General features: G+C 39.8%; 2 protein-coding genes across 5 annotated transcripts in view; one reads left to right on the plus strand and one right to left on the minus strand.

Annotated features, from left to right (window-relative positions):
• The window catches only part of UGGT2 (UDP-glucose glycoprotein glucosyltransferase 2), a 148,627-nt gene extending 95,297 nt beyond the window's left edge, over window positions 1–53,330 (plus strand). Inside the window, exons 24-41 of one of the 4 annotated variants that reach the window (XR_011466363.1) lie at window positions 1,891–1,986; window positions 4,037–4,139; window positions 11,013–11,092; window positions 13,777–13,957; window positions 14,428–14,586; window positions 14,917–15,002; window positions 18,394–18,478; window positions 23,967–24,052; window positions 25,362–25,478; window positions 28,629–28,713; window positions 30,548–30,730; window positions 33,461–33,621; window positions 34,665–34,779; window positions 41,896–42,012; window positions 46,036–46,162; window positions 48,872–49,746; window positions 51,968–52,099; window positions 53,220–53,330. Coding sequence is in view for 2 of the 4 variants with exons in the window: in XM_070380811.1 (XP_070236912.1) it covers window positions 1,891–1,986; window positions 4,037–4,139; window positions 11,013–11,092; window positions 13,777–13,957; window positions 14,428–14,586; window positions 14,917–15,002; window positions 18,394–18,478; window positions 23,967–24,052; window positions 25,362–25,478; window positions 28,629–28,713; window positions 30,548–30,730; window positions 33,461–33,621; window positions 34,665–34,779; window positions 41,896–42,012; window positions 46,036–46,162; window positions 48,872–48,894 (1,804 nt within the window). In the remaining 2 variants the exon portion in view is untranslated. Of the gene's footprint in view, window positions 1–1,890; window positions 1,987–4,036; window positions 4,140–11,012; window positions 11,093–13,776; window positions 13,958–14,427; window positions 14,587–14,916; window positions 15,003–18,393; window positions 18,479–23,966; window positions 24,053–25,361; window positions 25,479–28,628; window positions 28,714–30,547; window positions 30,731–33,460; window positions 33,622–34,664; window positions 34,780–41,895; window positions 42,013–46,035; window positions 46,163–48,871; window positions 50,125–51,967; window positions 52,327–53,219 lie in introns of those variants that run through there. The other 3 variants (XR_011466362.1, XM_070380811.1, XM_005904446.3) reach the window with 3 other exon arrangements.
• Window positions 53,331–53,954: 624 nt separating this feature from the next.
• DNAJC3 (DnaJ heat shock protein family (Hsp40) member C3) lies at window positions 53,955–121,058 on the minus strand. The gene is made up of 12 exons (XM_070380812.1): window positions 120,823–121,058; window positions 98,697–98,807; window positions 88,976–89,100; window positions 86,907–86,981; window positions 76,034–76,186; window positions 73,964–74,145; window positions 73,405–73,524; window positions 68,433–68,538; window positions 68,228–68,348; window positions 60,247–60,379; window positions 59,260–59,408; window positions 53,955–57,610 (listed from the first exon to the last, which is right to left on the minus strand). Exons 1-12 carry the CDS (start codon window positions 120,902–120,904, stop codon window positions 57,453–57,455), a joined length of 1,515 nt encoding a protein of 504 aa, XP_070236913.1. The 5' UTR covers window positions 120,905–121,058; the 3' UTR covers window positions 53,955–57,452.
• Window positions 121,059–121,896: the final 838 nt, after the last annotated feature.

Below are 121,896 nucleotides of genomic sequence, written 5' to 3' on the forward strand. Positions count from 1 at the left end.
TCTTCAAAGTTTTCTTGACCTTTTTTTTTGGCTACATTTTCATATAAATATTATTAGGACCAGAATAACAAGTTCTACAGAAAACCTTCCTGCTATTTTTATGGGAATTTATTTGAATTTATTGTTTAAAAAGAATTGCCATCTTTATGTGATATTGTATTATCTTACCCATTAAATATATACATATATTATTTATATGAAACTACACATACATACATACATATATATGTAGGTAGATAAGTAGGTAGACAGACGCACTTATTCGGGGTCTTTAGAGTTCCTTTTGGGCTTCCCTGGTGGCTCAGCTGCTAAAGAATCCGCCTGCAGTGCAGGAGACCTGGGTTTGATCCCTGGTTGGGAAGATCCCCTGGAGAAGGGCTTGGCAACCCACTCCAGTGTTCTTGCCTGGAGAATCTCAGTGAACAGAGGAACCTGGCAGCCTACAGTTCATGTGATTGCAAAGAGTCGAACACAACTGAGCAACTAAGCATAGCACAGTGTTCCTTTTAGATTCTTCAGTGAAGCTTCCACTTTTTCCCCCATGAAGTCTTACACATGTGTTTTTAACTTTATCCCTAGTACTTAGGATCTGGCTTTCCTAGTAACTCAGTGTTAAGAATCCTGCCTGCCAATTCAGGAGACGCAGGTTCAGTCTCTCCATCAGGAAGATTCCCTGGTAAAGGGAATGGCAACCCATTCCAGTAGTCTTACCTGGGAAATCCCATACAGTCCATAGCGTTGCTAAGAGTCAGACACGACTAAGGGATTAACACGTTCACTTTTCCTGTCTTCAGTTCAAAGCACTTTTCAAAACGACAAAAATTGACCTGGATAGCTGAAAATTCAGAAAATCTAGGAAAAATTTGTTGGAGGCCTCAAAGATTTTCTTTTTTTTGTCTCCCTCTCCTCTAAGTACATAACAGCCCAGTTTAAAAAACATGGGGAATATGTTGTCCATAAATATTTCCTCCATTGTGCCTACAATTTTACATATTAGAGATTGTGTGGCTAATTTAACCTTAAGTTTCTAAACCTTTAAGGAAGTTTAGGAGTAGATTATGATTTTGATTAATTCTTTTATGTTTATTAAGTGGCAATTAAATGCAATGCTCTGTGAAAGATATGGTTTACAAATAGAAATAATATAAAGTGTACAGGAACTATATATCCAGCAAAAAATGATGCAGTAGAGAAATACTGACAAGGTTCTCAACCACTCTGATTCTGAATTTCTTTGTTTATAAAATGGAGATGCCTTTTTTTTTTTTTTTTTTTTTTTTTGTACTTAAATTTCAGCTAACATTTTCTGTTATCATTAAACATACACATTTTCGTATTTTAATGATATATCAGCATATCATTAAATGTACACATTTTCTCTGTCATAGATTTATGAATTTGATTATATTTAATCTAGGTGTTTATTTTGTACATTTTTAGTTTTTGAATGAATTTGAAACTGTAGAAATCTGGGCTGCTTAGCTATATTAAAAATTCTATGAAAGTAGATATCTTACCATTTACTTTTTGTTTTTCCTGCATGCTCTTCTTTCTTCCTTATGTGGTCTAAGTGCTTGGATACATAACCAGCAACTCAGCAAATTTTGACTAATTGAATGATTCTCTATATCATTATAGACACTGTTAGGAATATCACTTATGTGCTTTAGCTATCAGTCATATCAAAGATAAAAAATAGGTTGACCTTAGAAGCAGCAGTCATTGTACTTTTGATAGAATCTACAAGTTTGGAAGAAAAGTCTTTTACATACAGTTTATCTACTAGAGATACTTTGCAGTAAATTCCCTTTTCTTAAGGTGTTATATGATAGATGAAATATGGACCTTTCTTCCCCCAAAATTCATTCATTGTTTATCTTGTTTCTCTAGCTTGAGTGACCTTGTTATGAAAATTGATGCTCTTGTTTCCTCTTTGCCTAAACGTGCCTCTCGGTATGACATCACATTTCTTAAGGAGAGTCGCAGGTAAGAATATATTAGTGCTGTGTTTTCTGTCACTGCATCCTGTACTTAGTTATGGTTACATTTGTGTTCATGATATAGCCAAAGTTAAAGTAGAATTAAAAGTTGTTAGACAATAAATGTTTTTGATAAGATTAGGAAAAAAATTCTAGTCAATTGTATTCTGGTAAATAAATTATTTTATATATATATATATAATATGAAGTTTCAAGTAAGTAAACCTAATATGATTTGTCTTACTTTCATCTTTCTTCCACACTCAAGTTCATTTGAAATTTTGCAGTATAATCATTATAAATAATAATAGCTTTATGTTGTCATTGTATAAAAGACTCCGTTACCAAAGAATTCTGCTTAATTAAATGTAGACATGTACAAAAGAATATCCCAAAATGTGTTCTATGGAACATTACTCTGAGATGTTGACAAATATCTTCTGAGGGAGGACCTATCTAGTCAAGTAAATTTAGAGTATACTTTACCCTTTGGGGTGGAGGAGTGAGATTTTCAGTGTGCATCCATATATTGACAATTATGAGATGTGGTGTAGTTAAAAGAAAACAAAAGGTTCGTTTTGGGTAAACTGTGCAGTTGAGTAACTATTCGTGGAACATTTCTTTGTTAAAAATTTATTATTCCTTAAAAAATTAGATTTCTAAAAACAGCCATCAGAGAAATACTGTTTTAAAATAATAAACTAGTTTATAATTTCACTATATAATACTTCTCCTCTAAGATATTTGAAATAAAATTCATACAATTATCTGGGTACCCAGCTGGAATTTTTTTTTAAATTTAAGGACCACTGAGAATAGGAAAAAAAAATCGGTTAGACATTATGTGACTATAGATTTTATTATCTTTTTCCAATCAGTGGTCTTATAAAACTAAATTGAGACAAATTAGTTTATCATAAACTTAAAATGGCTGGCACTTCCTTCCTTATTTTCTAATTTTATACCTCTCAAAAAAAAAAAAAAAATACCTGACTTCCTATGTTGTTACAATGTTAAAACAGTAACTCAATTGGACTATTCTGTACTTTGAATTAAATATATACTTTAAACTTTTCATTGAATTAAATGTGGGATTTATTATCTCATACTGGCCTTTTCTATACTTTAAATAATTTTCCAAACTTTTTACTTTAACATATAGTTCATCTTCTGTCTTAGAACTTGTTTCAGTGAAAGACTGAATGGAAAGGACAGAGGGAAGGAAGTGTGGAGAGGGTGACTGAGGTCAAGATAATATAATACATTAGGGTGTTTTTCCCCTGAGCTTTCCTGTTAATAATATGTTGGGTTTTAAAAACTATTAAATTTAATAAAAGTACTGAGTAATTTTATCATTCTCAAATCTGAGGAAATACAATTAACTTAACAAAAAAGCATCTTTGTTTTATTTTTTACATTTTATGATCCATGAGAATTTGAGGAGCTTTAAATTATCAGTTTTTTCCACTAAAATAGTATTGTTCTCTGAAGAGTTTCGATTCATGGGGTCGCAAAGAGTCGGACACGACTGAGTGATCTGATCTGATTCATAATTTCTTACTTTCATTTTCTCTAATTTAGATTTTCTGGTTTATTGAATGCAGACATTAAACTTTTAAATTTGCATTTTCTTCTATGAAGAAATAGCCAGGATTTTTTAATCCAGTGAGAAAGAAATTTATAAGAATGTACATAGCTGCTGCTACTGCTGCTGCTGCTAAGTCCCTTCAGTCGTGTCCGACTCTCTGCGACCCCACACACGGCAGCCCACCAGGCTCCACCGCCCCTGGGATTCTCCAGGCAAGAACACTGGAGTGGGTTGCCATTTCCTTCTCCAATGCATGAAAGTGAAAAGTGAAAGTGAAGTCACTCAGTTGTGTCCGACTCTTTGCGACCCCATGGACTGCAGCCCACCAGGCTCCTCCATCCATGGGATTCTCCAGGCAAGCGTGGGGTGGAATGGGGTGCCATTGCCTTCTCCATGTACATAGCTAAGATTAAGATTAATTCAGTAATTGAGTAGACTTAACTGATCATCTTTCACCTTATTTTTCTAGCATTATAAAGATAAATTCTGTAGAGAATGATATGTCCTTTGATGTCATTGCTATTGTTGATCCATTGACAAGAGAAGCACAGAAGATGGCACAGTTATTAATAGTAAGATAATTTTACATTTTATTAAACAGTATACATATATTTATTATCTACTTTTATTTTGAAATTCATAATCTTTTCAGGTTTGTTTTCAAGTATAATCAAATGTTTGGTCTTGATTCTTTATTTCATGCAGCATTCTAAATAGATTGTTGTATATCAATGTAGAAAATGAAATGATAGAGCTGTGCCTGGGGTATTATGGCAGGACCAGATTAGATGTTAATAAGGACATAATTGTTGTCCCCATCACCCCAAAACCCTCATCTCCAATGTGACTGTATTTGGAAATAGGGACTTGGGTAAGTAAGTAAGGTTAAATGAAGTGCTATAGGTTGGGCTGTAATCCAGTAGGATGAATAGCCTTATAAGAAGAGGAGAAGAGATCATTCTCTCCTCATATACAGAGAAGAGGTCATTTGAGTACACTGCAACATGGCAGCCACCGAAAAGCCAGGAAGAGAGCCCTCTTCAGGAACTGAGTCTGCCAACACTCTGACATGAAATAAATGTCTGTAGTTCAAGCCACCTGGTCTGTGGTGATTTATTATGGCAGCCTGAGCTAACTGATACAAGTGTCTTCCCATGGTCATCTTTCTTTCCCCTGGTGTGGAGAATGGCTTCTGGAGAAGCAGATGTCTAAGCTTAATGAGTATGAAAAGTTTAGAATATACTAAGTAACATTAACCATACAGGGGAAGCTAGTGGAAGAAAAAGCAAAAAAGTTGAATTCAAGAGGTTTGGCCACTGTGACAAAAGCAAAGTTCCAAAGAGTTCCAAAGAAGAGCAAGCAGAGATAAGAAAGGCTTCCTCAGGGATCAGTGCAAAGAAATAGAGGAAAACAATAAAATGGGAAAGACTATCTCTAATCTTCAAGATTAGAGATACCAAGGGAACATGTCATGAAAAGATGGGCTTATAAAGGACAGAAATGGTAGGGACCTAACAGAAGCAGAAGATATTAAGAAGAGGTGGCAAAAATACACAGAAGAACAAAAAAGATATTCACAACCCAGAAAATCACGATGGTGTGATCACTCACCTAGAGCCAGGCATCCTAGAACGTGAAGTCAGTGGGCCTTAGGAAGCATCACTACAAACAAAGCTAGTGGAGGTGATGGAATTCCAGTTGAGCTATTTCAAACCTGAAAGATGATACTGTGAAAGTGCTGCACTCAGTATGCCAGCAAATTTGGAAAACTCAGCAGTGGCCACAGGACTGGTAAAGGTCAGTTTTCATTCCAATCCCAAAGAAAGGCAATGTTAAAGAATGCTCAAACTACCGCACAATTGCACTCATCTCACACGCTAGTAAAGTGATGCTTAAAATTCTCCAAGCCAGGCTTCAGCAATACGTGAATGGTGAACTTCCAGATGTTCAGGCTGGTTTTAGAAAAGGCAGAGGAACCAGACATCAAATTGCCAACATCTCCTGGATCATCGAAAGGGCAAGGGAGTTCCAGAAAAACATCTATTTCTGCTTTATTGACTATGCCAAAGCCTTTGACTGTGTGGATCACAATAAACTGTGGAAAATTCTGAAAGAGATGGGAATACCAGACCACCTGACCTGCCTCTTGAGAAACGTGTATGCAGGTCAGGAAGCAACAGTTAGAACTGGACATGGAACAACAGACTGGTTCCAAATAGGAAAAGGAGTACGTCAAGGCTGTATATTGTCACCCTGCTTATTTAACTTATATGCAGGGTACATCTTGAGAAACGCTGGGCTGGAGAAGCACAAGCTAGAATCAAGATGCTGAGAGAAATATCAATAACCTCAGATATGCAGATGACACCAACCTTATGGCAGAAAGGGAAGAAGAACTAAAGAGCCTCTTGATGAAAGTGAAAGAGGAGAGTGAAAAAGTTGGCTTAAAGCTCAACATTCAGAAAACAAAGATAACGGCATCTGGTCCCATCACTTCATGACAAAGAGATGGAGAAACAGTGGAAACAGTGGCTGACTCTATTTTTCTGGGCTCCAGAATCACTGCAGATGGTGATTGCACCATGAAATTAAGACACTCCTTGGAAGGAAAGTTATGACCAACCTCAGTTCAGTTCAGTCGCTCAGTTGTGTCCAACTCTTTGCAACCCCATAAATCGCAGCACGCCAGGCCTCCCTGTCCATCACCAACTCTCGGAGTTCACTCAGACTCATGTCCATAGAGTCAGTGATGCCATCCAGCCATCTCATCCTCTGTCGTCCCCTTCTCCTCCTGCCCCCAATCCCTCCCAGCATCAGTGTCTTTTCCAATGAGTCATCTCTTCGCATGAGGTGGCCAAAGTACTGGAGTTTCAGCTTCAGCATCATTCCCTCCAAAGAAATCCCAGGGCTGATCTCCTTTAGAATGGCCTGGTTGGATCTCCTTGCAGTCCAAGGAACTCTCAAGAGTCTTCTCCAACACCACAGTTCAAAAGCATCAATTCTTTGGCGCTCAGCCTTCTTCACAGTCCAACTCTCACATCCATACATGACCACTGGAAAAACCATAGCCTTGACTAGAGGGACCTTTGTTGGCAAAGTAATGTCTCTGCTATCTAGATTGGTCATAACTTTCCTTCTAAGGAGTAAGCGTCTTTTAATTTCATGGCTGCAGTCACCATCTGCAGTGATTTTGGAGCCCCCAAAAATAAAGTCTGACACTGTTTCCACTGTTTCCCCATCTATTTCCCATGAAGTGATGGGACTGGATGCCATGATCTTCGTTTTCTGAATGTTGAGCTTTAAGCCAACTTTTTCACTCTCCACTTTGACTTTCATCAAGAGGTTTTTAGTTCCTCTTCACTTTCTGCCCTAAGGGTGGTGTCATCTGCATATCTGAGGTTATTGATATTTCTCCCAGCAATCTTGATTCCAGCTTGTGTTTCTTCCAGTCCAGCGTGTCTCATGATGTACTCTGCATATAAGCTAAATAAACAGGGTGATAATATACAGCCTTGACGTACTCCTTTTCCTATTTGGAACCAATCTGTGCATATTAAAAAGCAGAGACATTACTTTGTCAACAAAGGCACGTCTCGTCAAGGCTATGGTTTTTCCATAGTGGTCGTGTATGGATGTGAGAGTTGGATGGTGAAGAAAGCTGAGTGCTGAAGAATTGATGCTTTTGAACTGTGGTTTTGGAGAAGACTCTTGAGAGTCCCTTGGACTGCAAGGAGATCCAACCAGTCCATCCTAAAGGAGATCAGTCCTGGGTGTTCATTGGAAGGAGTGATGCTGAAGCTGAAACTCCAGTACTTTGGCCACCTGATGTGAAGAGCTGACTCATTTGAAAAGACCCTGATGCTGGAAAAGATTGAGGGCAGGAGGAGAAGAGGATGACAGGCTGAGATGGTTGGATGGCATCACCAATTCAATGGACATGGGTTTGGGTGGACTCCAGGAGTTGGTGATGGACAGAGAGGCCTGGCATGCTGCGATTAATGGGGTGTCAAAGAGTCGGACACGACTGAGCAACTGAACTGAACAAAAGCAAAATACCTTCAAGTCTGAAGTGATTTCTGTCATCTCACCTTCCAAGTGTAAGCCGTGTGAAGGTGCCAGGGAAGCTCAACAGTGTAAGGGACTCAGGCACCTTCTGTTGTTCAGCTGTCCTCATGAAGTAGCCTCTCTGTGGCAGTCTAAGATCACAACATCATCTCTATCACTGCATCAGGCAGGGCAGACAAGGATGCAACCCCAGCCCCAAATATCTTCCATCAAGTCACATCCCATTGACCAGACTAGCCAGCAAGCCGGCTGCACCTAGTCACAAGGGGCGGGGGCAGACACTGTGTAAACCTGAAGATTCCTTCACTAGGAAGTAGTGTGTTAGTTGCTCAGTTGTGTCTGATTCTTTGTGACCCCATGATCTATAGCCCACCAAGCTCTTCTGTCCATGGGATTTTCCAGGCAAGAATACTGGAGTGGGTTGCCATTCCCTTCTCCAGGGAATCTTCCCTACCCAGGGATCGAACCCTGGTCTCAGCATTGCAGGCAGATTCTTTTACTCCTGAGTCCCAAGGGAAGCCTATAGTTTCCGTCAGTGGGAAGTAGAGAATGAATATTAGAATACAGATAGCAGACACTGAAAGAACATTCTGTGGTTTTTCCTGTACTTATAATCTTAAAAGATTCAATTTGTGATGCAGCTTTCAGTACTTAAATTTGAATAAGCTACTCATGTTGGAAGGCATATTTTTTCTAGTGATGTTCAAAATTTTTGGATACTCCTGTTTGAAATTAGTGCGTTTTTAAAAGACATATCAAAAAATATTCTCGAAGTGGAAACTATTCTATGACCATTTACTTTTGGAAACAAGCAAAAATAATTAGGTATCAAGTCTGGGAAAAGAAGTAAATGATCAAGCTGGGTCATACTGATGTATGTATACATCATACATACTGATGTATCATACTGATACATTCTTTCAAAATTTCAAAATGCTATTTCTTTCCGAATTTGGTGTGCCCTACCAAATCATACTGGGAAAGTGGGTAATAGGTATCTCTTATAAATGCATTTCTTAATGTGTACAAGCAGTTTTGGATCCCCTTTGTCATTATACCTATTCAGTGTATAACCAGGGCAAAGTCCATTCTGTAGTTGATTTACTTGCCTTATTCTTTCAGCATTTCTGTACCTTCAAACTTTAACTTCTTTAAAGCACAATATTATTCTGTGGAAAACAGAAATCAGTAATCATACTAATAAGGAATGAAGGTAGTATGATGCATTTTAGTATATAAATTCCCTATTCCTATGGAGACTCATTATTCAGAAAAAATTGCTTACCTCTGAAGCTTTTATGTAAACATGGATTTTAAGAGTAAGAAATATGGATTATACAGAAATACAAGATATGGAATTATATTCTAGTTTATATCATTGGTAATAGTAGCATACTTCATTTCAGAGCAGCTCAGAACTTCACATAACTTATTTCATTCTATACAGAAATTTTATGCTATAATTTTGTGCCATAAAGCATAAATTAATTTACTAGAAGAAATGGGTAGTGTCTCATTTAACACTTGGGAGAAACAATGGCTCAGCAGCCTCCATTGTAGCTAATAAGAAGAATGATAGAATGGGAATTAAAATTCAGAGCTCTTAAATGCTTAGTCTGTATATTGTAATTCCTCCTCAAACATGTATCCTTTCCGTTCCATGTATGTGTTTTATTCTCCTTTTACATCTGTCCTGTGTTGTCTAATATTTTCAAATCTTCACTGACTTGTTGCCTGTATAGATGTAAGGACTATCAGAATTAAAAATTCTCCTACTTTAATGCTCTAGGAAAATGAAAAGAGACTATTTTATCTGTATGTAGCCAAGACCTTCCTATATCTTTTACAACATAGATGAAATTCCATAAGGATCAGGGCACCCTTGCCGTACAGTTGTGAGGTCACTACTTTGTATTTGCACATTGAGGTTCTCTCAGATATGCAGACGACACCAACCTTATGGCAGAAATTGAAGAGGAACTAAAAAGGCTCTTGATGAAAGTGAAGGAGAGTGAAAAGTTGGCTTAAAAGCTCAACATTCAGAAAACTAAAATCATGGCATCCAGTCCCATCACTTCATGGCAGATAGATGGGGAAACAGTGAAAACAGTGGCTGTCTTTATTTTGGGGGGCTCCAAAATCACTGCAGATGGTGATTGCAGCCATGAAATTAGAAGACACTTACTCCTTGGAAGGAAAGTTATGACCAACCTAAATAGCATATTCAAAAGCAGAGACATTACTTTGCCAACTAAGGTCCATCTAGTCAAGGCTATGGTTTTTCCAGTGGTCATGTATGGATGTGAGAGTTGGACTGTGAAGAAAGCTGAGCACCAAAGAATTGATGCTTTTGAACTGTGGTGTTGGAGAAGACTCTTGAGAATCCCTTGGACTGCAAGGAGATCCAACCAGTCCATCCTAAAGGAGATGAGTCCTGGGTGTTCATTGGAACGACTGATGCTGAAGCTGAAACTCCAGTACTTTGGCCACCTGATGCAAAGAGTTGACTCATTTGAAAAGACCCTGAACCCTCCTCCCTCCTCCCTCCCCATACCATGGGGAACACATGTATACCTGTGGTGGATTCATTTTGATATTTGGCAAAACTAATACAATTATGTAAAGTTTAAAAATAAAATAAAATTTAAAAAAATATAAATAAAATAAAATTAATTAATTAAAAAAAAAAGACCCTGATGCTGGGAGGGATTGAGGGCAGGAGGAGAAGGGGACGACAGAGGATGAGATGGCTGGATGGCATCACCGACTCGATGGACATGGGTTGGGTAGACTCCGGGAGTTGGTGAAGGACAGGGAGGGAGGCCTGGCGTGCTGCAATTCATGGGGTTGCAAAGAGTCGGACATGACTGAGTGACTGAACTGAACTGATTGAGATTCTAATAATTATTTTATTTGTTCTTCAGTAGTGAAGAAATTTAAATGCCATGAAAGGAAGTCACACTAGGCAAAAGGTAGGCAGTATAACCTTTGGGCAATGATATCAACTGTGTGGATTCAAATCTGACCTCTGCCCTGACTTACTGTGTGATCATGGGCAAATTGCTACATCTGTCTGTGTCTCAGCTATAAAAGTAGCTACCTCAGAAGGACGTTGTGAGAATCAGATGAGTTAACAGATGTCAAGTATTAATATAGTTCCTGCTGCTGCTGCTGCTGCTAAGTCGCTTCCGTCGTGTCCGACTTGTAGCGACCGTGTAGACGGCAGCCTACCAGGCTCCTCTGTCCATGGGGTTTTCCAGGCAAGAGTACTGGAGTGGGGTGCATTGCCTTCTCCGAATATAGTTCCTGGTGCATAGTAAATACTCAGTAAGTGTTAGCTATTAATATTAATTTCAAATATGGGAATTTTTTTCTAATAGGTCCTTGGAAAGATTATCAACATGAAGTTAAAGTTGTTCATGAACTGCAGGAGTAAACTTTCAGAAGCCCCTTTAAAGAGGTTGGTCTATGTGAACATAATTTCATTTTGAAAAATTTGTACATGCTACAAGGGGAAAAAACTTAATTACTACACCTGTTTTTTCCTTCACAAAATGCTTAGTTGAAATAGATCAGAGATAGTTTATTGATATAAAATTAAGGTAACCTAACCAGTAAAATTCACCCAATATAATTGCAGAATTTACATGGATTATTTTCATCTATGGGTATTTTTAAAAATTTGATTTAGAAGTACCTATTTAGAAGTATACAGTGGGTTGCAGCAACATGGATGTACTTTGAGATTATTATACTAAGTGAAGTAAGTCGAAAGACAAATACCATATGATATCACTATGTGTGGAATCCAAAATATGACACAAATGAAGGTATAGGTGACATTTATTACCTTACTAAGATTTTTGTCCTCGTAATTCATTCATTTTTCATACTTATTTTTCTTTTGTATTTCAGATTTTATTATGTGTTTCTAAATCTCATTTTAGCCACTAATTGAGAGGTCTTTCCATGAGTACAGAGTTTTTACTCACACAAGTAGGAATCCTCTCCACAAAGTCTCTGTAAAGCTTTGGGATATATGATAAAGAGTGAGAATATTAAACATAATCTAGCACAGTTTGTTAGAAGGGAAAGAACTTGACTTCTCTAAAGTGAAATAACACCTAATATACCAGATAGATGCTGCAAGTGGTTAGTAACAGTGCATTAGACAAAAACTGTTGAATTTGTTTTAACCTGTGAGTTCAACAGAGTCTTATATACTTAGTAGCATATATTAAGGAAACTAGTTGACACATTAATTCTGTTGACCTAAAACAAATAGATTGTTAGATATTTCTCCAGAAAATATGGGTTTATTTAGGATCAGGAGAGTTGCAATTCATGGTCAGCAAGCACAGAGTGCCATGTACAAGTCTCTACACAAGGCAGAGGAAGGAGAACTCTTAGAGAGGAAAGGAAGTCAGGGTAGGGGAGTCTGTAGTAAACAATGAGCCCATGGCTTCTCATGTCTGAGTCCTTGCCAGGGAAGAAGAGAAGTCTTTCTTCTTCCTGTTGGGCTATGTTATCATCAGAGGCTGTGAGTACTGCCCAGTGTAGTCTCCTGATTGTGAGATTTCTGTTTATTAACTTTTTTTTTTTTTTTTTACAATTCATAGACCTTAACTTATAAAATACTGTCTCATTCTTCTCAGAGATGACAGAGGTTATGGGCAGGAATTCTCTCAGTTCCTCCTATCTCCTGTACCTTTCCAGGCTTCCCGTGTGGTATGGGAAGAGTTGTCATCTTTCCTCTTGGTTAAGGTGTTCCTGTGTTTCGCCATTTATTTCTAGATCCTTCCTTTTATCACATAGTTCTTGTTCCATGTCTCTAACCTCACTAGTAGCCTTTTTCTTTCAGTCTCAGAGTTATTCAATTTTTAAAAAGAAAATAAACTGCTCCCTTAACTTCCTCTCCTCTAGAGCCCTACCTCTTCCTTCTCTTCTCCATTCTTGGTCATGTCAGGTTCTTAAGTGTGGCCAGCCCCCCTCTTCATCTCTCATTCACTTGTACCTCCCACTGAAGTTAGTCTTTATCCTCTTTGCCACTGAATTATTTTTACTAATTCACAAATTGCTGCTCGCAAAATCCATAGGATACTTCTTAATGACATTTCTGCTGCCTTTGATAGTACCCGGTACTTGGTTTGGACTGTGTTCTCTTCACCGTCTCCTCTTACTCTCTCTTTTTTGACTCTGCCTCTGGGGATTCACACCCTACCTAGATTCTCCTTGAGTGCCGGTTGTATGTGATGATTTGCTTCTAATGAATAGGATATGGCAAAAGTGAGGGAATGTCTCTTCTGCAATTAGGTTATAAGAGGCTGTGACTTCTCTCTTGCTGGCATTCTCTCTCTCCTGCTCTTGTGTGCTTCACTAAGCTTGCTGGAAATTCTCTTGTGCTAAGGACTGAGTGCAGTCTCCAGCCAAGGACTAGTGAGGAGCTGCAGGAGCCTGGGGGGGATTCCTCCCCCATGGAGTCTTGAGATAACCACAGCACAGCTGACACCTTGATTGTAGTCCCAAAATAGTGAAAGTCACTGTTCTTAGTAATGTAACTATTTCTTACTGTGTAAGACATAAGGTTAAAATACACTATGTAAGACATAAGACATAAGGTTAAAATACACTAATAATTGCTGATACTTCTGAAAGTTCTGTTAATAAGCAGCTGCTTTGAACTCACTCCTGTTTGTTTTTAATTGCACTTTTTAAATTAGTACCAGAACGTTAGCTTAAATTTTACTTGCTTTCTGCTTATCATTTCTCTTAATATTATTAATAGAGCTAAGAGCTAATAAAATCACTAATAATAGACCATGGTCACATTTGAAGAAGGATCGGTGAGTGAATTCAGATCATAAATTCCTGGAACCTGCATAAGTCAGTGTATCTTAAAGGGATTCATATTCGTTAAGAAATAATTAACAAGGGTATATAATATACACAGTCTTATAATAGATAATAGTATAAACAATAATAATGATTATCTACCACTCACATAAGCATTAACTTCAGTATAGTGTGTTTTTAGTCTTTTTAAGATTTTCTGGTCATGTTTTTAAGCCATTTGCGATTTTAAAATATTTTAGAAGAAATCTCAGTTTTGATTGCAGTATATATTTTATCTGTTTCTGCCAACAGCTTTTACCGTTTTGTTCTGGAACCGGAACTGATGTTAGCTAATGATATTACTGGACCAGTGGCAAAATTCTTGGATATCCCTGAATCACCCCTTCTAACCCTCAATATGATCACTCCTGAAGGCTGGTTGGTTGAAATAGTACACAGCAACTGTGACCTTGATAACATTCATTTAAAAGATGTAAGTTATAAAGTTGTATAAAGAAAGACAAAATGCTTTAGGGATTATGGATACAGGTTAATGAAGTATATGAAGTTCATCACTAGAGTAGTAATAATTCAACAACTGGTTAAGAACCCAGCTAAAGTTGTTGAAACAAGTACTGTTTTCAAGAAACTACTTATTTTTTGTTCTTAAAAACAGTAAACTGGACTCAGCGAGCACCCATCTGTGCTCACATCTCTTTTATGATTGTGGTGCATATATGATGATGGTGGAGTAGAGCTGGTATTACAGGAATGGAAGAAAATTAATCATAAGCTTTAGTGTTCAAGAATTTCACTCAACTGTTAGGTTCACTCAGCTAAAAGGAAGACTTGAGACTGCCCCTGAAAATACTTTGGCTAATAATAAAATAATCATGTGTATTTATTACAGAATTTACATTATGAGAATTACTAACCCCAAAACAATGACCTATGTCCTCCTAGATTGAGAAAGCTGTCACAGCAGAATATGAACTAGAATATCTACTACTCGAAGGACATTGCTTTGACTTAACGACAGACCAACCTCCTCGGGGTCTGCAGTTTACTCTGGGCACAAAAAATAAACCTGTTGTAGTAGATACAATAGTGATGGCCAATCTCGTAAGTACATACATACTCAATTAGAAATTTTGGTGAAATCCTCTAAGTTTTCCTAATAATAAGATGAAATAATTTTTATCCTGCTGTTGTTGTATAGGTCCCAGGGGAAAAAATCCTTCAATATGGTAATTAAAACAAAAATGAAGGGAGTTGTACATTCAGAATATGCTTTTATAGGTTATTATAAAATCTTCTTTCTTGGAATTCATTTATGAAAATTATTCCACAGTTAATGGAATACTGTTGGAGTATTCATGAATAATATTTCTTGAACAGTTGGATGTTGTTTTCATTCATGTAACTGTGATCATATTTTTTTCATCTTAAAAGGGATATTTTCAATTAAAAGCAAACCCAGGTGCTTGGATACTGAAATTACGCCAAGGAAGATCTGAAGATATTTATCAAATAGTTGGGTGAGTTATATAAACAACTTTAAAGTTTTTATATATAAAAAAGTTTTTAGTGTGACATAACAAAGATCATCAAAACAGCTAAAACATTCACAAATATCATTATTATAAAACAAAAACTCCTTATAAAACTGTAACATTTATTCTTATTGTTTTATTTCAAAAATACAAAAGGTATGCCTAATGTATACATCTTGTTCTTTACTCCATCTCCTTTACTTATTATTTTCTGTAGAATTTTCCATGTTAACACTGTAAACATATTTATTGTTTAATGATTATATAATATGTATATCTTATCTAGAAAAGCCATTATCTTTTCATTATGTTCAGTTTTTCATTTTTATAGATAAGAATTGGTGTCTCAATAAATTTCCTACTCATCAATGAGCCTAGTACAAAGCAGATATCATCATATTTTTTATAAGGAACCAATAAAAAATATTGACTGTTTGAGGGCACATATGATTTTTGCCAATATTGTTTTTTTCAACAACCATTTTAAAATGTAAAAACCATTTTTAGTGCAGGGGCCATACAAAACTCACCCACCAACTTGATTTTGCTCACCAGCCATAGTTTGCCAACACCTGTTGTTGTTCAGTCGCTAAGTCTTGTCCAGCTCTTTGCAGCCTCATGGACTGCAGCACGCCAGGCTCCTCTGTCCTCCAGTATATCCTGGAATTTGCTCAAATTCATGTCCTTGAGTTAGTGATGCTGGCTTACCATCTCATCCTCTGCTGTCCCCTTCTCCTTTTGCCTTTACTCTTTCCCAACATTAGGGTTTTTTCTAATGAGTCGGCTCTTTGCATCAGGTGGTCCAAGTATTGGAGTTCCAGCTCCAGTGTCAGTCCTTACACTGGATATTCAGGGTTGATTTCCTTTAGGATGGACTGGTTTGATCTCCTTTCTCTTCAAGGGACTCTCAAGAGTCTTCTCCAACACCACAGTTCAGAAGCATCAATTCTTTAGCGCTCAGCTTTCTTTATGGTCCAACTCTCACATCTGTACATGACTGCTGGAAAAACTGTAGCTTTGACTATACAGATCTTTGTTGGCAAAGAGATGTCTCTGCTTTTTAATTCACTGTCTAGCTTTGTCATAGCTTTCCTTCCAAGGAGCAAGCGTCTTTTAATTTCATGGCTGCAGTCACCATCTGCAGTAATTTTGAAGCCCAGGAAAACAAAACCTGCCATTGTTTCCACTTTTTCTCCTTTTGTTTGCCATGAAAAGATGGGACTGTCTCGGGTGACCCTCCTGGGCATGGCTCATAGCTTCATTGAGTTATGCAAGCCCCTTCTCCACAACAAGGTTCTAATCCATGAAAGGGTTGCCAACACCTAGTAAACTTTTTTATACCTCTTAATATCTGTAGGAGGAGGTTTAGTCACTAAGTCGTGTCCAACTCTTGTGACCCCATGGACTGTAGTTCGCCAGGCTCCTCTGTCCATGGGATTCTCCAGGCAAGAATACTGGAGTGGGTTGCCATTTCCTTCTCCAGGCTTAGTATCTTTAATTTTTCATTTATTTCAGCAAGTATTCATTGAGCACCTATTATTATGCAGTATGCTCAACAAGGATAATATAGGGGTAGAGGTTATTGTGCCTTTTGTCCATTGTTTTTCCCCTTTTCCTTATAGTGCCTAGAACATGGTGTCATTCAGCAGACATGCTTAATAATTTAAGTACACAAAGCTGAGAATGCTCAATTCTTTTTTAGTGCTTTTCTTTTTTACTGAATGAAAAGAGTCTTTAAATTCTCGAGTGCTTTACAATTTTCAGAAGTTTCACACACATAATTTCATATAATTCTATAATAACTCTTTTCCCTATTCCTCTAGTGCTCTGCCCTCCTTCCCTCTCTGCACTGGTAACCACTGCCTTGTTCTCTGTATCAGTCAGTCTGCTGCTTTTTTGTTTTATTCCCTAGTTAGTTGTATTTTTTAGATGTCACAAATAAGAGATCGTTCAGTATTTGTCTTTTTCTGTCTGACTTATCTCACTTAACATAATGCCCTCCAAGTCCATTTGTGTTGCTGCAAATGCAAATTTTCATTCTTTTTTAATGATTAAATGGCTGCACACACAGACAGCCCACCCCGACTCCCACGGCTTCTTTATCCGTTCATCTGTTGAGGGATATTTAGGTTGTTTCCATATCTTGGCAATTATAAGTAATATTGCTATGAACAATAGGGTGAACATCTGTCTTTTCAAGTTAGTGTTTTTGTTTCTTTCAGGTATATACCCAGGACTGAAATTGCTGAGTCATATGGTAGTTCTATTTTTAGTTTTTTGAGAAATCTCCATACTGTTGTCCATAGTGACTGTACCAGTTTACAATCCCACCAACAGTGTAAGAAGGTTCCCTTTTCTCCATATCCTTGCCAACATTTGTTATTTGTGTTCTTTTTTTTGTGTGATAGCCATTCTGACAGGAGTGAGGTGATAGCTCACTCACTGTGACTTTGGCTATTTCTACTTCATAAGTTGGAATACTTTTTTTTTTTCCTAGTGATTATATTCCTGGGCAGGCCTGTGCCTCGTACTGTGGTTTAGGCACCTCATCAGAGGGACTGGGAGTGAAAGTCAAGGCATATGATAGTCAGCGTAGCCCTAGAATCCCCAGGTTTTCATTTTAGAAAAATTTTCAAGCGTGTGTTATAACTCTGACTGAATGCAAAGTATCTACTAATTTGACATCTGCTGTTTTCCCTCTTTGAAAAAATTCAGTTTTATTGTAAATGTTCTTTACAGTAGCATTTTTCAGTTCATAGTGAAAATACTATAAAAATTTTTTGAGCAAAGTTGTCATATTTGATTGACTTACGCAGTGTTGAAAACTGACAGGGAAATGCATAATGTGTAATATAAAATAACTTCAAGTGATGCAGATGGACATGAGAGACATATTTTCAGTATTATAAGTTTAACAATGTGCTTCAAATTTTGGTATTTGAAAATGGCTAATAGATACTGAAAAATAGTTGTATGGTGTGCAGTTCCTTTTGTTATGCTTTATAAACAACTGACAGTCTAGAAAATATTTCATATTTTAATTATTGTAATATATGAAATATTACTTTTGTGATAATCTTAATATACAGTATTAAAGATAAGCTATAATCTACTTTTCTGAGTTAGGCGATATCAAATTTAGTGAGTTATTTGTGTATAATCTTATTTATATTAAGTTAAAATTGGGTAATTTTGAAAATTATAGTATATTGCAGCATACCTTAATTGACTATACAAACAGTAAATATTACATATGTACCAATAAGATTATACTTATGATTATTTCAGAATGAATTTATTCTGTGATTTATATGATTATAATTGTATGTCTTTTCTTAAATTGGGCATAAACATTTACATGTTTTTATGCTTCTAGGCATGAAGGAACTGACTCTCCACCAGACCTAGAAGATGTCATCGTTGTTTTAAATAGCTTCAAAAGCAAAATACTGGAAGTACAAGTGTGTGAGGCCAAAACACTTCATAGACTTTGTTCTTAATATTAAGAATTATCTTTTTTGTTCTCAATTTATTTTACAAATAATTTCACAGTGTTACTACCTAAAATGTCATATTGAAACTCTGGCAGTGGAAGGAGGAAGAGAATTAAATCATGAAGGGAAAGCAGCACACTTAAACATAGAAGAAAAGAATTTTTTTAAGTTATGATGTATCTACTATATTTGCAGCCAAATAATGTTATAAACTGTGCTTCACTGGTGGCTTAGCAGTAAAGAATCTGCCTGAGATGCAGGAGACGTGGGTTCAGTCCTTGTGTCAGGAAGATTCCCTGGAGGAGGGCACAGCAACCCACTCCAGTATTCTTTGCTGTTGTATCCCATGGACAGAGGAGCCTGGCAGGCTACAGTCCATGGGGTCACAAAGAGTCATACATGACTGAAGCGAGTGAGCACGATATTATAAATTAGGCTTTGGAGATGAGATTAGGAATGCATGATGAAAAGCTATCCCTTTCAACAGGAAAAACAGTGATTTTTCTTTCCTTGACAGAAACAAAAACCAGCAAAATTTTTAATGACGGCAGCATTAATTCTTTTGGATGAACCCACCTACTTAATACTTGAAATCAGTAAAAAACAAAAACTTGTTGGGTGAAATGTTTATTAACATTTTAAAAGCAATGAGGAGCTGACAGTAATGATAACAAGGAAATAGAAAACCAAAATTAAACAGAAAATGAGAGCCTAGTGAAATGAGCAAGCACAGAAGATTCTTATAACCCAAGAAAGCTACTGTTGCCCTCGAACATTTGTCCATTTTGGTTCACTTGAACTATCACTGTGATTTAATTTGCAAGGTGATAGGGACAGAAATTAAAACCCTTGACCCTTACAAAGTGGGTAATCTATTAGAAGACCCTCTCTGCTATAAGCTGGCTATAGCTCAGGGGAAGGATGAACCATAGTAAAGCATATCACACAGTCTTTTAGGCAAAATTAATAGCATCTAAATAATGGCGAAGGATAGGGAAGCCTGGCACACTGCAGCCCATGGGGTTACAAAGGCAGGGATGACTGAGCAACAACAACATGTTATTGTTTGAATAACAACAACAAAGCAATCGAGGGAACCCTGAACCTTGAATTTGTACTAAAATGGTTCCAGATAGATAAGGTTTTACAGGCATCTGACAGAAATATTCATATATCTCTGGAATAAGACTATATCCAAATACACAAAACCAGCAGAAACAGTGAGTAACAGAAAGCAGATATACGAACGCTCCGTATGTCAGCATTATTGACAGAGACTCTGAAACAAGTATGCCTACAGTGTTTGAGAAATAAAAGACAAACTTGAAAACAATTGCAGGGAATAAAAAACTATAAAAAGTGCGTATCTGACTTTTAAAGTAGAACTTCTAAAACTGAGCAATACAATGACAAGAAAATTCAGTTTTTGGCTTTAACAGGCCTCAGGAGATAGTGAGTTGGAAGATAGACCAAAAGAAGTATCCCATATGCAACAGAGACATGGAAAAAGAGGAATATACAACAGAGACTATATAAAAGGCATAGAGAACAGAGTGTGAAATCTAAGACACCAGGGTTACATTTAAACCTGGCTCTGCTATTCGCTCGCTGTGTGACCTTGGACAGATTGCTTAAACTCTTTCTATGTCATTTTTCTTATCTATAATACAGAGTTAATAATGGAATCCTCCTTATATGTCTACTATAAGGGTAAGGTAATTAAGCTTTATAAAATACTTTTGAGTGTTTAATAAAATCCATTTAAGTGGTGTTCAAGAAGGTGATGAAAGACAGAATGAGGTACAAGTATTATTTGAAGCATAATAGTAGGCAACCAGAGCCCTTAACTTATATACTGCATAGATCTTAAACTACCAAATTAATCAGAATTTGCCTTGAATCCCACATTATAACCTATTTCTTATCACCTCTGCTCTTTATCCTTGATCAGTGTATTCACGTTGTTTCAGTTTCAGTCGCTCAGTTGTGTCCAACTCTTTGCGACCCCATGAATCGCAGCATGCCAGGCCTCCCTGTCCATCACCAACTCCTGGAGTTCACTCAGACTCCCATCCATCGAGTCAGTGATGCCATCCAGCCATCTCATCCTCTGTCGTCCCCTTCTCCTCCCAGATCAGAGTCTTTTCCAATGAGTCAACTCTTCACATGAGGTGGCCAAAGTACTGGAGTTTCAGCTTTAGCATCATTCCTTCCAAAGAAATCCCAGGGCTGATCTCCTTTAGAATGGACTGGTTGGATTTCCTTGCAGTCCAAGGGACTCTCAAGAGTCTTCTCCAACACCACAGTTCAAAAGCATCAATTCTTTGGCACTCAGCTTTCTTCACAGTCCAACTCTCACATCCATACATGACCACTGGAAAAACCATAGCCTTGACTAGACGGCCCTTTGTTGGCAAAGTAATGTCTCTGCTTTTGAATATGCTATCTAGGATGGTCAGAACTTTTCTTCCAAGGAGTAAACGTCTTTTAATTTCATGGCTGCAGTCACCATCTGCAGTGATTTTCGAGCCCCAAAACATAAAGTCTGACACTGTTTCCACTGTTTCCCCATCTATTTCCCATGAAGTGATGGGACCGGATGCCATGATCTTCGTTTTCTAACTGTTGAGTTTTAAGCCAACTTTTTCACTCTCCGCTTTGACCTTCATCAAGAGGCTTTTTAGTTCCTCTTCACTTTCTGCCTTAAGGGTGGTATCATCTGCATATCTGAGGTTATTGATATTTCTCCTGGCAATCTTGATTCCAGCTTGTGCTTCTTCCAGCCCAGCGTTTCTCATGATGTACTCTGCATATAAGTTAAATAAGCAGGGTGACAATATACAGCCTTGACGTACTTCTTTTCCTATTTGGAACCAGTCTGTTGTTCCATGTCCAGTTCTAACTGCTGCTTCCTGACCTGCATACACATTTCTCAAGAGGCAGGTCAGGTGGTCTGGTATTCCCATCTCTTTCAGAATTTTCCACAGTTGATTGTGATCCACACAGTCAAAGGCTCTGGCATAGTCAATAAAGCAGAAATAGATGTTTTTCTGGAACTCTCTTGCTTTTTCGATGATCCAGCAGATGTTGGCAATTTGGTCTCTGTTTCCTCTGCCTTTTCTAAAACCAGCTTAAACATCTGGAAGTTCACAGTTCACATATTGCTGAAGCCTGGCTTGGAGAATTTTGAGCATTACTTTACTAGCATGTGAGATGAGTGCAATTGTGCGATAGTTTGAGCATTCTTTGGCATTGCCTTTCTTTGGGATTGGAATGAAAACTGACCTTTTCCAGTCCTGTGGCCACTGCTGAGTTTTCCAAATTTGCTGGCATATTACACTCACCTTTGATACTGTTTTTCCTATATTGACCTTGGCTTCTTTTCTCAGAAATGGAAACTTACATTCTGGCCTTGATACATTTCCTTCTAATCATTTCAAATGAAAACCCCATAAACTCAGAGCAGCTCCTTAAGTTACCAAGTCAACCCAAGCCCTTTAGGACCAGCATTCCAGCTAGTATTATCCTAGCCCTACAAACAGGAAAGGAAAATATTATTTCTGCTGGGAGACTTGAGGTGTTTTAAATTTGAGGAATTTTGACCATTGAAAAATTATTAAATTTTCTTTTTGATTAGCTGAATTTTTTCACTCTCCATATTGGCTCTAATTTTACCTATTCTTGCCTGGTATAGAGCAGGTCTGACTCTTTGACCAAAGTCATCAAATCTTTGTTGAGGGTGATAGTCATGCCATGCCTGAAGCATACGTTCTACAGCCTAACCATATCTAGGTCCTTTACTTGTTTTTTAATAACAGTTCTATCTGTTCACCTTCCTTGTTTCCAAATTACACAAAAGGATGGGAAAAAGGGAAGAGAAAAGATAAGCAACATAAAGGGTCAGCGCATGAATTCCAGTAGCTCACCAGTTAGGAATTCCAGGAAGGGAGAACAGAAAGTGGAGGCGGCAAAGTATTCCACAGGTAAAGAGAGGCAAACATATTCGCATCGAGGGCTCCACAAATCAGAATGCGTGAGAAATGGCCCACACCAGAGCCTAGAAACTACCAAAGAGAAAAGATGAGTCACTTCAGTGACCTTAGAATGACTCTTAACAGTAGCATCCGATGTTTTATTTTTCAAGACAACAAAACAAAGACTTCAGTGTTTTGAGAAGTATTTTGAACCTGGGATTCTTTAGTCAAATATTCTCTGAAGGGTGAAGATTTAGAAAAATTACCTTTCACACCTGTTCTTGAACGTGTTTGCCATCACAAAGAGAATAAAAAACAAGAAAGAGGAAAATGGGTATTTCAAGAAATGATGAAATTAATGTGAAAACCAATGCAAAGAATGCTTGAAAGAGGCAGTTCATTGTTAAGCCCAAAGAAAAATGTCTTCAAGAAGATAGGAATTCCAGATGATGAATAATAAACTGGAAAATATTAGGTATATGATAAGAAATATCTTTCCACAAGAAAAATACAATAAAATTCCAAGAAAAAAATACTTACCTATTGATGTGAGAAAGCAGAATCCATGTGAACCAAGAAGAGTATGGTGGTCATACTTTTGTAACTGTGGGGGAAATGTAGTAACCTTTGAGACTTAATTGAGCAGTATTTACAGTGTCACAATATGTACTTTTTATTGATTTTTCAAGTTGTAGAATAAACAATGCAAAAGATAGTTATATTGACCAAGGTAAATGTAAATTTTATCCATATTTACAATGCTAAAGTAAAGGTTTAGCTAATGTAAGTTGAGACAAAGGGAAAAGGTAGAGATGCTAGTATCTGTATCATAGGATATGTGCAAGAGAAACTGTTGAATTTGTTGGAATAAAAAATATAGATTTAAGGATTACTTAAAGTTAGAAAAATACTCAGTAGAAAAACTAATGATAAAGATAATATTACTAGAACCTCCAGACAAAGAGGGGAAGGGAAGAGTGATACAAGTAAGCTACTCGTCTTTTTGTTACAAAGAACGAATAATGTCTAAACTCTGCGAATCAGATATATGGTAGATGACATCTACAGTTGATAAATCAGTAAGTACAAGTGTAAGCACATTATTTAGCAGTGTGGAGGTTATTACAAAAGAACTGAAAACGAGACTGAACTGATGGTTGAAACCAGATTGTGTCTATAAAGTACTAAGATCTTTTTTGGCTTCATTTACTATAACTATTTAGGGCTTCCCTGGTGGCTCAGTTGATAAAGAATCCACCTGCAATGCAGGAAACCCAGGTTTGATCCCTTGGTGGGGAAGATCCCATGGACAGAAGAGCCTGGTGGACTACTGTCCAAGGAGTCACAAAGAGTCAGACATGACTTAGTGACTAAACCACATCTTAGATTTACAAGAGTCACCTGCCCAAGATATTTCTATCCATGCAGCATAATATTTAAATCTATAAAATTCTAAAGTTTTTCTTTACCATGCTATCTAGGTACGGAAAAAGCCAGATAAAATCAAGGAAGATATCCTTTCCGATAAAGGTGAAAAGAAGAGAGGAATGTGGGATTCCATTAAAAGGTAGTTAATAATGGATGTTTTAACGTATAACTATAGACCCATCAAGAGTCTAGTGTGTGGAAGCCCTCCACATGGTAAACATTTAAGTTATGCACAGATCTTCTCTGGAAAGGATAAGACAAATACATAAATGTTACTGATACAGGATAGGAAAAGAGGAGGAACCTCAGAAAAGACTGTGGAGGAGTGCATGACTAAGATATATTCTAAAGGATGGACAGAGAGAGAAGGTACCTGGTTACCTGAAGCTAGAAAGATTGGGTATGTTTCTCACAGAACAGGAAGTAGCCCAGGTTAGCTGAGATGTTAAATATTATGGGAAATATTTAAGTTAGGTTGGGACCTGTATTAATCAGAAAAGGAATATATAGGCTCACACATCTAGAGTTCAGGAGCAGAGCTGACTTTGAGCATTCAGGTGATGTGGCCCAGAAACTCTTTCTCCAACATATAGTTCTGTTATCTGTGCTGCCTTCACTTTCAGACAAATGTTTACAAGAAAGAGCTTGCCCAATTTAGGCCTCTTTTTCTGTAAGTTGACTTCTTGTTTGATGAGAATGATGTTACTGTCCCAGTATGCTGTTGAACTGGTTCCCGATCGAGAAAGTCTCAAACTCACTCCTTTTGAGATGAGTTCTGTGTAGACTTGTTTAGAATCTGGGCATTTTAAAGAGTATCTGTTCATTAGCTTCCATTGAAACCAGAAGGTAGAGACAGAAAGGAATAAAGATATTGTTAAACTATGGCGTAGCCACTTACTATGCAGAAGGGATACCAAAACAAAGCACTGCTTTGTTAGAAAGAGAGAAGATAAGTCTTGGGGGATAGTGACTCCTCCAGATACATAAGTGTATGTTAGAGTGCTTTCACTTTTATATCTTAGTTTTAATCCTAACTTCAAGTGATTTTTTTCTTCCCCTCCCTGAATCAACTTAGTTGGGGGTTTACAGTGAGAAAAGATTTCAGAAATACCTCTGTCGTAACAAAAGCCTCAATACATTGCATGTGGCCATAGCATGCTGCAACTCATTCTGTGCTCTTAAGATAACTTTTGTAACTCACAAAGATTCAAAAGTATTATCTCATTAACCTACAATATAATTGCATTCTATGTTGTCCATTTTTTAAAAATCATAAAATTTCAAGTTATATTGTCATGTTTAAATATAAACCATAATTTTTAGGGTAAGTACTTATTTCAGTGTACTAACCCTGAAAAGCATTCCTGTTTTTTATCTCTTATCAAATTCAGTACTTTATTTAGGTATGTAAAGTGTTCAGATGTGTTTAAGAAACTAATGATCAGTAGTTTTTTTTTTATTCCAAGTTTCACAAGGAGCCTGCATAAACAAGAAGATAATAAGGAAAAAGATGTTCTAAACATTTTTTCAGTTGCTTCTGGCCATTTATATGAACGCTTTTTAAGGTAGGTATTTTTTTAATCTAATGTTTTGGAAAGGAATACACTTACATGGTCTGAAAAAAAATTTTAAGTTTAAAAGAAGGAAAGAAATTACAGTGAAAAAAAACTCCCACCTCTGTTCCCTTGATTCCCCATTCACTTTATCACAGGAAACCAATGTTATTATTTTCATACCTGCCAAAGATATGTATAGACAAGCTCAAATGTATATTTTTTAACTCTTTTACCGAAATAACAACACAGTACATACTACTTTGCACCTTGCTCTTTTTTTTTTTAACCTAAAATTATGAGAGATGTATATTTTCTAAACACAATGAAATTTTAAGTTTGATTTGAAATGTCAGTATTCTTTAAGGTTAGAAAACGGACATATTTTGTAGTAAGATGTGAGAGAAAAAAGAATATATAGTAAATTTTCTGGCAAAGAAATACCTTGTTTTATAAAAAGGAGGAGGAGTCTGAGAAGAGGGAGAAATATTTATAAACTACAAAGGGCTATTTTTTTTTTAACTGTATATATAGAAGGATCATAGAGAATGCCTCAAAAATATTTGAAGATGTTGACATTTTAAGATGGTACTTTAGATACATCTGTATCTTCTCCGAGCAGAGGTCTAGAATAACAAAACACATGGCCTATCCAGTGAATTTATCAAGACAGACAGGCTGTTCAGGCCTTCAAGGTTTACATACCTTCTATTAATGACACAGGGCTTCCCCAGTGGCTGTCAGTAAAGAATCTGCCGGTAGAGCAGGAGGCACGGGTTCAATCCCTGGTCGGGGAAGATCCCCTAGAGGAGGGCATGGCAGCCCACTCCAGTATTCTTGCCTAGGATATCCCATGGACAGAGAAGCCTGGTGGGCTACAGTCCATAGAGTTGCAAAAGAGTCCGACACAACTGAGATAATGACACAATAATAGAGCCAAGATTAGACTTTGAGTTCAGTTCAGTCAATCAGTTGTGTCCGACTCTTTGTGACCCCATGAATCGCAGCACACCAGGCCTCCCTGTCCATCACCAACTCCCGGAGTTCACTCAGACTCACGTCCATCGAGTTGGTGATGCCATCCAGCCATCTCATCCTCTGTCGTCCCCTTCTCCTCCTGCCCCCAAAGCCCCCCAGCATCAGAGTCTTTTCCAATGAGTCAACTCTTCACATGAGATGGCCAAAGTACTGGAGTTTCAGCTTCAGCATCATTCCTTCCAAAGAAATCCCAGGGCTGATCTCCTTCAGAATGGACTGGTTGGATCTCCTTGCAGTCCAAGGGACTCTCAAGAGTCTTCTCCAACACCACAGTTCAAAAGCATCAATTCTTTGGTGCTCCGCCTTCTTCACAGTCCAAATCTCACATCCATACATGACCACTGGAAAAACCATAGCCTTGACTAGACGGCCCTTTGTTGGCAAAGTAATGTCTCTACTTTTGAATATGCTATCTAGATTGGTCAGAACTTTTCTTCCAAGGAGTAAACGTCTTTTAATTTCATGGCTGCAGTCACCATCTGCAGTGATTTTCAAGCCCAAAAACATAAAGTATGACACTGTTTTCACTGTTTCCCCATCTATTTGCCATGAAGTGATGGGACCAGATGCCATGATCTTCATTTTCTGAATGTTGAGCTTTAAGCCAACTTTTTCACTCTCCACTTTCACTTTCATGGAGAGGCTTTTTAGTTCCTCTTCACTTTCTGCCGTAAGGGTGGTATCATCTGCATATCTGAGGTTATTGATATTTCTCCTGGCAGTCTTGATTCCAGCTTGTGCTTCTTCCAGCCCAGCGTTTCTCATGATGTACTCTGCATATAAGTTAAATAAGCAGGGTGACAATACACAGCCTTGACGTACTCCTTTTCCTATTTGGAACCAGTCTGTTGTTCCATGTCCAGTTCTAACTGTTGCTTCCTGACCTGCATACACATTTCTCAAGAGGCAGGTCAGGTGGTCTGGTATTCCCATCTCTTTCAGAATTTTCCACAGTTGATTGTGATCCACACAGTCAAAGGCTTTGGCATAGTCAATAAAGCAGAAATAGATGTTTTTCTGGAACTCTCTTGCTTTTTTGATGATCCAGCAGATGTTGGCAATTTGGTATCTGTTTCCTCTGCCTTTTCTAAAACCAGCTTAAACATCTGGAAGTTCACAGTTCACGTATTGCTGAAGCCTGGCTTGGAGAATTTTGAGCATTACTTTACTAGCGTTTGAGATGAGTGCAATTGTGCGATAGTTTGAGCATTCTTTGGCATTGCCTTTCTTTGGGATTGGAATGAAAACTGACCTTTACCAGTCCTGTGGCCACTGCTGAGTTTTCCAAATTTGCTGGCATATTGAGTGCAGCACTTTCACAGCATCATCTTTCAGGATTTGAAATAGCTCAACTGGAATGCCATCACCTCCACTAGCTTTGTTCGTAGTGATGCTTTCTAAGGCCCACTTGACTTCACATTCCAGGATGTCTGGCTTTAGGTGAGTCATCACACCATCATGATTATCTGGGTGGTGAAGCTTTTTTTTGTACAGTTCTTCTGTGTATTTTTGCCACCTCTTCTTAATATCTTCTGCTTCTGTTAGGTCCCTACCATTTCTGTCCTTTATCGAGCCCATCTTTGCATGAAATGTTCCCTTGGGATCTCTCATTTTCGTGAAGAGATCTCTAGTCTTTCCCATTCTCTTGTTTTCCTCTATTTCTTTGCATTGATTGCTGAGGAAGGCTTTCTTATCTCTTCTTGCTATTCTTTGGAACTCTGCATTCAGATGCTTATATCTTTCCTTTTCTCCTTTTCTCCTAAATCTCTTAACTAAAGATTAGACTTTAGTTAAACTAAATACTGTTTCAAACTTGCTTCTTTCTCTTGTCAGCTGGAACAGTCAATCAGTTTAGTCTATATCAGGTGTGTGTATATATATATATATATATATCACATATACACCACACACACACACACACACACATGTATGTGTATCTATATATATACACCTATATTATATTCTTATACGTTATATACTGATGAGCAGCCATAGTATTTGAAGACACTTCACTCTATTTCTGCATAATTTATAGTGAAAAACTAGTTAATATCTTTAAATACTTAAATGCCTTAAGAGAAGTAGGATGAAATCCTATTAATGTGAGTTTATTGTTTTATGCAGAATTATGATGCTTTCTGTTTTACGGAACACAAAAACACCAGTGAAGTTCTGGTTTCTTAAAAATTATCTCTCACCAACATTTAAAGTAAGTACATTAATTTTTTATATAGAGTGGTTAATATTTCAATAGTAAGTTATTTATATCATTGCAACATTTACATAACATTTCTTTTTTTAGAATGTGTCTTTTGAAATGTATACTCAAATTATTATATATAATCAATTAAAACTTGGTATTCAGTATTTTTATCTGGCTTAAAAATTCTGTACAGCTTTTATTTAAAGCAGTGATGAAAAAGACAACAGGAGATGGTTTAAAGTAAACTCAGAATTAGGATTAGTGGATTTTCATGATAAAAGTTGGCAATGAAAAATATGTGCAGATTGTTAATTTTAAAACTTAGATTTTTGTTATATTTTTACAAAGAAAGGAAGAACAGTAGTATCCAGAATATATGAAAATTGTACCACAGGAGATAGTTTGATAAAGCTGAGAAGAGTGAAGGCTCTGGTGTCGCATGCAGTGCGTGGTTGCTGTGGTCCTGCGGACACTACAGTTAGTGTCTGTGGCATTTTATGTTTAGCACGTCTGTTCCCCTTTACTTAGCCCCACACTTTTGCCCTCTTTCTTCGTATTAATCAGATTCCTGGCAAGTTAGGGTCTGTTTTGACAGCAGTTAAAGGAGTTCTCTTTCTAGACCCAAACCAGTGGTGAAAGCAGAAATAAAAACAGTCAACCATGCTTTTATTCCTTGGTATTGCCAGGTACATTTCTGAGTACTTTACCTCCATTATTCAGTTGCTCTGCATAAAGTACTATTCCCAGAAAAACCAAGACTCAGAAGTTACACAGCTGACTTGCACAATTGAGAGGTATCCAGGACCACCCCTAAGTTCAAGAACCCAGTAGGTCTCACAGAACTCAGAAAAGCAGTTACACTCAGAGTTACATAGTTCTTTACAGCAAAAGGATGCAGATTAAAATCAGCAAAGTAAAGAGACGCATAGGACAGAATCCAGGGGAGACCAGACCAAGCTTTCCTTTTCCTCTCCCAGTGGAGTTGTGTGCACAGAGCTTGCATCTCCTAGTAGAACTGCGGCAGCATACATGGAGTGTTGCTAAATAAAGAAGCCCATTCAGACCTCGTGTACAGGGTTTTTATTGGGGGTTGCGTTTTTAATCCTTGAAGCAAATAGTCATAAATCTCAGATACTTATATCAAGAATATAATTTATCAGTTTACAACTCATTTTGTGTGTGTGTGTGTGTGTTTTTTTAACACCTTTCACATCTTCTGCCTCTCTGATCAACCAGCATGTGGACATGTGCATGAGGTGTTTGATTCATAGGTGTTCCAAGATCCAGAGGCTTTCTTTTCTGTCATTAAGTTTTCAGATCAGACATTAGTAGTAAAACTAGAGGAACAGTTATCTTAATTAATAACTCTGCTAATTAATGTAGTGTACCTATTTTTTAATGTCCTTCAAGGGCTTCCCTGGTGGCTCAGATAGTAAAAAATCTACCTGGAACTCAGGAGACCCGGGTTCAATCTCTGGGTCAGAAAGATCCCCTAGAGAAGGGAATGGCTACCCCCTCCAGTATTCTTGCCTGGAGAATCCCATGGACAAAGAAGCCTGGCGGGCTACACATCCATGGGATTTCAAAGAGTCAGACACAACTGAGTGACTAACACTTTTTTTCATTTTTCATGTATACTTATATTTTTATATTTGTCAGCATCATCATATTTCTTATTAATAGGTATAAGTTGTAGATGACAACCGTTTAAGACATTTTACCAATTCATTTGTAACAATATGTAGTAAACTCTAACTTTTAAAATGTTAACATTTTTCTATGAAACAAAAACTACTTTCTGTTCCTTAAACATATTCTTTGATTTGTATGTGTGTTTTAGGAAGTGATCCCGCACATGGCTGAGAAGTATGGCTTCCAGTATGAACTAGTCCAGTATAGGTGGCCCCGGTGGCTTCATCAGCAGACAGAAAAACAGCGGATTATTTGGGGTTATAAGATTCTTTTCCTTGATGTCCTTTTTCCTCTTGCAGTGGACAAAATCATTTTTGTTGATGCTGACCAGGTAATAAGATTAACTATTGTTTTTAAGAGTACTTTAACTTTTTCACACTTCTAAGTATTCAGTTCAGTTCAGTTGCTAAGTCGTATCCAACTCTGCGACCCCACGAATTGCAGCACGCCAGGCCTCCCTGTCCATCACCAACTCCCGGAGTTCACTCAGACTCACGTCCATCGAGTTGGTGATGCCATCCAGCCACCTCATCCTCTGTCGTCCCCTTCTCCTCCTGCCCCCAAAGCCTCCCAGCATCAGAGTCTTTTCCAATGAGTCAACTCTTCACATGAGATGGCCAAAGTACTGGAGTTTCAGCTTCAGCATCATTCCTTCCATAGAAATCCCAGGGCTGATCTCCTTCAGAATGGACTGGTTGGATCTCCTTGCAGTCCAAGGGACTCTCAAGAGTCTTCTCCAACACCACAGTTCAAAAACATCAATTCTTTGGCGCTCAGCCTTCTTCACAGTCCAACTCTCACATCCATACATGACCACTGGAAAAACCATAGCCTTGACTACATGGACTTTTGTTGGCAAAGTAATGTCTCTGCTTTTGAATATGCTAGGACACACTTTATGTTGCTGCTGTTTACTGCTATCTCTGTTGCCATGCTATGTAAACATAAGACATAATTTTGATATATAAGGAAAATATCTTTTCTAAAGATAATCTGCATTCCAGGGGAAAATCAAAAGTTTTGCCAGAAGTACCAGTTATTCCTTAAGACATGGCAATTTTTCCTCTGAGGTAGTTTTTTTTTTTGGTAGTTAAAAATAAAACAAATACTTATATAAATCATCACAATAAAAGTAGCTATATGAATTCCTGTGGATATGAGCTGAAATTTGTTTAAAGTGAACTGTTTCTTCTTGCTGGAAAAGTTAGCAATTACACACATTCACCTCTCTTTTTTCCCCCTTCAGCAACATTCTTTGACAATTAGCAATAACCAAATCCCATTATTCTGGCACTTAAAAGAAGCCTAATTTGGCCAAAAAAAATTATGGTCCTCAGCTTTCAACAGAAATTTTTATGATTTTTACCCTTCCCTCCTTACCTGCCTTTGTAATCATGAATGATAAAAAAAAAAAAAATAAGTACTTTTAACATACACAGAATTTTTCTTAAAGCCTTTAAAAATATGCAGAATTTCTAAAAACAATAGTATGTAAATATAAGTGTTATTTTAGTTAAATGCACAAGTTAGTATATTATTTAGTACTAAAGTATATTTTCAAATCCTATTTTATAATATACTTCTATATTATATCTATATATCCTAAATTCTGTTATCTTTGTATTGTTTTCCAAATTGATAAATGTGAATAATTATAATGAAAAACTAAGAAAGTAGGCAAAAGTGTAATGAAGTATTTTCAAACATACTAACATAAAATTGATTTCTCTTTCCCATTATATATGCATTAATATTTTTCTAGCAGGCTAGAGTCTGTTACAAAATCAAACATGCTAATATTACTTCATTGAAGCTATTGAGAATAATCAGAAGATTTTTCTTTATGATTCAAACTAACATTTGCCAATATATTTACAGTAATAGATATATACCATAAAAATTGTTTTGGATTATTAATCTATACCTTGAGAAATTAAGAGCTGTGTACTTATATATTTAATTCCTTACCAAAATATGTTTTGTTCAGAATACCTTGATTATAAATCAAAACCACAATGAGATATCACCTCACACATGTCAGAATGGCTATCATCAAAAAGCACAAATAACAAATATTGGTGAGGATGTGGAGAAAAGGAAACCCTCCTACACTGTTGGTGGGAATGTAAATTGGTATAGCTACTGTGGAAAATAATATGGAGGTTCCTCAAAAAAACTTTCCATAGAACAATCATGTGACCCAGAAATCCCAGTCCTGGGTATATAGCTGAAAGAAACAAAAACACTAATTAAAAAGACATATATACCCCAATGTTCATAGCAGCATTATTTAAAATTGCCAAGATATGAAAGCAATCTAAGTGTCCATCAACAGATGAATGAATACAGAATGTGATACATATTACTACTCAGCCATAAAAAAAGAATGGAATGTTGCCATTTGCAGCAACATGGATTGACTTGGAGGGCATTATGCTCAGTGAAATAATTCCGACAGAGAAACACAGATATGGTATCATATCACTTATATGTGGCGTCTAAAAAGTGCAACAAACTAGTGAATAAAACAGAAAGCAGACTCATAGAGAACAAAGTAGTGGTTACCAGTGGTGAGAGGGAAGGAAGGAAAGGCATATATATGGGTAGGAGATTAAGAGGTACAAGCTCTTAGGTATAAAGTTAGCTACAAGAATATATTGTACAACATGAGGGATTTACCAATATTTTATGATAACTATAAATGAAATATAACCTTTAATAATTGTGAGTCACTATCATATACCTGTGACTTATATACTATTATGTATCAACTGTACTTAAGTTTTAAAATATCTTTATTAAAAATGATGTAACAAACGATTCTTATTAATGAATAAAGCCACTAACATACAGACTAGGTATGTACATTTTAGGTTTCTTTTAACCTGTGAGGATAAGGGGGAAAAGTAGAAACTTGGTAAACTCACGCTGGATGAAGGAACTGTGGGGAAAATTCAGGTCTCTGACTTTTCTACAACAAGATAATAATGACTTGAGAGTCACATTAAAAGGGCTTCTATTATTTTATACTCTTCATCAGAGAAACTGTTCTGTTATTTAGATTGTGAGACATGACCTGAAAGAACTTCGAGATTTTGACCTGGGTGGAGCTCCTTATGGGTATACTCCCTTCTGTGATAGCCGCACAGAAATGGATGGATATCGCTTCTGGAAAACAGGCTACTGGGCATCACATCTTCTAAGAAGGAAATACCATATCAGGTAAGAAAATTCATACTCTTATCCTTGAGTGAATAACTTTTTGAATCACAAGGATCAGTTTTCTTTGAAATTCTAAAATAACAGCAACCAATTATATAGTGCTTATTACATGCCAGTCACTCTTACAAGATTTAAAATCTATTAACTCATAAAATCTCTATGATAGCCTTTTGATACTGTTATCATCCCTATTTTATAGATGTGAAAACTGAGGCATATAGCATTTTTGTGCCTTGCCCATGCTTACACTGCTGGTCCAAAGCTGAGCCAGGAGTTAAGCCCAAGTAACCTGACTCTACTCTCTGTTCCTAACTACTGCAGAAGATTTAAACTTTGTTTATCATGTAACAGAATGAAGATACTGTCTTCAAAGCTGATATTATGAGGACTTCCCTGGTAGTCCAGTGGTTCAGACTCCACGCTCCCAATGCAGGGGACCTAGGTTCAATCTCTATTATGGGAACTAGATCCCACATGCCACATCTGAGACCTAGCACAGCCAAATAAATTTTTTTTTAATTCGAAAAAAAAGCTATTACTGTTTTGTAGGGCCATGAGTTTCAGGAGATCTTAGAAAAACTTGGTAGTGACCCTAAGAGGATGTGGATCCTAACAGCATCAAATCAAACCTCAAATTCCTTGGAAAAATTATGAAAGGATTCATTGTTGTTAGACCCAAGCGTATCTAAAGTTGATACCATCACTGTAGATAGACACTGCTGCTGCTGCTGCTGAGTCGCTTCAGTCATGTCCGACTCTGTGCAACCCCAGAGACGGCAGCCCACCAGGCTCCCGCATCCCTGGGATTCTCCAGGCAAGAACACTGGAGTGGGTTGCCATTTCCTTCTCCAATGCATGAAAGTGAAAAGTGACAGTAAAGTCGCTCAGTCGTGTCCGACTCCTAGCAACCCCATGGACTGCAGCCTACAAGGCTCCTCCGTCCATGGGATTTGCCAGGCAAGAGTACTGGAGTGGGTAGACACTAGAGGAAAGTAAATATACATAAACAACACTGGCTGTCAAGGAGTATACATTTCTTGCAGCGCCTTATACGTGGTGGATCTTAAGAAGTTCAGGAGAATTGCTGCAGGTGACAGGCTCCGGGGCCAGTACCAAACTCTCAGTCAAGATCCAAACAGTCTTTCAAACCTAGATCAGGTAAGTGAAATATTTATGGAATAATTTTCAGTACACATAGACTGCTGTAACTCCCTGCTTATAAACATCTAAATCTTGTATTTTCAACCTTTCTTCCCTTTATACAATTTTGTACATATTTTTTCACTTTAAGCCCAGCATTGTCAGAACTGAGTGTTTGATCTTGACTTTTCCATCCTTAAACCTCTTTCCACCGTGTGTCTTCACTATGTTACCTGTCTTTTTCTCACTTGCCTCCATCGTCATTTAAACGTGTCTGTCTCCCTCCCTCACTCTTCCCCTTTCTCTTCCTTTCTCTCATTCTCTCTGATCTCTAAGATAAATTCCCTTCATCCTTTGCCCTCCCTGGATACTGCCTTACATTTTGTTTTTCCTCACAGACAAATACTTTTTTCCATGTCCTCTTATTTCCTCACTATGGTACCCTTAATTTTCTCAGAAGGAAATGGCAACACACTCCAGCTTTCTTGCCTGGGAAATCCCATGGACAGAGGAGCCTGGCGGGCTACAGTCTATGGGTCACAAAAGAGTTAGACGCGACTTAGCAACTAAACAACAACAACAACAAAAAGACCCTGCAGTCCTTAGTGTCCGCTATTCCTTCTTTCCAGTGAATAACAAATATAAGTTCTTATTAGAACCATACATATTTGTTCATTCAGTCAGCAAGTATCTGTTAAATACTTACAATGTGTCAGATACTTTCCTAAGCCCTGGGACATCAGAAAACAAAGCAGAGATCCTTAGCTCTTGGTGGTTTCATTCTAGTGGTAAAATAACCAAATAAATCAATGAACAGTATTTAAAGGTAGTGCGTACTTCAGAGACAAAGTAAAACAGGAAAACATGATAGAGTTCAGAATGGTGAACAGGGGTTAGAGTTTGCTGTTGTAAATTGAGTGGCCGTAGACCTGTATGAAGGTGACATTCCAATGGAGGCTTAAGAGCTGACTGTGCAGATACTGGTGAGAATTCCAAACAGAAAGACTATCGAATACAAAGGTCCCAAGGTGAGAGTGGGTCTTACATGTTTGAGGAATAGTAAAGATGGGGAGAAAATAGTCTGATGTAAGGGAAGAGAGGTGACAGAGGGTCTAGATAACACAGAAACTTGAGGCCCTTTGTTTAAAAGTCAAGCAAATGTAATATACTAATGATTGATTCAAGACCACAGTGATGAAGGACCGATTTAAAAAAAAAAATCATTCTTGAAAGTTGAGAGAACTCACCATATGTATGTGTGCAAATGCAAGGTAGTGTCTGCAATATTGCCAATTAGTTACCAAAAAAATGATGTTGAGTCCGCAGTAAACCCCAGTGACGTTCCAGATTTAGATTATGAATACCACATTTTTATAATTCAGTCATTTCCCTGGTGGGTTAATCATAAGGAACCCTATCTGCCTGTGGATAACTGAAGAAAAGACCAGTTTTTCAGCAAGCATCTCAGGAACTCTCCCAGAACAGCATCACTGTATTTGGGGAATAGTTGTCCTTTCTCTGATATGTTTGACTCCTGTTCCTGCCAGTCCAGTAAATGCTTCTCTCTGAAGTCAGAACAATATCTTCTTATCCAGTGAACACTTTTTGCTTATTTACCTTCTTTGCAACACAAATGTTTTCAACCTCACCTTTTTTTTTTTTTTAATTTTCACCAATTGATGTGTATTTTAATCGCAGCCATCAGTTTACTATTTTAGTGTGAGAGTCAGTCTTTTCCTGGTTGGCCATTTCTAAGAAAGCAGACCTCTAGAGACACAGTTCTAAACTGTCTGACCTTTTCTATTCAGTTACTGGCTGCCCAGCTTGTACTTCTCCATGGTCTCTTTCTTGGGTGGCTGAGGTTACCTTCTCTTTTGGTTCCCTCCTTCTTTGACTCTGCCTCATATTTTGGTGCCCTCTTCGGCTTTGATTCAGTTTCTTACGTGCACAGGAACAGAAAAAACAGTTTGGTTTTCTTGTTTTCTTTTTTTTTTTTTATCAATTCTTTACATTTCCATTCATGTTTTATTATTTTTTTTCTAAATTATTTGAGGACAAACTGGAGATAACTTTGCCACTTTACCTTGAAATAATTTAACATGTACTCCCTTGGAACAAAGACATTTTTTTATATGACCACAGAGCAATTATCAACATTAGAAATTATATCATAGATACAATGTTATTATCTAAATTCAGTTCATTCTCATATTTTATCAATTGTACTATTAACCGCACCTTTCTTGAAACTCCCTTGGCTTTCATAATACCAAATCTTCTTGCTGCTTCTCTGATGTCCATGACTTTCCCACTGCAGTTTATTTTAGAGCTACTCTTTTTCTACCTCTTATTTATATGTTGCTGTCCTCTAAATTTCTGCTCGTGCCTCACTTCTCATTCTGTGCCCACTCTATTAGCACTCCTACAAACACTCAAGGTTTTAATTCACAGCTTTTCTATCAAGAATTCCCAAATCTTGGCTCTTCTCTCTCCTCTGAATGCCTGACTCATATATTAAATCTATTGAGATAGACACAGTAATGCCCAGAACATTTCTGAAATTAAAAATCAAAATTCAAGCTACATTTCTCTTCCACTATTCCCTACATCAGCAGATACTATTCAGCTGCCTGTTACAGGTTAGGTTATCCAGTAAACAAACTGACTCTAAATTAGCTTGCAGGAAGTTTATTAGGACGTGCTTTCAGGACCAATAGCTCTTAGAGAAGGAAAAGAAGCAGAATTGGGCGAATTCTACAAATTCAACAAAGGCCTCAGACAACCCCTACAGGGGGCTCTAAAGCTGATATGGCCTTTCTTGATTGTCACAGTTTGTTCAGGGGGGCTGGATCTTTGTTCCTTCACCTAGATTCCCCAAACCTAGTGATATGACCCAGAGCCTCCCAGAGTTATGAGGATAATAGGCACAGCTTCCCCAGGAAGCTCACTGGGAGGGATAGGCAGGGTCACTTCTACTTTGTCCCCTTGAACCCATGTCCTTGCCTTTCTGGGCCCCTGACCAATCAACCAAGCCATTCACCATTTCATATGAATTTATATATTTTTTAGCCTTAGGCTACTTCTCTTCTGTATACAAGTAAATGATAAGTTACATCATCTGAAGTAGTTAAAATAATTCTTAGAAAAGCAGTAGCACAAAGTACTATATTGAAAAGAAAAAGGATCTCAAATAACCTCAGCTTCTACCTAGAAACTAGGGGGAAAAAAGCAAATTTTAAACCAGAGTAAAAAAGAGGGAATAATTAATGAGTGGAATGGAATCAATGAAAGCAGAAATCAATGAAATGAAAAAATGGAAAAAATTATGTGTTTCAGTAGGTTTTCTTACAAACAAAAGCTGGTTTTTTGATAAAATTAGCAAAACTCAAACCACTAGCCGGACTGATCAGGAAGAAGATAAAAGACACAAATTACTAATATAATGTAGAAATGAGAGACATGATAGCACAATATCTATAGATACTGAAAGAATAATGAGAAACTATTATGAACAACTTGATGGTAATAAACAACTTTGATGAAATGGACAAATTACATAGAAGACAAACTATCAAAATGCACTCAGAATGAAATAGATAACCTGAAGAACACTGTATCTATTGAAGAAATTGAATTTAGCACAACTTTCCAGGCCCAGATAGCTTCTAATTTCTACCAAACTTACATGAAATTCTACCCAGTATTAAAGAAAGAAATAATATCAGTTTTCCACACACTCTTCAGAAAAGTGACATGCCATTACGTTTGCATGTTCTGTTGTTAGAAGGAAGTCAGTGGGTCCAGCCACACTCTAGGAGGAATACTTGCACAAGAGCATGAGTACTGTGAGGCAAGGATCACTGGCGGCCATGTCAGAAGCTTCCTGCCACAAACCCTGATATCAATCAAAACCAGATTGAATAAAAAAGATTTTATTCAATGGTAAAAAGGTATATTTACTGAACAGTAAAAAGGGTGGAATTATTCATCATATACATAACAACTTTGATGAATCTAAAAATTATGCTGATCTAATTAAACAAGCCAGGCCAAAAATATACATATTGTGTGATTCTGTTTATATAAAATTCTAGAAAATGTAAACCAATCCACTTGGACAAAAAGCAGTTCATGTTTGCCCAAGAACTGGCTTAGGTGTATGTAGAAAGGACAGCCCAGAAGGATTGCAAAAAGGCACAAGACACTTGGGGGTTATGTATATATTCAATGAGCTTGATTGTGGTCATAGTGTCAGGAATATTTAATATGTGAAACTTATCAAATTGTACCCTTTAAATATGTACAGTGAGTGGACTGACATAAGGTTAGACATATAAATCAATGGTATAGAATTGAGAGTCCAGAAATAAACTGAGAGTCCATGTATCTATGCTCACTAGATTTTTGACAAGCATACCAGGATAATTTAAAGGAGAAACAATAGTTTTTTTCAACAAAGGTGTTAGAACAATAAGATATCTACCTGCAAAGAATGAATTGGACCCCTTCCTAACACCATACACCATATACAAAAACTTAACTCAGAATGGATCAAATGCCTGAACGTGAGAAGATGAAGTGTAAAACTCTTACAAAGTATTGACATAAATCTTTCTAACTTTGGATTAGGCAGTGGTTTCTTAGGTATGAAACAAGTATAAGCAACTAAAGAAAAAACAGATAGGACTGCATCAAAATTAAAAACTTTGTTCATGAAAGAACACAAAGTGAAAAAGACAACCCACAGAATGGAAGGAAATACTTGAAATCATATATCTGATAAGGGACTAGTATCCAGAACATATAAAGGATTCATAATTTAATAACAAAAAGACAACCAATCTTTTGAATACTCAAAGGATTTAAATAGATATTTTTCCACAGAAGGTACACAAGTGGCCAGTAAATGCATGAAAACATGCTCAGCATCATTGGTCACTAGGTACTGCATTAAAACTACAAGATACCACGTCATACTCACTGGAATAGCTATAATAAAAAGATGGTCCATAACAGCATTGGCAAGGATATGGAGAAATTGGAACCGTCGTACACTGCTGATGAGAATGCAAAAGAGTGTAGGGTATGTGTCTGTGTGTTTTGCCAGCCATGTTTAGATGGGGGCAGGTCAGAGTTTGGATTTAACCAGAACTATTTTGCCAGACATATCCAACTAAATGAGAGAAGGGTAAGACAGTTGAGAATCTATTCAAGGGATTAAATATAAGGATTAACCATGGAAATTGAAGAAAGGAGAGTGAAGACATCAAGGATAAATGACAGTGAAACAGTGGTGCGATCAGGTCTCAGGGGATTGAAGGATGTTGATATCTGAGTACTTGATGGTGTAAGCTGAAAATCTAGAGGTAGTCAGAGAGTGGGAGTATGACGGGAGAAAGTGGCTAAGATGACAGACCCGGTTATTTAAGGATTTAAAGAATGGATTTCCAGGAAAAGGGGATTCAAAGAAGGAATAGTCAAACTTTTATTTTTGTTTAATTGATAAGACTTTTTTAGAGCAGTGTTAGACTTACAGGGAAAAAAATGAGTAGAAAGTACAAAGAATTCTCATATTTCTGGGCTCTATTCTGTTCCATTGCTGTGTTTGTCTATTATTTTACAAATCTCCATGTTTTAATTAACTAGAGAATTTATATGAAGATTTTCAAATTCAGTATTATCATCCTGTTTGTTATTCTTCTTCAACCTTGGGTTGGCTATTCTGGGCTTCTATGTAAACTTTAGAATCAGTTGATATCCACAAAATAACTTTCTGGGACTTTGATTAGGATTGTGTTGAATTTATAAATTGAGTTGGAAAGAACTGACATCATACCAGTATTGCTGCTGCTGCTGCTAAGTCACTTCAGTCGTGTCCGACTCTGTGCGACCCCATAGACAGCAGCCCACCAGGCCCCGCCGTCCCTGGGATTCTCCAGGCAAGAACACTGGAGTGGGTTGCCATTTCCTCCGCCAACGCATGGAAGTGAAAAGTGAAAGTGAAGTTGCTCAGTCATGTCCGACTTTCTATCTGTGAATATGAAATACCTCTCCATCTATTTAGATGTCCTGAAGTTTCTTTCATCAGAATTTTAGTTTTCCTTATGTAGAGGAACATTCTTTTACATTTTTACCTGGGTTTGTTTGGTGGGGTTTTGGGGTGGTGGGTAGATTGTGCTAATGTAAATGATGGTATGCTTTCAATTTTAAATTCGACTTGTTCATTGCTGGTATATAGCACTTGACTTTCTGTATATTAACCTTGTATCCTGAAACCTTGTTACAATTGCTTATTCATTGCAGGAGTTTGCTATTGATTCTTGTCATCGTCAAACAAAGACAGTTTTATCGCTTCCTTTCCAATCTGTATACTGGTTTATATTTCCTTTTCCTATCATGTTGCATCGGCTAGGACTTTCAGTATTATGATTAATAGGAGTGCTGTGAGAAGAACCCTAAAATTATAAATCTTGGACCTTAGATGGGACATCCAACACAAGTACCCCTGGTGCCCTCTGGGAGAGAGAGGAAACATGCCCTTTGCTCCGGAATGCAAACAGATACTCTCTGGGGACACATAGGGACGGGCTCTACAACCCTTGACGTATAAACAGATACCTCTGCGAAAAGGGTCTCTTGATGTCTCCAGAGATCTGTCTTTAACTTAATAGGTTCATTTGCCATTTAAACATCCTTTTACCCAGGTACCAGCAGTCTTTGCTTAGAAAGCTGTGAGTGTGCAGAAGTTTCCTGATAGGGAACTGAAAAGTCACCTCAGAATCTGGAGAGTGTGGTGGTGACCACATAACCAGTAAGATACGGTGTAAGTGATTAATCCTGGTGTTTCAAGGCAGTTGGAAGTAGAAAGGGAATTGCAAAGGTGGGTTCTGGGCCCCCCTCTTCACCCGCAGTGCAGGAGTAAAGTCCAGAGCAGGTGTGTGCTTCCTCCCAGTGCACAGGTTCATTCACGATATGAGACCATTGGGTCAAATTAAGTATTTAAAGCTTAAAAATATGACCATATCTCAGATTTGGGTATGTTTTATAGAATCCATTTATAATCTAAATGACAGCTTCAACTTCTTCCACTCTAATTGAAATTCCTCTGTGTTGAAATCATTCTTTTTCTAATAGGATCTTCCCAATAATATGATTTACCAAGTTGCCATCAAGTCTCTTCCCCAAGAATGGTTGTGGTGTGAAACCTGGTGTGATGATGAATCCAAGAAAAGAGCCAAAACAATTGATCTGGTGAGTGTTTGCATTTTCCTTTGTATAAGCAGATATGAAAATGTTCCAATAGAAGTATTTTCTGTTTTACAAATGGCATGGCACCCTGTGGCTCAGTCTGTAATTTACTGTTTTATTTACCTACGTTGGCAGGTATAGGGCTGTATCAGGGGCTCCCAAGACCACCCCAGGTTTGATGATTTGATAAGAGGACTCTTAGGACTCAGAATATTTCATGGCTATGGAAATATTACAGTGAGAGAATACAAAGTGAAATCAGCAGAAGGAAAAGGCGCATGGGGTGAAGTTCAGAGAAAACCAGATCCAAGCCTCCAAGAGTCCTCTCCCTGTGAAGTTACCTGGGACAACCCTCATTCCTTAAGCTCCAAGAAGTACACCACCATGTGTGAAATGTGGTCTATCAGGGAAGCTTACCAGAAAGCCAGTGCCCAAATTCTTATTGGGAGCTGGTCATGTAAGCAACCCCTCAGCCTGGCACGTGCCAAAATTCCCCATATCTAGAAAAAAGGCAGGTGGTCAGCATAAATTACAAGTTTGCACAGTTTAGGCACAGTGAACTGTTCTTATCAGGGAATGCTGGGAACACGCCTGAAACCCAAGTTCCCAGAAGCCAGCCAAGGGCCAGCCTTGTAAGCACAGGCCTCTCAGAATAGCAGCCTCTGTGTTAATAGCAGCCTGCTGCGTTCTTTTCTGCGCAAGGCCTTTTCAAAGAAAGGCCATCAACTGGCTGAAATGTCATAAACTAAACATATGATGAGTTATCATCTTAACATATCATCAGTTTAGTTCTTATGCCAATAATTTCCCCAAATAAAGACAGCCAGAATAATTCCAGCTACTTGCTGCTGCTACTGCTAACTCGCTTCAGTCATGTCCGACTCTGTGCGACCCCATAGACGGCAGCCCACCAGCTCTGCCATCCCTGGGACTCTCCAGGCAAGAACACTGGAGTGGGTTGCCATTTCCTTCTCCAATGCATGAATGTGAAAGTGAAGTCACTCAGTCATGCCTGACTCAGCGACTCCATGGACTATAGCCTACCAGGCTCCTCCATCCATGGGATTTTCCAGGCAAGAGTACTGGAGTGGGGTGCCATTGCCTTCTCTGGCAATACTTAAATTATCCTATACGTCTTTTTATTCATTATTTTTGAGAAATTTTTTTCTTAGATTTTCATTGTAAGCAGTTTATGCTACACAGTTTAAATCTAGACATGAAATATTTTAAACTAGTTGATTTCTTGTCCATATGTAGACATTATATTCCAGTACTGTATATTTTCTCTAGTAGTACAAGATACTATCATTTTTTTCCTGACCATATTTTTCTGTGGTGATATAAGTTTAGAATAATTGTGTACAAGATCTTCTTGTACACAAGATCTTCTTTGAAGAACAAACTGTCAAAATTTTAGACCTCATAGTTTTTAACAAAATAAGACTGGATAACAAAATAAAGGGATGTTTTACCAGATATGTATAGAAAGTAGCATGCCAAAATATAATTAGATTGCAATCATAGGTGATAGAATGTAGCAGAAACAAGTGGTCATCGGTCAGGAAAAAAACAAGGGAAATTTCTAAAGAGTGGATAAGGACATTACCGTGTTAAGGTTGTGTCACATAAGAATGTGACTCATCCGTTAGTTGACATAAGTCTCCTTGGGATTTTTAGTACTTAAATTAACATGAGCTACTCTAGCAAATGCCCAAATTTCTGTGGTTTCACGTACACCCAGGCCCAAGTGGGTGTCCTGTCAGTGAGTGGCTTCCCTGTACATCATGACTCAGGGACCAATCTCCATCCATCCTGGGACTTCTTCATCCTCCAGGGTCCTGTCATCATCTGTGTCCATCTGAAGCCGATCCATCCAGTATAGCAGCCACTTCCCACAGGCAGCCATAAAGTACTTAAAATGTTGCCAGTCTAAATTGAGGTTTGCTCTAAGGTATAAAACACATCAGATTTTGAAGACTCAATAAAAATGTAAAAATATCTCATTACTAATTTTTATATTGATTACATTTTGACTAGATAACATTTTGGAAATACAGTGTTAAAATTTATTCCACCTGTTCCTTTTACATTTTTTAAATTTGGCTGTTTGAAAATGTAAAACTGCATTTGTGGCTTCCATCATATATCTGTTGGGTAGTGTTGATCTGGAGGGTAAGAAGAAAGGGTGGAGGATGCATCCTGATCCTAAAGACCTTGGCCCTGTGGTGGCAGTTGGTTGTGTGTCTACATCCAGTTATAAAAAGAGCTGAGGATCATCATTCCTGGATGGGCAGCCACTTCCTAGCAGTAGGTCTACTGAGAAAATGGATGGGTGGCATAGATTTTGGTGGACAACATCATCTCTTCGACAGAAACATTTAAAATAAAAAAGAACATGCTGTTTTTGGTCATCTTAGGGGAAAGGTTAAAAAGGAAAATCAGGAAATGGCCTAACGGAGAGGAAAAAGCATTATTGACCTTAGGAACTATAGTTCTCTGTTGTGAGGGCCAACTTGTGCATTATAGGATGTTTAGCAGCATCCCTGGTCTCTACCCACTAGATGGCGATAGCGCCCCCCAGCCCCCAGTTATAACCATCAAGTACCTCCAGACCTGGCCGCAGCTCCCCTGTGGGACATGATTGCCCCCTTGAAGCACTGCTGATAGAGATTATGCTTCCCAATGGCTTAGCAGGTAAAGAATCGACAATTGTAGCATAAGCTAAGGAAAGAATAGTACTTTGTTTTTTGTTTCTGACACAGTTAGAAAATCCGTTATCTTGTTTATAGAACACATTATCTGTGAAGTTAATTTGTACAGAGAAGTTCCTGTTACCCACTTACTTCAGAAATACATTACTGTAGGAAAAAATCCACAATGCAATGAACTGGAAATATTTGGTGAGGAAAGGATTAAGATACCAGGCTTATGGGTCATAAATAAGCTTTCCCATAAGGCATGAAAGATGAAGCAGGTTGGGGCTACCATGAGAAAGTGCCACATAGAAGTAAGCTTCAGGACACGTGCTCTATTAGTGTGCTTTGTGAAGAGCAGACGGATGCCTGTGTGGCTCTGTGAAGTTTGTGCTCCTCCTGTAACCTTTCTTTACATTCCTCAAGCCAAAGACACTGGAGTCATATTTGATGCCTCTCTTTCTCACAGTTCACATCCAGCCCACTAGCACTGTCAGCTGTATCTTCACATACATCCAGAGTCAGACCCTCCTTAAACTCTGCCTTTGCTTTTTGCCTTTTAAACTTAATTTCCCAAGAATCTTCATAGTAGAACCAATTGCTAATTAAAATTGATCAAGTATTAGAGGAACCTTGGGGATAACCTTGTTCTAATTTCCTCGTTTGCCAATGAAAAGACAGGTTCTGCCACTGGTGCCCACATACGCACACACACAGTTTGGTGATGTTTACAGGTCTCCCTACTAGTTTAAGTGGGACTGTCCAAGTCTAACTGCTAGTAAGAATTGGAACCATGAGGATCGAGGATCCCTGTCCATTGTTTTTCCACTGTGCCTCTTAAACAGACTACTTAAATATTCTTAAGGCATGGAGATTTATAGGCTACTCTGAATTTCACAACTATCAGTATTTTGCCAAATGAATTCCAGTTAACTGATTTTAATACCACAGCTGCTAATCAAAACAGAGGCATAGGAAAGAGGACAAACGCTTTTGCCAAAGAAACTCGAGACATTTCTAAAGGCTGACAATTAGTTCTATGTATGAAAAAAAAACTATGTAAAACCAGGTTTTAGTCCAAAGAAAAGGCAAGAAAATATTTATTAATATAGTCTGCTGTGCTCTTTTACAGAATGGTCATATAATTGGCTTCTTTGTCCAAATATTTTATAGAATTGTTTGACAGACTTCTTATGAACCATCAGAAAATCTTCAAATTTTTGTTTAAACTTCTGATTGAGTGTTTGCATTAAACACTGCTTACATAAACTGCAATTTGTCATTTCAGTTGATCCTTTCTCTATTAAACTAATTCTAATATTTATATTTTCAGTGCAATAACCCCAAAACAAAAGAACCTAAACTAAAAGCTGCTGCCAGGATTGTCCCAGAATGGGTGGAGTATGATACTGAGATACGGCAACTGTTAAATCACCTTGAGAACAAGAAGAAAAATGCAGGTGAGTTGTTCTGCAGTTGTGTATGAACCACATGTTGCACTAAGTGAAATTAGAATAATTACAAAATCATTTCTTAATGGTTATCAAATGATTACGTCAGAATTTCTTTACCAAAGTCTGTGACATGGTTACAGATTTTCTTTTTGTGTGGACTAAGTTCACAAATTTAAAACATGGATAGAGAATCTATTCCCCTATGGATATAGCTTCATATCATCACATAGATAAGCAGCATAGTATTAGTCTCCTGACCTAAGATAGAGGTTAAAAAAAAAAAAAGTAAAAGAAACACTCTAAGATACACTGAATTTCCTAAATATGAAAATCCAAGCCCCGAAGTTTAATAAAAGCCTTACACAGCCAAATAGAGTATTTCCTCCTGTCTCCTTAATTAGTGACACACACAGTATGTTTCCTCATAGGAAGCTGGTTCCTTATTCCAATAGCCTTTATCACAGACCAGAGGATGGTTTGAATTAGTTTCCATTTCTTAGATTTAAAAAACTGAAATTACCTTAGCATTTTATCACCCTACATAAACCCTTAACACCAGTAAATGTGTGTTGGATATTCTTTTAAAGCTGATATCAGCTTCTTGATTCCTTCATGATTCCCTTTCCTGGTCAGTACCTGTCTCTATTGTTCTTTGCTCTTTTTTAAAAGTAGTATTAGCCAGAAAGAAAAACACCAATACAGTATACTAATGCATATATATGGAATTTAAAAAGATGGTAACAATAACCCTGTATACTAGACAGCAAAAGAGTCACTGATGTATAGAACAGTCTTTTGGACTCTGTGGGAGAGGGAGAGGGTGGGATGATTAGGGAGAATGGCACTGAAACATGTATAATATCATATATGAAACGAGTCGCCAGTCCAGGTTCGATGCATGATACTGGATGCTTGGGGCTGGTGCACTGGGATGACCCAGAGGGATGGTACGGGGAGGGAGGAAGGAGGAGGGAGGAGGGTTCAGGATGGGGAGCGCGTGTATACCTGTGGCGGATTCATGTTGATAATATGGTAAAACGAATACAATACTGTAAAGTTTAAAAATAAAATATAAAAAATTAAAAATATAAAACTTAAAAAAATTAATAAAAGTAGTGTTGAGCTGCTGTTGTGTTCCAGTCAGTATGTTAAAGACTTTCACCGGTGAGACTAATTAATCCTCATCATAATTCTTTCCAGTAGTTCAGAATATAATTCTTATTGTCCTCAACTTTACTTTTTAGGGAGGCTGAATTTCCTCACATAAGCATGAAATTGTGTTTTATATTGACTCTGTTTTCCTTAACAAAATCAATGTGTGCTATTGAAGAAGTTCAGTATTTTAAACACACCTGAGTATTTTTAATAATCTAATAATATAAAGGTGCCATTTCAGTTCAGGAGAAAGATTATTATGTAAGTGGCATAACTGTTTTCAAAGGGAGAGAAAGATAAGACAGGATGGAGGGAGAGAAGAAAAGAAACTAAAAAAGGAAAGAGGAAAAGAAAACTCACATAATTACCTCACAATAAAATATAAATGCATGAAACATTGAGATGAAATGTTTCTCTTATCAAATTGGAAAGAGTTAAAGGATTAACAATATCCAGCACTAGCAAGAGTATTGACAAGTAAGCATGTATATACATACATATAGTAGCTGTATAAATTAAGTAAATTTTGTAATATACATAAAAATTCAAATACATGCCATTTGATCCATGAGTTCATCAGAAACTTACATTTAAACAAAAATGTGTGTGTGTGTATGTTTGTCACAACATTGTCTTTAATAATGAAATAGAATCTGTCCAACAATAGAGGACTGATCGATTGCATAATTCCAGTGGAATTTAGTGAAGAGAGAGAGAAAGTCTGCCATTTGGAATTGTGGAACAGGATCCGTTTAAATTGTGTTTTAGTTAATTTCTGCCTGGAAAATATCATTTTGAATTCTCACGTGTCTTAAATCCATTAGTATGTGTAGCGCATTGATGCAGGAGAAAAAAACATTTTGAACTCTTAAGTCTTCACTGGTATTGACTTTGATTCTCACAGTTATATAGTATTTTTTCCCGCGTTTGAATGCTCTGCCCGCTCATCTTAGACAAAGACCACATATGTCTTCTGCTTTTTGTTGTTCCATTACATTAATGACGGCATACTTTGTACCTGCTGAGAAATCTATTTTTCACCATCAGGGTGCTAGGTCTTGGAGATAACAAAGATAAATAAAGTATTGTTCTAATAGACTCATGGGAGCTCACTTGTAGGTGGGTAAAAGGGCAAGTAGTTATGCTCCCATATGATCGATGCCATGGGCTTCCCTGGTGGCTCAGTTGGTAAAGAATCAGCCTGCAATGCGGCTGACCTGGGTTCGATCCCTGGGTCGGGAAGATCCCCTGGAGGAGGGCATAGCAACCATCTCCAGTATTCTTTCCTGGAGAATCCCCATGGACAGAGGAGCCTGGCGGGCTACAGTCCACAGGGTCACAAAGAGTCAGACACAACTGAGCGATTTAAACACACAACAATAGATATAATGTACAAAGAGCTGTTCTCACTGTCACTTAATGAAGCGAGTAGGTACTAAACTAACAAACAGGAAGATCCTCGGTGAGCACCTACACTTTATGTTAATTCATGCCTCAGTGAGGTTTAACTAATTTGATATTTAAGATTTCAAGAGCTAAATATACTTTCCTCTCCTACAGTTTTGACACATGATGAACTCTAGCACTGGCTTGTGTAAGAAGATGAGAAAGTATGACAAGAAATCTGCCACCTGCTGGGGAAATGTGGAACTACTTCCAAGACTTGTCAAAGTTTCATTAAGATCAGTGACATATTCTTGGATTTAAATTATATTATTTAAAAGTAACATGTATTTAATGTATTGAATAAACTTAAGTTATATATTGTAAGAAATGACCATTGAGTGTTTAAAATTAGATGGTTCCTCTTTCCTGATTGCATAAAACACTGGGTTTTCTTCAGTTAAAGTGATAATTTTGCCAGATAACCAGGTTGAACATATCTGACTAGCTGGTCCTCATGGAGATTTATCAAACCATCTACATCTTTGAATATTCCAGCAGTATTTATTTATATATTTCTTTATTCAAAAGATGCATTTAAATTTGAGAGACCTATTTTGTGTTTTTTTTCTTCTGAGAAAGAAGGACGTATGGTTATCTCTGAATAGTATTTTTAAAAATTAAGCCCATTTGTACCTTAACTATTTGTTTTAAAATGAAAGTAGTGCCACACTGTAACCACTTATTTATCTTAAACCATATGATGTTTTAATCCTATATTTTTTTTAACTGGTTCTAATTTTTATTTTTATAAAATTATATTCGCGGGCTTATGGGATATGTATGTATTCTTTTTAAAAAAGAACTGGTTAGTTTTATAGAAACTAAGTTAAGAATATAAACAGCTTTTCTCTTTTATATTAGATGAATAGGAATAGTAAATGTTCAAAAAAACTGTCCAGCTACTCTAGAATCATAGGATCTTGGGACAGGAGAAGACCTGTGTCATTTTGGACCCTGTCCTCTGAAGAAGCTGATTCACTGGGGCTGAGGTGAGTGTGGGAAATCATGATTGTTCCGGATGACCCTGTTGATAAGTGAGGTTTGAGGAACAGTTAATAGAGTTTAGCCTCCAGCCAGTGTGTCAGCCCCGCTTCCAAGGCCCTGCCAGGTGGAGCCTCATGCCATCCTGGAAGCTTCCAGGGCCATATGGAACTGTCTGCTCCTAGAGCCGGACTGCTCTGTCTTTGGACAGTTCTATGCAGAGTTCCATGGTGAGCCAGAAGCTGTCTACCACGGGTCTATGCTTGTTTCTCTGAACCCTTCTGAACAAATCTACCCTTCTCTATTGGATAACAGCCCATAACATTTGAAAATAACTGCTCAGCTCCTCGCAGCTTCCTTCTTCCTGATAAGAGATCACAAGACCTCACTCCCTTTTCCAGTAACCACGTCCCTCCCTGGTTACTTGTTTGGGTTTTTCTGTGATGAAATGGGAGTGCTCAAGTACAGGGAACAATGTAGCTCCTTGAAGGAGAGAATAGAATACTTCCAGGAAGCACCACAGGCCATCAGCCTGGAGTTACAGATAAAATTGGACTTTTCTGTATGAATATGTAGTTTGATACAAATGGGAGCTGCCCATAGAAATGGTTGCTTCTATGGGCCAGGCCCAGCCCCTGGGACACAACCAAACATGCAGTTGCTACTGCCCAGGAGAGGTGTCAGAAACCCAGATGAATAGCGTTCAAGGCAACACGTGTATGTCAAGTCAGACTGTCTTCAGTCACTAAAGCATGGCTAAGAGAATCTCTGAGATTCAGCAGCAAAGAAGATAGTAGCATTTAACTTCCCCCTAGAACAGAAAGGACTATTCATTGAGGGGCTCTGACATCTGTCTCAGATCCCTGGTTCACAGAGCAAGTGGTAAGTGTGCCACAAAATCTGTCACTACCCAGCCCCTCTTGCCCATTTCTGTTCAGTAGTAAGGGGGTCCACCCTCTTCCAAGGGGCTTCCCTGGTGGCTCAGCAGTAAAAAATCCACCTGCCAATGCAGGAGACCTGGGTTCAATCCCTGGGTTGGGAAGATCCCCTGGAGAAGCAAACAGCAATGCACTCTAGTATTCTTGCCTTGAGAATCCCACGGACAGAGGAGCCTGGCGGGCTACAGTCTGTGGGGCCACAAAGAGTTGAATACAACTTAGCAACTAAACAGCAACCACCCTCTTCCAAAGAATCAATTGATCTGTTAAGATCTTACTTTTGGTGGCAGTTAAGGAGTTGAGGCACAAAGGACCAGGACTCGGATTGATCCACGTTCAAAATGCAGGCAACTTTGTGATGGCAGCACATGGTTAGGGGCACCCAGCCCACCCTGTAGCCACTCAAAAAATGAGTCTTGAAGTGTTAGATAATGGGACAGCTGTTCCCATTATCTTTGCAGTTTATTAGCCCAGTATCAAATGTAAAATTCTAGTTCCTGAGAAATTCTAGAGTGAGGTCTCTACTTAGAACCTGCTGTTAACAACTTTGATTATAGACTTCAGATTTGGAGAATACCTTGTCCCCTACAGTTCATAATTACTTGCATTTAAGTTTTTTACTTTAGTCATGTGATCCTGCCCAACTGTATAAGGTTTGTATCCTGTTTGATGTGATTTCACTTTTTTAAAAAATTTATTTCTGGCTGTGCGGGGTCTTTGATGCTGTGTGTAGGCTTTCTCTAGTTGTGGCAAGTGGGGGCTACTCTCTATATGCTTGGGCTTCTCCTTGTCGGGGCTTCTCTTGGGGAGCACAGGCTCTAGGGAGCACGGGCTTCAGTAGTTGTACTATGTGGTTTCACTTTAAAATCAAAGGTTTTGCTTAAAATCTGGATAACTTTTCATCCTTAAATTCTAAAAGACTGGTTCAAAACCCAAATGTTTGAATGGAAACGGCCTCAGGTAAACCTAATGTTCAATTTAAAACTGGGGGCAGAGCTAGAGAAGGAGTAATCTTGGTGCCAGTCTTGAGTAGGATGAATTGTGAAGTAGACATAACTGACCATACAGTGGTGTCTAGCCTCAGAGCATTGTGCTCAAACTCACTTTTATACAAAAGTCAACAGACCTACCACTGGTGTATAGACTTCACTTTGTGTTCCCACGGTCTGCTTCTACCAGAAAAATGTTTCCAGTTTTGTTCAAAGGCCAGTAATCTAGGTCTTCCTAACCTGCACAAACCCAGCAGATTTTTAATGACCTGTTGTGTAACAGTTGACATGTCCTTTTGAAGTTACAAGTGTAAGTGGCATTAAATATTCAAATGAAAATGCTGGAAAGGGAAAGCATCAGAAGGCCCGCAGAAGTGACACTGGATGCAACGTGCAGGAGGAGGAAGTGCAAGCCAGGCAGAGCCAGCGTGGAGGTAGGTTTCTTCCTTTGAGGACAAGGAAGATGGGTGTGGGGGGCTGGAGCCTGGCGCACAAGGTCACACGGTGGGGGTTGTAAAGCACGTGGAGAGGCTTGGTGACTTTTTCCTGACGTGCAGTGAAGCACTCTCACACTCCTTGGTGTTAATCCAGAATCTCTCGGGGGGTATTTTTATGCCAGCATGTTTCCTAATATTACGTTTATTCATAACATCTGTCCTTACTATTATTGGGGAAGAGCTCTTGGATAAGAACAGATAGACTTATATGGGATCTGAAGATGCCATTTTTCATTGCACAGTGTCCAAAACAAACTTCCCCGGCCTAAGACCATATGGTACAGGCGCTCCCTGCGTGTGGACCCACCAGGAGGAAGAGAAGCTAGTTTGTTTGCCCTAAAACTGTACAACTGTGGAATGAAGTCTTTCCACTTTTAAGAGGTGTTTGTAACCTGAGGTAACAAAAGCATAAACACTACAGGAAATACAACATTGCAACAGGTGGTATATAGGAAGGAGTATCAATAAAACCCTAAAAAACTGTAATGATGGTGAAAGGTTGTTAGAAGAGTTATCCTTTGCCATCTTTAAAGACTCTTTCACACCAGAGAGAAAAATCACATCCGTTTAGGAAGACCAGTCTTTTAAAAAAAAAAAAAAAAACTCTTCACACAGATACACACACACATACAAATGAGACACTATGCTTATAGAAATCTCCTGGAATAGCAGGGAAGCATGCAAAGAACACAAACTTAAATCCCCTAAGAAATGCTGCAAGCAGTGCTTTCTTCCTCGTGCTTTTTAACAACGTATAACTCCAGCTTCCTCAGGAAGACCTTGGAACTCGCTTTGCTAGTGGCCTTCAAATCTGGCAGCTCGGTCCCTGGAACAGCTAAATCAGAGGCACTTCTCCCAGTAGACGGACCCTAGTGAAGGTTGGAAACGTGTTCTGAACAAGACCGCAACCTCGGAGTTGTCAGCTGGATGCCTTTTTATTTTTGGCTGTGCTGGGTCTTCGTTGCCGCACAGGCTTTTTCTCTAGTTGTGGCAAGCAGGGGCTACTCTCTAGCTGCAGTGCGTGGGTTTCTCACTGTGGTGGGTTCTCTTGTTGCAGGCACAGGTTCTAGGGTGCAAGGGCTTCAGGAGTTGCAGCACACGGACTTAGTTGCTTCTTGCCATGTGGAATCTTCCCTGACCAGGGATCGAACCCTTATCTCCTGCATCGGTAGGTGGATTCTTTACCAATGAGCCACCAGGGAAGCCCTGGACGCCTCCTCATTAGAAACTGAACCCTAGTATAAGGTAGTGACAGATGAATGTGCATCTCTTCTGCTGCTGATCTCTTGATCCCAAGAAAGGATCGACTTTGTGGGTAGAGGTTTGCAGGTTTCTAGGGTGTGACCTATGTACCTTAAGATTAAAGTGACTTTTTTTTCTTTATAGATCACGAAACCCTGCTTTGGGTGTGAAGGCAGGAGGGGGAGGGGATCAGCTACTTTTGCAACAGGTGGTATATATGAAAAAGAAAGCTACTTTTGCTTGCAGCTAGAAATTTGAGATAAGCAGCAGTGTCCACTCAACCCCCTTTCAGAACTTTAACAGAAATGTACACCTTATGGTATAAAAGGGAAGGTCCTCAAAGCCAGCCTAAGAGTTAGATTTTAATGGTACTGAAAGTGAAGGACTGGTCACTCATTAAGGCCTCGCTGTCCTAGATTTTAATCATTTCACTTTTTGAGCTCTTCTATCGGCTCATGACAAGCCAGAGCCCTTTGTCACCTCAGTTGCTGACTATGTATAAAGCCAAGTTGGAAAACAGACTCCTCCAAAAGACTGAAGGCCAAAAGTACTCATTTGACCATAAATATTTTTATTAAATGTGAAAATACACGGGCATAAAAATAGTACCCATATTTGTAGACATGTCTGAGACCCATTTCCATTAATTTCCGGAGTCTTATTTATTAAAACACTAAATTGAGATGGATTAAGTTGTACTTAGTTTTGTCTCATTCAGACCAACTACAGACTTAACAGCAGGAGTAATATTTTAACTCATCAGACATCTCCACTTCTTGCCTCCTCTACGCTCTGCTTTCCACTGCAGGTAAGAGGCTCAAATACAGAGGGTGTTAAACAAAACCCGTTTACTATACATGAAGCCACGCAGTGGCTAATTTTACTCTTAAATCATTCAGCAAATGAGATCATCCATTAATCAAATTATCTCCACCTATTAACATCATTTGCAATTACAGAATAAACTCTGCTACTAACAAAAAGGGAATGATCTGATTTAGAATAATTGTTGATAAATCAGCATTTGCCACCCTCTTTCCTTTATAAATATGGAAAAGTCAACTACATTCAGCACAGTGGCGTGCATTTCTCTAGGTTAACCACGCATGTGTCCTCAATGAAAACTGCACAGGGCTGTCACGGGTGCCCTGTCCCTTTAAGGAAGCAGAGACCTGGCTGAGGGGCATCTTGTGTCCTTTTTTCATGGTAAATTTCACAACTTACGACCAATTTCATGCTCTAAAGGTGAAATCTTTCATTTTTCCACCATGAATAGAAAATGATGCCAACTTAAAATTGTTAGCTTCCTCCCCACCTCCACACTGTTATAACTATAGTCTTTTTCTCTTAAGCGGTGGGTAGTTTTGACAATTATTAGAGTCCCAAAAAGTTCTGTTTTCATACTGATACTTGAACTTTTAATACTGCCTAAAGAGCAAAACGTTTTAAAATTAGTGCTGTTATATCCAATTCATATTAGTAAACTGTTGAAGTCGTTTTCCAGTTTTCATTTATCCATGGAAAAAAGCACAAACTTTCAGAAATGGGTATTACATTAATTTAGTTTCTTTTTAGACTTTTTTTCATGTTTATAGGCTGATGTGTTTAACACTTGTTGCTGTGGAAAAATACCCATTTACCGACCAGAGACACTTCACTTCTGGAGCTCACTGAAAAGGAAGGGAATGTGACATTCAAGGCCGGGCGCCCCTCTCCTTTTGCTTTTCCACAAAGAGCCGCACAGGTTACCGGGCACCTGTGGTCCCCAAACCAGAGCCTGGAGAGAGTGACGCTCCTGCATCAGGCTGCCAGGACGGACAACTGTCCCTTCTCGCTCCCAGCACTCTTATCACTGTGGAGGGCAGGAGGGCCTGACCATCTTCCCAGTCAGGCGGATTCCAGAAGACTACTGATGACCCTCAAGGCTGGAACTGAAAAGTCGTTATTTTCGTCACTCATGAGCAAAAACAACAGAATCCAGAGAATTTCTCTCCACGGTGTTGGCACCTGGCACCATACCTGCTTCTGTCTTCACTGAAAACAAGCAACTCTGCAGAGTTCCCTTATGACAAGTCTGCATGGTAAGACTTCAGGAACGGGATTTATAGTTCTCACAGGTGAAGAAAAAACAGAGCAAACCCTCTCAGTAGCAGGATGGCAGTTGGCTAGTGACAGGTGCCCAGCACAGTGACCCACATGGCCCAACCCCAGCCACCCTGACCCCTTCAGGTGCCTCCTTGCTGGCAACTTTACATCCTCTCCTCCAAATGGAAGGTGGGTGGTTTGATATTTCCTTTGTTCTGATTTCTTTGTGAAAATTCTTCCTTGTAAAAGTAGGTAGAGGCCATTGCAAGATTTCAAAGAGTTCACAGTGACATCATACATGAAAGAACTGGAGTGAAAAAGAATTGCTGATTTAACTAATGAAGTAATAAGATTAAAGAATAAAAATGAATTTCCTTTGGAAATTATTTTCACACTGGCTTGAATTTTGAGACATTAAAACAGAAGGAAAGCTGCAAGCTGTTCGCTAGTTTTCAAAATGCCATATTGTTTATTGGAAAGAAATAAACTTCTAAATAGATGCAAAAAGCATTTAACGTGTTTTGTCCAACTCAACTATGTTGTTTTTGTCCCTCAGATTAAAAAACTTTTCCAAGTATGTTTCAGAATGACTGTAAAAGGAAACTATTTGTGCTTGGCTGGCTGTTGTGGATATTAGTGGTAGGACAGCCCCAACAACTCAGAAGATGCTTGATTTCCCAAAAAGCAGTCAGTATATTAGGCCCATCCTACTTAAATTGTCAAAATGTTCTGAGGCAAAAAAAAAAAACAAACAAAACCTTTCTAGAATAAAGGTAATAATTTTTATCTAAATAATTCTTAGATTTTAAATGCAGCATCAATAGTTCCATAATATTTTATGGAATCCCTATCCATAAATATTTAATGTTATAGATTAACACTTATTTTTCTTTTAAGGAAAAAATTATCCAGCATATAAAGACTGAATAGTTTCATTTTTCTTAAAAGTAAGAAGGTATCCCAAAAAGAGATGCTATCTTGATAGTGGACATACAGCCAGAGCTCACTAGGTCTGTAAACCTGTTTCTTTCCTGGCAGAACTTCCAGAGGCATCAAGGTCTGCAAAGGGGCAGGCCTGCTACTTAACACCCACCTCAAAGCAGTCCCACGTGGGCACCCACGGGCCAGGTAGGCCAGGACGTAAGAGAAGCTGCTGAACTTACCAAAAGTGGGAGACATGGCATACTGTCTATGTTGACTGAGCAACTTTACATTCTAAGCCAATCCTGTTACAGGAAATGCTGTACAACTCACAACTTCAGTTGTTAATTCTGTACTACAGCAATATTATTTAAATACCACTGCTATGTTATCTGAACTTATTTTACATATTTTTAGTTCATTGTATTTAATATTAAATAAAAGGGCCAGTAGGGTTTACAGTTAATTCTGTTTCCATTGTTTTCAGTATTCTCCTTCAGGTACTGAACAAAAAAATACGTATTTACCAGACCTCACCCTGCCATTCGTAGCAGGTTCTCTAAGGGCTCTGCCCACCTTCAACAGCAGCCACGTTCATGCTCAGCGAGAGATGGGAACGCCAAGTGGAAATGTAACATAGTGACAGGTGACCGGACAGACCAGAGTCGAAGCCAAGTTGTGCCTAAGAACATACAGCTCAGAAGGGTCATTCCTCTTGGAGAATGCTGATAGCCCAGGCTCCTCCTTACACACGCAGGTGCTGACACGTATGCAACAAGAAGAGAATCTCACCTGCTCCAGTGTAGAAGATAAAAGATCTTGCTCTGCCAGAAACAGAAGCCCACCTGCCTCCCTGCCCTCACCCCCATCAGCCTCAAGTCTGCAATGGATAAGAACAGACACTGCCATTCTGAACACCTCTTTGGTCGTGGACAAACTGAAAGATTTGAATTTTCTTTTTCAATAGGATCCCGGAACAAGGTTATTTTGTTTGTTTTAAAACTTTAAAAAATGAAGGAAGAGGAGCAGAAAAACAGCTGGTTTAATTGAAGTGGAATTTAAATCTAAAAGGTCCGCCTGAGCTAAAGGGATTGAACCCTTGCCATGAGTTCCAGCTCCTGTGGAAAGGGTTGCCGCCACCTCCTTGTTGGCTCTCTGCGTCCAGGGGGTCTTCTCCGTCATCAAACTTCTTCCTCATTTCTGGAAAAGAAGCCAGCAAGGTGAGACCCAGCTGCTGCCGGGGAGGGGCTGGTTCTGGGGGCTACACACCCCAGTTGTTGAAATAGCTGCGCCTGATGTTCAAATCCAGGCTCCCTGCCACCCCACCCCCATCAGAAACAGACTAGAAAAACCCGCCAGGGCTCAAAGTGGGCATTCACTGAAATTCAGACCCCTGAAATCTTCTCAGAAGCCACCCAAGGAAATTCTTCCCTGGAAGAGATGAGGAATTGCAGAGAATGAGACCTCAGAGTCACATGTGCTTTTCTGATCCAACAGCCCCTGTCCCCATCCTAACCCCAAACATGAGGTCAGCTAGGTGCAACCTTGTCAACGCATGAAGTGTCTGGGCCTCACTGTTAAGTCTGACCAGAAGGCAGGCTCCCCAAGCCTGAGGGAGGGAGGTGCCTTATTGTACAATCCAGGAGCCAGCTCCACTGCTGTGCCTGTCAGTCCTGAGGAGACCGAGGCCACTGCAGACAAATGGCAGTAAGGATGCGGTAGGCAGCAGAGATTAGAAAAAGCTGTTTCATCCTTAAAATGAGGACAGGAAGAACAGACAGAAAAGAACTCTTAGTAAGCAAGAATGCAGCTCTTTTCTCCATCATGCCATGCTGCCCCCTGCTCCCCTAGAACTCAGATCCAGAGACCCTCCAACTTGACATAGCTGCCTGACCCACGCTGCACAGGCTGAGGGGACAGAGCCGCTCATAGGCGTCAGTATCTGCAGATAAAAGAACAAACAGTATGTAACCTACTATACTAAGTCAGTCCTGTCGCCCTCACTGGATTGTAAGATACTTGGGAATAAACATCATTTAACTTCAATTCCATAGCGTAAGTAGTAACTCAAAACTCTGTCAAATGGGCATAAAATGTGATTTCCTTCTATTCTGTTGTAGTTGTCTAGCTCAAAAGTCATAGTTTGTGCTTCCACTGACAAGGATGGCCACAAAAAAGCAGTAAGTATTATTAGCTTAACATGAGATTCCCTCTAGAAGTGTCAAAGATTGTTCAACATTACCTCACTTCTTAACTGTCTCCCTCTTATTACCCAGGTCATTTTAGCTTATGGTGAAATAACAACTGGGGGTTAATATCAATCACCAGTAATCAATTGACTTGAGTCAGGGCAAGATTCCTGGGGAGCCGCTCTCAGAGGGTGAGGATATTTGCCCCTCTCCCACCACTGCACATGCCTGCTTGGCAGCCCGTTTCCTCATCAAGCTCCTGTAAGTACAGTGTGAAAATCAGCACTGATCTGTGACTCTGGAAGGAAACTAAGAGTATCCCTCTTGTACTTTCGTATCACAGGTGAAAAAAACCTGAGGCTCAGAAAAAGTTCTAGGAGCTTGCTTAAACAGAACCTTAGCTCAGCCTTAAGAGTCATGCTCAGGCCTCCTGATTCCACGCTTGGTGGTGTCTCCACTATACCCAGAGTCTGACAGGGGCAGACACAGAAATGAACTTTGGGGACCGTCACCAGCTCCCAAGGTCAGCCCCACGGGTCCCCACCAGCACGCGCTCCACCGTCCACTTCCACCTCTAAGACCGGCAGAGGAACAGAGCTAACAGCCACCATCACTGACGCAGCCGCTTCAGGAGAACAGAAACCTGAAGGCAAACACTACCTGGATCGGAGAGGACTTCTTTAGCAGCTGCTATGTCAATGAACTTCTTCTCAGCTTTTTTCTTTTCTTCTTCGTTCTGGAAGTTGTCTGGGTGCCACTGCAGTGCTAATTTTCGGTATGCTTTAATGATTTCTTGCTTTTTGGCATTTCTGAGGGGTGGTAAAATTCACAATTATTTAAGAAGTGTCCAACACACTGCCACAAAGAGCTGAAAGACAGCCCAGAAGATTCCACTGGTTTTCTGAACAGTGCCAACATAACCAACTGAGCATCTGATGCAGAGCCCTGCCTGACAACTACAGCCGCCAGGCTTCCCTGAATGCTTGTTCCCTAATGCTAGGCTCTCAACAGAAATAAACTAAAGTACTCCTTCCTTCTCTTTACAACTTTCCCTTTTAAAAACTTCTTTGATGCATTTTGAAATTTTCTGAATTCCCAAACTACCATGATTCACTTCTTGGCATTAAAAAAAAACACTGAGGCACACTTTCTAATTTGTTCTTTTTAAGTAGGCAAACCTAGAAGCAAAGTTTCAGACAAGTGGTTCCCTTCTTCAGGGAAGGTGGGTCTAATATAAATGCACATACTGAGTACATTACATTCTCCCTGTGCCTCAAAGTTGATTCTGAAAGTGCCATTGTTATCTTTAGGCCTAGAGAAGTTTTGTTTTCCTCAACCCCTCACCCGTCTGTTCCCCACCCAACAAAAGCTCACTCCTGCCTCTTTACCTTTCTTAAAAAATCTAGGCCCAGGATCTGTTCATGCTCCAGCGGCATTATCTTTGTCACCAACTACTAATTCTCCATCATTACATGCCTAGTCTCGATCAAACAAATTTATCTGTAGTATATTAAAAACAACTTTGTGATGTTAAAGGTTGTTAGAGTTTAACTTATAGCTGACATAAGAAAATGAATCATGGAATAAAGAGCAACATTTAGCTTTAAAATAGTTGATTAAAAATAATGCAAATTTTTAGTAATTCACCTTTTTACTCCCAAGATTTTGTAATAATCTCGTCTCTGTGACTGTTTCAGTAGCCTCTGTGCTTTCTCCAGACCTTCTCGAATCTGCTGATCATTCTCATTGTGTTCCTGAGCAGTTTCATAATCCTGAATAGCTGTCAAAATATGTTGAAGATAATGCTGTTAGAAGGAATTATAACTTGTGACATTTACCCTGCAAATGTGATACCAAGTCACCATCCCAACCCCTTCCCTCGCCATCACTAAGAGCCTAAGAAGTGGTATCACCTTCATCATTTGGTTCAAAACTACACGAGGAAAAAAAAACTACACGAGGCATCCTTTTAAGGCTGCATTAGGTAGCTTACACTCCCATTCAGTAATCGCCACTCTGCTTGTTTACCTGGCCACCCTCCCAAATTATCTTCCCCACAGCTGTGTGTTGTCTTAACCTCAGCCCTGACACAAAGCAATGGAGTGACTGTTACAGGAAAATAAGACACAGCAAAGACAATCCGCATGCTCAGTTGCAGGGCTACAGTTCAGAAGACTGAAAGGCTTAGAAGGGACCAGAAGAACCATCAGAAAGCAGAATGACCAGTTCACCCACAGGTTTCAACACAAACTATTACAAAGCTGATTTTTTTTAAAGTGCCAATCAGAACAAATACATATACAGTCCTGGTATGGGAAGGCTGATGCCAATTCACACTGCATCTTATTTGAGATTAAATATGTAGACGATACAAGGCATCTGGGTATCTAAGGTCACACAGAGCAGACTTACCCTTAGAAGGCCCTGAGGGTGAGGGTGGCCCTTAGCTGGTGACTGACAAGTTGGATTTGGGTAGTGTTCCCAACATTCTCTGATAGGAATAGCTGGCCATAGCTAAACGATGTGGATTGGGCTAACCATCTTCTGGGCATCTGGCATTTTGGTATGGGCTGGCCAGCCCCCAGTAAAGGCCCTGGGTCTCTAAAGAGCTTCCCTGGTAGACAAACTTCACACATGCTGAGGAATTTGGCTTGTCCTGCACAATTTCAGAGCTCGAATCTCCCACCTGGTTTCCTCTGGATTTCACCCCATGCGCCTTTTCCCTTTGCTGATCTTGTTTGTGTCCTTTCGCTGGAATAAATCTCAGCCCTGAGTACAATTGTGAGCCGAGTCCCATGTGTCCTGAATCCAAATCTGGGGGTGGTTTGGGGAGACACCAACACATGTTTTTCTCACTCTCCTCCCTGGACAGACAACTCTAATGGATCTTTGGGTTCAAATTCTATTTTTTTATGGAAATGCATTTCACTATGGGAAAGACATCTCTATGGATAGCATGCCTGAGCATTCATCTTGGCAACAGCTAATCCTGGAAGGGATTTAAAAAAGCCCCTGGGGCAGGTTAAAATGAGAAAGACATTCAAGCAAAATGGACAAATTTAGTCTACACTACAAAGAAAAATAACCAATACTACCTTCCACTCATGGAGCAAGGGGGAGGGCACTTCAAGCTTTCATCCTCATTCCTGCCTCAAAGCATTAATGTTAAATATTAATATGAAACATTAATATTACTGACAGCCAACTAACAGTGACATCACAAAATACCTTTCCAATTTAGTACATAGACACAAAGCCATTATAAAGAGCAGTGAGGTTTAACCTGCAATACCCACAGTACTTGACAGCACAACCTAGTGAGGAAATGTACTTGGAATTTAACACAAGAGGAAAATGTTTCAGTATGCTCAATTTTTTACTTATGCAAACTACATTTAAAACATGTTTTCATTCTTAAATATTCAGAGTAGCTTTCCCAAAACAGTCTTCTGTCTCCTATATTTTATTAACAGTTAAGATAGATACATTTTTCACAGTACAGGAAAAATAGGTTGTTTCCTCAAATTCACATGATTACAGGTAGGTAACTAAGTAGAAACAATATGGATGATGTAAACATCCCATGGACATAAACTAGATAACTCATTTTTAATTATATTTCTTAGAACAGTATGTTATATATTAGCCAATTAATTTTCTAACCTCTGAACCTAAAAACTCATCCTTCTCAAATTCTTTTCTTCCGTATGCCCCTCACCCAGTTCTTAAGGAGGAGTGCAAACCACCAGATCAAGATGGCAGAGAGTAAGCACAGGAATTTCCTGCCCTCTACCCTCCAAAAATAAAAAATAATATAAAACACAGCAGTCCTCAAACTACGGCAGAGCAGAAATGGTGACAAATTGCTGGAAGAGAAGGCAACTAGGATTGGATTAATGAGTAAGCCTAACAACTGCAATCCAAACACACACTGAAAGAGGCCCTATAAGATTTTGGAAGCTGTTTGCTTTGGCCAAGGATTCTGAATTTAGCAAGCAGGAGGAGCTCTAAGGCAATCATCAGGTTACTTCATGAGGTGGCTTAAGTAATGGCTGGGCAGCCTCTCCGCCTGTATGTGGAGCAGCTGGCTGCAGCATTAACCCCAAGCCAGGCCCAAGAACCAGTCTCTGCAGAGTGCCAGACGGCATGTGGAAGGCCTCCGACGTGGCTGCTGGGCCCCCCGGACACCAAAGGCCTCCACAACAGCCTGGAATAAACACCAGAAAGGCAGTTCCACACCAATGGGCTCCACCGATACATGTGTCACGTCCTGCTTATTCTGGCAACTGGGCAAGATGACGAGCACGACAGGGAGTCTGTCTGTAAACAGGTCCTGCCCACTTCGAGCCAGCGCGAGTTCCGAACACAGAGGAGCATTCAAACGAGAGATGTGCACAATACACACAGCTGCAAATGGCTCCCTTCTCACACTCCATAAACCCAGTACTAAGTCCCAAATCAGCTTCCCTTCAAAATATATCCAGGATTTAACTATTTCTCACCATTTCCACACTTGCCACTGTGACGCAGTCCAGCATTAATACACCTGACAGCTCTAATACCTTCATAAGGTGTTCACAAGGTTCCCAGCTGCCCCCTTACTTCCCTAGAGTCTATTCTCAAAACAGTGACCTCAGGGGTCTTTTTAAACAGTGTATCCGACCTCCAGTATAATATGCCCCCAGGAGCACCTCCCAGATATCATATAAAACAAGGTAGATGGTCGGGGGAAGGGAAATGAGGGGAACAGGAGGGCACACACCATTTTCAGCACAACAGTGCAAGGAGACTGTTCAAGGGCTGCTAAAATTAGCTAGTATCAGCCATGAATCCAGGGTAAGAGGAGGAAGCAAACAGAAAGCCCTAAGGGAAAGAGCCCAGAAAATGCCAGCAAAATTCACTTCCTGTGAGTATGGTCTCTTCCAGAAGAGAGCAACAACCTGCATCCTTTACCAAGAAAACTGCAATACTCCCTTCTGGAATTGATAGAAGGACAGGGAGAGGGTATCATCAGGAGAGTTTAACAGTCCTAAATATGCAGGCTGCTAACAGCAGTGTAGCAAATTGCATAAAGGAAAAAATGGACAATATTAAAGGGGAAGATAGGAAAGTTTCCAATTTCCACACCAGGTAATTAAAGTTCCCTCTCAGCAACTGATGGGAAAAATAACAGAAACATTACACCCAGAAATTGCAGGATACACATTTTCAAGTGCACATAGAATGTTCAGCAAGATAGATCCTACACTGAGCTATAAAACAAGTCTACATAAATTCAAAAGGAGATACACCTAAATAAATTTAAAAGGAAAGAATTCATGAGTATGTTCTCTAAGCACAACAGAATTAAAATAGAAATATATAATAAGGTTGTATATTGTCATTCTGCTTACTTATATGCAGAATACATCATGCAAAATGCCGGGCTGGATGAAGCACAAGCTGGAATCAAGATTGTCAGAAGAAATATCAATAACCTCAGATACACAGATGACACCACCCTTATGGCAGGAAGTGAAGAGGAACTAAAGAGCCTCTTGATGAAAGTGAAAGGGGAGAATGAAAAAGTTGGCTTAAAGCTCAACATTAAGAAAACTAAGATCATGGCATCTGGTCCCATCACTTCATGGCAAATAGATGGGGAAACAGTGGAAACAGTGATAGACTTTATCTTCTTGGGCTCCAAAATCACTGAAAATGGTGACTGCAGCCATGAAATTAAAAGATACTTGTTCCTTGGAAGAAAAGGTATGACCAACCTAGACAGCATATTAAAAAGCAGAGACATTACTTTGCTGACAAAGGTCCATCTAGTCAAAGCTATGGTTTTTCCAGTAGCCATGTATGGATGTGAGAGTTGGACTATAAAGAAAGCTGAGTGCTGAAGAATTGATGCCTTTGAACTGTGGTGTTGGAGAAGACTCTTGAGAGTCCCTTGGACTGCAAGGAGATCCAACCAGTCCATCCTAAAGGAAATCAGTACTGAATATTCATTGGAAGGACTGATATACTGAAGCTGAAGCTCCAATACTTTGGCCACCTAATGTGCAGAACTGATTCACTGGAAAGACTCTGATGCTGGGAAAGATTGGAGGCAGGAAGAGAAGGGGATGACAGAGGATGAGATGGTTGGATGGCATCACCGACTTGATGGGACATGAATCTGAGCAAGCTTCGGGAGTTGGTAATGGGCAGGGAAGCCTGGTATTTTGCAGGCTTGGGGTCAGAAAGAATCAGACACGACTGAGCAACTGAACTGACTGACGTAAAAAGGTGCTTAGGAAACTGAAATATTTTAAAATTAGACAAAATATCTAAATAATACATGCATCAAAGAAGTAGTTAGAAGGAAAGTTAGAATATATTTCAAATCAAATGACAATGAAAATAAATGTGAGAAGTGCAGTTTTAAATACTTATATTTAAAAAGAAAAGAGGCCTAAAATCAATGACAGTTTAAACTTAAGAAGCAGGAAAAGCAAAAAATAAGTCCAAAGGAAGTCAAAGGAAAGAAAGAAATCAATGAAATACAAAGAAAAGTCATATAAAACATTAACCAATCCATAAGTCGGTTCCTTCAGAAGACCAACAAATTTGACCAAACTACACTGATCAAGAGGGGAAAAAAAACAAATTGTCACTATTAGAAATGAACAAATTATCACTTCAGACCTTATAGACATTAAAAGAAAAGTAAGAAAGCATTAAAAATGTGATATAACCAAAAGGAGCAATGTAGGTGAAACGGACGAATTCACTGATGCACACAACTTACAAAAACTAAAATGAGAAAATAGAAAATACGAGAAACCCTATACTGATAAACTGAATTCATCATCAAAAATGTTCATACTAAGAAAACTCTGGAACCTAAGATGGTTTCACTGGTGAATTCTAAACTTAAAGAAGAAACACCAACTTTATACCACTCTAAGAAAATGAAGGTATGATCTTTTAACACAGAATACTTTCACAGAATAGAGCAGACTTAGCGTCACTAGGTAGAGTTCAAGAATAGGCGAGAAAGCATAGGAATCTGGCTACAGGACATCATAGGATGTCAAACATAAAATATATCTTTTCCACAATTTTGTCAGGTTGGCCCTTCACCCAGAAAAAGTGTTACCTGGCTCCTGTTCTCAGAATTATAGATATTATTAGTAACACTAAAGTAATAGCCATGTCAGATGGAGTTAGCACAGCAATCACAGGTCACACCTAGGCAGTTGTAAACAGTCTGCCTGGCAAGAAGGAGACTCAAGAGATGCAGTGTCACTCCCTGGGAGGAAGATCCCCTGGAGAAGGAAATGGCAACCCACTCTAGTATTCTTGCCTAGGAAATCCCATGGACAGAGGAGCCTGGTGGGCTACAGTTCATGGGGTCACAAAGAGTAGGCCACAGCTGAGCAACTAAACCACCACAGGTCAGAGCTAGAAGCAAGCTATCCCATTAAGTACCATTTATATAGCAAAGTCAATGCAAGTTACCAACAACTACTCTAAAAATAAGTACAGTGGAAACCATTTACTAGAAGCACTGCATTAAGCATCACTTTCTGAGCACCATCTTCTTTCTCTTGTAACTCAGGAGAGTTTCAAAGAGGGTTAAGTGAAATGAAGTTTTTTACTCTCTGCTCAAGTCTGCTGACTCCTCACCTACCCTCTCATGTTCTTTCTCTGTCACAAGAGTCCTATGCAATATGTACTGTTCACATTCTTACTGTACATATAAGGAAAGTAAGATATTACGGGCTAAGTTACTTGATGGAAGTAACACTGCAAAAATAAATGGTACACTCCAAAGGCATAAAACTGGCCAATAAGCATATGAAAAGGTGCTCAACATCAATCACTAATCATTAGGAAAAGGTAAGTTAAAACCACTAGTTATCACTTCACATCCAAAACCAGCAAACAAAATATAGAAAGCCTTCATATAAGGAAAAAAGACTTCAAAGATAGATCTATTAAATTATTATCAAACATCTTTTTCTTCAGGAATTGAGCTTCAAATTTCTCTAAAAAATAAGTGGGTTTAACATTCGAGATACAAAGGCATGTTTCAACTTATATGTAGCAGCCTACAAAATTGAACCTTTTATTTATCTTAACAGCTAAGCTTAAAAGCTTGTGCAGCTTCACTAATTTCACATTTAGAGCTCAGGGTTTACATACAGAGAAGAAAAGCACACGTTGATGAAGCATTCCAGTAACTAACTGGAATGAAAATTCCTAGAATACAGCCTTCTGGGAGCCCAAGAGTGAAAACAGCAAGCAGGCTAAAGGCATCTGTGTAAATCACTTGCCTTAATGACACATTCTTCTGAATCTGAAAATTTTGCTCACATACATTTCAAGCCTCAATCAGACCTCAAGGACTATACATCACTCCCAGGAAACCACTTATAAGATTCTTTTTAAATTGAAGAAAGCAGGAAGAAAGTAAACGACCAGTTTGCCTTAAAAATGAGTACCACGAATCTTTCTTAATTATAAGTTCAGTTATCTCTTTCTTAGTACAGTTTTATCATTGCTATAATGCATTCTTACTATGCTTAAAATAACTGCACATTTCATTAAATAAATATGCAGCAATTATTAGGGGGAAAAACCAGAGTACCACAAATCAAGTTTCCCCAGAAACATACCCTTACTGTTTTCGATCTTAAATGCTTTACTTGATTTGAAACCAAAACTTGTCATTAAGGGCTATAAGGCTCACTTCTTTTAAAATCATCTCATTTAGATGTTCGTAGTATAATGTCACATGAAAAAGGTCACAAAACAATATATATGAAAGGATTCTGTACGACTACTGTATTGGCCTTACTTATTCTCCAAAAATAGAGCACTGCTTTTATTCAAGGTGCTTACAACATCTAGCAGGCAACTTTCTCTGCTACTTGAACAAAGTTGGATAAGCAACTGTCCTGACATTTACTAACAGCTTGCAATGCGGGAGACCCGGGTTCAACCCCTGGATTGGGAAGCTCTCCTGGAGAAGGGAATGGCAACCCACTCCAGTATTCTTACCTGGAGAATTCCATGGACAGAGGAGCCTGGCGGCTACAGTCCATGGAGGCACAAAGACTCGGACAAAACTGAGCAACTGAGTGACTAACACTTTCACACTTTCTAGGGATCATAGAGGGTCATTTTATATTTGGGCATATATGTCACATATATGTCTGCTGTATGTCTAACATGTATATGCAAAGAATACATATATAGGCATAAAATACACACTCATATGTATGCATAGATAAAAGTCTGAAAGATATAAATCCAAAGTGAGCAGTGATTACCTCTGGATGATATGAGATCTGTAATTTGAGTTTTCTATTTTGTTATTCATCTAACTTGTCTACAATAAAGCAAGCTAAAATTTTTATTTTTATATTCCAGTGTACTGGATTCAACAGCAGAACTCTTTCCTTACATGGTATACCTCTCATGTTCCATCAAGAAAGAATGATTTACTAAGAAAATGATATTTAGGTTCTCTGCCATTTTTCTAAAGTCGCCAACATCTCCAGGTAAACTTGTTCTAAACAAAGGGATGTTAAACGGAGTAACTGCACATACATCAACTTTGAGGTACTGCATATCAAATTCCTTAAAGATTTACCTTCATCATACATTTCTTCTATTAAATAGGCCTCTGCTCGGTCTTTCAGAGCATTCACGTTGTCAGGTTCCACCTGTAAAACTTCTGAACATACTCGAATAGCTTCAACAGGCTTCTCATCCTAAAGGTAAACGTGAGAAAAGAACTTATGGTGGTTATTCCATATGTCAAGTTTTACAATTCTGGAAATGAGTCAGCAATTTACCTTAGAAAAGCAGTGGCAAATCCTTTCTTTTGAACGAATTGTATATTCATGAACACCTGGCTCTGTTTTCATGACAGATTCATATTTGCTGATTGCATCTGTGTACCTATTAAATGAGCAAATCATGATGAGTAAACTGAATTCTATTTCCAGAGCTAAAGAAAAGGACCCTCTGCTCATCACTATATGTTGCTTCATCAACTGACCTGAATGAGCATAAGCCCTCAAAGACTCCTTCCACCTTATAATCTACAGTAGCAACGAAGGTTCTCTCTGCAAGTAAGAGCTGAAACATGTGACCACAGAAAAAGTATATGCATAAATTAAAGCACCCTTTCTGAGTACTAACTGATCAAATCAAATGATGGATTCTTTATAGAGAAAGGTTCCTGATTTTGAAGCTGAGGAAAACACTTTGTTAAAGACAGACTAGCACAAAGCACGTTGAGGAAAACAGAGATCAGGTTTTACACACTTGGTTACTACATGTTTTATAAAATCACAGAACCCATTTCATGTTATTTTATATAATAAATATCAATATTCATAACTGAGTACAAGGTAATTTCTTGCAGAAGAAACCCCCAACTTTACTAGCTTTCTAAGAACAATAAAAGCTACTTCAGAATTTTTTTAAACTGGTGAAAAATACTAGTCATGTTATGCATTGTTACTTTCCTCAGTAACAACAAACTATAAGATCTATCTACATCGTGCTGTGGCAGATTTTTCCAAAAGTGCTACAATCTTCACATTTAAATGCTGCTTTATTAAAATACAGGTTTAAAGATAACACTTAAAGCAAAAGCTAGCCATCAATGTCAAAATCCTAGTTGGGATGCTGTTTTGTAGATTTATAAGATGGTGGGAAACTCTACAGAGTGTGTGAGGCCTCACTTTATCTCTTAAAACTACACATGAAACTAATATTAGAAATTAAAAGTTCAATTACAAATACTATCAACTTTATATGAACGATATCATAATAAACTATTTTTGCATCAAAAAGAAAGTTCAGTTAGAAAATAATGTGCTTCACTTAAAAAAAGAAACCTCTGGGAAGGTGGGGTAGAGATATTTTCCCCAACTCCTCGAGCTAGACACCCGTGTAAACACCCTGGACATTATACTGTTTTAGTAGGAGAAGACTCAGGTAAGAAAATTATGGTCCCAACCCCCACCAACATCAGCAGGTCAACTGGAGAGCAAAGACTTCAGGGAGCCTCTAATGAGGTGTGTCCACATCCCAACCAAGGTGGTGTTGGAGAACATCGAGTTGGGAGCCAGAACTTTTACGCCTGATCAGAACTGAGTCCCCCAAACTCTCACCTACACCAAGCAGTAGGAGGAGAATCCCACAGCTCGAGCAGCAACAAAGGCCGAGTGCAAAACGTCTACCTTCATCTTCCAGTTAACGAGGTGGTGGCCACCCTCCAGCCCGATGCTCACATTGCAGAGACAATGTCAGAAAAAGCCACCCAAAACAGAAGAATCAAAAACCAGACTCTTATAAATGAAAATATCCAGATTTCAATTGAAAACTAATCATCATACCAAGAAACAGGATCTCCAAACAACACCGAGAGGACAGAGATGTTAGAATTATGACAAAGATTTTAAAGTAGCCACACACAAAAAAAAGCAGCAATTAACAAGCAGGCTTAAAGCAAATGGAAAAATATAATGCCTCAGGCAAAGAAATGGAAAGTCTCAGCAAAGAAATAGAAGATATAAAAATTCCAGATAGAATTTTTAGAACTGAAAAGTATAAAAACCAAAATAAAGAGCTCACTGCATGTGCTTAACAGCAGAATGCAGAGGACTGACAAAGGGTCAGTGAATTCAAACAACAGAAATAACTAAATCTGAACAACAGAGAAAACGGAAAAGAAAAATGAATAGAGCCTCAGGGACTGTGGGGCTAAAACTAAAAAAAAAAATCTAATATTTATGGAAGTGAGAAATAGATTTAAGGGACTGGATCTGATAGAGAATGCCTGATGAACTATGGACAGAGGTTCGTGACATTGTACACGAAACAGGAATCAAGACCATCCCCAAGAAAAAGAAATGCAAAAAGGCAAAATGGTTGTCTGAGGAGGCCTTACAAATAGCTGTGAAAAGAAGGGAAGTGAAAAGCAAAGGAGAAAAGGAAAGATATACTCATTTGAATGCAGAGTTCCAAAGAATAGCAAGAAGCCATAAGAAAGCCTTCCTCAGCGATCAATGCAAAGAAATGGAGGAAAACAATAGAATAGGAAAGACTAGAGATCACTTCAAGAAAACTAGAGATACCAAGGGAATATTTCATGCAAAGATGGGCTCAATAAAGGACAGAAATGGTACGGACCTAACAGAAGCAGAAGATATTAAGAAGCAGTGGCAAGAATACACAGAAGACTGTACAAAAAAGATCTTCACAACCCAGATAATAACGATGGTGTGATCACTGACCTAGAGCCAGACATCCTAGAATGTGAAGTCAAGTGGGCCTTAGGAAGCATCACTATGAACAAAGCTAGTGGAAGTGATGGAATTCCAGTTGAGCTATTTCAAATCCTCAAAGATGATGCTGTGAAAGTGTTGCATTCAATATGCCAGCAAATTTGGGAAATTCAGCAGTGGCCACAGGACTGGAAAAAGTGACTTTTCATTCCAATCCCAAAGAAAGGCAATGCCAAAGAATGCTCAAACTACCGCACAATCGCACTCATCTCACATGCTACTAAAGTGATGCTTAAAGTCTCCAAGCCAGGCTTCAGCAATACGTGAACCATGAACTTCCAGAAGTTCAAGCGGGTTTAGAAAAGGAAAAGAAACCAGAGATGAAATTGCCAACATTCGCTGCTGCTGCTGCTGCTGAATCACCTCAGTCATGTCCGACCCCCTGCGACCCCATAGACGGCAGCCCACCAGGCTCCCCCATCCCTGGGATTCTCCAGGCAAGAAAACTGGAGTGGGTTGCCATTTCCTTCTCCAATGCATGAAAGTGAAAAGGAAGTTGCTCAGTCGTGTCCAGCTCTTCATTGGATCATTGAAAAAGCAAGAGAGTTCCAGAAAAACATCTACTTCTGCTTTATTGACTATGCCAAAGCCTTTGACTGTGTGGATCACAATAAACTGTGGAAAATTCTTCAAGAGATGGGAATACCAGACCACTTGACCTGCCTCTTGAGAAACCTGTATGTAGGTCAGAAACAACAGTTAGAACTGGACATGGAACAGACTGGTTCCAAACAGGAAAAGGAGTACATCAAGGCTGTATATTGTCACCCTGCTTATTTAACTTATATGCAGAGTACATCATGAGAAATGCTGGGCTGGAGGAAGCACAAGCTGGAATCAAGATTGCTGGGAGAAATATCAATAACCTCAGATATGCAGATGACACTACCCTTATGGCAGAAAGTGAAGAAGAACTAAAAAGCCTCTTGATGAAAGTGAAAGAGGAGAGTGAAAAAGTTGGCTTAAAGCTCAACACTCAGAAAACGAAGATCAGGGCATCTGGTCCCATCACTTCATGGCAGATAGATGGAGAAACAATGGAAACAGTGGCTGACTTTATTTTTCTGGGCTCCAAAATCACTGCACATGGTGACTGCAGCCATGAAATTAAAAGACGCTTACTCCTTGGAAGGAAAGTTCTGACCAACCTAGATAGCATATTCAAAAGCAGAGACATTACTTTGTCAACAAAGATCCATCTAGTCAAGGCTATGGTTTTTCCTATGGTCATGTATGAACATGAGAGTTGGACTGTGAAGAAAGGTGAGTGCCATCAATTCAAAAGAATTGATGCTTTTGAACTGTGGTGTTGGAGAAGACTCTTGAGAGTCCCCTGGACTGCAAAGAGATCCAACCAGTCCATCCTAAGGGAGATCAGTCCTGTGTGTTCATTGATAGGACTGATGTTGAAGCTGAAACGCCAATACTTTAGCCACCTGATGCAAAGAGCTGACTCATTTGAAAAGACCCTGATGCTGGGAAAGATTGAGGGCAGGAGGAGAAGGGGACAACAGAGGATGAGATGGTTGGATGGCATCCCCGACTCAATGGACATGGGTTTGAGTGAACTCTGGGAGTGGTGATGGACAGGGAGGCCTGGCGTGCTGCGGTTCATGGGGTCGCAAAGTGTCGGACACGACTGAGCAACTGAACTGAACTGAACTAAATATTTACATCAGTCAGAGTCCTAGACGGAAAACAGAGAGAGGGCTGGGCTGAAAAGGGATTCCCAGAAATAATGGCTGGAAACTTGCCAAGTTTGACAAGAGACATAAACATACATATCCAAGAAGCTAAGGATACTCCAAACAGTATAAACATAAAGAAATCCATGCTGAGATATATCATAATTAAACTTCTGAAAACTAAAGATAAGGAAATAATCTTAACACCAGTCCAAGGAAAATGACACCTTATCTTTAGGAGGAAAAAACACAATTAGAAGGACAATGGATTTCTCATCAGGACCCACGGAAGCCAGAAAGAAATTATACAATATTTTTCAGATGTTGTAAGAAAAGAACTATTAACCCTGAATCCTATACTGAGAGAAAATGTCCGCATACTCTGTATACATCGCCATCACTCTAGATATGTTAATATAGTACCTTTTAACACTCAGTTTATATGCCTGTCTCCCACACTAAACTATAAGCTTAGACCAAAAACTATAGTCATGTTCATTTCTAACCTCCCTCCCTGTCCGGTATGTGGTCAGTACCTGACAAAGGAGAAATTCAATAAATAGTTGGCAAAATATAATAAATCTGCTGAAAAGAATACTATGCAGTTACCAGCATCTGTATTCTGCCCTGTTCAAAAAGTGTAAGAGTGTGATAGTTTTGTTAAGCCCCAATGCCATCTAAGATCCTCCACCCTCCAGGAGTGAAAAAGTAAGTTCAGTTCTTCTGTGCCCATGACCAGACATCAGAGGGAAGGTGGAGGCATCCACACAGCACAGCCTTACCTGCCTTCTTTGATGAGCTCTTCAGCTGACTCAATCAGCTTATTCAGTTTCTTTACTTGTTTATAGTGTGCAAAACACCTTTTATGATCCTGGTCAAGTTTAAGACATTCACGAACTTCACTGTTCACATATTTAAAGAAGGAAAATACTCCATGTCAAAACAATTAATAAACGGTTTTCCATACTAAATACAGAAATTACAACAAAAGGTATTTTTTTATCTGTTAACACTGACTTAATTTATCATACACTTTTACATATGGCATTGTATTAGGCACACACATAAATTAATTCAAGTTCAAAATGACTCAAGTAGAGATAATATATTAAACACTCTATTTTGCTTCTGCAAAGTAATAGCCCTCCTATTTACCTTACAGACTATACTTCATGAAAATGACTATGTAAAAGCAAAATAACTTAGAAATAACACAAAATTATAGACAGGAAAAAAGCCCAACCCTAATTTTATTAAAGTTAAAATTAAAAAGAAAATGGGAGTATTCCGTTACTGCAAACACTAAAAAGACGTTGAGATGTGCATGTTACTAGAACTAACCTGAGAGACAGTTCATGGTCTCCTAGTTCATAGTAGAGTGTGCTGATTTTATAAAATGCCTCAGTATTATCGTTTTTCAATTTTGATGAAGCTTTTAAGTCACTTATCGCTTTCCTAGGTTCCCCTTCTTTTATAAAACATTCAGCTCGAAGTTCTCGAAGTTCTGCATCCCAAACACAAACCTTGAGAAACAAAAGAACTAGACTTAAAGAGACAGTAAATTACGTACATTCATCCCTGCCCCGCGCATATCTTATCAACAAAGAACATCCTCAATTACTGTGATGACTTCTATACTGTAAGAAATGTTAAAAATTCTGATACAATTTAAATGTGACAAAAATAATGAGATGTGATAAAGTAATTTCTCCAAAGACTTTTTTTTGTTGGGGAGGGGGGGTGTCTGCACTGGTCTTCGTTGCTGCACGCAGGCTTTCTCTAGCTGCGGCGAGCAGAGGCTCCTCTCTAGCTGTGGTGAGGGGCTCCTCCATGCAGTGGCTTCTCTTGCCATGGAGCACAGGCTTTAGGGTGCGCAGGCTCCAGCAGCTGCAGCTCATGGACTCCAGAGCTCAGACTAAGTGTTTGTGGCACAACTGCTTAGTTGCCCCAGGGCGTGTGGAATCTTCCCAGTCCAGGGATTGAACCCATGTCCCCTGCACTGGCAAGTGGATTCTTAGCCACTGGACCACACGGGAAGTCCCGAAACATGTCTTAAATATATTCCAGTGCGGTAAGGAGTGTGCATGTGTATATATATACACACACTAACAAGGCCCTTTTTGCAAACCCCTTTCAATTATATAATTCTAAAACACTGACAATAAGAAAACAGGGCATTTATTATTAGAAAGTGGTTTCCAGTGAAGCATTTTTTATTTTGAAGAGAATATTATCTAATTGGATTTTTATACTTAATCAACAATTCTAATTTCTAGTCTCAAAAAAATATAATCTAGGTTCTAAGTCACAATTTTTATTCTACTAGTAACTAAATTAAATGAACTCTTATAAAATGTTACCTCCTTGAAATTAAATCCTCATATCACAAAAATAGAAAAAAATGTGAGAAGGCTGAAGTATCTCAATTTCCATTTTATCAGAAAGTTGACAATGTTTAGTTAACCACCATTATTCTTCCAAATACACATCCAAAAGCTCACCACCAATAAGACCCGTGTAAGTGTCTTTACATATTTCGTAGAGCTGTTTTAAAGTCACGTCAACTTTTCACATGAAGATGTCAAAATCGACATTGTACATAAATTAAACACCATGGACAATGAGCCAGATCAAGACGGATAATTACTAGAAGGTAAAAATCATAACTTTATGTTTTCTTAATAAAGCATTAACAAAATAATCTAGTAAACTGTGAATTTCACTGGAATTTCCACTGGAAATTGCACTTCACATGATTTCCTCTATAAAACTATCAGAAAGTGGCCATTCTACACACATAACGAGTTTATCACCAAGATAAAATGAGACTGTACAAAGCATTGTGAAAATGATAAATATGAGTTATGATTGCTTCCATTTGAATATGTTATTAGACTTCCTTCTGATACCCTCACACCCTCCTCTGTCATTAAGTCCTTGCTGAGGCAGATGTAGATTTCTGTATCTAGAACCCTCTGAATCCTATCAACTCTTCAACTGCTTTCTTCGCTAAAAACTTCTTACTCTAAACATTCATCTTTCCTCCCAAACATCATTTCTCCTTTTTCTGCAACCAACTTTTATCTTTTATCCCATTATCTAACCTCTAGAGTTTTCTTGCCCCACCCCACAAAAAATGCAATAGCAAACAAACACAGCAAAGCAAGCGATGTATAAAAATACCAAGTCCCACTCCATCACACCTTCAGTATTTTCACTGAAAATTTCAGGCCCAACTTCTGTTCTGTATAAACGTCATCTTTCAATTAAGAGTGGAAAACCCCAGAGTTGATCTGATTTTATGCTACCTAGGATTTTTGTGGTATATAACATGTCAAAGCATATAAACATACCTCACAGGAAAATGCAGTAACTGTCAGGCTTGTCGGCTGCAAGAGCAAAACAACTTACCTCTAAAATCTTATCAAGGAAGGTTATAGCAGCAGTAAAATCTGAGCTCTCAAAGGCATCCAGTGCTTGTGAGCGCAGACGCTGCATTTCATCAGATTTGACAAGCTGGGACTGGGCCTCCTTCTCTTCATTTTCACTTGGATTTGACTTGAGCTGTAACAATAAGAAGAAGTTAAACTAAACAGGGCTTTTTTTTTTTTGAGACTAACAATCATACACAATTATCTGAACTTTCCGAACATTCGAGTTTATTGGGGGATCAGTAGGGAAACACGGGCACAGCCAGCTTCCCCCACGACTAGCCCCGGGTGCTGATCACTGTGGGAGGCAGCAGCCAAGGCATCTTTATTCCCACCCACGTGATGACGAGAGCGGGCAGTGGAACCGGAGTCAGAAGACTGGGGCACCACAACTTTCCAGGAAGCACATGGATTTAGGACTGTGAAAAGGGAGAGACGAGGGGACGCACCGCGCTCACGCTCTGACGTACGGCTCTGCAGAAACACTCGAGCTCCATGTGTTTTGCTTTCTAGTTACGTTTCTTAAGGATTTATTTTTTAAGTATAAAATAACTGTACCACAATACTGAAAGGCAGAGGGAAACTGAAGGGAAGGGCAGTGTTTTAGAGGTATAAGAAAAAATCTGATGCCAGAGGGGTTGAGGCACAATAAGAAAGACTTTACAGAGAAAAATAAGAGAGTAACAGCTTATTAAAAGGCCTATGAAGTGGTTTTAGGAGGTTTGTATCTCTTTTTTTTAAGACAACTTCACCAAGGTATAATTTATTTGCCATAAAGTTCACTCATTTTGAATGTGCAATTTTATGATTTTTAACAAACTTATGAAGCATGCAACCATTGCCACAGTTTTAGACCGTTTCTGCCACCTCAGTAAGATCCCTGTGTCTGCTTACAGCTCATTCCCGCCCCCAGCCGGGCCTCTAGCAGTCACTCTTAACAGTTTCTTCCTCCAGATGGAAAAATCTTAAGCCTAATGGCTCAGGAAAAAAAAGTGTCTACATTAAGAAACTACTCATTTTTTATAAAATTTTTTGAGATTACAGTTATATTTAACTCCTGAAATCTAGTGTTTCTACTAAGATGGAAATTGTAGTTAATGGGCTCTCTCCCATTTTGGGTGAGGTGCAAATGCCAGTAGGTTATTTCTAGAAATGTCTCTCCTTCAATTCTCCAATCACACCATTTCCCCTTTTAGTGGACTCATGTTTAAAAAACACCTCCACTAGCTAACTGGTAGGAGAGAATACTGCAGATTAGAAACCTTAAGAACATTAATTTTTGGTAAAGGGTCTGCATTTCTCCATTTTGTTTCTTAGAGGATACTTCAGATATTTTTTCTGTTGTTTTAATCTTTGGTTTTTGAAGGAATGGCTAGGACTCCAAATATTCATAGCTAACTACAAACTGGTAACCTCAGCTCACTCTGGGGTGGGTTTTCCCTGCATGACTAAACTGTCCAAGTTGAAGGAAGCTGCTCTGCTCTGGGCCATGGCATGCTTGTCTTTGTTTTACCATCCTCGGGGTAGCCGAATCCTTCCGATGAACCACGCTGGAGCAGGTATTAAACGTGTGTGTACCGTCACTTTACTCTGGGTAAAGGTAGATGCTTATTGGTAACTGCCGCTTCTGGATGGGATTTGCATCTCTTCTCTCCCAAAGGGTAGAGTCTGTCCTCCTCCACACAATCCTCCATGGAGGCAGGTGAGGGAGGGGCAGGGGGAGGGTGGAGGACTTGGCCTCACTCCATGGTCAGACAGTGGGGACAGGAGAAGAGGAGGGCTCAGGGCATCGGGGCCTCATCAGGGCCAGGGGCCGGGGATGAGAGAGACAGGATTCCTCCAAAGAGGTTTAAGAAAGAAGTTTGAGGAACAAACTAAAGATTGAAACTTATAACTCGGGAGAGTTTCAACTCTTTTCCCAAGGGTGCTGACTCTTCTCAACTACCCTCTCATGTTAACCCTGCTGGCATTTCCCTCCCTCCTTTTGTCATGTCTCTTGATATCCCTTCTCTTCTTTGGTGTTTTACATTTCAGGCAAACCTTTACCTATTTTACAATACTTTATTTCTTATTTACCATGGTCACTATCTTACAGAGAAAAAAATAATAATGAACACATGCAAAAATCCTCAACAAAATACTAGCAGACTGTCTCCAACAACACATTAAAAGGATCATACACCATGATTAAGTGGGATTTATTCAAGGAATACAAGGGCTTTTCAACATCTGCAAATCAATGTGATATACCACACTGACAAAGAATAAAAGCCATATGATCATCTCAATAGATGCAAAAAAAGGCTTTTGCTAAAACTCAACATTTATTAATAATTACCAAAAAAAACTCTTCATAAAGTAGGCTGCCAGGAGCCAGCGAGAGAGAGGCACTCCACTCATGGCAAAGGTCATGAGGAAGGAGGCTCGGCATAGGCAAAGGCGGGATCGAGCCTCAGGAGTCCCCCTGGATATTCTCGAGCATCTACCCCACAAAAACCAGAGTCTGCCTACTTTATTGCTTTGTGCTCTCACCTCTGACTTTACTGGGGCTTGTCCCCTACCACCATCTCGCTGTCTCTGACAAAGAGTTAACTTACAGCTCCAATTAATAAAGTTCCTGGACATTAGGAGTGTTTAAATCCAAACCCCTCAGATAGCTCTCTAACTCGCCTGACAAGTTTACCCGGACTCCTACAGCTATGCATACAGTCTCCCAGCCTCGAGAGGCACGGGAAGCTTAAGATATTCAAATAGCTTACAGCCTCTCAGAGAGTTAGAAACTGTCAGAATAAAACTACTAAAAGATTTCATTGATGAGCCAATGCTTGCTGCCAAGTTTCCACATCCCCTGTATTGTATCCTTGAATGTGTATTAATTAATATAGTTGGTATGAAGAAAAAATAAGTAGTGGCCTTGGTGTTAGCAACTTTAGACCCTTAAGGTAATAAATTTTTTCCTTTGTTGTAAACCCACTGCACCTCTGCCCTATAGGAATGCAACTTTATCTAACACCTTCGGAGGATGGCGCCAAACCTTAAAATAATTACTCTTAGAGAAAATAAGTCTTACGGTTGACAAATCTTTGTCAAGAGTCATAAAATGTTAATAGGCCTTCTGGCCAGAAGATGATGTAAATCACCTAAACCATTTGTATACGATAAATTTGCAGGAAAGAAACCCTGGTTTCGATAAGGATCAAAGACTGCTGACTTTGCATGATTTCACATCTCCTATTATCCTCTATGTGTAACTTCGGGTATAAAAGCCCTGGTTGAAAATAAAGCTACGGAAAGTGAAGGGCTGGAAAAAGATTTTCCATGCAAATAGGGACCAAAAGAAAGCAGGAGTAGCAATACTCATATCAGATAAAATAGACTTTAAAACAAAGGCTGTGAAAAGAGACAAAGATGGTCACTACATAATGATCAAAGGATCAATCCAAGAAGAAGATATAACAATTATAAATATATATGCACCCAACACAGGAGCACCGCAATATGTAAGACAAATGCTAACAAGTATGAAAGGAGAAATTAACAATAACACAATAATAGTGGGAGACTTTAATATCCCACTCATACCTATGGATAGATCAACTAAACAGAAAATTAACAAGGAAACACAAACTTTAAACGATACAATAGACCAGTTAGACCTAATTGATATCTATAGGATATTTCATCCCAAAACAATGAATTTCACCTTTTTCTCAGACGCACATGGAACCTTCTCCAGGATAGATCACATCCTGGGCCATAAATCTAGCCTTGGTAAACTCAAAAAAATTGAAATCATTCCAGGCATCTTTTCTGACCACAATGCAGTAAGATTAGATCTCAATTACAGGAGAAAACCTATTAAAAATTCCAACATCTGGAGGCTGAACAACACGCTGCTGAATAACCAACAAATCACAGATGAAATCAAAAAAGAAATCAAAATTTGCATAGAAACGAATGAAAATGAAAACACAACAACCCAAAACCTGTGGGACACTGTAAAAGCAGTCCTAAGGGGGAAAGTTCATAGCAATACAGGCATACCTCAAGAAACAAGAAAAAGTCAAATAAATAACCTAACCCTACACCTAAAGCAACTAGAAAAGGAAGAAATGAAGAACCCCAGGGTTAGTAAAAGGAAAGAAATCTTAAAAATTAGGGCAGAAATAAATGCAAAAGAAACAAAAGAGACCATAGCAAAAATCAACAAAGCCAAAAGCTGGTTCTTTGAAAGGATAAATAAAATTGACAAACCATTAGCCAGACTCATCAAGAAACAAAGGGAGAAAAAAAATCAACAAAATTAAGAAATGAAACTGGAGAGATCACAACAGACAACAAAGAAATACAAAGGATCATAAGAGACTACTATCAGCAATTATATGCCAATAAAACGGACAACGTGGAAGAAATGGACAAATTCTTAGAAAAGTACAACTTTCCAAAACTGGACCAGGAAGAAATAGAAAATCTTAACAGACCCATCACAAGCACAGAAATTGAAACTATAATCAAAAATCTTCCAGCAAATAAAAGCCCAGGTCCAGACGGCTTCACAGCTGAATTCTACTAAAAATTTAGAGAAGAGCTAACACCTATCCTGCTCAAACTCTTCCAGAAATTTGCAGAGGAAGGTAAACTTCCAAACTCATTCTATGAGGCCACCATCACCCTAATACCAAAACCTGACAATGATCCCACAAAAAAAGAAAACTACAGGCCAATATCACTGATGAAAATAGATGCAAAAATCCTCAACAAAATTCTAGCAATCAGAATCCAACAACACATTAAAAAGATCATACACCATGACCAAGTGGGCTTTATCCCAGGGATGCAAGGATTCTTCAATATCCACAAATCAATCAATGTAATACACCACATTAACAAATTGAAAAATAAAAACCATATGATCATCTCAATAGATGCAGAGAAAGCCTTTGACAAAATTCAACATCCATTTATGATAAAAACTCTCCAGAAAGCAGGAATAGAAGAAACATACCTCAACATAATAAAAGCTATATATGACAAACCCACAGCAAACATTATCCTCAATGGTGAAAAACTGAAAGCATTTCCTCTAAAGTCAGGAACAAGACAAGGGTGCCCACTTTCACCATTACTATTCAATGTAGTTTTGGAAGTTTTGGCCACAGCAATCAGAGCAGAAAAAGAAATAAAAGGAATCCAAATTGGAAAAGAAGAAGTAAAACTCTCACTATTTGCAGATGACATGATCCTCTACATAGAAAACCCTAAAGACTCCACCAGAAAATTTCTAGAATTAATCAATGACTATAGTAAAGTTGCAGGATATAAAATCAACACACAGAAACCCCTTGCATTCCTATACACTAATAATGAGAAAACAGAAAGAGAAATTAAGGAAATAATTCCATTCATCACTGCAATGGAAAGAATAAAATATATTCTTAGGAATATATGTACCTAAAGAAACTAAAGACCTATATATAGAAAACTATAAAACACTGGTGAAAGAAATCAAAGAGGACACTAATAGATGGAGAAATACACCATGTTCATGGATCGGAAGAATCAATATAGTGAAAATGAGTATACTACCCAAAGCAATTTATAGATTCAATGCAATCCCTATCCAAGCTACCAACGGTATTCTTCACAGAGCTAGAACAAATAATTTCACAATTTGTATGGAAATACAAAAAACCTCGAATAGCCAAAGCTATCTTGAGAAAGAAGAATGGAACTGGAGGAATCAACCTGCCTGACTTCAGGCTCTACTACAAAGCCACAGTTATCAAGACAGTATGGTACTGGCACAAAGACAGAAATATAGATCAATGGAACAAAATAGAAAGCCCAGAGATAAATCCACATACATATGGACACCTTATCTTTGACAAAGGAGGCAAGAATATACAATGGATCAAAGACAATCTCTTTAACAAGTGGTGCTGAGAAAACCGGTCAACCACTTGTAAAAGAATGAAACTAGAACACTTTCTAACACCATACACAAAAATAAACTAAAAATGGATTAAAGATCTAAATGTAAGACCAGAAACTATAAAACTCCTAGAGGAGAACATAAGCAAAACACTCTCCGACATACATCACAGCAGGATCCTCTATGACCCACCTCCCAGAATATTGGAAATAAAAGCAAAAATAAACAAATGGGACCTAATTAAACTTAAAAGCCTCTGCACAACAAAGGAAACTATTAGCAAGGTGAAAAGGCAGCCTTCAGAATGGAAGAAAATAATAGCAAATGAAGCAACTGACAAACAATTAATCTCAAAAATATACAAGCAACTCCTGCAGCTCAACTCCAGAAAAATAAATGACCCAATCAAAAAATGGGCCAAAGAACTAAACAGACATTTCTCCAAAGAAGACATACAGATGGCTCACAAACACATGAAAAGATGCTCAACACCACTCATTATCAGAGAAATGCAAATCAAAACCACTATGAGGTACCATTTCACACCAGTCAGAATGGCTGCGATCCAAAAGTCTACAAGCAATAAATGCTGGAGAGGGTGTGGAGAAAAGGGAACCCTCTTACACTGTTGGTGGGAATGCAAACTAGTACAGCCACTATGGAGAACAGTGTGGAGATTCCTTAAAAAACTGGAAATAAAACTACCTTATGATCCAGCAATCCCACTGCTGGGCATACACACTGAGGAAACCAGAAGGGAAAGAGACACGTGTACCCCAATGTTCATCGCAGCACTGTTCATAATAGCCAGGACATGGAAGCAACCTAGATGTCCATCAGCAGATGAATGGATAAGAAATATACACAATGGAGTATTACTCAGCCATTAAAAAGAATACATTTGAATCAGTTCTAATGAGGTGGATGAAACTGGAGCCTATTATACAGAGTGAAGTAAGCCAGAAAGAAAAACACCAATACAGTATACTAACGCATATATATGGAATTTAGAAAGATGGTAACAATAAACCTGTGTACGAGACAGCAAAAGAGACACTGATGTATAGAACAGTCTTATGGATTCTGTGGGAGAGGGAGAGGGTGGGAAGATTTGGGAGAATGGCATTGAAGCATGTATAATATCATGTATGAAACGAGTCGCCAGTCCAGGTTCGATGCACAATACTGGATGCTTGGGGCTGGTGCACTGGGACGATCCAGAGGGAGGGTATGGGGAGGGAGGACGGAGGAGGGGTCAGGATGGGGAACACATGTATACCTGTGGCAAATTCATTTCGATATTTGGCAAAACTAATACAATGTTGTAAAGTTTAAAAATAAAATAAAATTTTTAAAAATAAATAAAAAAATAAAGCTACGGGCCTTGCTCACCAAAGCTTGGTCTCCCCATGTCATTCTTTCTTTTCACATTCCGGCTGAGTCTCCATTTGGAGCACGGAGGTCCTCTGCAACCATTTATTTGCCTGGGCTTCTAAGACCCACTCGAGAAGGTGTCTAAGGTGGGGCACCTTCCACTATTCGAGAGGGCGTCTGCGGCCTCCGTGGTCAGAGCTAATCTGGTGTCACAGGTTATATTGATTTTCCGCATAAACCAAGCTACTCAGCCTCTTTTCTTCACTGAATTTTCCTACTGAGCTATCCTCATGCTATTACTCTAATTAATATTTAAATAAATCGCCGATGCCATCTCTCCTTCGAATACCCTGGATCAGCTGGGGCTAGACCCCGGCAGTAGGCATAGAGGGAATATAACTCAGCATAATAAAGGCCATATCTGACAAATCCACAGCTAACATCACACTCAACAGTGAAAAGTTGAAAGCATTTTCTGTAAGATTTGGGGCAAGACAAGGATGCCCACTCTAACCACTTTTATTCAACATAGTTTTGGAAGTCCTAGCCACAGCAATCAGAGAAGAAAAAGAAATAAAAGGAATCTAAATTGGAAAATAAGGTACTACATACAGAAAATCCTAAAGAGGCCACCAGAAAACTACTGGTGCTGATTAATGAATTTGGTAAAGTTGCAGGATACAAAATCAATGCACAAAAATCTAAGAAATGAATACTCATTTATCTCTGTGTATTTAATTCTATACACTTCCCTGTATCCATTAACACAGTCAAGATACTGGTAGACTGTGTCAACATCAATATCCTGGTTACAATATCATACAATAGTTTCCTAAGATATTAACATTGGCGAAAACTGCTTACTGAATAAAGGGTACACAGGATCTCTCTGTACTATTGACTACAACTGCATGGGAATCTATAATTCTCTCAATAAAGATTTCAATTAAAAAGGAAAGATCATTCAATACAGGTATACATTCTCATGGAAGAACCCTGTGACAACAGCAGCAAGGGCAGTTTTAAGAACACATTAGCAGAAGTGTGACTGTCAGAGAAAAATTACAAGTGTGAAGTTTCATGAAAGTCCCCTTCTCATTCCTGAGAGGTTTTAATATTGATGACAGAAAAGACATTAACTCAAGATACATCCACACTGCTGAAAGGATACATCCAATGCCCGAAAAGGACTAATTTGTGCTAAAGCTTTATTCTAAAGTGTGTTATTTCTAAAAGGCTACTCCAATCTTTGTAACTGGAAAAAGAACTCTAAGTTTAAGCACTTATTAAAAAGAAGGAAACTAATTATTATGTTTTATCACTCATCCATTTAACAAATCTTTACACAACACTTGCTGTGTGTCTAGAGGACTGGGCCAGGTAAAGTTTCTCCAGTACTACTGACTCCCTTTCACAGCATCATCTTTCAGACATCCGGTACCATCACTTCATGGGAAATAGATGAGGAAACAGTGGAAACAGTGTCAGACTTTATGTTCTGGGGCTCCAAAATCACTGCAGATGGTGACTGCATCCATGAAATTAAAAGACGCTTACTCCTTGGAAAGAAAGTTATGTCCAACCTAGATAGCATATTCAAAAGCAGAGACATTACTTTGCCAACAAAGGTCCGTCTAGAAAAACCATCAAGGCTATGGTTTTTCCTGTGGTCATGTATGGATGTGAGAGTTGGACTGTGAAGAAGGCTGAGCGCTGAAGAATTGATGCTTTTGAACTGTGGTGTTGGAGAAGACCCTTGAGAGTCCTTTGGACTGCAAGGAGATCCAACCAGTCCATTCTGAAGGAGATCAGCCCTGGGATTTCTTTGGAAAGAATGATGCTGAAGCTGAAATTCCAGTACTTTGGCCACCTCATGCGAAGAGTTGACTCATTGAAAAAGACTCTGATGCTGGGAGGGATTGGGGGCAGGAGGAGAAGGGAACGACAGAGGATGAGATGGCTGGATGGCATCGCTGACTCGATGGACGTGAGTCTGGGTGAACTCTGGGAGTTGGTGATGGACAGGGAGGCCTGGTGTGCTGTGATTCATGGGGTCGCAAAGAGTTGGACACGACTGAGCGACTGAAGTGAACTGAACTGACTCCCTGCCACCTGTCCTTCAAGCTCCTCTCTAACAAGTTCCCAAGCAGCAGGGAATATTAGATAAACATAAAATGACACTGAATTTTTTTGTTTGTTTATTTTAAGCAGAAGAGCATACAAACATGGCTTAAGTGCAGGCCTCGAGGATCAAGTGTTCAGCCAGCAGTGGGCAGTGCGGAGCCTCTGTGTTTTGGTCCAGGTTCCTCAGAAGACTGGACACACCGTCTCCTGCCCCAGTGCCCACTGAGGCCTGGGCACTTGCTTCCTCCCTCCCTGTCACATCTCTCTCTTCAGGTCAGGAGATGCCTTCTTTTATGGCACCTGATCTATGAAGCTCACAGTCTGAGAAACCTCCCGTTTGCTAAAGACTGTCTGACGCGGAGCATCTGTCCCACGGGCATGCTGACTACCTTGCAGGCCTGGAGCCTCCTCTGAAGGCACAGGGCCTTCTGGACAGAGCTGCCGATCAGCTAACGTGTTTCAGTGAAAGACGGGGGCAAAATGGCAATGTGTCAGGTGCCCTCCAGGCAGACCTCATCGGTGTGCGATGCTGAACAGTGTACCACAGGGTTTTGGATTGAGGAGTCAATACAGCACAAAAGATAAATGATGGCAAAATGCTGAAAACGACATTGAATTTTATTAAGACCAAGAGTGTCAGCTTCTGATTCAATACAATTAATATCTAATGTGTTCTGGATTTGTCTGCATGTGACTGAGTATTGTGACAAAGGTTAGGCAAACGGAAGTTTTACTTTTATTTTCATAGTGGTTATCATCATAGTAATTAAGCATTTGGATAAACTATAAAAATGCAAATAATGAACAATGAAAGACATACACACACACACACATATGTGTATATATGAACACTCCAGAATCAAATCTATGTGGAACAAAACAAGTGGGTCTTAAAACAAGCCCCCTGAAGGTATAAAGACACCAGCTAGCTGTGTCTCTTCAAATCCTTTTTCAGGGTATAATCCCTTCAATTCCATGTAACCTGTAACATCTCCTCAACAAATCCAAAATGATTTACATTTTGTAAAGTAGCTAAGTGGCTGGTTACAAAATTTCCTGTTGCAAATCTGTTTCACTATCCCTTTCAAATCAGATAAAGGGTTTCCTGGGTCACTCAGGCAACTTTCAGAATAGCTCAGCTGACATCTCTAGATCTCATGGAGGACAAAGCAGAACATGAGCTGTATAAACTGAGTGAGGATTATTTATCTGTTCCATACACTTTACCTTCCATCTGTTAAAGTGATTCTTTGATGTCAGCCACTAAATATTAATTTAGGAACTATGATTCTTACATAAACAAACCAAACAATTTTCCCTCTCAGGTATAAAACTATTAAAATGTCTTAATATATAAAAAAAATAAGTTCAGTATGTTCACTCAAAATAAATCTTAGCAAAGCCACATAAAAACTGAACTTACCACTTTTTTAAAATCATCTTCTGCTTCATCAAGTTTTCCTTGTTTGAGTAATAAGTGACCTCTCTGTAATCTTGCCTAAAAAAGAAAAAAAATATATACTGAGTATACTAAATTTTCTTCAAACCCAAAGAATAAAACTAAATAGGCTAATGAAATACTAATTTTTCTTATACCCACATCACTTGGCCCTCTGAGAATAATTCCTAGAACCAATGACTATTTATAAATTTTGTTAGAGTCTGCTTCCTTAAAAATATTTTTTATTATATCAAATAAATAGAATCTTGGACATGAATGCTCAAAGCAACAGCCAGAAAGTAGAACAAGCCAAATTCCCATCAACTAATTAAGAAGCAAATATGATATGTCCATACAATAGAATATTATTCAGGCATAAAGAGATATGAAGTACTGACAGATGCTACAATGTTGATGAACCTTGAAAACATTACACTAAGTGAAAGAAGGCAGACACAAAAGGCGGTGCATTGTATGATTCTGTTCATATGAAATATCCAAGACAGACAAATCCATAGAGACAGAGAGAAGTGGTTGCCAAGGGCTAGGACAGAAGTGGGAGGTGACAGCTAATGGGAATAGGGCTTCCTTGGGGCTAATAAAAATGTTCTGGAGCTAGATAACAGTGATGTTTGCAGAACCTTGTGAATATACTACAATAAAAGCTGCCAAATTACACACTTTAAAAAAGGGTAAATTTGATGATATGTGAGTTATATCTCACTTAAAAAGTACTTTAAGCCATCATAATAACGTTTTGCAATTCTAATAAAACTTGTTTAACTTGGGACTTTACCAATCAAAGCTCTGGACATAGTTTTTGTTTTTTTATTAACTCTTAATTGCACACATTTACTCCACTATAACCAGAATAACAATGCCTCTTTAACATCCATCAGTCAACTCTGATATTCCTCTTCTGATGTGCACAGTCCCATCTCTTCCAAGAATACCAACTCTCAGATGATGAATGTCTACCATAAGACAGAAACCACACCAATATTTGACTAAGACATATATTACTTTCACAGTACATAAAAATTTCCCTAATCCTTTGTTAAATGCATCAACACACATAAAAAGCAAAATTAAAGCCACTTCAACTGGCTAATAAATACTATAATACTAGGAAAATGAGCTACTTAACCTTTGTGGACAGTTATGTTTAGTTGGGTAAAGTAATAAAATTTGACACTTGTGAACTCCATCTTAAAATAATACAATTATTTCAAGCCAAACATTCACCCACATCTAATCAGTCATCTCAAATCCTTTCTGGATTACAGCAGGACACAAACACACAAATAAATGAACTGCCAAATTAATTGTGAGACAATATAATTGGGTCCTATTATTTTAAGCCATTACAGTGACCTGCCAACTGTCAAGATATCCTATTAGACCATAAATTCCTCCACTTCTGAAGCTTGAGTGTTGGTTCAGAGCAGGACTCTGTCTAATTCACACTGTATCCTCATCACAGACCACTATTTAATTGCGTTGCTCCCTCTTTAAAACTTTAGTCTTCCCACTATGGCCTTAATTGAAACTGCCATCAGTCACCTGACAGCCTCTTAATTCAACAGCTTCTCAATCAGCTCATTTCTCAGCCTGCACCCATCCTCCACCCAGATACCTTTCCAAACCACAGAGCTGACATCACTGCCACACTTCCAGGCTTCTCTGGTGGCTCAGCTGGTAAAGAATCTGCCTGCAACGCAGGAGATCCCTGTTCGACTCCTGGATTGACAAGATCCCCTGGAGAAGGGATAGGCTACCCACTCCAGTATTCCCGGCCTTTCCTGGTAGCTCAGATGGTAAAGAATCTGCCTGCAATGCTCCTGAAAATCACCTAATGTCCCACTCCACTGTGCCTCCTTCACACACTGTGTTCCGAGGACTGAATCTCTCTTGTTGCCCAGTCCACCACATCCCAGTGGCTTTCTACACCCTCCAGCTATGCCTAGCACGCCAACTTTCACCTTAAGAAACAAATTACCTCTTCCAAGTTTCCTTAAGTTTTCCTTTTAAGAAAGTTTAGGTGCACTTACTGCAGTGAAATCCATCTTCAATTCAATCACTTTAGTTAAATCAGGAAGTGCTGCTTTTGATTTGCCCATAGCTAAAAAGACAGTAGCTCTCCGATAGTAAGCAATATAGTTATCAGGGTCACCATCTGAAAATTAAAATAATAAATATTAACTTGCAGTACTTTATTCAAAAAACCCAAATCACCTTAACAGTATTAAAGCTTGCACTTCTATTAAGAAAAACATTAAGGAAAGAACTTCTTCATCAATACTGGGTCATTTTGCCTAATAAGATCACTGCAAATAAATCCAGAACAGGGGTTCAGCAAACTGTAGCCTCTGAGCCAAAAACAAGCCTCAGACTAAGTTAAGAATATTTTTTACACTTTTAAAGAGCTGTCCAAAAAACAGAAAAATATAGACACTATATAGCTGCAAAGCCGAAAATATTTATTATCTGGCCCCTTAGGGGAAAAGTTTGCCAACTTCTGATCTAGAATATTAACTATATTCAACTCAACTTTTATAAATATGCAATTATGTTTGTCTTTGTTGAAATTTTCTTAAATGAAATACTGACTGAGAATACAGATTCTACACTTATTCACATTTAGAATAGTATAGACCCAGTTACAATGATACACTGAATGTGCAATCCCTGCTCTTTCCCAAACTCCAGCTAAAATGACAGTGAAGAAATAAGGGTATGGACCACAGGATGGAGAATGGACAGGAGAGTGAGACCAGAGAGCAAGGTGAGAGTCAGTATCTGAAAAAAGGCAAGCAGCCAGAAAAGAAAAAGGAAAGGAAGGGAAAGGGAAAGAAGAGGAGGAGAAAGAAAGAGAAGAAGGGAGGGAAGGAGGGAGGGAAAAAGAGAGGAAGGAAAGAAAGGTGGAAGGTATGGGCGAGGATGTGGAGATGGGAGCCCTTGTGCACTGCAGGAGGGAATGTGAAATGGTGCAGCCACTGTGAACAGCAGCATAGAGGGGCCTCCAAAACTAAGCACAGAATTACCATGTGAACCAACGATTCCATTCTAGGTGTACCTATTCAAAAGAAATGAAACAATCTAAGTGTCCATGAACAGATGATGGATACAGAAGATGTGGTGTAAAAAACAATGAAATCTTGCCATTTGCAGCAACATGAATGGGCTGGGAGGGCATTAGGCTAAGTGAACTAAGTCAGACAGAGAAAGACAAATACTGTATAATATCACTGATATATGGAATCTTAAAAAATACAACGAACTAGTTCTAACTAGACTCACAGATACAAAGAACAAGCTAACGGTTACCAGTGGGAAGAGGGAAGACGGGAGGAACAATACACAGATAGGGAACCAAGTGGCACAAACTATTAGGTACAACCCTGAAGAAGAGGAATTGAAAGCTGGTAACTGTCTACGCGTATTCAGAGCAGCATTATTCACAAGAGCCCAATGGTGGAAACAAGCTAAACGCCCACAGGCGGGCGAGTGGGTAAATAAAACGTGGCATATACAGACAACGGAGTATGATTCGGCCTTCAAAAAGGAATCGAATTCTGACGAATTTGAATATGAATATGAATGAACCCTGAAGACACTATCCTAAGTGGAATAAGCCAGACACAAAAGACAAATAGTGTACGTTTCCACTTCTGTGAGGCACCGAGAGTGGTCAAATGTTTAAAGACAGACATTAGAGTGGTGGCCGCCCAGGTCTGAGAAGAGAGGGGGATCAGAAATGGAAACAGCTGCATAATGGGCACAGAGCTTCACTCTGACATCATGAACAAGTTCTGGAGATGGACAGTGGTGATGGCTGCACCACAATGCCAATGCACCTCATGCCACTGAACCACATGCTTAAAAATGGTTAAAATGGTGAATTCTGATTTGTATATTTTACTACAATAAAAAAGTGAAACAATGAGGCAGCCAGGGAAAAACATGGTCAAATGTTTTTATGCAGAAAAACCTTCAGAGAAGATTATGGGTGAAAAAGCTTTTTATTAAGTATTTGATATCCCCAAATAAAAAGTCTATATAAAAATTTTGGGGGGCATTCACTTTCCTTTATTTTACTATTCAGTTTTTAGGTATTTTAAGATATGAAATGGGATTGGAAGCCCAATTTATAACACTGAACCTATTAAAAATAAGGAATCAAATGTCAGTGGCTCAACCTAGGAATCAAGATTCGATGTGCTCAGTGATACAGGGTCATTTAAATGGCAAATCGAAGCAGCCTCTCCTGGTTCTTCATCTTAAATACTATCAGTTCCCAGAACCCGTGCCCATTTCTATATCATTATACATGACGGAGCAGCTGAACAAGAACTGGTTTAAGAAACATGCTTAGTTTCTCACATTATAAGATTTGATAACATTGAAAATAATAACTTGCCCTATTATCCATCCAAATACAAGACAGTTCATTATTTAAATTATATGTAAGCCTACATATGGAAGTATTAGACTTCATTCGAAAACATGTCAAGTGTTTTACTAGTTTATTCAAAATTTGAATATGAGAAATGAAAGTCTAATCCTAAAACTGTCAAACAATTCAAATATGAGAAAATTAGCCCTAATAAAGAAAAAATACAACTACTACCTGGAGAAAATCATCAGAAAGCCAATTACAAATGACGCTGTAAATGGGGGCAGCGGGAGGCAGAAACAACACCACCCTTGCGGAGGTACAAAAACTTTTCATTCCCTAGCAGTGAAATGTGTATACTACCATATGTGAAATACATCACCAGTCCAAGTTCGACACATGAAACAGGGCACGCAAAGCCGGTGCACTGGGACGACCCAGAGGGATGGGGTGGGGAGGGAGGTGCGAGGGGGGTTCGGGATGGGGGACACATGTACACCCGTGGCTGATTCATGTCAATGGATGGCAAAAACCATCACAAAATTATAAAGTAATTAGCCTCCAATTAAAACAAAGTAATTAATTTTAAAAAAACCTTTTCATTCTTGCTCTCAGCTAACCCAACTCTATCCCTTCATTCATTCAAACTTTTATTCAGCACCACCAGAGACTAAAATAGTAATAATAATAACAACAGTAAGATAATACCTATCCTTAAGAAGTTTACAATCTTCTGCACTGGAATGTGACCTTCGGCAAGTCACTAGAATACTCTTTGCTCTCTTTTGTGTAAATGTGAAGAGTACTGTTCGTCCCCTTTTCACAACTGGAGTTTAAATTCAATGAGAAAGCACCACAATATGTTTAAGTACCAAATGAATACAGCTATGGATTTAGCAAAATTATGTTAAGTGTGATACTGGTTTTCCTACGAAGCAATTGAAGAAATCTATCATTTCATTCGTGTCCACCATTTAATCCACCACTTTAGACATTCATTCATACCAGATATACCTAAGACATTCTGCAGGGTGTACCAAAGAAATGCTTCAGCCCCTAGTGTCACTGTCCACGTTAAGACCACGCTGCAGACATGAGAGGCAGGGCATCCTCACTGCAGGAACCCACACTGCGCTTTCTTAAGGATAAAATCTCGAAACAAAACCTGTGTCTGACTACTCCATAAAACTGAAACAGAGGCGAAACTTCCCTGGTGGCCCAGTGGTTAAGAATCGGCCTTGCAGTGCAGGGGATGTGGGTCTGACCCCTCATCGGGGAACTAAGATCCCATATGTCACAGAGCAACTAAGCCTGAGGGCCCAATGAAGACCCCATGTGTCCCCAGCTGAGACCTGATGCAGCCAAATCAATAAATAAATATTAAAAAAAAAAAAGTGAAATAGATGCAACTGTTTCAGAAGACTATTTAAAAAGTGACACCAACACTCTTCTTAAATCACAGTTTCCAACCCAAACAGTTCCAAATCTTAAAACTCCTGCCAAAAAATATCTATATGCCAGATGCAAAAACCACATCACAGACAGATCTGTACTATAGTTATCTGTGATGCTACTGAGTTTTAATACATAAACATTTTTCCGTGTAAAAATGCATTTACAAAATACACCATGCATAAGTAATTTTCAAAATGTAAACCACGTAATTTTTCAAAAATGAAAATGAGAAAAGGATGCCACAACCATAAATACTGTCAGCTATAACATTATAATAAAAAGTGATGCCTTGATACACCTGATGCCACTACCCAAATTACATTACAAACTCTAACATCAATTTCTAATTACAGGAAAAGTTAAAAAGATAAAGTACATTATGAAATTTAGAAGTGTGGAAGCATAAACATTTAATGAATTTTTTATATAGTCAGTTTAAAGCAATGTACTAAATTATGGGTGATATTTTAGAACTATGGACAGAGATTTGTGATACTGTACAGGAGGCAGTGATCAAGACCATGCCCAAGAAAAAGAAATGCAAAAAGACAAAATGGTTGTCTGAGGAGGCCTTACAAATAGCTGTGAAATGAAGAGAAGCAAAAGGCAAAGGAGAAAAGGAAAGATATACTCATTTGAATGCAGACTTCCAAAGAATAGCAAGGAGAGATAAGAAAGCCTTCTTCAGTGATCAGTGCAAAGAAATAGAGGAAAACAACAGAATGGGAAAGACCAGAGATCTCTTCAAGAAAATTAGAGACTAGGGAACATTTCATGCAAAGATGGGCTCAATAAAGGACAGAAATGGTAGGGACCTAACAGAAGCAGAAGATATCAAGAAGAGGTGGCAAGAATACACAGAAGAACTATATAAAAAAGATCTTCATGACTCAGATAACCATGATGGTGTGATCACTCACCTAGAGCCAGACATCCTGGAATTCGAAATCAAGTGGGCCTTAGGAAGCATCACTACAAACAAAGCTAGTGGAGGTGATAGAATTCCATTTAAGCTATTTCAAATCCTAAAAGATGAAGCTATGAAGGTGCTGCACTCAGTATGTCAGCAAATTTAGAAAACTCAGCAGTGGCCACAGGACTGGAAAGGTCAGTTTTCACTCCAATCTCAAAGAAAGGCAATGCCAAAGACTGCTCAAACTACTGCACAATTGCACTCATCTCACACACTAGTAAAGTAATGCTCAAAATTCTCCAAGCCAGGCTTCAACAGTATGTGAACCATGAATTTTCAGATGTTCAAGCTGGACTTAGAAAAGGCAGAGGGACCAGAGATCAAATTGCCAACATCTGTTGGATCTTCGAAAAAGCAAGAGTGTTCCAGAAAAACATCTACTTCTGTTTTACTGACTATGCCAAAGCCTTTGACTGTGTGGATCACAATAAACTGTGGAAAATTCTGAAAGAGATGGGAATACCAGACCACCTGACCTGCCTCCTGAGAAATTTGTATGCAGGTCAAGAAGCAACAGTTACAACTGGACATGGAACAACAGACTGGTTCCAAATCGGGAAAGGAGTATGTTAAGGCTGTATATTGTCACCCTGCTTCTTTAATTTACATACAGAGTACATCATGAGAAACACTGGGCTGAATAAAGCACAAGCTGGAATCAAGATTGCTGGGAGAAATATCAATAACCTCAGATATGCAGATGACACCACCCTTACGGCAGAAAGTGAAGAGGAACTAAAGTGCCTCTTGACCAAAGTGAAAAAGGAGAGTAAAGAAGTTGGCTTAAAACTCAACATTCAGAAAACTAAGACCATGGCATCCGGTCCCATCACTTCATGGCAAATAGATGGGGAAACAATGGAAACAGTGACAGACTTTATTTTCTCCAAAATCACTGCAGATGATGACTGCAGCCATGAAATTAAAAGACACTTGCTACTTGGAAGAAAAGCTATGGCCAACCTAGACAGTATTTTAAAAAACAGAGACATTACTTTGCCAACAAAGGTCTGGCTAGTCAAGACTATGGTTTTTCCAGTAGTCATGTATGGATGTGAGAGTTGGACTATAAAGAAAGCTGAGCACTGACGAATTGATGTTTTTGAACTGTGGTGTTGGAGAAGACTCTTGAGAGAGTCCCTTGGACTGCAAAGAGATCCAACCAGTCCATCCTAAAGGAGATTAGTCCTTGGTGTTCACTGGAAGGACTGATGCTGAAGCTGAAACTCCAGTACTTTGGCCACCTCATGTGAAGAACTGACTCATCTGAAAAGACCCTGAGGCTGGGAAAGATTGGAGGTGGGAGGACAAGGGGACAACAGAGGATGAGGTGGCTGGATGGCATCACCGACTCAATAGACATGATTTTGAGTAAGCTCCGGAAGTTGGTGATGGACAGGGAAGTGTGGCGTCCTGCAGTCCATGTGGTCACAAAGAGTCAGACACAACTGAGTGACTAAACTGAACTAAAATTATGGGTGATATTTTACCACACACACACACACAAATTGTACCTTTTACAGTAGGACAGCTCTTTGATCTACAACAGTAACTACAGTAACTGCACAACCTGCTGTCTAAAGGTCAGGAGACCTGGACTAACTCACTGTTTGCAAGAGGCTCTCACTAAGTCACTGGTTATCTGAAGCAGTGAGCATGGCCACACTAAATTTGATGTTTTGTAAATAAGATAACTGAAGTAGAAGACCTACAGCTCTTTTCTCATAAACAAACACCTCTTACAAACATGCAACAGGCCATGATACCACATCACCCCATCCCAATCTACTATATATTCCCATCGACTATAATTTAAAGTCTATTTTCTACGGTTAATTATAAAACATCAGTGTTTTATATAAATTAAAATGATGATTGTCTCAAAACATACAGGTCTTCCTCAAATTCTAGGAAGTGTACCATTTGAGAATCACTGCTACTTGCCAAATTACCATGAAGAGAATGACATTACTATTCAAATTCTGAATGCATTAGCAGTGTCTCACCCTATCCCTTTTCTGAATTTCACAAATAAATTACCATGTTTTAGCGTTACTAATTTATGTCTTTCAGTGTAGACAATAAATATTCTATTGGGTATTTTTGGAGAAGAGCCATCTGTGGAATTCTTGTATGGTAGTGAAGCTAAAGAAAAATAGGCAGTCATTTTAAACAACGTTAACAGTATGCCATGGCCCTTAATGTTCCTATTAATTTGTGAGATTAACGAAAGCAAATAATAAAGTACAAAATAAGTAGACGTCTGCGGGGAGCCTGCGTGAGGAGCTCCGCCCGTGGCAAAGGTCATGAGGAAGGAGGCTCGGCATACGCAAAGGTGGGATCTAGCCTCAGGAGTCCCCCTGGAAATTCTTGGGCATCTACCCCCAACACCAGAGTCTGCCTATTTTCTGCTTTGTGCTCTCACCTACACCTCTGACAGTACGGGGGGCTGTCCCCACTACCTCTCTCTGAAAAAGAGTGAACTTACAGCTCCAGTTAATAAAGTTCCTGGGTGTGATAGTGTTTCAACCTACAAACTCCTTTGGAAGTCCTCTAGCCTGCCTGAATAGGTTTTTCCGGCCACAGGTGATTGTTCAGAGCCTCCCAACTGTGAGAGGCACGAGATGTTCTAAAGTGTCTAAATACAGATTCCTTTGAGCAGTTAAAAAATTGATTAGAAATTGTATTGGTGAAGGGTTTTTCACTTGTTGGGCCAATGTTTGCTGCTAAGTTTCCATATCCCTTACCTGCTGTGTCCCTGGCAGTGTATTAATTAATACAATTGGTGTAAGTAGTAGCTTTAATGTTTGTAACCTTGGACCCTTGAGTTAATTCTTTTTCTTGTTATAGCCTACCACACCTTTGCCCTGTAGGAATGCAACTTTATCTAATGCTTTTGGAGGATGGCGCCTGACTAATCACCTTTAGAGAAAAATAAGTTTTCTGAAGAAAGGGTCTTAAAATGTTAACAAGCCTCCGGGCCAGAAGATGATGCAAATCACCTAAACTTTTGCATATGATATGTTTGCAGGAAGAAAGCCTGGCTTATTGCATGACTCTACCCCTTCCCCCATTATCCTCTATGCGTAATTTAAGGTATAAAAACTACTTTGGAAAATAAAGTGCGGGCCTTGTTCACCGAAGCTTGGTCTCCCCATGTCGTTCTTTCTCTCACCTTCTGGCTGAATTATTCAGCCTCTTTTCTCCGCTGAATTTCCTCACTGAGCTATCCTTATTTAACCACTCTTTATATCTTTAATTAACATTTAAATAAGCTGTTGTTTCCTCATCGCCAATGCTGCCTCCCCTTCAAATTCCCTGGATCCACTGGGGCTGGACCCCGGCAGACGTACATGTTTCTGCAACTATCCTCGCAGTAGCAAGAAAGAATATTTTTTAAGACTTGCATTATCGAAGGCAATAACTGCCATGCTGCAGCAATGAAGACAACTCAAATCACGGAAAACTGTGGGCTTGGGACACCCGGCCACACAGCACAGGCCTCTAACGAAAAGTTAACTAGTACAGACGGTCATGCCAACAAACTGTGACTTTCCAAGGCCAGCTCATCATCAAAAGTGCACATAGTTAAAAAAAACCCTATTAACACACTAACTCTGTTTTTAGAAACGTCTTAATTTTCAAAGACACAGTATTTCTATATTCCTTACACATGTGATTGTCCCCTATTTTCAAAGAAATCTTTATACACAGTTCTCTCATCTAATCTTCACAGAATGCACTTTTTTGAGTGGCAGGGTAAAAACTGCTGGGAACATGCAGGTAACTTCTTATTTAAGCCTACATTTTCTTACATAACTTGACCAACGTCACAGAATTATCAAGTGGCAAAGCTATGATTAAAATCTGGGTTTCCTATTATTCCAGAGAGTTAGTAACATCAGTAATAAAAATCTAAAAAGCATGAAGAAAAACATCACCAAGCCAAAACCTACTTTTTGTTGATATAGTAAATTATAATAGAGTAGTTCTTTTAGTGAGCAGAACTGTATCTGATTAAAAATGTTTCACTCCTTACTCTGCGGGTTGACTTGTCACTCTTAACCACCCCAAATAAAGGTGAGACTATATAAGTAAATTAAAAAGGAATGAAGAGTATCAATGTCAAAAAGCTTATATAGTGACTCATAAGAAAACCTTTAAGACCTCATTCACACCCTATTAACATTTATTCTGGTCATCTCATCTCTCATAGTCCTGTAAGATTAAACACTACAAAGACAGTTGATGCTATGGGCAGACACAAGCAAGCAGTAAAAAGTAACAGATTAAGGGGCAGAGGGAGTCTAACCAACAATGAACAGGCAATGAAGTGCAGGATTCCCCCAAAGACCTCCAAGTAACTATTACATTGTTGCTCTCAAATCATCAAGAAAATTAAACTGTATTCAGTGAAATCTGTTTGAGAAGGCAGAAAAATATATACAGTACCTCCATACCTGCAGGTTCCACAACCACGGATATAAATACTTGGGAAAAAATTTTCTCAGAGCTATTTACAGAGCATCTGCATTACATTTACATAGTACTTGTACTATATTATGTATTATAAGTAACCTAGGGATGATTCAAAGTATACAGGAGGATGTGTGTAGGTTACATCCAAATACTACATTCCTTTTATATGAGGGACTTGAGTATCCACAGATCTTGGCATCCAAGGGGGTCCTGGAAGCAATCCCCTGAGGCTATCTAGGGATGACTATTGAGTCTCGATTACATTGAAAATTTTCTCATGTTAGACCCATATGTACTCAAGTGTTGTGTATTTACTTTATTAATCTATTTCACCCAGAATCCTGTAAACATTTTAAAATACTTTACTTAAACCATAAATACTATTTATTTTAAACGTAATCCCAAAAAAGCGCTACAAATCAGAATTCACCAAGACGGCCACTGCGTGTTTGGACGCCGAGATACAAACCTACTGCAGCGTGAAACTGAGATAACGCATCCGCGAGCTGTCCGGCTGCGAGCAGCTTCTTGCCCAATTCCAGATGCTTCTCAACATCTGCATTTACTCCACATTCAGCACCTAAAGTCAAACAAAAAAATAACAATTAACTTTCCATGAACCACAAGTGAACTCTCACCAATACAATGTTAAAAATATAGTTGTCTGCTTCAGTCATCTACCCAGATGAAAAAAGTCACAGAAGCTGAAGTGAGCTAAAGAAAGCAACAATCAAGTACAGGGCTTCATTTTACAGTGTATAAGCCACCCGAAAATATATCCATATTAATAACCTCATCAGTCCAAAGAACATACCTACTCTACAAAATACAAGGAAAATTGGGTAACACAGTAACTAGCAAAAATACTTAAACTTTCTTGGTCAACAACAACAAAATTAGAACTGCTTTGTTTAACTACAATCTCACTTTAATGAATATTAGAATTCACAGATGTATAGAACAGTCTTTTGGACTCTGTGGGAGAGGGAGAGGGTGGGATGATTGGGAGAATGGCATTGAAACATGTATAATATCATATATGAAACGAATGGCGAGTCCAGGCTCGATGCATGATACTGGATGCTTGGTGGTGCAATGGGATGACCCAGAGGGATGGTACGGGGAGGGAGAAGGGAGGGGGGTTCAGGATGCGGAACACGTGTACACCTGTGGCGGATTCATGTTGATGTATGGCAAAACCAATACAATATTGTAAAGTAATTAACCTCCAATTAAAATAAATAAATTTATATTAAAAAAATAAAAATAAAACAAACAAAAAAATAGAATCCACTATAATAATCCAGCAGAGAAGGCACTGGCACCCCACTCCAGTACTCTTGCCTGGAAAATCCCATGGACAGAGGAGCCTGGTGGGCTGCAGTCCATGGGGTCGCTAAGAGTCGGATACGACTGAATGACTTCACTTTCACTTTTGACTTTCATGCATTGGAGAAGGAAATGGCAACCCACTCCAGTGTTGTTGCCTGGAGAATCCCAGGGACAGCGGAACCGGTGGGCTGCCGTCTATGAGGTCGCACAGAGTCGGACATGACTGAAGTGACTTAGCAGTAGCATAATAATCAAGAACTTATTGAGCAACTACAGGGCACCAGGCACTGTGCTACGTATTTGGGATAAGTGAGCGAAACAAAAACCTCAGTCACTCGTGGCACCTGACATTACAGCAGCAGGAGTCAGACATAAGTACGGGAGGTGAAAAGGAGAGCTGCCTGGGTTGGGGCTCAGGAGCAGTGGGGCTTTCAGTATTAAACAAGGTGGTCAAGGACTCACCATGCAGGTATCTAAGAAAAGAGTTTGCCAAGAAGGACCACCACCTAGGGCGAAGGCCCTGGGGTGAGGCGCCTACCAGGTATGTTCCAGAAACAGCAGGGAGGTCTGGATGACCACCACAGAGCCAACGAGGGAGATGACAAATGAGATGAGGTCAGAGTAGTAGAGGGGCCTGACTGTTTTCAGCTTTGGTTTCACTCTGAGCAAAATGTGGACCTAGTGAGGAGCTGGGAGTAGAACAGCATCATCTGACCGACAGGCCAATAATCAACCGACGTGCCGCCTCTCAGCTCCACATCCATGCTCCAGTACGGACTGTAATAACGGACTGGGGTGGGTAAGCATTTTTCTTTACATTGAGCACAATGCTGGGCTTTGACAGTAAAGGGCGCTGAAGGGGCACTTCGGGAAGCTCCCCTCCTGGTTCCTTTCTTCTGGCCCCTACCGCGGCGTGTGCAGGGGGCCCACCTCCAGAGGGGCCCTGTCCTAGCCACGAATCCAGGGTCCAGTCCCTAGGCCACCTGGAGCCTCGGTCACATACCACCTCCCACGAGGACACCACACACCTGAGAAGGTGGCTTCTTGCTTCCCCAGCTGCTGTGGACCAGCTCTAGCCCCGGCAACTCAGCAAACCTTTCTATCAACAAATGGGCTGCAACTGCACTGTCTCCAATGAGATCTGAACCCCAGCCTTGGGGAGGGGACCCCCTCCAGGCTGGCCCTTCCCTGGGGGACTGCCTCTCGGTTCTGGACTATCTATCCCACAGAGTTCCTTTGACACCATTACAGTCACCCTCCTATCGTAACAGTTCTTCACATTAAACTTCCTCTTTTAAAATAACCATGAGGTTTCTGTCTCCTGAAGAGAACCAGACTTTCATACACAATTGGTATTGGGAGTGATTCCAAGACACAGAGCCACAAAAATGGGATTTAAGGAATGGTTTGGTCATGCCCTTGAGCTTGAGCGCTGTTGCTGAATTCTGTGTCAATGAGAAATGAGTTAGTAATTTATAGCAGGTATAGAATCAATTAATGAAGATATCATTTGCCGTTGACATGCTGCAAACTGAGACACACGGCTGGGAAACCCAAGTGGCTGCTGCACTTGACCATAATGGCAGTAATGATGAGAATAAGGACTGTGGGATGGATTCCTCGGAGCACACTGCAGTACCTAAAGAGGAAAGAAAAGCTCAGGGCTAACTCCTAGCTGAGAGATTCCACGGTAGCCCCTAAAACAAACTCTTAATGTTTTGTAGCCATAGCGATGATTTAGCTGGAAATTAAACAGAAAATTTAATTTTCAGGATCGCTGAATTAAAACAAAAGTTGAATTCAAAGCCTCTCCAAGTCTCTCCTAAGGTATTTAGAACATATTAATAAAGAATGGGACCCTCAAACTTAAAATGGGACATCTGGTTGTAACCTACATGAAACGGACCAACTCAACCTCCCAGACCTTCTGAGCCTGCCTTACCCACAGAAGAAGCTTGCCTTCCATCGTCAGTGGCACCTCGGCTTCAACTGCTTAAAATTCCAAGGAAAACCACTCAGGGCAGAAGCCATGAAAGGCGATGCTCACTTAGATACACCTAACCACTCCAGATGTCACCAGGCACATATATTACTGTGACCTATAGAAAACAATTTACTACTCAATGCTCTGTCATTACCTAAATGGGAAGGGAATCTAAAACAGATGGGATATATGTGTAACTGATTCACTCTGAGGTAGAGCGGAAACTAACAACATTGTAAAGCAATGATACTCCAATAAAAACTTAAAGAAAAAACAGTTTATACACCAAAAGAATTGCAAGACTTTGCTGATAAACTAGCAGAAACCGATGGAACATGCTTGGGAATGGATTCTAACGGTTTTAGATCAAGAAGAGTAGAATATAATACTGTATCTGGTCTCATTAACTGGTGTGTGCCCACCTTCTAGAATAGAGGTCAGCAAACTGCTTTTGTAAATAAAATCCTACTGGAACACAGTCACGCCCCTTCACTGCACCTGCTTAATGCTGCTTTCATGCTACAATGCAAAGTTGAGTAGTTCTGACAAAAATCACATAGCCCACCAAACTTAAAGACAACTATATTGAGAAAAGTCTTCTGTCAAAATTATCTTAAACTTTTCTCAGTACTTACAGTTAAAAGTCTCAGTTACATGGAAAATCCTTATATTGGGTAATATGCATTGAACATTATGTATTTATTAATCTATTTCACCCAGAATTGGTCAGTATTTTTAAATATTTTATTTAAATAGCAAATAATATTTATTTTAAATGCTATCCCCAAAAGGGATTATAGAATTAGAATTCACTAAAATGGCTGCTGAGTGTTTTGGTTCCAAGATACAAACCTCCTGCAGCATGAAGCTGAGATAAAGCGGCAGCGAGCTGCCCAGCTGCAGGAAGTTTCTGATCAAGGAGAAGCGGGCTCTGCTGCTACGGTGGCAAAGAGGGGTATGCCTGGACCCTAGGGGACTCTCTGGGGCCTTAGTCCTTCCATGCCCAACACTAAAGATTAATTTTAAACTATAGCAACCAAAAAACAGGGCAGTTGAGCACTCAGACCCTTTAGAAATGAGGGTTTTGGTTACACCATCAGGTGAAGAAGCCAGAGGAGCTGAGGTTCCAGCAGAAGGCACGAGAAGTAAGGGACAGGAAGTTAACAAAGGATGCCATATATGTCAACTATGACCTCATGACTAATTACAGACTCAAGATGCAGCGGCTTTGCACATGTTCTCTTTGCTTGTTTATACACATCTGTTTATTGGTATCAGAAAAGGAAATGGCACCCCACTCCAGTACTCTTGCCTGGAAAATCCCATGGACAGAGGAGCCTGGTAGGCTGCAGTCCATGGGGTCACTAAGAGTCGGGCACGACTGAGCGACTTCACTTTCGCTTTTCACTTTCATGCATTGGAGAAGGAAATGGCAACCCACTCCAGTGTTCTTGCCTGGAGAATCCCAGGGACAGGGGAGCCTAGTGGGCTGCCGTCTATGGGGTCGCACAGAGTCGGAGACAACTGAAGTGACTTAGCAGCAGCAGTTTATTTGTATATAGTCAAGCCTCACAATTCAGACTGTGTCTCAGAATTTGCCCACTCACTAAAATTTATCTGTAACCCCCTAAAACTCATTTGTAATCTCCAAACTAATATTCAGGGCCCCCTGGCGGTCATTTGAGGACATGTGTATGGGCAGAACAGTAACACACCGGGACACTTGAAGAGCATGTTCCGGCTGAAGTCAAACAAGGTGATTCTCCTTCTTCCTGTGTCAGCTCTCATGTTATAAACAAGTGTCCTCTATGGTTTTTACTTTCCTTCTTTTTCACTGATTTCACTGTTTAAAACTGGCCCCCAAGCGTAGTACTCCCTAATGTTCCTAAACACAAGAGAGCATACTGGGCCTTTCAAAAAAAATACGTTTGGGGAATTCCCTGGTGATCCAATGGTTAAGACTCTGAGCTTCCACTGTCAGGGATGTGGGTTCAATCCCTAGTAGGGGAAATAAGATCCTGCAAGCTATATGGTACAAGCAAAACACTTTCAAGAAAAGAAAACATGTTTGTCAGATAAGCTTCACTCAGACATGAATGATAACGCTGCTGGCCATGAATTCAATGTTAGTCAATTATATTAAACAAGATATTTTTAAACAGAAAGTCACACAAACAAGGTTACATTCTGATCTGTTGACAAACATGTAGTGACCTGAGGCCTTGCAGGATCCTAAGCCCGAATTTTCTCCCACGTGCAGTGGTTTAATATTTGCTAATTCAACATTCATAATGACATATGGAGTATAACTACCATGAACAAAGAGAATTGACTGTACTAATCGTATTTTCTCCAGTTTCCATTTTTATTTACAAGCTGTTAAAATTAACTTTACAATTTAGTTTTTATATAACTAAGTACCGAACAGGACAGTGGTAATTAATACAGTCAGTAATGGACCCAGTGACTGTTGAAAACACCTTAACCAGGATACAGGCAAGCGTTTCTTCATTTACAAGAAGACCTGCACCTTGTTAGGTAGAATATAGACTCTTTTTGTTGTTCTAAAGTTCAAATGCGTGTAGAAGGGGCACATGGAAACTAAATGCCACAGCATTTCTCTTTCACAATGAAAATGATGTTGCGCTTTTCAGTGTGCTAAGGAGACACTGCAGGGAAAACAATCTGAACAGCCATCACTTGAGAGGGTGGAGACAGGACTGGGAAGGAGCAGAAGAAATGTCTCTGGGGTGCTGAGAGTGCTCCAACCCTGATGACGGCGAGGGCTGCACAAGCACATGCAATTATCAAAATCCAGCAAGTATATACTTCAAAATGGACATTTTATTGTATACAAATTTTACCCCTGCAAAAAACAAATGCTAATGACATACATGTTAAAGTATTTAGGGACATGTGCACAGATATTATTTTGAAAATTATTTTTTCAAAAGGATTAATGGATAGAAAAATGCCCAGAGGGATATGTATTAAAAACATGTGTAGTAATTACATTAATAGTAGAATTTAGGTGATAGGTACAGGACTGTACACAATAAAATTGTTTCAACTTTACACCATGTTTAATAATAAAATGTTGGAAAAGCATACAACACAGTAAGTGTTAGGATGGAAGGAATACACAAAGGGCTCTGAGAGGGCACAAGTAGAGGCACCTAACGCCTACAATTAAAACTGAATAAAATTTAACATTCAATTTGTCAGTCTCACTACTCACAGCATAAATGCCGCTTAGCTAATGGCGAGTGTGTGGGACAGTAAGGGTAATAGAGAACATTTCCCAGCATCACAGAAAGTTCTCCTGGACAGTGCTGGGTTGGGGGGACACGGTGTTCCCTGAGGTCTCCCCTGAAGGACAAGTGAGAAGGATGGACCTATGTGCCAAGCCTGAAGAGGGAATCCAGCATTCTGAACACAAAGAACATCGTATCTTTATAAAAGCCAAGAACTCAAGATTAATGAGGCTTTCCGAGAACTCAGAGTCCAGTACCGCAGCCCGCTCTCCTCTCCACCATGCCTTCGCTACTGAGTGGGTCTTTCTCACTACTTTCTCTGCTAGAAGATGCCAGTAAACAGCCAGAAGGAAAGAGGGAAATCAATCAAGTCCCAGTGACAGTAACTCAGGTAACATGATGCTGACTAGACCATGTAGTAGCAGCAGTGCAAACAGAGAAAACAGACTGCGGAGAAAAATTACCAGAGAGGAAAAGGCTACACGTGACTTACGTCAACTGTCTGAACAGGGGTCAAGTGAAGAAAGAGATGGAGTCCAGGAAGACAGCCAGAGCAAACTATCTGAACAACTGCCTGCCATTTCAATCATCAAAAGCTAGTGAATTTCTGATTTCATCTAATACAGCAAAAAGCCAAATGAAATACACTTTACCTTACTCTTCACCCTACTAAACAAAGTAGCTTTTCATATGCCCAGTCTGCATTTTCTGGGTTTCTGTGTAGTGTTTTATTACACTGGTTGCCTGCTGGAGCCCTCTAAATAAGGAAGGAAATACGAAGGGGAAAAAAAAGAAGGAAGGAGGAAACCTTAAATTGGCGGTCTCCAAAACTCAGGGTCCTAAAGCTACAATTCAAAGAGATAAAATGCACCCCTAGGTTTATAGCAGCGCTATTCACAATAACCAAGACGTGGAAACAATCGAAAAATCTCCATCGACAGATGAACGGATAAAGAAGATGTGGTACATATACACAGTGGAATACTGCTCAGCCATGAAAAAGAATGAAATCATGCCATTTGCAGCACCATGCATGGACCTAGAGATTAGCAAACTAAGTGCAGTCGGTCAGAAAGACAAATACCATGCACTTAAATGTGGGGTCTAAAGTATGACACACATGAACTTATCTACTTCTACAGAAACACACTCACAGGGACAGAGAGCAGACTTGTAGTTGCCAAGGGGGACAGAGGGACTGGAACTTTGGGATTACCGTTTTATATATAAAATGGATAAACAAAAAGGCCCACTGTGTAGCACAGAGGACTATATTCAATATCTTGTGATAAACCATAAAAGAATATGAAAAAGAATGTGTATTTATACATATATATGTATGTATAACTGGATCGCTGGGCTGTAGAGCAGAAACTAATATATTATGGTAAATCAAGTATACTTCAATACAATAAATTAAAAGAAAAAACAAAACTCAGGATCCTACAAAGTCCTATTTGTTTGGGGGCAATAATGTGAAAACGTCTAACCTATTTAAGAGTATGTGGATATAATCTGGAGAAATTAGTTGGGGGTTTCAGTGAACTAGGAAAGCACTGTTATTTTTTATTTTTCCCATTTAAAATGAAGACACAGGCTCCTAACCTGTATTTTCAGAGAAAGTCAGTATGCTATATAGACTTAGAAACTGATTATATTCAGAATGTGAGAGTCAACTGTAGTTTCACCTAATTCCATATCATATCCAAAAATACAACCTGCTTTTCATAATGAAGATTATGGAAATTAACGTTTTACTTAACAGACGTTACTGAACACTGTATAAAATTGCGGCCTTAACAGAAATGAATAAGAAAGCAATGAGGAGAATCCTACAGGCTTTAGCTTTATGAGAACTCCCCAGCCTACAGGGCAATCACTGACTCTGGAGAGAGGCTATTTTCCAGCATGGCGTTGGAGTTTCCACCACATAATGAAGTATTTACAGAATATATCATGTGCAGGGACTGCCTTCAAAATAATCTTGGGGAGGAGGATGAAAGTGTAGACAAATGCATCCACCAAGTGCTGGTAATTTTTGAAGTGGGGTGACAAGGTCACAGCCATGAAACGAAAAGATGCTTGCTCCTTGGAAGAAAAGCTATGACCAACCTAGACAGCACATTAAAAAGCAGAGACATACTTTGCCAACAAAGGTCAGTCTAGTCAAAGTTATGGTTTTTCCAGTAGTCACGTATGGATGTGAGAGTTGGACTATAAAGAAAGCTGAGCGCCGAAGAATTGATGCTTTTGAACTGTGGTGTTGGAGAAGACTCTTGAGAGTCCCTTGGACTGCAAGGAGACCCAACCAGTCAATCCTAGAGGAAATCACTCCTGAATATTCATTGGAAGGATGGATGCTGAAGCTAGAACTCCACTACTTTGGCCACCTGATGCGAAGAACTAACTCACTGGAAAAGACCCTGATGCTGGGAAAGATTGAAGGCGGGAGGAGAAGGGGACAACAGAGGATGAGATGGTTGGATGGCATCACCAATGGGTGTGAGTTTGCGTAATCTCCGGGAGCTGGTGATAGACAGGGAGGCCTGGCGTGCTACAGTCCATGGGGTTGCAAAGAGTCAGACACGACTGAGCAACCGAACTGAACTGACAGGACACAGTGGTACACAATACTATTTTCTATAATTTGGTGTATTTTTAAGATTTTCCAAGAACAAAATTTAACTTACATCCTTTCAATGAAGAAATGACTCGCTGATAGAAATTACCTCTTAGCTTTAAAGAAAAAATTTTTTTAAGAAAGTGGTCCATAGGAAATAGAAAAAAACAGTCACCTAACTAAGCACATGAGCCTACTTCCCAATAGGCTCAAATTCTAGAAATGACAAGATTTATTTAAGGAGATACATCCATAACCTCACTGAAAAACAAAATTCTTTTTTAAGAAGAAGAGGACCATCTGAAAAACAGAAATTTTGGAAAAATTCTCAAAACATAAAACGGACAGGATGAGACTGGTGGGCAAAATCATATCCAAACACCTTCTCAGGAGAGGTATGCCGTGAGGTGGCTGCAGCTCTCTGGGAGACCCAGAGAGCTGAAACCAGGGAAAGGAAAGAAGAGGTCCTGAAGACTTCTTAGCCTCCAGACAGGCAGTCAGCCTTCTCTCACAATCAGAATTCAAAGACAGGCAACAGCAATTCTGAAAAACAAAAATGAGCGTTAAAACCTATCCTTATGAAACCAATACCAAACAAGAGAATTAAGGAACCAAAATTGGTGGAGCAAATAGGCAAAAAATTCTAAAAATGAAGATAACTGACATCCTTACAGATCCACAGGATGCAACACACATTAAAAAACAGACCAGTGTCCATGCAGACTGCTCTAGCAGTGGGGATGCAGTGTAATAAAGATAGACAAGCAAATCACTCCTGCCAGAGGACAGGAAGCGGTGCTTAATATAGTGCTTAGGAGTCAATAACTTCTCCCTGAGTTAGAACATAAAAGGCAGGAGAGCAGTCCCAAATGACAAAAAGCCACCAGCATGCCAAAATATGATCAGGCAAGTAGTACAAAACAAGTGCAGGCTTGGGCAGAACCAAGCTCAACATTAAGGCATCACGAAGAGGCTCCCGGCTGGCAGGATGGGTCACACACAGCCTTGCAGGCTATGGTAAGAAATCTGGGTTTTACTCCAAGAGCAGAGGGACGTCACTGGATGGGTTTTCAGCAAGGAACTGACGATCTGATTTACATCCTAAAAAGATCACTTCGGCTGGCCGTGTGGAAAACAGATTAGAGGCGGGCAGGAATGGAAAGAACTGTGGTGGTGTGAACCACGGACAGCAAGTTGCGTTGGAGTAAACGTGTTCAGATTTCACTGATGCTTTAAAACAAGGATACAGTATGTACTTCTGTGCAGTTTAGTTTTTTCCTCTGGTAAGAATGTATTCATGTGCTTATACAATAAAAAGAAAACAAACTGAGCAATGTGTTTTGTTAAAGATGTACTGATTATCACTTGAAACTGAAAACTTTTAGAGAATATTTGTTAACACTAAAGATATTTTATAACTAAGCAGCCAGTTAAGTCAAGAAAGAAGAGCAAAATACCCTGTCTCAAACATTTCTGTTAGACTGTAGTTCAAAGGTATAGCATTGTAATCAAATACTGCAGGGAATATTTTTAGATGATATAGATTCTAAAACTTAAAGCAGTCCTTATCTTTCATAAACACTAAAATATTTATAAACGAAATGATGTCATGTAAAATGTTCCGAAATAATCCACGGGTACAGATGGAATAAGATTGGTCAGGGGTTGTTAATTGTTAACACAGGGAGATGAGTACAGGGAGGTTCATAATATCATTCCCCACCTTGGTAAATGTAAGAAAATTTCACACAGTAAGGTTTTACTTTAAATCTTTTTGGGCTTCCCTGATAGCTCAGCTGGTAGAGAATCGCCTGCAAGGCAGGAGACCCTGGTTTTCGATTCCTGGGTCAGGAAGATCCCCTGGAGACAGGATAGGCTACCCACTCCAGCATTCTTGGGCTTCCCTTATGGCTCAGCTGGTAAAGCATCTGCCTGCAATGCAGGGTACCTGGGTTCAATCCCTGGGTTGAGAAGATCCCCTGCAGAAGGGAAAGGCTAGCCACTCCAGTATTCTGGCCTGGAGAATTCTACTGACGGCGTCCATGGGGTCGCAGAGAGTCTGACACAACAGAGCAACTTTCACTTACTTAAATCTTTTTAAGGGATAGGGGTAGGGAAGTTAAAACAATTAAAGGCAGTTCATTTCGATTTTTTAAAGGTAAATTCTAACATAAACTCTACCTCCACATTTACTCTACCTCCATAAACATTTAGAGTTCCCAGTATAAAGTTTAAAAGATTGTGCATCACATGTACAAATGTGTGTACAGAAAACATGTTAAAATGACACTAAAAAGAGACTGAACTAGGGATCACGTAAGAATGGTGAAAATGCTGTGGCTGAACTCTCTAACCATCCAGTCTATTACAGCTGGTAAAATTAATTTCAAAGGCAAGCTGATGGATTTATCTATGTGCTCACAACACGTAAAGGAAGCAGTCTTCCAATTATCAAGATTTCAAACATCTCCCATTTAATTTTCTCAAAGGGACAATCAGATCAATGTACTCAGTAGAGGATTTCAGATTGCTGGAGGAAGAAATCTGGATAGCAGCTAAACCATTAGTCACAGCACTTTCCTTATCCAGTCACGAAAATGTCTAACAGGAAAGATGTAACACAGAAGGAAATTAAGAAATAAAAAAATAAAAAAAACATGCTGAATACTTTCAGAATATCTATTTCACTTAATTTTCACAACAAACCTAGAAAATAAACCTCTTTCATACTGTGATAACTGAGGAATCTAAGGCTCAGAGAAGTCACCCAAGCTACCTGAAGACTCATGGTAACTGTCAGAACATGACTCAATTTCAAAGCCTAGTTTTATTTGCAGCACAACTCAGAAACCTTTCCACCACATAAACCAGGCTAAGCTCTCTCTCCACAGTTGCTCAGCCTTGCATGCCTCACTCACCCAACCCATCATTTAATGGAACATTTTAACCACAATCTGTTCCAATCTCACAGGTAGACCCTGAGGTTTAGTGGGAGCCAAGGGTACATTTGCAAAGTTCTTTCAACTATTTATTCCAGATGCCTCAGGCCACACATTCTACAGAGAGCCACTGCAGTTTCCTGCTTCAACAGTGCTTGCCAGAGGCTGGACCGAACCAGCACTGCCACACCTCCAACCGGCACCCTGGAGGGTGCCTCGGCCACCTGCCACGACGACGGAGCGCACCTCGAAGGTGTGCCCAAGCGATCACCAGGACTCCGCGGCCGCCATCAACTGCCAGATCCAGCTGGCGCTTCTTGCCTCCTGCATCTCCCTGGCCATGTCTTGCTGCTTTGATCCTGACGGTGCGGCTGTGAAGGATATGCCAAATTTCTTCAGCAGTCTCATGAGGACACAGAATATGCGGAGACACTGATGAAGCTACAAGCCAACAAGGCGGCTGAATCCCAAATTCTTCAGGGTATCAAGAAACTAAACCAGGAGGACTTGGAGAGCAAGCCGGTGGAACACAACAGAACACGTGTTACTCCTGAAAAGCACCTAAGGGAACTGCACAAGCTGGTTACTGACTAGACAATACCCACTTGGGCGACTTCCCCGAGACTCTTTACCTGAATGAGCAGATGAAATCCAAAGGTCTGGGTGACCAGACACCAGCGTGCACCAGATGGGGGCCCTCGAATCTGGCATGGCAGAGGATCTCTCTGACAAGCACACCCTGGGGGACAGAGACCCTGAGAGCTGAGCCCCAGGCTGGCTTCCCACAGCCACAGGGCCACTTTCTTGGTCACTGAGGCCGTGCATGCATGTTCAGGTTACCGTGACCTTTTCTGTAAGTTGGACCAAAACATCCACCTAGGCTCTTTCATTTGCACTAGTCCTTCAAATAAAGCAACGAGGTGTCCCTCCAAAGAGTCTTCTATACTGTCACCCCAGAGGTCCAGTTCCTCTCCAAACTAAGCTTCTCTTGCCTTCAATGATTGAAAGCGGTATCCAGCATTTCTTGTGCCTTTTACCTAAAACTCAGATCCTTATCATGTTACTATCTTATCTAACATCACTCCCACCTAACAATGTGATAAGTAAATACCACTTCCTCTATACAAATTTCAGTCTTCCAGGGAGAATTGATTATCATCCCCCGGTGCACCTCGGTCACTTCTCCTAACGGAACTTGCCACAGCGTGTAAGTGGTGGCTGTGTAGCCCCTTTCCCCGAAAGACAGAGGGCATGCCTCCTAACTGGGATATTTCCCCACCTTCCTCCAAGGCCAGCCCCCTGCTACAGCCAGAGAAATCCTCCCAAAATGCATTCCTAGTAACAATTCTGCAGTGTTTGCACAGCACTGGAGAGATTCAGTCCAAGTCCCTTCAGATCTAAAGGCAAACAGGATCCTGCATGATCAGGTCCCTCATCTGGGTCCAGCCTCCTCACCCCTCACTCTCAAACGCTAAAGAATCTGCCTGCAATGTGGGAGACCTAGGTTCGATCCCTGGGTCGGGAAGATCCCCTGGAGTAGGGAATGGCAACCCACTCCAGTATTCTTGCTTGGAGAATTCCATGGACAGAGGAGCCTGGTGGGCTACAGTCCATGGGGTCACAAAGAGACAAACACTACTGAGTGACTGACACACACAGACAGCACAGGGAACGGGCGGAACCTCCCTGAACACACCAGTTCTCACGCTGCATCCCTTTCAACTTGCCGTTCCACAGAAACGCCTTCCCCACCTGCCCCCCTGGCAAAGTTCCCTCCTCCATCAGGATTCTGCCCTCACACGCAGTTCCCCTGTGAAACTTCCCCTCACTACTTGGGTGAGAAGGCGGGGACGCTCCTCCTCCACTACTTCCCTGTGCATCCCTCCACTCACAGGCACAGGACTTCACTCTGCAATCCCCCAGCCTCAATAAGCTGGCCTGCACAGCTGGCCTGCCAAGTCCCAGACCTGACCAAAACAAGCCTGAGAGAACGAACTGCCTTTTCTTCTTTATATACCACCGAGTCCAGTACCTTGCACAAAGTGGTACTCAAAATTTATTGAATGCTGCTGCTGCTGCTAAGTCGCTTTAGTCGTGTCCGACTCTGTGCGACCCCAGAGACAGCAGCCCACCAGGCTCCCCCGTCCCTGGGATTCTCCAGGCAAGAACACTGGAGTGGGTTGCCATTTCCTTCTCCAATGCATGAAAGTGAAAAGTGAAAGTGAAGTTGCTCAGTCGTATCCGACTCTTAGCGACCCCATGGACTGCAGCCTACCAAGCTCCTCTGTCCATGGATTTTCCAGGCAAGAGTACTGAATGAATGTAACTAAATTCCTTCTTTCTTAAATGTATTATAGTTCATCAATATAATAGAACCTAAGATACACAATAACAATTATAAAAATCAAACCCACCAAAGATTCGTACAGACACTAATATGTTTCTTTAAAAATTGTAAATGTGTCTGCTTCTGCAGTATCTCAACTGTGTATTTTAAGCCATGGATAATTTTTATTCCTTTGCCACATCCTGGGAGACAGTGACAATGAGAGAGGCCTCCTACTTCTGAGAGATAAGACAACCAAACATCCTGCTGTCTTCTGAGCAGCAATAAACAAACAGGTTTCTCCACAGACAAGAGTCAGCCAAAGGTCAGCCAAATATACAGCATGGACGGGGGAAAAGGTGAAGCAGCTAAGTCTTGTACTGAAGTTATAACAGTATTGCTGCTGCTAAGTCGCTTCAGTCGTGTCCGACTCTGTGCGACCCCACAGACGGCAGCCCACCAGGCCCCCCCCAAGATCTGTCATATGTTTACAGAGCAAAAACTAAACAATTTTAAGAAACAAAGTTGAGGGCTTAAAAAGTATGATGTGCTGAGAGTCACAACCAAGACTGAACAACCAGACTGAAAAAGTCAAGAACAAAAGGTTAGAGACGCGAAGGCTCAAGCCAAGGCCAGGTGGCAGAAGGGAAGCTAGCCCGGGGGGGTGGTGTTCAGGCTGGAGCACTTAAGAGTGTCAGGAAGAAAGAGAACTTTAAGATCCTTCTAAAACCGAACATAGGCGGGGAAAAAGAACACAATGCAGGGAGGAAAAAAGTACTGTCTATAAAAGGTCCTATCTAAATTCAAGATCAGAGCAAGACGGGTCAGAGAAAGAAGTCTCAAGACAGAAACAGAACACAGTGGAATCTGGCTCTTCTCCAAAGAACAGGAAGTTCATTATCTTCACAATTCCACAGTCGAGTAAGGACCAATGACAAAACAGTTTTAATAAAAATACACTGAGCTGGAACCCCTAGACCTTGCAAGCATCTCTTTCCAATCTCCCTAGCCTAAAAACTGTTTTAGTATTCAAAGCCAAAAGTTTCCAGGTGGCACTAGTGGTAAAGAATCCACCTGCCAGTACAGGAGACAGCAGAGACACGGGTTCGATCCCTGGGACAGGAAGATTCCCCGGAGGAGGGAAGATCTCCTGGAGGAGGAAATGACAACCTGCTCCAGTATTCTATTACAGTCCATGTTGCTGCAAAGAGTCGGACATAAGTGAGCACATGTGCGCACACACAGCCAGACTTAAAACGGAGCACATGCGCGCACACACACATAGCCAGACTTATAACTGACCACGTGCACGCGCGCACACACACAGACTTAAAGGAAGTTATGTAGCAAGTACATACGAACTATGTCTGCACCAAAATCTTCCTGGGTAAACTAGGAAAATAAAATCTATTGTAACCACGTTTGCTCAATTCCAATGGACTTTAGTCTTCGCTTCAGTTAAATGTGAAAGCATAAATGTTGTGATGGGTTTCCCTTTTCAATGAATTTTAACTTGGAAAATCAGTTTAGAAGCGTTCATATTTAAAAAAAGTTAGAACAGTCAACCTCACTCATCCATTTTGAAAACATTTATTGCAAATCTACTTCATGTCAACATAGTTTAGGTATAGAGATTAACAGCACTTTCCATAAAGCTTATATTCTAGAGAGGCAGACAGACAAGAAATACAAATCAAGTAATTGAGGACAACATTAAGTTTTATGAAGAAAACACAAAAAGGGAAAGGGAGATTATTAACTGACCTAGAGCATGCTTCTTAAACAGCATGTCAGGGCTGAAATATGAACGCTCATTTGGAAAGCTGTTCTCTGAAACCTCCAGAGTATAGGAACAACAAGAATAAAGACACCTACATCAGAAATGAGCTGGGCATGTGGAAGTCAAGTTGATGTGGCAGGAGCCCAGTGAAGGAGAAGATTAAGATGAGAAAAGATATAAGTAAACAGGAGTCAGATACATAAGGCTTTGCAGGCTCTACTGTGTTGAGAAGAGAATAGAAGATGAGGATGTAGCGAGAGAGACTACCAAGGACTCTCTGATCTGAAGTTCCCCTCTCAAGAGAAACAATGATACTGTTCAGTAGCTACAGCGACACATAACATCAAAGCCCAGTTTAAGACGGAAACACTATAGCCTGCTGGAGTGCTGATGTCAGAGCCCCAGTAGAGGAAGAAAGTGATGGTGCAGGAGAAAAACAGCAACTGTAGAAGCAGTCGTTTCAGATGGTGACAGGAAACGGAATCCAGGCCATAAGTATAAAATTGGATTTTGCCAAGAGGAGGGATTTTTGTTTTTAATCATTAATGTTTTTAATCATTAAGTAGCAGAATGGGTACAGATGCAGGTAGGTAGGCTACTAAATTCAGAGGTAGAAAGAAGAAGAAACTGCCCTGTGACGGCTTTCATTTTCTCAATAAAGACAAAGTCTAAAACAGCAGTCCCCAACTTTTTAGCACCAGGGACAGGTTTCCTAGAAGACAATTTTTCCACGGATAGGGTTGGGGAGAGGAGACAGTTTCAGGATGAGTCAAGCACACCACATTTACTGTGTGCTTTGTTTCTATTATCATCACGTCAGCTTCACTTCAGATCAACAGGCATGAGATCTGGAGGTTGGGGACCCCTGGTCACAAAGAATGGGCAAGAGGGACTTTCCTGGTGGTGCAGGGGCTAAGACTCTGAGTTCCCAACGCAGGGGATCTGGGTTCCATCCCTGGTCAGGGAACTAGATCTAAGATGCCACAGCTAAGACCTTGTGCAGCCAAAAACAAAGAATGAGGAAGAAAAGAAAGGAGGATTTCAACTGGAGATTTAAGGAAAGAAGAAAAGGTCTGAGACACTAACTTTCCAGAACACTAGGGAACTGTAGGAATTGTAGCTAGGAATGCTAGCAGTACTGAGTATGCACTGGAAAGAGAGACTATATGCTTAAAATGAGACCTGTCAGCAAGGTTATCTTCATTTTTCTCCATCCATGATCAGCTCTGAGGTTCAACAAACCAGTTGGCCAGGTTGAATTTAAATCAGTTCAAATTTTGGCAAGTGAATAAAACCAAAGTTTACATGGACAAGAAAATTAAAGGGTGCTTCCAATGGACTGACTACAAGATAGATCATGAAATCCACATTGAGCAAGTAGCAAGAGAACACAGATGCTTCACAAAACATGCGTTATATCCCCAAGTTGTCTATAAATGCAAAGACAAAAGCCAAGAGTTCTATACTGCGTGTAGCTCACCTATAAAGAGCACTACAGTGAAGCCTCTGCTAGCCGATTAAATGAGTCTTCGTATTCTAGAACTCCGAATGACACAAACTCATCAGACTTTTAAAACTTATCTTCAAAAATTTAAAAAGCAGTATCCCAAAGATCTTGAAAAATCAATTTATGGCCGATATGATGTTTTTGTTCTTAAGAGCAAGTGACTGCGTTCCCATGATATTTCCATACAAAGAAACATTAATAACTGGACAATAATCAGGGGAACACTATGGCAAGAGAAATTAAACTTAACCACAATTCATTAACTTCATATGGGAAAGTAAAGCCTATTGACTACTGGCCATTCCATTTCAGCACAACTCCCCCATCCCACAGTAACTAAACTACTCCATTTCTGGGCACTCGCTCAGTAAATACTAACTAGTCAAGTGAATTGGGACCTGGACACTACTGCTAAATAACAGCCTATAACATTAGATGAACTTAAAATAACTTTCTAGAAGCTCTCTGATAGTCTGCTACAATACTTAGTTTACAGGAGTTACCCCTTATTCTCAGGGAATACATTCCAAAATCCCCGTGGTTATCAAAACACGGATAGTACTGAACCCTATATATACATTTAGGGCTTCCCTGATAGCTCAATTGGTAAAGAATCTGCCTGAAATGCGGGAGACCCCGGTTCGATTACTGAGTCAGGAAGAGCCACTGGAGTCGGGATAGGCTACCCACTCCGGTATTCTTCGGCTTCCTTGTGGCTCAGCTGGTGAAGAATCTGCCCACAATGCAGGAGACCTGAGTTCGAGCCCTGGATTGGGAAGATCCCCTGGAGAAGAGAAAGGCTACCCACTCCAGTATTCTGGCCTAGAAAATTCCATGGACTGTATAATGTGGCTGCAACGAGTCGGATATGACTGAGCGACTTTCACACACACACTATATACACATTATATTTTCCTATTCATACGCACTTATCATTATGATAAGGTTGATTTAAAAATTAGACAGAGATCAACAATAGTAAAAGAACAATTATCACAATATACTATAATAAAAGATGTGAATGTTGTGCCCTCTTCTCAAAATATCTTATTGTACAAATGGAATGCCTTTCCCATCTTACCTGAGCACTTATCAAAGACTGTGACCACAACTTCCTTAGTCTGAGGTGCGACAGTCAAACTAGCACAAATTACTTTTTCCTTTTTCACAATTTCACAGATAGGAGACTGATTCTTACCACAGATCTTAGCAACCGAGCACACAGTTTTGTTTTGTTTTTTTCTTTCCTTACTAAGACACAGACTTTTTTCACTTAAAGGCAGCAGTTTACAGCTTCTCTTGGCATATCCAAACTTCCAAATTGTCAGCATCACCAGGTTTGCACTTTAGGGCCATTATTAAGTAAAAGAAGGGTTACCTGAACACAAGCTCTGCAACAGTGCTGATAATCCAGATGGCTACTAAGTGACAGGCTGGATACAGGGGACAAAGAGATGATTCATGGCCAGAGCAAGACCGTGTGAGATTTCATCATGCTATTCAGAAAGGTTTGCAATTTAAAACTTATGAATTGTTTATTTTGGGAATTTCCCATTTAATATTTCACACCACAGTTTACCACAAGTAACTGAAACCAAGAAAAGAGAAACCACAGGTAAGGGGAAGAGGGTATATAAATTACTGAAAGTCCTTTGCTTTTGCTATTTATTACCTTCATATTTAAATAATGTCAAGAAAATCCTAGCGAGCACAGTTCACATAAGAAATATCACCATCTTTTGTAACTATTCTTTTCCCAGCGTCCAAAGTATATGGTTTTGTCAGGTCAGTTCAGTGAAATAAAGATAAACTGAGTTCAGAAAAGAATGTTAAGGAAGAAAGAGATAAAAGAAGGTTTGGTTCCCAGGTTATGTTCCCACTTAAATCACCAAATAGAACACACCATTAGCGGAGAATTAAAATAGCTTCCTTATCTGTAACATAAGAATACTAAAGTAGATAATACAAAAGTTTTTCTTCTGCTCCAAAAATTCTATTCCTAAACTAGTGCTTCAGACTTCCTTCTTTCAAAGGCCTTTTGGAAAAGGGCTGCTAAAAGATTTAACCTTTCAATTCATGAGCCTATTAAATAGTTTATTTCTCTGAATTACAATTAACCGAAAAGCCTAGGGAAACAAATAAGTATTTTTAAATCCGACACAACTAGGCCCCCTAAGCTAATTACTGGGGACACTCTGCAATACAACTCTTTCATATTCACTCTCCTCACACCTGTTCTGTGTCTTCCGTCTCCAAGCCTGGGCCCAGTAGTGGAACCATGCGGTCCTAAGTGCCTCCAGAAAGACAGCTTAGAAAACTCAGACACTCAGCTTACTTGGGAAAACTCGAGCTAACAGCTTGCTTTCAGAGGTTCTTGCCTATCTTTACATCTCCATCAAATAAAATAGATACCTGGTTTACACAACAGATACCTAATTTAACTCCACTGCATAACTCATTATACCAGTGAGTCCTTTTTAGACATGCAAAATTTCAGGTCCCACCTAGACTTACTGAATCAAGGACTTTGGGAGTGAGGCTCACCACTTTGTTTAAAAAGGAATCCAGGTGACCACACACTCAAGCTTGAGAACCACTGTATTAAAGACATCAGGAAAATTCTCTTCCTGTTCATTACTGCTGGTGGCAAACAAACAAATAGAAAGGCTGAATTTTCTCAGCTGCCAGTACTTACAAGTGCTTGGGCCCACAGGATACCCTCAGCCACTTAACTTCTGTCTCCAGTCCACAAGCAAGATGAACTTTAGAGTCAAATAATGTAAGTTCAACTTATGTCTCTTAGAGTTAACAGCTATGTGACCTTATCCAAGTTAAATTCTTAGAGCCTCAGTTTCCTCATCTGGAGAGTAGAAACAACATCTTGTACCTCCTTGAACAGGAGATAGCTTACAGAAAGGTGGCCAGGAGAGTGCCAGGTACCATCGATAAGTTTAGGAACTTTTTCCTTTCTTCTCTACCACCTGGACCAAGTCCTGGCCACCTCACACAGACAATACCCTAAAGAAGACAGCACTTTGGCACCCCTCTGTGAAATGTCACCATGCGTTCCACATTGGGTGAATAGCTCTCGGGTGAGGTTTTCCTTCTGGAAAATACTACAAGATAGAAATGAAGTGTTAAAGTCCTACAGAATCATATACAGAACAGTGATTCTAAAAAGACAGCCTATAAGCCAGTGGAAAAGGCAAACCTTACACAGGTGTATACCTGTGTAACTTAAAATAATAATTCACGTTAAGCAGAACATAGGCAACTTTCTCTTCAAAGTGAAGTATCAGTCCATCAGTGGTGTCCAACTCTTTGCAACCCCATGGACTATAGCCCACCAGGCTTCTCTGTCCATGGAATTCTTTAGGCCAGGACACTGGAGTGGGTTGCCATTCCCTTCTCCAGGGGATCTTCCTGACCCAGGGATCAAACCCAGGTCTCCCGCACTACAGGCGGATTCTTTACCATCTGAGCCACCAAGGAAGCTCAGTTTTCTCTTAAGTGGCCAAAATTAATTAATGCTAACTGTACTACACTTCATAGGGTAGGAGATAGTTAACATTAAAATATGTAAAAGAAGTGGAATACATGACCTATATTAAAGGTCAAGGTCCAGGCATTGCAGTCCCAATTCCATATATTTTTCTGGGGCAGCCTCACTGTCAAATTCTTTTTCCCAATGTTGCCATGCCACATATTCTGCTTTCTGATTTAAAAAAAAAATATGGTCCTCCGGAACACCACCCACCCCGCCCCGCCAAAAAAAAAAAAAAAAACAGCTGCTATGAATAAGACCTAAAAATTGGAGAGTATTACTCTTTTTCCAAGTTGAAAATCTGGAGGGGATTTTACCAGCAACAATTCCTGCCTTCAGCTCTTCACTCCCTCTAATACGAAATCCAATATTAAACTGTTTAATTTGACCTCCGTAACTACTAGCCTGTTCACGGGGCTGGAAACAGTTGAGTGCACGACATGACTTCACTATACTCGAATATTCCGCAGGGTAACCACGCTTGGAGCATCAGATCAATGGGCACTCCCGGCTTTCATTCTTACTCCTGCCCGCTGACAACTAAGACGGGACAACCCTCAGTTTCCTGTTAAGAGCAGCCAACATACCAAACTGTAGGACTGAAGTGAAAATTAGCGTTCGTATCTTCTTAAAGTGGATTCCCTACCACCCCACCCCCACCCCAGGGAACTCGTAAAAGGAAAGGCTGAGTGACATCAGACTGGAAACTGTAAAGCCACAAACTTTTAGTGCCTTGCCCGCCGGGAGCTTGAATTTCAGCAGCGGCTCCTTAACGCACCAAGCTAACAACTTCGAGACACAACCCAGAGCAGAGTGGGGTGACGGTTACTCACTTCTAACATCCAACACGACACTGTCCCCTCCACCTCCCGGAACTCCAAAGCCAAAGCACCCTCCCTTCGGGCCACCTTTACAGCCTCCTCCCAGCACCGCTGACCCGGAGCCCCCGGCGCCGATCGAGGGTCCCAAGCGAGGCCGGGACCGGACAGCCGCCCGGGTCTCCGCGCCCTAGGACTCCCCAGAAGTCGCCGCCCCGCTTCCCGCCGGCCCCACCGGCCCGGCTCCTCAGTCCATACCCGCGGTTCCGCGGCCCGCCGCTGCCCGCACCTCTCCCCCAGACAAACCCGGAACCGGGAGCCGGCCCCCGCCCTGGGGCGGGCTCAGGCCCAGGCCGGCCGCGGAGTCCCCGGCTCCCGCCCCGACCGCCCCGAGACGCTCGACTGGGAAGCGCCGGGAGGCCTGGCCGCCCCTCCACCCCCCACCACACCCGGCGCGCGCCTCCTCCGGGCCGGGGCGGGACACGACTCACCTTCGTACTGCAGGTCCACCAGGACCAGCAGGAAAGGGAACACCGAGCCCAGCCGGCTGGTCACAGAGCCGGGGGCCACCATGTCCGAGAGCGCGGGCGCAGAGGAGGAGCAAAGCTGCGGGGCCCACCAGCCCCCCGCCGCGGCGCTCAGGCTGCAGCTGCGGCCGCCCGCCCGCAGTCTGCTCTCGCTCGGGCCTAAGGCGGCTGGCGCCTAGAGGAGGGAGGCGGCAGCGGCGGCGGCGGCAGCGGCGGCGGGCGGGGTCCTAGCTACGCCACGCCCCCAGCGCCGCCGCGGCCCAATCGCCTCCTTCCTGATTGCGCTTCTACTGGGCTCGCCGGGATCGTGGTTCGCGCTGATAGGCCGCGGGGGCCGCCGCCCCGCCCCGTCTCTGATAGGATAACGTGGAAGCACGAGACGAGGCTGCGTCCGCCGGTGGCGGAGCTGTCAGAAGCTCTAAACCGCCGCTGCCGGGCCGAGGGGAGGCGGCCCGGGGAGGTTTGTGTGGCGGCCGCCGAGTCCGCATGCGCAGGCCGCCCAACTCTTTTTGGGTCGGCCCCCAGCGCGCCGGCTTGGCTAGGAGGAGAAGGCTGTCAGCAATCCGAAGTTTTCCGGCGTGTTGTTTGGAGAGAGAGAGAGAAGGGAAGCCGCCGCGTCCGGGATGAGAAGCCAGACCTGATGCCAGGAAGTCTGCGGGGCTGGATCGCGGAACAGGACGAGTCGCAGAGCCTGCTGCCCTCCCGCTGAGTGTCTCGGAACCAATACGGACCGAACCCTGAGGAGGGCTCCAGAAACGATCAAGAGAACCTGGAGCGCAGTGAAGTAGGGTTAACCGATGGAGCCAGGAGTATTTCAGGGAGCTTTTCAGGCACAATCAAGTACGTTAGGGTCCTAAAGCAGGTTAAGTGAGAATGGCATGGAAACCTGGGACCCAACCCCCGACCGTCCAGGGGACCAGCGTGTCCAGAAAAGAGCAATTCTGGAATATATTGTGCAAAAGAAACCTAGGAAGCACAGCAGCTAAGAGAGCAAAGGGCTGTTGAGAGTACAGCCGACGTCAACTATAAGGGGGAAAA

Source organism: Bos mutus, chromosome 12, assembly GCF_027580195.1.
Source record: "Bos mutus isolate GX-2022 chromosome 12, NWIPB_WYAK_1.1, whole genome shotgun sequence".
In the NCBI taxonomy this organism is placed as follows: Eukaryota; Metazoa; Chordata; class Mammalia; order Artiodactyla; family Bovidae; genus Bos; species Bos mutus.

Excerpts from the sequence above, each read along its gene's own strand:
- DNAJC3 (XM_070380812.1), bottom strand. The coding sequence starts at position 120,904 with ATGGTGGCCCCCGGCTCTGTGACCAGCCGGCTGGGCTCGGTGTTCCCT. Across the intron at positions 73,525-73,963 it reads GACCATGAACTGTCTCTCAG|TGAAGTTCGTGAATGTCTTA; the intron begins GTTAGTTCTAGT and ends ATATGTGAACAG. Across the intron at positions 60,380-68,227 it reads AGAAGAAATGTATGATGAAG|CTATTCAGGATTATGAAACT; the intron begins GTAAATCTTTAA and ends ATATTTTGACAG.